The sequence below is a fragment of the Quercus robur genome, chromosome 5 (genome assembly GCF_932294415.1).
Source record: "Quercus robur chromosome 5, dhQueRobu3.1, whole genome shotgun sequence".
In the NCBI taxonomy this organism is placed as follows: domain Eukaryota; kingdom Viridiplantae; phylum Streptophyta; class Magnoliopsida; order Fagales; family Fagaceae; genus Quercus; species Quercus robur.
This window is the reverse complement of record NC_065538.1, coordinates 35,226,676-35,370,854: the sequence shown is the minus strand read 5'-3', so window position 1 is coordinate 35,370,854 and position 144,179 is coordinate 35,226,676. Positions and strand designations below refer to the sequence as shown.

General features: G+C 35.8%; 1 protein-coding gene across 5 annotated transcripts; it reads right to left on the bottom strand.

Moving 5' to 3' along the window:
* Nucleotides 1-42,003: 42,003 nt before the first annotated feature.
* Nucleotides 42,004-106,183, bottom strand: LOC126725851 (ABC transporter C family member 13). 5 transcript variants are annotated; one of them, XM_050430832.1, is made up of 36 exons: nt 105,981-106,180; nt 105,432-105,472; nt 105,197-105,284; nt 103,492-103,647; nt 103,244-103,375; nt 97,002-97,102; nt 94,092-94,155; nt 89,757-90,008; nt 89,441-89,510; nt 88,460-88,520; nt 84,294-84,381; nt 83,275-83,393; nt 82,669-82,766; nt 82,331-82,397; nt 75,277-75,394; nt 75,043-75,159; nt 74,801-74,881; nt 74,461-74,715; nt 64,011-64,112; nt 63,857-63,924; nt 63,514-63,645; nt 63,246-63,393; nt 59,838-60,118; nt 59,381-59,537; nt 58,429-58,604; nt 57,620-57,731; nt 57,460-57,513; nt 53,625-53,747; nt 53,049-53,147; nt 51,352-51,444; nt 51,059-51,169; nt 50,829-50,990; nt 50,493-50,680; nt 48,809-48,998; nt 43,495-43,662; nt 42,004-42,426 (listed from the first exon to the last, which is right to left on the bottom strand). In XM_050430832.1, the coding sequence occupies exons 1-36, from the start codon at nt 106,023-106,025 to the stop codon at nt 42,346-42,348; spliced, it is 4,398 nt and encodes a 1,465-aa protein (XP_050286789.1). In that variant the 5' UTR covers nt 106,026-106,180; the 3' UTR covers nt 42,004-42,345. The 5 variants fall into 5 exon arrangements, 4 of the variants coding, with proteins under 4 accessions (XP_050286789.1, XP_050286790.1, XP_050286791.1 ...); XR_007655618.1 differs by lacking the exon at nt 48,809-48,998 and having other exon boundaries at nt 105,981-106,183; XM_050430833.1 differs by lacking the exon at nt 64,011-64,112 and having other exon boundaries at nt 105,981-106,181.
* Between the last annotated feature and the right edge of the window lie 37,996 nt (nt 106,184-144,179).

The window sequence follows — 144,179 nt, the reverse complement described above, 5'->3', positions numbered from 1 at the left end:
ACCAAAAGGTCCTAGATGTCAAGAATCCAAGGACTCCCCCAAGATATCCAAAGGTCCAAGAGATCCATGTTGTCCAAGTTACCAAGAGATCCAAGTGTCCAAGAGCTTCCCCAAGAAGCCTATAGTATCAGAAGCCAAGCTTTTCCTCACAGTTGCATTTCATGCATTGTAAAAGGCCCATCATTGGAGCCGATGAACCCAGCATTGTAAAAGCAAATTTTGTACAAGCATGTAATCAAAGCAAGGGTCCTTCCTGCATTGTTGAGCATATCATGAAAGTTTCGGTTACTTGCCAATCTTGTGCATTAATTTTGTATCATAGTAGAAACTCACCATGATATATACTTGATCAAAGGTGCAAAGCCGATTTTTGAAAATGATGAGAGCATGTCCTTAAGCATTTTGTTTGCAGCATAGCAATTCTCCAATAAATGTATGATCTTTACCTACTTGCATAACATTGAGAAACCCTAGGAGAGATGGTTCCAGAATCGCTTGTGCATTAGAACCCACCTAAGTCCTAAGGGTCCTCAACCCTACAAGGGCATGCATGCATTTTCTGATATCTCCCACCTAATTGTGCAGATAATAAATTGGGTGGCAAGCAACCAAGTTTTTCCATAGAAATGTATAAGAGGCTAAGTTTTCTTCAAAATTGCAAAAAAAATCAAGCTTTGTTTTCCTTGTATCAAATGCCTTTGCATCAAAATTGGTTTCTTTAACCTTTGTGAATATCATTACAAAAACTGTTGCCATACAAATTGTGTCAAATTTTTTCCTGAAAGGACAAGGTGTTGCACCTTAAAATTTTCATTGTGAAAAAGGGTCCATCCCAAGACTTTTCAAAACCTATGCTAATGCTCAATTGCTTGCCACAATTCGGTCATGTTAAGATTTTCATCACTTTAGAAACTCATTCAATGATGAGAATTCCAAATCATGGAACATCTCCCCAATAATTGCAAATGAAATAGGGGCATGCTTAAAGCATTCAGACATAAGACTAACATGTGCTTTGGTTTTTGTTTCCACCATGAAAATATCCCAATCCATCTCAAGGTGTGGGAAGAAATGTGGAAAGTTCAAGATTCTTGTATCTCCCAGCTTAAACAAAAGGACATGTGCAAGAACAAAGATTGCAAACCGAAGTCTTGGTTCATGTTAGCTAAGAATCTTCAAGAGACTGTTTAGACGATCGAAGAACCAGAAAAATGTCATATTGAGGGAGAATTTTTCTCAATTTATCTCCTACGTAGAAAGAGATGAGGCCAACAGCAGTAAAAGCGTCATGAATTCTGTTAGGTTCTAAATGTTTAGAACAATTGGCAAATCGTGAACACAAACTTGTCTAGATATAGATCTTAGAGTCTATAGGTTTTATTAGAAAATGCTCAAGATGATTCAAGTAAAGATTCCAGAACATACAAGCTGCAAGAAGAAGATTTCATAATCTGTCTGGTTCGATCGATCGAAAGACAGGCTCGATCGATCGAAAGCCGTATCTGCAGAATTTTAATTAAGCCTAAACAGCAGTCCAAGCCCATTTAGGATTAGGGTTTCTAATCTACTTCTCCCAGTATATAAAGGAAACCCTAAGCACGTTTTTATAAGGCTTTTCAGAGAGAAAAGAGTGTGCCTCTTTTATATTTAGGGTTTTGTTCCTAAAAAGCTCTCTTATGTCTTCTACCGGTGCTATTCCTTGAAGAATCTCAAGATCCGGTATTGTAGAAGTTGCTACTTTCTCTTGTCATCAAAGGTGTTGATGATCTAAACCTTCAAGGGTGGTCTTGGAGTCACAAACAGGAGAGTTTGTGTTGCTAAACCTTTGAGTGGGATCTCAAAGTCACAAACGGGGGTGTTTGTGTTTTGCAAAGGTCAAAGAAAGAAGGAGTCTGTGGATTCGGAGCTTGCACGTGGTCATGTTAGTAAGTTCTACTAGTTGGTAGCAATAAGAAGTCGAGCGTGGGGGCTTGTAAGTCTTATTGTATGAACTTCGATTCTTTCTAGTGGATTTGCTTTTTACCTTGAGGATAGCTAGGTTAAATCCTCCCCAGATTTTTTACCGGTTTGGTTTTCCTGGGTGATCATATCTTGTGTTATTTATTTTTCGCTACTTTGCATGATTTGATCTTTTATATTGTGATAACCTAGACTTGTTTAATTGGACTAAGTAACAACTTGGTTAATTACCTAGGTTAAATCAATTTTTAAGGGGTCTAAAAACAAACAAATTCCTATGCAAATCTCATAGGGTTGTCCTTAAGAGACCGATGGGTCATCGATGTTCTTCAAATTCACCTCAGCCGAGGTCATGGCAGAAACTTGTGAAACCATTTTTGAATACACGAGCCCTGAATAGCTCATTTAGGAACTCACTCCAAGGAGTTGAAGATTAAATGAACCTACTTTGGATTCTCTTCTAGATGCAACATCTCCATCAATCAATATGAGACACCTATGTTGGACATGTGTATAGACAATTAGATGCATAAGGCCACTCTATTGGAGGAGGGCCTAGGTATTTCCAATTTTGTCGGATCTTCTTAGGGCCAAGATTCCCTACTAACTTTAGTCTTTTGAATTGCCTTTTTCAGGAACTGGCAACGGCCTATCAAGTATCAAGAGAGGCATAACTCGAGTTGTATACTCCAGTGAATTTTGACCAATTTCCTTCAAGGAAGCCACCAAAGGTCCCGAATTTCCTACCTCAAGCATGAGCAACAGCCAATTCTAAGGAATCATTAACAACATGATTGGTGAGATCAATGATCCACAAGACATCCATATGGATCGGAAGAAGCCCATAAGACCATTAAAAATCCATCTTCTGCAACCTCCACATTACTCATGAAGAATAGCTACCACAAGCCTAGGAGAAAAATTTTGCCAAAAATCAAAGTTGATCCGTACAGTTTGCAAGCTCCTTTGTCAAGGAATCTCAAAAGGGTGAAAAGAACCCAACACCTCTCATATATATCTCCATAAAACCTGTAAATATCCTTACTTGAAAATTAGAACATGTAGGAACAAAATTCAAACCCTCTATGGAAAAGCATCACATAACTCAATAAAATAATACACAACCCCTAATGCAACAAAACAAAATATCAAAGGTATTCTAACAAATCACTTAAACTCCTAAATAAAATATTACAACTTATTATTATAATTTGATTTTAATGGAAACTCGCACATAAAACTTATGTCACATATAGAGATCATGCAAGGGAATTTTCATTATTGGTTTTTTGGCATACCTCTTTTGGCTTAAATCAATGTAAAAAAAAACATGGTGTAATTTGTGTTTGTGCCTTAAAGAAAATAAACTATATATATATATATATATATATATTACAACTAAGTAAATATATAAATTAACACATATTATGTCAAGTAATATTCATATTTTCACCTAGAATAATGATAAAAACAACAATTATTATCACCTACGATGATAAAATTTAAAAAAAAAAAAAAAAAAAAAAATCATATCACCCAAAAGTGAAATTCATAATCATAAATAAATCGTTAGCTAGTTATGTTAAAAGTAAAGCTAGTTTAGTTTATATATTATGCTTAAGTGTAAACCATACCACTGAAATTTGAGGGTATTTGGATTTTAGGTCCCTAATGTTATATTCCGCTTTGATAGTTAGCCCCTCAATTCATTTTTTGCTGATATGTCTGTTAAGTGACCCATATGCTTGTCACATGTAACAGATGGACCAATAGATGGGTTCAAGGTTGGCTCGAAATGGGCTTTCTGGGTTAGGTTCAAAGTTCTTGGGTTTGATGTATTATGGATTTATATGGGTTCCTTAATCTATGTTGTTTCATCATCAGCACCACCATACTTGCTGACCATCAATGAACTGATCAGATTAACCAATCAATATTTGCTTCAGTCATTATACATTGAACAAAAGCAAAAGTGTCATGATGAGATTTTATTCGAAGGGATTGCTGCTTGACATATAATGTTAGGGAGCAAAAGGGTTCGAATTTTTTGGTGGTACATTGGTGTAAATTTTCTTAGGAATTTTTTTTCCTGGATTTGGATAAACTCCGCAAGGAGTAGATTTTGGTTTTTTAATCGTTTTCATTAGATAAAATGAAAAAAAAGAAAAAAAGGTTAAATTATTTTATTAGATTTTAGGATTTATTTAAAGTATTTTAAATATTTTTAAGTAATTTAATTACACTTAATTGGTAAATCCACATGTCACGATTTTATTGATCCATTTGTCACATGTAACATGCTTATATGTCATTTAACGGATATATCAACAAAAAATGGACGGATTGACTAACAATCAAAATGATATATAATGTTAGGGACCTAAATCCAAAATTTGAATATTAAGAGGTAAAATTTAAATATTTCCAAATTTTAGACGTGTGGTTTTCACTTTAACCTATATATTATAATATGCGAAAAATTTTATTTTTCATCTAAATAACTTACAAACAATACACGTCTTTAGATATTAAAAGCTAGTTTTGTTAATCTTAATTGCAAAAACCTTTTAATATATTCTTATAAAAACTTGCAAACCACGCAGACAAAATCTAGGGTTATAATAGTGTATAGACAATATATTCTACTTAATCTTTTGTGCTTTTTTATTTTATAAAGGTAAAGGGGGAGGAGACAGGAGAGGGATATATGCACGTTTTGACAACTAGGCAAAAGAAGCATAATAATGTAATAAAAATTCAGCCAGCCACAACAAAGATTAATATAGCTCCCCATTAGCTAAAGTAGAAGAATCTAAACCTAATCAGTAGCTAGTGAGGAACAAAGACTATGTTATCTACAACCTAAATACGTGTCATGGTATCGGAATCATTCAGTCCTAGGTCCCCACCTACTTGGAACTTGGAACAGAGTCACCCTTTCAGCTAAAGAATTCTATATATATATATATATAGAGAGAGAGAGAGAGAGGGGAAAAAATTGGTCTTTGCCCTTTATAAAAAAAAAAATCCAGCATTTTGCCTCATTTCCCAAACTAATTAGGAAAATGCCCCTTTTTTGAAACTCGATTTTCTCAAAATCGAATTAAGCCCTATAGTGGCGTTTTTAAGGAGCCTATAGTGACGTTTTAAGAACATATAGTGGTGTTTTGAAACTCGAGCTTCTTGAACTCGAGTTATAGGTAAAAAAAAGAAAAAAAAAATTGCATGCAACTCAACTTCATGAAGCTTGAGTTACAAAACGCCACTATAAGTCCTTAAAACATCACTATAGGCTCCTTAAAACACCACTATAAGGTTCCAGAATTTTTTTTTTTTTTTTTATAACTCGATTTTGAGAAAATCGAGTTTCAAAAGATATGCATTTCTCTAATTAATTTGAAATATTGAGCAAAATGTTGGATTTTTTTTTTTTTTTGAATTGGACATTTGCCCATTCTCTCTCTCTCTCTATATATATATATATATAATATCTCCAGAATGTGGGTAGCGGCTATGTGTGAGTGTCAGCTTTAAGCTCCACTAACAATGGCCAATCTAACCAGTGTCAAAATAAAGGTGACGCAAGATACTGCGGGGACCATTGTATGCAGTAAGGCAGGTCCTCGTTGGCGAAGGCAACCCATTTTCACATTTTACGTAAAGTATCTGGCTTTTTCATGCAAATTAATTCACTATAAATAAAAAATTAGTAGTTACACTTGCACATCCCCCCTTTAGAATTGTTGTTGTTGTTGTTGTTGCCGTACAGTAGTGCTCGGGCTAACATATCTCTAACATTATTAAATAATTTGTCTGCTTATTAATTGATATTTTAATTTTGTTAGAAGTCACATAATGCGTACAAGCTTAACTTTGACGTTGCAGTGTTTAAGGACTCTGCTAGTTCTGGCTTCGGTGCAGTGATCAGGAATTATACTGGAGAAGTTATGGCGGCAATGACAGTTAAAGGTCCGGCGGTACAGGGAAGTGATTTGGCTGAACTACTTGCATGCCGAAAGGCGCTGGAATTCGCTATTGATGCTGGTTTCACGAGGCTTGTTGTGGAAGGGGACAGTGTTAATGCTACAAGGTGGATTGCTTCCGGTACGGAGAACCAGTCAGCCATTGGCCACGTCGTTGGAGACATCCGGCACCTGGTAGGAGCTTTGGAATGGTCGTCTGTGAGCTGCACTAAAAGAACTGGTAATCAGGTAGCACATGAGCTTGCTAGGTATGCCAAACAGGTGAATGTTGATTTATTTTGGATGGAAGAGGTTCCATCTGTTGCTGTTGAGTTTGTAAACATTGATGCTTCTTTGATTTAATGAAAGTATGTTTTCGGTTTCAAAAAAAAAAAAAATTTGTTAGAAGTCTTTTCTTTGATTTTTATTTTGTCTCTTTACGTGTTTTGAGACATTGTAAGGCTCTAAAATCTTTTCTTCATGTTTTAATAATAACTAGTCGCTAACACGTGCTATGCACGGGAACCTACCTATTTGTGTAGTAAACTAAAATGATTTTATAAAATTTTAAATTGATTAAGAAACTACATTATTGCATAAATTGCTCTTGTATAACTTCAATTTCTGTTACAATTTGATAAAGAAGTCATTGTTAGTTCATGACTATAAACCTATAACTATTGAAAAGAATCAAAAGATTAAGAGCTTAAAAATTATAAAAATATATATGTGTGTGTGACTACACAACAGAGAAATATAAGAGAAAAATTTGTTACACTCAAAATAATAATTCATGGTTATAATCATTGAAATTTTCCAGATAGTTTTAGATATTACAAAAATATAACTCAAAAAGTCAAATGTTAAAACTTCCAAAATGTCAAAAAATATTAAGGAATCATAAGATTTACATCCTATAAATTATTGAAACAAAACTATATATATATGATTTTATAATAGAGAAATATAAAAGAAAAATTTATTACCTTCAAAAGAATAATACATGGTATAGTTGTCGAAACCTGCTAAACATGTTCAAATATTGCAAAAACTAACACAAAAATTCAGATGTGAAAACTTCCAAAATGCCAAAAATATATGACTATTCAAAAGAGAAAAATAAGAAGAAGAAAAAAGTATATGAACCTATAAAGTAATAAGTTTTAAATTTTAATTTGTCTAAACTTTAAACAATGAAAAAAAATCACATGTTAGGTTGTGTTCCTAGCAACCCTGAAAGAAAAAGTAAAGGGAAAAAAAACCATAAAATACCATCAAGCAATAAGTTTTAATGGGTTTAAACTACAAACAATGAACAAAAATAATCATAAACAATCAAAGGTGTAGGGTTTGGTTACCAAGATCAGATGGTTGTAAAACACAACCTTTTAACATTGATTTAGGGTTATGCAGAAGGCAACATAAATGACAGAAAATTGTTTTTACGTTGTCTGCTATGCCAACCATCTAAATATATTAATTCCAAAAAATATTAAATAAAATAATTCCTAGAATTATATGAGATAATTAAGAAGAACATCAAGCCCTTGCATGGATGTTATTTGTGGATGGCTATCCATCACTGCAATTCATAGACTTTGTTGTTAATAAGACAATCGAGTTCAAAACTAAAAGCGATTAGGTGGCCTTTGTACTATAGGATTTGTTCTCATTGAAGAATCAACTTGCTTCCTACTATGGCTTCAATTTGATATGTGTGTTTTCTTTGTGAAAATTTGAGTGAGTATGAAGGGTTTCGACCTTGGCAGAAGTTTATATTTGTGAAAATTTTTGTTATAGAATTTTAGTTGAAATAGAATTTTCAAGCTTTTGAAACATATATCTAATAGAGTTTTATTTAAACTAAACTATTGTAATACTTGATAAGATATAAAACCAAAAATAAAAATAATCTAAAATAAAAAGAAAAAGAAAATAGTGATGACATGGAAAATTGTAGGAGCTCCGAAGGCTGAAGAATCAACTTGCTTCCTACTATGGCTTTAATTTGATATGTGTGTTTTCTTTGTGAAAATTTGAGTGAGTATGAAGGGTTTCGACCATGGCAGAAGTTTATATTTGTGAAAATTTTTGTTATAGAATTTTAGTTGAAATAGAATTTTCAAACTTTTGAAACATATATCTAATAGAGTTTTATTTAAACTAAACTATTGTAATACTTGATAAGATATAAAACCAAAAATAAAAAGAATCTAAAATAAAAAGAAAAAGAAAAAGAAAATAGTGATGACGTGGAAAATTGTAGAAGCTCCGAAGGCTTCGGTTTTATACATATATATAGACTAGTCATTAACCCGAGCGATGCATGGGAAAAATATTGAAAAATAGATTTAATCTTCTTTCTTTTATTCTATTATGGTGCCGTTTGGATCCACGTTTCCTACTGCGTTTTGCATTTTCCGTTTTTTTTTTTTTTTTTTTTTTTTTTTTTTTTTTTTGCTTTAGCCGCACCTTTTGACTAAGTCAGCAGTAAACAATGCATCTGTGCACTGTTCACGGCTCCCACAAATTACACTTTTCAGCCATTTTTTCATTAAAAATTGGTCTCACAACACTATTCACAATTTAAAAATTATTTTGCTATAGTATTTTCAGTTTTCAATTTCAGCAAAATAAGTTCTATCCAAACAGACCCTAAATGTCATGTATATATAAGTGTGTTTAGGTCTATTAATAAAGAGCAATCATTTAAACAATCGCAGCAGAAAATTTTCTATTAATAGTAAAATTTGTGTATACACAAATTACAGTTTCATGTAAAGTGTACATACACATGCTCTATACCTCTAAGGAAGGAAACATCACAAACCCTTTACATATGTGGGTTAGACTTAAAACAAACGACATATATTCCAAGTCTAATAAGCCAACTCAATGGTAGAAAAATGTTCTTTATAAAATTAGATAGGAGAATCTAGCCTTTTGCCCCTATTTGGCAAAAAAAATTGGCAATATGCCCCTGTTTGCAAACTATATAGATGCGTGCCCCTGTTTTGAAACTAGATTACCGTAAAATCGAGTTATACCCGATCGAACTTTTAAAAAAAATTAAAAAAAAAAATTGCATAGAACTTGATTTTATGGAGATCGAGTTCCAAAACGCCACTATAGGGCTAAAAAACACCACTATAAGGCTCCTTCAACCTGCCATGGTGACAATCACACTAAGAAAAAAAATTTGCAGGAAAACGCCACTATAGGGCTTTAAAACTCCACTATAGGGCTAAAAAACGCCACTATAGGGCTCCCTTAACTGCCATGGGACAATCACACTGAGAAAAAAAAAATTGCAGGAAAACGCCACTATAGGGCTTTAAAACGTCACTATAGGGCTTTAAAATGCCATTATAGGGCTCCCTGAACCTGGTATAGGGTAATCACACTAAAAAAAAAAAAAAATTGCAGAAAAACGCCGCTATAGGGCTTAAAAACGCCACTATAGGGCTCCTTGAACCTTGTATGGGGTGATCACACTAAAATTTTTTTTGCATGGAACTCGATTTCCAAGAACTTGAGTTCCATGCAATTTTTTTTTTTTTTTTTTTTAAGTTTGATTGGGCATAACTTGATTTTCTCCAAATCGAGTATTTAATTGAAACTCGATTTTAAGGTAATCGAGTATCGAAACAGGGGCACGCCCTTATATAGTTTGAAAACAGGGGCATATTGCCAATTTTTTTAAAAAATTAAGGGTAAAATGCCAGAATGTCCAATTAGATAGTAACATATTTTACAAAAGGAGGCAATTCTTTGGAACTCTATCTTGCTGCTCATATTCTGTAGTATACAACAAAGTGATTTATCTATCTAGGTACAATGGGCAATAGCATTGGCTGTTCTTAAGCACGATTCAATACTGACAAATGAGATAGAAAAGAAAAAAAAAAAAAAAAAGTTACATAACAAATACAAAAAGTACCACTGTTCCAGCCCTCCAAAACTCCATAAACAAAACCCTTTACTAGCCCAAAAATACAAAAAGTTCCCTCCTTTCCCACAAATCCAAGAGGGCTGAGACCACCAATAACTCCCCACAGTAGTCAAACAAACCTCTCAAAGAAACCCGAAGAAAGCATCACCAAAAACATATAAAGCTTCCTCCTTTTTCTTATTGAACCAAAAAAACCCAGCAAAGATAGTTCCTTTTCCCATTCACTCTCAAAAACCAACAAAACAAAATAGCAAGAACATATACAACAAAGCAAGCAACAAGGCATGGGAGCAAAAGTAATAAAAGGAGATATGAACAAAAAGCAGGGCAAAGAAAAGAAAAGAGAAAGAAGCAAAGATGAATCAATAACATTTCCCCACTTCGTTCTTACTTTCTTTTGTTTCTTCTCTATATTTAGCTATTGATGATTTAGGAACTAATTTATGTGGGAAAACAAATCATGCCATGTGAACACTATTTAGGAATTCTATCAAACTCTTGTGAGAAGCCAATAACAAATCCAGAAAAGACTTCCAGTTTGAATTCTTTCAAACTCAAGTTTATTTGCCTCCATCTAAAACAACCTTTCTAACAAAAACTTAGTAGTCTCAATTTTCAAAAGAGAAACGAATACTTATCCCAATGAAGAAAAAATTGGAAACAATTGGGGCTTCAGTTTCGTAGGAGTATATTGTTCTCAACAAAAAAATATTTTGCCAAAAAAAAAAATGGAATCCAAAATATTTTGGGGTTTATGTGATTTGTGACTACTTGAAACCAAAACAATATGAGCCATGCTACAGTATTTCCAACTACCATAGTGACTTGTTTTGTGGAAGGTACTTATTATTGCACCAAGCCCGACCTCTAAATCCTACCCTTATGTTCAATTATAAACTACATCTAATCCTAATTGGCTTTTATGTTTAGAATTATATGCAAAACTAAATCAATTAGGCTCCAAAAATAAATATATAAATTCTAATATGAAGTTAAAATTTTATAAAACAAACATGAATTCTAATATCAAACTCCAAATAAATTATCTAACATGCAACAAAGAAACCCAAAAAAGAAAAAAAGAAAAGAAAAGAAACTATAGTAGCTAAATATACAAATAAAATAGTAATTAAAAGACATTGACACGCAAAAATTAATATCTAAAACTAAAGAAAACTAATTTTTAAAATTAATATTAATATTTAAAATTAATATTAATATTTAATATCTAAAATTAATATTTAAATAGATTAGTAAACCCAATGGCCAAATAAAGAAAACAGGTAAGAGGGAAAATCCTAAAATTATATTAAAAACATCACTAATTATTTTAAAAACTCCAAGTGACGAAAAATAGCAACCCCCCAACTCAACAACATCTTTGCCAAAGAATGCGTACTATGACACATCTCCAAACCTACAATTTAAAAAATAAATAAATAACCTCCATATATAAGAAAGACATTTAATGAAATTAATTATTCCTAATGAGAAATATACACACACAGCCTTGCATGCTTATATACATATAGGGCAGGACAATAGCTAATCATAGCCTCACTCTCAAGCCATTTTTGAATTCAAACATGTTCCAATTTTCTCTAACAAAATTAAAAATATTTTGCTAATCCACATCATAAAACACAAATAAGTCTTTCTATCCACTACAGTGACAATTTGTGAGTGCAGTATTATACAAAATATGAATGGTTTTGATTCATGGGCAACTAAACAGGCCTAAGAGATGTGCCTAATGAGGGAAACATGCAAAGAAGAATCCATTATCAGGTCTAATGTTATTTGCCTTAGTCAAATAGTTCGATAGTCAATAGATTCATAGTCAATAGAACGTGACAGAGACTAATTTTACAACAAAAGGCTTGCATTTCTTCTCAGCGTCAAAACAAAGGTCATATACTTGTATTCATAAAAAGCAAGGACTTCATATAGCATGAAAATACCATAATTGTTATTTTCAAGAGAAATACTTATTGGGGAATGAGTCATGGGCAACTCATTCCCTTCGTGGCTTAAACAAAACCTGGAAACTCCTGAATAACAATAAAAAATTAAGCTATAATCAAATTAAGTAATAGAACTTTGACTAAAACAATCAAATCAGGGAGGAGTAAAATAAAAATCAGATAATGATTCATAGATATAAAACCCAAATCGCCCAGATTATAAACCAACCAATCAAATCTTCATTAATTTTGACCCTTTTTTCAAGTAGAGAAACCCCCTGATAGGATTAAAATCAAAAGCACATTAAATTATCAAGTACATTATAAAGTTAGCCTAAAAAAAAAAAAAAAACACAAAACCCCTTAGTAACAATTGGAAATTAAGCGAAAATTGAAATTAGTAAATATATCTTTGACTAAAAATATCAAAACAGGAAGGAGGAAAACAAAAATCAGAAAATAAGTCATAGATTAAGACCCAAATTTACCAACAAAAACAACGAAATTTCCCATTTTTTAATCAAATGAAAGCAAACCCAGATTATAAATCAATCAAGACTGCCCAAATTTTGATCGCATAAACACAATAAACCTAAAAACCCTAGAATATGAAACTAAGATCAAAAACCAAAAAACAGAAGGCAAATAATAGAAAGATTCAGAGAGAGAGAGAGAGTAGAAACATTGTGGATTTGAAATATCTTTTCCCTTCATGGCTTGTGTTTGCTCCACTACCTTCTTGTCTAATAACCCAGATATCAAGCCAAATAAATAAAAATAAAAAAAAAACAAAATAGAATAGAACAGAACATGAAACTGAAACTTACCGACAACTGTGTGGAACCAGAAGATGGAGGGAGATCGGTCTAACAGTAGTGAAGAGGCCTCCCTCAGGTTTCTCTCTCCAACACTCTCTACATCTTATCAGATTTCTCTTTGTTTCACAGTAACGAAAGCTCTCTATTCTTTATATATCTCTCTCTCTAGTCGTTTTTCATTTAATATAGAGAAGCAGAGCATCGGGTTTAGTGTTTTGAAAAGTTTTATTATTATTATTATTTTTTTAATATTGTGCTGACGTGGAAAATTATAGAAGCTTCAAAATTTTCGGTTATATATATATATATATATAGACTAGTCACTAATCCATGCAATGCACTAGATAGTTAGTAAATGTAAAATATTTTCACTCTATTCAATGCTACAATTATTTAATGTTGAGTTATAGATTGACCCTGATTAATTAATTCAATTACCTAACTTAATTAATTAAGTCAAATTACATGCAAATCATAGAGGCACCAACAAATCACCAAACAAACTAATACGCAGCAGAAATTAAACGACACGGTAATTTGTTGATGAATGGGGAAGACCTCTCATAAGGCAAAAATCCCACCGGGTGAATTTTAGGTCACCACTCCTAAAAATCTACTAATCAAGAACAAGCGGATATAAGTATAAGGAATCTTACCACTACCTTTAAATATCCCAAAATACAAATCTACAATTGAACCTTTACACTAATCCTCAATTAGACTTGATCTTGTAGAAGACTTCTTCGCATGCACGAGTCCCAGTATGTGTCTAACTCCAAGCAACTAAAAGATTGTTGTTGGTTGCAAAGTTCTTCACTTCAAAGCACATTGAAGATTTGGAAGCATTTGGTTACAAAACCCTAAGGCAGAAAAAACACAATAGCTTCTCACAGAGTGTACGAGTTCTCTAATTGAGTCTTTGTATCTTTGATGACTATAGATACCATATTTTGTCCACCCTTGATTTGCTTGCCGGACCCCAAAATCTCAAAAATATTAACTTTTCTCTAAGGGGCCACGGAAACATCTAAGTTGACGTGGCACAACCCGTTCAAGCATCGAAGCACTCAAAGTGCAATTTCAGGTCAAATTGACCAAAATGCCCCTAGTCAACCTTAGGTTGACCCAAAAGTCAAAACTGTCAAAATCATCTCAAAACAACATTTTTCATGTTTCTACATCAAACCCGAGCTACTTTGTGATTTTCATCAATTTTGACCAAATTTGACCAAGTTTAACCCGAGGTTGACTCCCGAAGGCCACGAAAACCCTAATTTTGATCCGACTTTGGAACGGGTTGAAATTAGTGTCATTGAAAATATTATTGAATTCCTTTTCAAACAACCATTCATAGGTCAAAATCGGAGTCAAAGCAGTCGAGTTATCTTGAAAACCGTGCAAGGCGCATCAACCTATTTCCTAGGACCATAACTTTTACTCCAACTATTGGATTTCAATGTTCTTTAGCTTTCCAAAAACTACACATCCAGAAATTTCCAGGGACACCAATATCGACCCAATCCAAGCCTGAGAAGGCCTCTATCAAGCCATTAGAAGGTGGCAGCTACTAAGTGGCCGCCGAAGCTGAAGAGTCACAAAATCATTATAAATACTCCTAGACCCCCCTCAGATCATAAAAAGAAGAAAAATTGGGCATTTTGGAGCTGGGTTCTAGTCAGATTCTCTCTCTTTTCTCTACATTTCTATCCCAAAAACACATAAATAAAAAAAACCTTTGATTTCTCTCTTTTTTCAACAATCAAGAGGTAGTGTTCTTGCACTCTTTTTCCTCCCCTTGGCTTTATCTTGCTTTATAATATGCTTTATTGCTTTCCCTAACATTTTCTTGCTTCCTAGCATGTTCTATAGCTTTCCTAGCATGTCTCCTTACATTTTACCATGTTTTAACGCTTTGATGATGTTGGCCTAGCCTTTTTAGGCTAGGATATGCCTAAATATTGTGTTTGTGCTTAGATCCATGTGCGTAGATGTCTTTTAGCATGCTTATGCTCAAATCCATGTGTTTATGTACTCCTTGCCGTATTTTTGCTCACTATATCTTTGTGTGCTCCCTGCCATGTTCATGTGTCTAGATCTACATGTTGGTTGCTATGTCATGTGCTTCTAAAACCTTTCTATCTCTTGTTATCTACTTTTTCTTGTGTTTTGGCCCTTTTGGTAGGGTGTAGATCTAGATCTTGTGGTCTCGGCATACATCCATACACCTAGGCCTATATCAAAGGGTTTGGATCTTTTCCTTTATGCATCTCTATGTTTGTTTGCTTGCTTCTATTCTTAATCTCGATGTTTGCCTTTCTAAATCTAGGCTTTGCCATGCTTTGTGCCCTCCGTGGGCTTGTGCTTGTTGGTCTTCGGGGCCACTTGCTTGTGTGGTTACATTCGTCCCTCCTAGGGCTTGTTTGGGTGTAACCACTTGTGAGATACACCTCCATGGTGTTGGTATGCTTGATACACCCCTTTCTCCACTCCATGCAATGTTGATATGCTTGTCTTGCTCACTTTGTGCCACCCGTTTGGCTTACTTCGCTTTTTTGCATCTTTGCACACTTGCCTACATGTTCATGCATGAGTCTATGTGTCATCCATACTCCAACCTCATGGAATTATGGACACCCAATCCAAACCTATATTTGTCCTCCTAGGACACCCCCTTTTTGTTTGATAACATGTTTGTTTGCCCTTTCGTGTGCTTAACATGTTTGTTTGCCCCCGTTTGGCATCTTCTACTAGCTTGTCTTTTAGCATGCTTTCTTCTTTTTTTTTCTTTTCTTGTATGTTGGCTTGTTTCTTTGTCATTGCATGTACACGCGTTGAGCATGGACACTTGAAGCAAGGGTGCAACCTTCTAGGTGCAAGCAAAAAGGGCAAGGACACAAGCAAGAAGATGCAAGCCCATAAAGGGCAATGTTCAGTAGATTAGGGGGCCTAGCCCCTCCAAAATGGTTTTTCTCTCTCTCTCTCTCTCTCTCTCTCTCTCTCTCTCTCTCTCTCTCTCTCTCTCTCTCTCTCTCTCTCTCTCTCTCTCTCTCAACCTCTTCTCTAGATAATGTATTAGAATTCCTCTTCTCCTTGAACCCTTTACTTTTCCTACTCTTTGCTTGGGCCACATTCCCTGGGTATGGAAATGTCTATTTTACATTTCCTGTACCTTGTTGGGCCATACCCTTGGAATGTTGGTAATGTCTGTATTACTTTCCTTGCTCTGTGTGATAGCATTGTGCATGATGTATGTGTATATATATATATATATATATATTTGCTTGCGTGTGTGTGGGTGATCGTGCACTTTGTATGATGGGCTCTCGTAGCTACGTGAGCGACCCTCTCTAGCCATGAGTGCTCTGGACCTTGTGACATGAGTATGTGCTCAATGCGACTGCTATAGGTGCATATTCATGTCGTACTTGTGTGCATAGTCACCATGGTGTGAGCATCATTATCCATGTCACCAAGTGACATTAGTTTCTTCGTGTATGCTGCACATATCAACGTGCTTAATGCTTTGAGGGGCTCCGGCTTGTCCTAGCACAAGCATGTTCGCACACGCCGTATACACAGGCATGAAACCTTGCCGATAATATGAAACTCTGCCAAATTTTCACCGTGAAAATGGGGCATCCCTATTGCCATATTCTCATGTCGAAAGCTTGGTGAGAATAGTATTTTGTGTGCTATAACGCACCTGAGGCGAAGCACTGTCAGATTTCCGCCATGAAAATAAGGCAAAATGCTGCCGAATTTTCACTGTGGAAATTTGGCAACAATTCCAAACACACTTGGGAAGTATCGATTGAGACCACACCTTTTCCGAATCCAAACCTCAAAGCCCAATTCACTTAAAGCCTCAAAAGCTAATGCTAATAACTCATTTTCAACTACCAATGTCCTTATATTATGATTTTACCAAAACAAAGGACTATTTACGGACAGGCGTTGTGGGGTGCCTAACACCTTCCCTACACGTAACCAGATTTTTGAACTCAAGAATCAAGATTTTTTACCCATCTACATTAGATTAGGAAAAATTATCTTTTTCTTAGCCAAGGATCGGTAATAAAATCAAATAGAGTCAGGTGACCAATCACACTTTAGAAAAACCCAATGATTGATGGTGACTTCAATTACTCTTGGTAATTTCCTTAAAATAGACTCATATTCCAGTCACACACCCGAGGTACGACATTCCTCCACAGAAGCGTGTGAGCATTGCCAAAATGGGTGGTCAAGCAGCCACAAGGCATCAAAAGACTGGCGACTTTGCTGTGGACACTTAGAGAGTTTAGCCTTTAGAACTTATTATAAGATCCTAATCTTTGGACATTGGCTTTCAAATATATTGAAATTGGCATTCGCCTCCGGGGTTTTCCTTTTGAAAAATGCTTTTACTATATCCTAGTAAACTATTTTCAAAACTCAAAAATATTTTCCAAAAATGTTTTTCAAATGGTTTTCCAAAAACTAGCTTTGAGGTATTTTCATATGTGTGAAGCTTTACTGCTTTCCTAAATCATGCTTTATTGCTTTCCTTCAAATGTGTGAACCTAGGGTAGTAAGATTTAATTTCTGCTACACCTTTATCTGTGCATATATTTTTTATGCTTCGAAAATATTTCCTCTTTCATTTGAAAATGCATGACATCACCCCACATTGAGTCGAACTCGGGCTCAACGTTGAAGGCGATAGTCGGATGTGCAATTTAGTTAGTTACTGAGTGCCAATTTGTAGGTACTTCTAGGTCCATGGGTGGACAGGAGTAGCTGAAAAAGCCCCCTTGATCTACTCTATCCCACAACTTCTATAAAGGGAAGGATTAGATGATCGACGTCCCCCCTAATCTGATCTTCCATTTTAATCCATTTTTAGACTTGTAAATGCTTGGGTTTTGTTGTGCGATGGGTTTAGATGAAAACTTGATGCCTTAGGAAGGGTAGGAATATGTTTCGGATGAGCTTTGATAAAAAGTTGGTCGAAATATTGAGAGGCTCTCTCTGTCTAAGTTCATGTGTCGGGCATGCATGCGTAGCCTGTATTAATTCGTAAGTATGCTACATTCATGTGTACATGTCCGTGTTCATCAATTCATACAGATGCATGGTCCAACATGCGTGCGCATGTAGTGACCCTACGTATGTGATAGTTTTTAGACCCCTTAAAAACACAATTGGATTAACCTAGGTAAAGCCAAGTTGTTACTTAGTCTAAATTCCAAATCTAGGTTATCACAATCAAACAATCATATCATGTAAAGCAGCGGAAAGATAAATAAGATAAAGATATGATCACCCAGGAAACCAAACCGGTAAAAACCTGGAGAGGATTTAACCTAGCTATCCTCAAGGTAAACCTGAATCCACTATGAAAGAATCGAAGTTGTTCAACAGGACTTAGACCACTAACATCCTATTTTTACCCACCAGTAGAAACTTACTGACACGACCACGTGCAAACTCCAAAACCACGGACTCCTTCTTTCTTGGATTCTCCAGCAAGTACAAGCACACCCGCTTGTGTTTCTTTAAGTTCTTATGGTAGCAACTGAATGATCATCAAGCTCTTGAAGAAATCTCCTTCTTGATAATCCTAAGCTTGTGTAAAGGAAAATTCCTCACAGATCTCACAAGAGATTTACACAAATAGCAATATGAGCAACACAAAAACGGGACTAGGGTTTGCCTTATATACCTAGGGCAAATTAGAAAACTCTAAACGTTTTAAAACAAAACTAGGGCTGAGTTGGAATTCTGCAGAAAATGCATCTAATCCAATTTTCGATTGATCGAGCCTAAGCTTCGATCGATTGAACCAGGTCGAGAAGCATAAATGATTCCTACATCAGCTTATTCCAACTTTACATAAATGAACCAACTTTAAGCAAGTCTAAACACGACTAAACATCTTGTTTTGATCATGGTTTGCCAATAATACACATTAGAGTTCTAAATACATAAAATCCTAAGTCTTTAGAACCTAACAAACTCCCCCTTTGGCAATCCGTGACAAAACACAACTAAAAACTCAAAGTTTACAAAGAAAAGCCATTTACAAAAATAATTCTCATAAAAACAAATTCAACCCTAACTACTATCCATCAGTTGCAAGTGTAGACAGCAGCTCAATTGAATCAACCTGTATATTTCCTGAAACACTAAACAAAATGCATAACCGCATATGTGGAAAATACAAGTAAACAAAATAATTTCTTGATTTCAAACAACACACAATAAAGACATATATCAATGAAAAACTCATAAATATAAATCAATAAGCAGTTTAAACAAGAAACATAAAAAGTAATAAAAGTATCTCCCCCTAACATGAATAGCCCAACAAAAAGTATGGCAAGAGCTAAAAAGGTAAAATACAATGTGAAGCACCTAGATACAATCTAAACTCCACAAGTTCCAACCAACCAAAAATGCTCTCCCCCTGAAAATAAAAACTCTATAAGCTCAAAAATATACTCCCCCTTTTTGTGACGGAATGCCAAAGGGTAATCAAAATCCATCATCAAAAGGAGGTGGCGGTGAAGATCGTCGAAATTGTGCCAACTCTGCGCACAAAGCACAGATCTCATCGAGCACATCCACCAAAATCTGTCCATGAGCCGTCTAAACGGTCAAGACATGATCCAACGTACGTCGAATGTCTGAATCATCTGAAGTAGTCGATGGAGGAACATTAGCATCAGCAGCAGTAGCACCAGACGCCTTAGTCGTATCAGCACCTGTAGAAGAGGGAGGAGGGGGAACAACACCAGATGACGCACCTCTAGGACGCGTAGGACCAACTCTCAAGTGAGCAGCCCTTTGCCTAAGGAATGTGGCACCTATGGGAGCAATGACATGAACGGGCTCACTGGAAGGAAAATCAGCTAGACCAAGAAACAACAAAATCCTACGAATGAAAATAGGATGAATAAGAGCATGCGCTATGGTAGAATTCCTATGAACTTCGTTCAAAGAATGAAGAAATAGATGAGAAAAGCTGATAGACGCACCAAAAACAAAAGTGTACAAAAACACACATCGCTCAAGAATGATGGTGTGGAGATGAGAAATAGGCCACAAATAATGACATGCTATCCTAAAGAAAAGATAGGTAGTTTCAGTAAGCTCAACAGACGTGATCTGAGGATCAGAACTCCACTGGATAGAAGACCTAGTGATGTATGACATGACATCATCTAAGGGTGGAGACTCCTTATAGAGATAGACAGGCTCCCTAACGACCGGAACCCCAAAAGCATCAGCCACTACCTATGGAGTAATGGTGAACTCAACACCTCGTATCCAACTCCTAACAAGGGTGTTCAAATCATAGACGTGGCAAGAGAGATTTGAGAAGAACTCTCTAATCAGGGCGGTCGGGGGTGAATGATCTATCTCTAATAGGGACAACCAACCTCTAGTCTCAAGGTTTGCCTTAATGGCCGAATCAACCTCATCTAATACCACAGAACGCTCAGCCCAAATCTTACGCTTACAGTTTAGTTTCTTATAAACCTCTCTGCTTTTGTCATTCTTAAACACCTCACTCCTAGAGGGAGACTCAGAGGAAGTGGATGGGGTCCTATGAGCTCTAGTCTTCCTAAGCATGGTGCTAGGATAAGGACAAAGACATAAAGCGAAAGAAAAAAAAAAAAAAAAAAAAAAACAACAACAACAACAACCAAGGGCAGACTATAAGTTAGCACAAAAAATATAGAACAAAAATCTATATGATGCATGAACAGATTAAACGTCATGATGCATGCCCTAATGCAGTGAAATTAAGTTCAAGTTCACAAAATTGGCTTGAGCATAGAGTTTCTAACAAAAACCCCCAAAATTTGAAAAACCACTTGTTCAATTTGTAAAAAATTGACCAATTGATCATCACACAAGATAGATTAAATAAAATAATGATCAATTACATCAATTCAACAAGCCAACTTCATCAATTAATCAAATTAACCATTATAGATCATGAATATATCAATATAGCAACAAAACCCATTGATCAAATTCACAAGATAAGGCTTGATTAATCAAAAATCCCAATTTATGCATAGTCTGAAAATTTACCCAAAAACCATGAAATAATGCATGAAAACATGAAAAACAATGCAAAAGCAAGGGTAATAAGGACATACCGGCTTATGGAGAGAGAAACCTTGCAAGATATTTGAAGGAAAACGACAAAAAAATCGTTGTGGAGCCTTGCTGAGTCGAAGAGAGAGAAAAAGTTTTGAAAAAGTTGGTTTGAACAAGTCAAATCTGATTTTTTAAAAACCTGATTCACGAGTTTCGATTGATCGAAAATCAGTTTCGATTGATCGAAATGAACAGAGGCTTTGTTTAAAATTTTAAAACAATTTTGATTGATCGAAAAACAAATTGGATCAATCAAAGCAGACAGAGGCTTTCTTAAGACTTTTTAAAACATTTTTGATTGATCGAAAAAACAAATTGGATCAATCGAATTAGACAGAGGCTCACAAAATTTTTGAGAAAAAACAGTTTTGAAAATAACAAAGACACATTTTAGAAACACCTCAAAGCATTGAAATAGATGAACAAAATGCATGAGTATGTGATGCAATGTATTTCAAAGACAAAGTTTTAAACCCAGTTTTCCCAAAGTTAAAATTTCTTACATTCTCCATAAATTTTCAAGCATCAAATCAGTTTTGCATAAAACTCAAAGTATTTGCAAACTTGGTTGGTCAGACCAAAGACACACACAATAACATGTACAATGTTTAGCAAAGAGTAACTTGTATAGTGTGTGCAACTAGCAAAAGCTTGAAAAACATGTGAGGTGATATGTGAACAGCAATTAAACACAAGGTCTACAAAATTCATCACATAGAATTTGAAAGAGACTATTACCAAAAAAGTTACATCATATAACTCCCACATCTCCTAAATCATAAGCTTGCAATCATGTAAGTTTCTTGATTTTGTCTCATACTGTACACACAAATTTTAATTATTCAGAAATTTATTAAAATAGCCGGGATAATGTACACACCAATTTTATTTGATTGATTTAACATTAAGTCCAATAATGTACACACCAATTTTAGCATTTAAATCGAGACTACACCTTATGTTCTTTTTGCGCATGTGCTACACTTTCTCGAGTACAAAATCTTACGATATGTACTAAGGTGTTCATGATTGGCTAGTGAACAGTGGTGAGATGGTTATTTATGCCTTTCTCTAAAGGTTTAAGTCCGACAGTTAAAGACATGTGACTTCAAGATCAAGACAAAGTGTTCAAAACCGTAAACATCTTTCGCACACAACGTGCACTACAAAGCTTCAACCAGTAAAGTGCAATAAGTAAACTCATCAAGGCTAAACAAGGTACAAAAGACATGTTATGTGAAAATAAATTGACCAACCTTGTTTTCAAAAACCAAGAAAATAGTGCAAAACATAATTTGGTTCCTATTTCCTTTTTTTTTTTAATTTGAAAAAAATAAACAAAAACAACCTAGAATGAAATGCATGAATGTTATGCAATGCAAATCCTAGAAACAGAGAAAACAAAAATCAAAGAACAGCGGTCACAAAGAATAGCAATGAAGCACAAGGACCATGTCAGAAGGACTCAATTAAATTGAGCCTTTTGCATCCAAAACTTCTTAGATGCACCACGAGCATTGAAGTTCTTATTCACATGGAAATTATTACCAACTCCAGGATTGGAATAAAGGTTTAGAGCATTTACCAATTCACCAATGAGTACCATAGGATCTTGTGCTTGAGATACAAGTACTTTTGGTTTGTTTGCTCTCTTAGTAGCTTGCAGCTTGTAACAGTTTGGACGAATGTGTCCAGACTTTCCACAAAAATGACAAACCCATGCAGGCTTATCATGTGACTTGTCCTTAGAAAGGGTAGGCTGCTTAGGTTTAGACTCTTCCAGATCAACCCTAATCTTCCTAGGAGATGTAACTTCTAAGGGCTTGACAACCTCACTCACAGGGGGTTCAGAAGAAGATGAAGGAACAAAGATAGTGGAATTGGGTGCAGACACATTGATGCTTTCTACAAAACCTAACCTAGTTTTGTCAGAATGAGACTTTTGAACACTCAGCATATGATCAAGTTTGGAACTAGTAGACCTATTAGATTGTTCTCTAGCAACAGAAAGCTCATGTTCCAAATTCTTAACTTTATCAATTAAAAGCATGTTCTCAATCTTCACATTATTCAAAAGTTCAGTAGCATCAAACAGTTTAACAAGCAAATTTTTCTTATTAAGCTCAAAAGATGCAATTTTCTTCAAGCCTAATTCAACATTCATAGCATCCTTTACAGCAACTTTACAAAGTTTATTGTAGGCTTCTTGAAGATCTGCGTCCTCAGAGAGTTCTCCATCAGAAGGGTTCTCTTCAGAAAATATGCTTTCATTGATTACAGCAGTAGCAGTGAAAGCAATGAAGTTTCTATCCTCGTCACAACCAGACTCATCATCAGAAACTTCATCATCACTAAGAGTTATAACCATAGCCTTACCCTTAGACTTCAAGTAGGTAGGACATTTAGATTTCATGTGACCATACCCTTGACATCCAAAGCACTGAGGACCCATAGAATTATTTGAAGATTGACCTATTTTTTCTCTAGGTTTATCAGTATTGTTAACCTTAGTGGGATCATTCTTCCTAAAGTTTCTAGGTTCAGCAGTGTTCTTATCTCTTGCCCTTCTGTTGTTGTTTCTAAGGAAATTCCTAAAGTTCTTGGCAAGGTAAGCAATCTCTGTAGCAGAGAGCTCATCATTAAATCCACTAACATCAACATCATCAACTGACTTAAGAGCCATTGATTTGGATTTGCTAGTCTTAGGTAGGTCTAACTCATAGGATTGAAGAGATCCTACAAGTTCATCAACAGGGATGGAGTCCACATCATTGCTCTCAGTGATGGCAGTCACCTTGGGTCTAAAATCTTCAGTCAAAGATCTAAGAATCTTCCTAACAATTTTAGGTTGATCATAGATTTCACCTAAGTTATATGCAGAATTAACAATATCATTAAGTTTAGCATAGAATTCATCAAAAGATTCATCATCAGACATCCTAATGCTTTCAAATTTAGAAGTTAATTGCTGCAATTTGTTGATTTTGACAGCCTTTATGCCTTCATGCACAATCTGGAGGATATTTCAAGCAGTATGAGCAACCTCAACATTAGATATTCTCTTAAATTCCTCCATAGAAACAGCGTTAAAAATAGCATTCATAACTTTGCTATTAAACGCGGCTGCTTCTTTTTGAGAAGTTTGCCACTCACTAACAGGAGTAGTGGGCTTCTCCCATCCGTATTCAACCGAGTTCCAGACTCTCTCATCAATTGATTTCAGAAATGCTTTCATCCTTACTTTCCAATAAACATAGTTATTCCCATCAAAGTGAGGAGGAATAACAAGAGAATGTCCGTGTTCCATGACAACAAGGGTCAAGGATCAGCTCAGTGATCAATAGATCAACAACAAGAGAGCAACCCGCTCTGATACCACTTGATAGTTTTTAGACCCCTAAAAAACACAATTGAATTAACTTAGGTAAAGCCAAGTTGTTACTTAGTCCAAATTCCAAATCTAGGTTATCACAATCAAACAATCATATCATGCAAAGCAGCGGAAAGATAAATAAGACAAAGATATGATCACCCAAGAAACCAAACCGGTAAAAACCTGGGGAGGATTTAACCTAACTATCCTCAAGGTAAACCTGAATCCACTATGAAAGAATCGAAGTTGTTCAATAGGACTTAGACCACTAACATCCTATTGTTACCCACCAATAGAAACTTACTGACACGACCACGTGCAAGCTCCAAAACCATGGACTCCTTCTTTCTTGGATTCTCCAGCAAGTACAAGCACACCCGCTTGTGTTTCTTTAAGTTCTTATGGCAGCAACTGAATGATCATCAAGCTCTTGAAGAAATTTCCTTCTTGATAATCCTAAACTTATGTACAGGAAAGCTCTTCATAGATCTCACAAGAGATTTACACAAACAGCAATATGAGCAACATAAAAACGTGGCTAGGGTTTGCTTTATATACCTAGAGCAAATTAGAAAACCCTAAATGTTTTAAAACAAAACTAGGGCTGAGTTGGAATTCTGCAGAAAACGCATTTGACCCGATTTTCGATTGATTGAGCCTAAGTTTCGATCGATCGAACCAGACCGAGAAGCATAAATGATTCCTACATCAGCTTATTCCAACTTTACATAAATGAACCAACTTTTAGCAAGTCTAAACATGACTAAACATCTTGTTTTGATCATGGTTAGCCAACAATACACATTAGAGTTCTAAATACATAAAATCTTAAGTCTTTAGAACCTAACAGCATGCATGCGTGGACCTGCATGTGCAAGCTGGCACTCAGAAACCTTAATTTTCATTATTTTGACTATGTTTCTCCTATTTCTTTATCCAATGACAATTCTCATGTTCTCTTTTCATCTTTCTGCAAGTGTCGCCCCCTTTTCAGGCAAGGGTAGCACTAGTCACATCTCTTCTTGGTACAGGGCCTTGACAAACTACACAAAGGCCTTGGTGCATATGGCCGGCTTCAAGCCCATCCTCCATTTGCTCCTGGAGAGTTCTACTAGTGCCATCTTGACAGGCTCTCTTCTATGACTTCAGGGAAGCTTAGGAGGCTATCTGGGGCCAAGCTTGTCTCGCCTATCTATACTCATCCCTTAACACACTCAGCCAAGGGACTCTACGCCAACTGTTTGGACCTTGGAAGCTCCTTGAGGTCAACTCTTTCTTCCTTTTCTTTTTGTAACTCCTTACCAACATGTACTTCGTGCATTTGCAAACTATGTTCATCCATATGCCATCTAAGTTTACCAAATTGCATCTCATGCTCTTGCAAACTATGTTCATGGCTTTATCTTGCAAACTGTCATCTTGCCACTATATCTGTATCTTGCAAACTGTCAACCTGTAAATTATACCCTATCTATCTTGCAAATTGTCATCTTTCCATTGTATCTATATCTTGCAAACTATCAACTTGCAATCTTTCATCTTGCAAACTGTACCTTGTCCTTTTAGTGTTAGGCCATGAAATACGGACTCATTGCTCATGGAGCGAAAGTAGACTTGAGGAGCTTTTCTTTGGTTAGGGCTCACTTTAATGGGCTTTCTCTAGAAGAGGTTAGCAGAAATTCTACCTTTTCTTGTTACTTTATTTTGCATGTTTCCTAGGGTTCCCTTTCTAACCCTTAGTGTTGTCATAGGTTATATGGAATCCCTGGGCTAGTGTTCCTCCTATTGCATACACTGACTTGGAAGCGGTTGCCATCATGAATTTTAGGATTACACAGTCCTTGGAAGGTGCTGATCTAAGGGTCCTCTACCTGGCTGAAAGGGTTTGTTACCAGCTAATAGGTGCAGATGCGCCACGGGTTCTGATGGATCCTCCACAGTTCATGCTTGCCCTAATTTCCATGACTAATGATGAGTACCAGCTGTGGAGGAGTAGCATTCCCTATGCCGAGTGACTCGTGGATGATCTAGACTATGCCAAGTTCAGCGAGATTCGTCTCATGCCCTCCCTCTCTGCAGAAGTATGTATTCTTTCTTTTTCACTTCCCTTCTCTTCTCTCGTACTTTCTTGCACATGGTGATACTCAACTATAATGATTATGTTAGGGTGCAGCTAGTCTTGCTAGTGGTGGCCTTATTGACCCTCCTCGTCTACCTTGGTCAGTCTAAGCTTATAGCCCTGGTGGTTTTGCTCGGGAGCGTCCTTTAGGGCGAAACCCAAATGTCATAAGTTACCCTTTCCTTGATGGCACACAAGTAGTGAGCTCTCTTTCCTCTGGCTTGTCTCTTCTTTTCTTGCGTCTCTGAAAACCTATTCTAACACCGTCTTCGTTTCAAATTCAGCCCACTGTGGAGGAGCATAAGGAGCTTGTTTGGCTTGCTGGGAACCTCAAGCTGGAGTATTCCAAGCAAATCTATGGTCCTTGAGGGTTTGTCCACCCAGGGGATGATGATGATGATAATGATGATGATGATGATGGTGATGACCTTGAGACGACTTCAAGCTACCGCCCGAGGAAAAGGCATCATCGGTGATGATCCTACAATTCAAACAAACAAACACAAACACAGACACAGAGAAAATTTCTAGTTTTATTTCCATTTTTCTTTTTATTAGCATGTATTTTTGCACTTTATCTTTTATTTGAGACATTGGGATGTATTTAAGAACATCTTTTACATTTCTACTTTTGTTTAGGACATATGCTTATTTTACAACTTATAGGAACTTTTTATATTGTCTTGCTTTTATCTTTCTTTGATGCTTGAAAATCTGAGTTTGAACATGCCTTGAGTAATCCTTTGGGTCGTAAGAATCATGAGGGAATCCTTGGTGGAGGAACCATACTCAAAAGAGGTTAGTTTCTATCTTTTTTCTCTTGTAGTTCATGCATTCTCATTCTTATAGTCATACAACCACATGCCATATAGGTTAGGACCATGTACTATACTCCTGCTAACTGCATTCATACCCATATCTTGCAAACTATTCTCCTACAAACTGCCAATCTATCTCTTGCAAACTGTACCATATCTGAACCTTGCAAACTGTACCATAATCTCTTGCAAACTGTCATCTTGCAAATTATTATTTCTGAATCTTGCACACTATCATCTTGCAAAATGCTATTTTTGAATCTTGCACACTGTCATCTTGCAAACTATCATCTTGCAAACCTTGTACACCACCATTTTTTAGCATTCGGCCGTGGTGTACGATCCCATTACTAGTGGAGCACCCATTCATCCTTTTAATAATCAGGTCATAGATGAGTCAGATTACAAGGAGTTTAGTGGGACTTGCCTCATGCTTTCCCTCACCATTTTGGTATGTGTTCTTGCTCTTCTTATTTTCCTTTAATCAGTCATCATCTGCATTCTTGTACACTAGTAACACTCAAATGAAACACTTGTGTCAAGAGGGCCTTGCTATAGGTGCTATTATTGATCCTCCTCACTTGCCTTGGTCGGTCTATGCTTACGGCCCTGACGGCTTTGCTCGGGAGCGCCCTATTGGCCGCAATACAAATGTCACGAGCTAGCCCTTTCTTGAAGGCACCAAGGCGGTGATTTCTCTTTCATCCTTGTTCTTTTTCCTTTCTATTCTTGCATCTAAATACATGTTCTAACAACTTTTCCTTTAAAATTCAGCTTACTATCCAGGAGCGTGAGGAGCTCGTCTTGCTTTCGGGAAACCTCAAGCTAGAGTTGACAAAGTATTCCCGACAGCTATATGGAGGTGGGGATGACGAGGGTGATGATGATGGTAGTGGTGGTGGTGGTGGTGGTGGCGGTGCAAGAGGTTCGGAGTCAACTCCAAGCCATTAGCTGAGGAAGAGGCGCTTCCGATGATCCTGCAGACAGACAGACATAGACACAGACAGCATAGCATAACAAAATTTTTTTCTTTTGTTTCTTTTATTACTTTTCTCTTTCTTAGCATACATGCCTGCACTTTAGATTCGGTTTGAGACAATGGGTTGTATTTTAAGAACACCTTTTACATTTATGCCTTTATTTGGGACATATACTTAAATTACAAACCTGTGGGAACTTTATGTCATTATGTTGTTCTTGGAAACTCTGTGCTTGAATTGTTCCTTGAGTAGGCCCTTTAGTCTCTCCCTTGTACCTTTCCATATCACTAAATTAAAATGAATGAAATTTTCTTTCTCTTAATCCCTAATTTTTGCCTAGGTCTTTGACCTAGCGAGATTCCTCTAACTTTTGCATGGATCGCCTTTCGATTTTCAACCCATCGAGGCTCCTTGTATCATCTTTGAACTTATTATTATTTCTCTCTCTCTCTCTCTCTCTCTCTCTCTCTCTCTCTCTCTCTCTCTTTTCTTTTCTCTCATATCTTCTCTCCTTCTCTCTTTCCCTTTTCCAAACATGGTCATATGAGATGCTCCAATCACTTCATCTAACTTTAGGATATAAGAAATGACTTAGGGTTGTCATCAAGTGGGTTCACATAGCTGAGAAAGCTTATAAAAGTCCAATCAAAAGAAAGAAAGACTAACCGACCACCTTCATATGCCCTAAATTTTACTTTTCTGCACTTTATGATTCTCATGTCTTTTCTAATGAATTTAATAAAGAGTTGGAATGTCCCACATCCCCTATAAAAACAATTTATCATCTTTAATTTAAGCAATGAGAGAACCACCCATTTATTATCTTTGCAAGAAATTTTGTAATGCAATTTCAGATGTTCTTTTCAACATTTTCATTAAGATGAATTATGATTTGACTTATTTTGATGTGTCCCATAACATTGAAATTTTGCACTTCAATGATTTTAGTGAATTTGAAAATGAAATTACTAAACAATTGAAAAAGAAAATTGAACCTATGGAACCAACTTTTGAAACTCTTAATTTGGGCAATGATGAGAATCCACGCTTAATTAAAATTGGCTCAACCTTAAATAAAGAAGAAAGAAAAGGTCTCCAAGAACTATGTTAGGTTCTAAATGTTTAGAACAATTGGCAAATTGTGAACACAAACTTGTCTAGATATAGATCTTAGAGTCTATAGGTTTTATTAGACAATACTCAATGTGATTCAAGTCAAGATTCAAGAACATACAAGATGCAGGAAGAAGATTTCATAATCTATCTGATTCGATCGATCAAAAGACAGGCTCGATCGATCGAAAGTCGTATCTGCAGAATTTTAATTAAGCCCAAATAGCAGTTCAAGCCCATTTAGGATTAGGGTTTCTAATCTACTTCTCCCAGTATATAAAGGAAACCTTAAGCACGTTTTTATGTGGCTTTTCAGAGAGAAAAAAAGTGTGCCTCTTTTGTATTTAGGGTTTTATTCCTAAAAAGCTCTTTTATGTCTTCTACCGGTGCTATTCCTTGAAGAATCTCAAGATCCGGTATTGTAGAAGTTGCTGCCTTCTCTTGTCATCAAAGGTATTGATGATCTAAACCTTCAAGAGTGGTCTTGGAGTCACAAACAAGAGAGTTTGTGTTGCTAAACCTTTGAGTGGGATCTCAAAGTCACAAATGGGGGTGTTTGTGTTTTGCAAAGGCCAAAGAAAGAAGGAGTCCGTGGATTCGAAGCTTGCACGTGGTTGTGTTAGTAAGATCTACTGGTGGGTAGCAATAAGAAGTCGAGCGTGGGGGCTTGTAAGTCTTATTGTATGAACTTGATTCTTTCTAGTGGATTTGCTTTTTACTTTGAGGATAACTAGGTTAAATCCTCCCCAAGTTTTTTACCGGTTTGGTTTTCTTGGGTTATCATGTCGTCGTGTTATTTATCTTTCCGCTGCTTTGCATGATATAATCTTTGTAATTGTGATAACTTAGATTTGTTAAATTGGATTAAGTAACAACTTGGCTAATTACCTAGGTTAATTTGATTGTGATTTTAAGGGGTCTAAAAACTAACAAATGGTATCAGAGCGGGTAGCTCTTTTGTTTTAGATCTTTTGATCTATGAGCTGATCCTTGACCCTTATTGTCATGGATAATTTGAAGTGTCTTTCTGATCATGTTTCTGCTCATGCTTCTGTTGATTTTATTGATGCCTGTGAAACTCTTCGTAAGGAATTATTGAAATCTATGAAAATTGCTAAGAAATTTAAGGAAGAGTTAAAATTGGCTAATCTTGAAAAAGAGGAATTGATTGTTAGATTAGATGAATCTAATAAAAAGAATGAATTTTTGAGAAATCAAATTTCCTCTTAAGATGAGAAGATGAAAAGCTTGGAACAAGACTTAGTTGAATCTAAAGCTAAAATTGAAAATTTGACTTGTACCAAGTCTGTTGTTGATAACAAAAGTGTTTCTGTTTCTCTTAAGCCTAAAACTGAGAAAGTTTATATCCCTCCTTTCAAGAGGAATAATAACGAAAAGGCTTATTTTGCTAGGTTAGACAAAGGTAAAGGTTCTGATGTAGACGCTAAAGTTTCTAAACCTAAGTCTAAACCTAAGTCTAAACCTACTGTTAGAGAGCATAATAAATCTTTTTTTGTGCCTACCTGTCACCTTTGTGGTGTTGTTGGTCATATTAGACCAAATTGTTCTTTGTTAAGGCAAAAACCAAAATTTGAGACTAGATTTGCTGTTAGGAATACTGACGTTCCTAAATTTGTTCCTATTTGCCACTTTTGTGGTGTCTGTGGTCACATTCATCCTAATTGTCATAAACTGAAATTTAAGCATTCTGTGTTTCAATCTAGGATTTGCGATGATATTTCTCCTGCCATAAGTCCATATAAATTGTTTCATATTCTTTTGAAAAATTTGAGCTTGTTGGCTTGTGAAAAGAATTTGCAGGATTTTAGTCTTTCTCAGAAGATTGGTGTAATTCCTTAAATACACTCTGCTTCTCATGGATTTTCACCTACAAAGCCGAAGACTCGTGCTATATGGGTGAGAAAAAATTCTCTAAGGTGAGTGTTGCTAACTTGTCCTTGATTTAATTCTTTCAATTATTTGTGGACATGCCTTGTTTTTGTTTTTGGTTGTTTTGTTTTTTAGGTTGTTTTTTTTTTTTTATTAAAACAAAATCCAAAAACATTGAAAATTTTTCAAAAAGACAAAAATATTTTATTTTGTGTCTTGTTTTATTTTTCTTGAGGATTACATGAATTATGATATCTCTCTCTTGATTTAGAACATGCTTGACATTGTGGAGAAACTTGAATAGTATGTGTTATATAAGTGCTAAGCTATTTCTGATTTTGTGTGAGTATGTACTAATTTGTACATGTACTCAAGGGTTAATTAAGAAATTGATAATTCTTATTTGTGTACCCTCTATAGCTTAGTTAAGCACTGTCATGCATTGCATTTGCATTGTTCATTTAGCATAATATGTGCTTTTTTGTTTTTGGTCACATTTTTTTTACCAAAAAGATTATTGTATTTTGTATTTCACATCTTGGATTTATAATCAAGGATTGACCATATTATCTTTACATAACATGTTTATGTACCTTGTTTAGCTTTGATGAGCTTACTTATTGCACTTGATTAGTTGAAACTTTGTAGTGCATGTTTTTGATTACCCTGTCTTAATCTTGAAGTCACATGTTTTTGACTGTCGGACTTGAACTTTTAGAGAAAGACATAAATAACCATCTCACCACTGTTCACTAGCCAATCATGAATACCTTAGTGCATATAATAAGATTTTGTGCTCGAGAAAGTGTAGCACATGCACAAAAAGAACATAAGGTGTAGCCTCGGTTTAATTGCTTAATGCTTAAAATTGGTATGTACTATTAGGCTTGATGCCAAATCACATAATTAAAATTGGTGTGTATATTATGAGGCAAAATTCAAGAAACTTACATGATTGCAAGCTTATGTTCTAGGAGATGTGAGAGTTATATGATGTAACTCTTTAAGTGATAGTCTCTTTTAAATTCTATGTGATGAATTCTGTAGACTTTGTAATTGATTGCTATTCACATATCACCTCACATGTATCTTAAGCTCTTGCTAGTTGCACACACTACACAAGTTACTCTTTGCTAAACTTAGTACATTATATTGTGTGTGATCTTGTGTGGCCATCCAAGATTAAAAGTTTCTTGATTTTAATGCAAAATGTGTTTAATGTTTGCGCTTTGAGGACAAATTGATTGAAAATCTTGATTTTGGAAGATCTGGGTTGAATTCAAGTTTTTTTTAAAACTTTTAATCTTATACTCATGCATTTCATTCATGAAATATTGTGCTTTGAGAAGTTTCTGCATTAAATTGCTCTGTTTTTTTCAAAAATTTGATTTTTCCATGCATCATTTATGTTTAGGATTCACATGCATTACATTATTTTTTGTATCCATCTTGCAGTTTTGCTGTCATATCTCTCATTGTTTTCACACATAACATGCATACACTTTGCTAATTTGGGTACTCAACTTGATCAAAAAATTGATTGATTAATTTTTGAGCTATCTACTTTCTAGTATATGCCTTTTTTATGTGTAAGCTGTAGAAAATTTTTTTTTCTTAAGAGATATGGTGGATAATCAATGTGCAAATATTTTCTCTACTCATGCAACTGTTTATGGGTCACATAGTGCCATGTTTGCATTTTATTGAAAGAGAATTTTTTTTCTTCATGTGTATCCTCAACTTAGTTTTTTTTCAAAAAACTTGGTTTGTGTCTTTTTATTTATCCCCACCCCCTTTTTTTCCCCCAAAACTGTTTTTCCCAAAACTTGTTTTGTTTTTCCTATTTTTATAGGGGGAGAAATTTTTTTTAACCTTTGTGGTTCTTAGGGGGAGTTGTTACTCTTCATAGGGGGAGTTGTCTCTATTTTCTCTTACTCTATTGTGTATGTTTTCTGTCTACCTTCTGATTAGGTAGTCTTTCTCAATACGTGACAAAAAGGGGGAGACATAGATGACCTATTTGTTTTGTTTAGGGGGAGATAAAATTGTTTTTCAAAGGGGGAGAATATAAAAACTTTTTGATGTATCTAACTTAGGGGGAGAGTTAGAATTTACTTTTGTTTTTTATATTCTGTTTCATATTATTGTTTATATGTCTTTCTTTCCACACATGCGGTGATGTGTTTGTTGAGTGTTTCAGGAAAGACAGGTGCATTCTGATCAAGACCTTCTACCTCTTCTTGCAACTTCTAGGTTGGGAGTCTTAGATTGGGATTTGTTGTAATGGGCATTTTATTGTATTGGGTTGTTCTTGTATTTGAGCATTTCATTTTGTATGAAAGTTTTGTCACGAATTGCCAAAGGGAGAGTTTGTTAGGTTCTAAATGTTAGAACAATTGGCAAATCGTGAACACAAACTTGTCTAGATATAGATCTTAGAGTCTATAGGTTTTATTAGACAATGCTCAATGTGATTCAAGTCAAGATTCAAGAACATACAAGCTGCAGGAAGAAGATTTCATAATCTATCTGGTTCGATCGATCAAAAGACAGGCTCAATCGATCGAAAGTCGTATCTGCAGAATTTTAATTAAGCCCAAACAGCAGTTCAAGCCCATTTAGGATTAGGGTTTCTAATCTACTTCTCCCAGTATATAAAGGAAACCCTAAGCACGTTTTTATGTGGCTTTTCAGAGAGAAAAAAAGTGTGCCTCTTTTGTATTTAGGGTTTTATTCCTAAAAAACTCTCTTATGTCTTCTACCGGTGCTATTCCTTGAAGAATCTCAAGATCCGGTATTGTAGAAGTTGCTGCCTTCTCTTGTCATCAAATGTGTTGATGATCTAAACCTTCAAGAGTGGTCTTGGAATCACAAACAAGAGAGTTTGTGTTACTAAACCTTTGAGTGGGATCTCAAAGTCACAAACGGGGGTGATTGTGTTTTGCAAAGGCCAAAGAAAAAAGGAGTCCGTGGATTCAAAGCTTGTACGTGGTCGTGTCAGTAAGTTCTACTGGTGGGTAGCAATAAGAAGTCGAGCGTGGGGGCTTGTAAGTCTTATTGTATGAACTTTGATTCTTTCTAGTGGATTTGCTTTTTACTTTGAGGATAGCTAGGTTAAATCCTCCCCAGGTTTTTTACCGGTTTGGTTTTCCTGGGTTATCATATCGTTGTGTTATTTATCTTTCCGCTGCTTTGCATGATATAATCTTTGTAATTGTGATAACCTAGATTTGTTAAATTGGATTAAGTAACAACTTGGCTAATTACCTAGGTTAATCTGATTGTGGTTTTAAGGGGTCTAAAAACTAACAAACTACTTACAAAATTCCAAGAGGTCTTTGCATGGTCTTATGAAGATATGTTAGGTATTGATCCCGAGATAGCTCAATACCACATTGATACCCATGCTCACATGGTGCCCGTTAAGTAGAAGTTGAGGCGTATGAGAACCAAATGGCTCCTTAAGATCAAAGAAGAGGTTACAAAACAGTTGCAAGTAGGGTTCATCAAACCCATGCACCAAGCTGAATGGATAGCCAATGTTGTGCCTGTACCCAAGAAGAATGGAAAAGTAAGGATGTGCGTGGATTTTAGAGACCTAAACAAAGCTTGCCCTAAGGATGATTTTCCTCTTCCTCATGTAGATGTCTTAGTGGATAATACCGCCAATAGTGCGTTGATGTCTTTTATGGATGGTTTCTCAGGATATAACCAAATCAAGATGGCTCCTAAGGACATGACCAAGACCACCTTCACCACAGAATGGGGGATTTATTGCTATACGGTAATGCCGTTTGGGCTCCAGAATGTGGATGTGACCTATCAAAGAATGGCTACAACCCTACTACATGATATGATGCACAATGAAGTTAAAGTATATATTGATGACATGACAGTGAAATCCAAGGATAGAGGGGGGCATATAACCAACCTTAGGAAGTTTTTTGAAAGGATTAAGGAGTATAGAATGAGATTGAACCCACAAAAGTGCACCTTTTGGGTAACTGTAGGAAAATTGCAAGGCTTTTTGGTAAGTGATAGAAGGATAGGAGTTGACCCATCAAAGATTAAAGCCATCCTGGATATGCCTCCACTCAAGAGTGAGAAAGAGATAAGAGGATTATTAGGCCGGTTACAGTACATCAGCCAATTCATCACCAAGCTCATCTCTACTTGTGAGCCCATCTTCTAGCTCTTAAGAAAGAATGAACCCCATGTATGGAATGATGAGTGTCAGAGAGCCTTCGAGCTCATTAAGGAGTATCTTCTCCATCCACCCATCCTAGTACCCCCAAACTCCTTTATCTCTCAATCATAGAAGACACAGTTAGGAGTATACTTGCACAAAAGGATGAGAGCCTTCTATTACTTGAGCAAGAGGTTCCATGATTATAAGACTAGATACAAGCCCATAGAAAAGTCATGCTTTGCTCTCATATGGGCCATGCAGAAATTGAGACACATCATCCTACCATGCCAAATATGGATAGTATCCAGAATGGACCCACTGTAGTATTTGTTTAAGAAGCCCGCCCTAAATGGAAGGTTATCAAGATGGTTAATCCTATTGGCAGAATTCGATTTGAAGAATATGGTTAGAAAAACCATCAAAGGAAGCATCGTGACAGAATTTTGTGCCGAGAACCCTATAGAAGGAGAAAATGGTAAAGAAAATTTCCCAAATAAGGATATTTTAGACGTCGAACTAGGGGCATGAAAGATATATGGAGCAAACAATATGGAAATTGGATAGGAGTACTTTTGATTACCCCTGATGCATCTCACATACCTTTGGCAGTCAAGTTGAATTTCGAGGCAACCAACAACATGGCTTAATATGAGGCTTGTATTGCCAAAATGGAAACTCTTTGAGAGTTAGGGCTAAAGGAGGCAGAAGTTCTTGGAGATTCGACTTTGGTCACACTCTAAGCACAGAAATTATGGAAGGTGAAGGAAGAACACTTGAAACCTTATCAACAATATTTAGAGGATTTGACCAAAATCTTTGACAGAATACAACATCATCCCAGAGCTCAGAATCAATTTGTAGATGCTTTGGCTACCCTGGCCTCAATGGTTGAAATACCCGAGGGAGTATGGACACGACCCTTGGAAATCGAGCAGAGTTATGAGTCGGTACACAAGGAGAAGGCAGAGTCTTCAGTTTTGGCTATAGAAGAGGAAGGAGTCCCTTGGTATTATGACATCATGAAATTCCTGGAATTGGGAGTGTATCCCGACGTTGCCAATAAGAGGGAACGTCATTCAATTAGGATGATGGCAATGCAATACATCTTATGTGCAAGTTAGCTTTATAGGATGTCCTATGATGGCATACGCCTTCATTGTCTAAAGAAAGAAGAAGCCAAAAAAGTCATAGAAGAAGTCCATCAAGGGATTTATGGTCCTCACGTGAATGGGAGAATGTTGGCCAAGAAGATCCTAAGGATTTCTATCGGAATACAATGGAAATTGATTGCGTGAATTTCGTAAGGAGTTGCCATGATTACCAAACACACCCGAATTTGAACTATGTACCACCTAGTGAGCTATACAGCATGACCTCTCCATGACCTTTCTCAGCATGGGGCATAGACGTGATTGGAAGAATAACCCCTAAAACCTCAAATGGACACGAGTACATCCTAGTGGCAATTGACTATTTTACCAAGAGGGTAAAGGCAACCTCCTACTCTGTATTGAAAGCCAAATATGTGGCTCGATTCATAGAGAACAACATCATTTGTCAGTTTGGGGTATCACAAGAGATCATCTTAGACAATGGTTCCTACTTTGAGGTAGAGTTTAGAAGGATCATGGAGTCGTACAACACTGAGCATCATAAGTCTTCACCATATCGTCCATAAATTAATGGAGCCGTAGAAGTAGGCAATAAGAACATCAAGAATATCCTAGCCAAGATGGTAGTGACATACAACGATTGGGCCGAAAAGCTTCTGTTTGCCTTATGGAGTTAGAGAACTTCTATCCGTTCATCAACTGGGGCGACACCCTACTCTGTGGTTTATAGGAGTGAAGTGGTACTTTCCATTGAGGTGGAGATATAATCTTTGAGGGTTTTGGTAGAAACCAAAGTCCTAGAAGAAGACTAGATGAGAGAAAGATATGAACAGTTGGCTCTGATAGATGAGAAGAGAGCTAAAGCATAGTACCATGCACAAGGTTATCAAAAGAGGATTGCTAAGGCATTTAACAAAGAGGTGAAACCTAGAAACCTTAAGGAATGAGATCTAGTCCTAAAGGTACTTAGAGATGAGACTTTAGATCCAAGAGAAAAGATGAAACCAAGATGGTCTTTGTGCCTTACTACCGTTTCTCTCTCAGATTTATATCTTAAAATGCATAAATCTTAGACCACCACCACAATTGGTCTCCAACCACTGAAAATCTGGCCTCAAACTACCGCCAAACCTTTGGAACCGTCACCATTAATTTTTCCAACCGGCAAAAAACTGGCTTCCCACAGCCGTCATACTGTTGGAACCTTCACGAGTATTTTATTTTTATTTTTTCAAATTGAGCATTAAGTATGATTTATGTTTGGGTATTTGGATGGATTTAGGTATTTGGGTTATATTTGGTTTTGATTCAGGTATTTGGATTAGAAACTTAGAATTTGTTTTGTTTGAGTATTTGTTTTTGTTTTGGATATTAGGAATTGAATTGGTTTTGCGTTTGTTCTATAATTAATTTTACAATTTGCATAGTGAGGCAACGAGAGAATTCAAAGCGTGGCCAATGTTGCCAATCATATCTTCTTTGATGGATACCGCTTCTCTGTCTACAACAATCTGTCACTAAACATGTATTTATACATTTATGTCTTTCTTATTAGAGTTAATCTGTACTTTTTCCTATTTATTTATAGGTCATCTATTGGATGTTTCTTTCCATATATCTTATTCTAATTTTTTTTAAATATAATGGCTTAAGTGTATATTGCCATGATCAACACAAAGATTAATTAATCTTTCAGATGACTCATGGAAGTAGTGAATCCAACTCTTAATATTTGTGTTTCTCCTCAAAAAATCTAAACATGTGCACATTCTCATGGATTGATTCATTTATGTACAACTTTGCCCAATTTTGAAACTCACTGATAAATAAGGATACAGTAGTGTTTGGTAATAGATGATTTTTATATAGTTCTTGACAATTTTTTTTTTTAGTTCCATTGACACTTATAATAGGATGAAAAATGAAATAGTTGGGTATATTTCTAATCAATTAGCTATAGGAAAACAAATTTGATTAATTCTTTCCAATTTAGTGGTATCATCTTAATACCTTTTGGTTAATTTTTTGTTTATAGTTTGTGAAATTTCTATTGCTAAAGATCTATATGGTAGTAGTATGTTTGCTTATTGCTTTAACATGAACTTGCAATTCTTTCATATGAATTTTAATTTTACTTCAATATCACAAGCTTTCGAATTTATGTACTGGTATAGATTGCAATTATAAGCTATCTGTTTAGAATTGTTCCTTAAATAATTCTTCAAAATTTATATATGCAGTTATAGAACACAACTTCTTACTTGAGTATCTATTTTTCCATCTAAGAAATTGTTGCCTCTACATCTACCAATAATTGAAGCTGGTTAAGAGAACTTTTAAAACTATTTTATATGTCCCAAGCCTTGCAATTAAGTCCCACCCCTTGCAATGTTGAATGGTTATGATTTGCATGATCACTTACTTTAATAATGATATCTTGATTGTGGATGCAAGCTGATGATAATCTGGTATTGCATGCTTTCTTGACATTTGGTTTTGATCGATGCTAATTTCTATGTTCATTAATTCTTGAGCATATTATTTACAACCTAATCTTGGAATGCTGTATCCTGAATACTTGGACTATTAGCTCTAGGTGTTTAGTGATCTTTATATGATTTAAGGTTCTAATGTTGCATATATTTTACTCTTTTTATAGGGTGGGCAGAAGTCACTTCCATGCAACTTTGAAGGCATCATGCATGAGAGACTATATAAGATTCCAATTGAACCTCAACATAAAACTTCAGATGAAAGTGCAGTAAAAGTGTGTTATTATTTTTAGCCCCTCTTTTTTAAGTATCATTTGCCATCTGCTCTACTTTGCACTATGTTCTGTTTCTTCTCTGCAAAACCTTCCCAATGTCAGCATAGCTTTACCATGCTTGCTTTTTCTATTCAAATTACCATCTAACCTTTTCAGTATGTCTATATTTAAAATAAATAAATAAATAATAAAAAACTGCTGAATGAGAGGGTTTTTCTTGGATTATTATTGTTAATTGATGGGTTGATTCTCTTTCTTGGGATGCTTTTGTTTTAATTACTGTGGTTTGTTTTCATTCAACTACAGGATAACTTATGTACCTTAAATTTGGTTTTCTACCATCTATTTGTTTGGTTATATGGTATTGGCCTTAACTCATCATCTATATACAAATTCTTGCCAATAATTGAATATAAAAATCAAGTTATCCTGCACATAGTGCGGGTTAAAGGCTAGTTTATTTAATTGTTGAGGTTGAAAGTTTTGTTTTTCAACTCTCAATCTTAATCATCTAAAACTATTGCATCCGGTGCTAAACTTCTCAATCCTTGCTTATCTACCTTAGATGCTTTACGTCAGTCAAACCTCAGATCTCACATTTGTTTTAATTCCCAACACATATGCCAGCCTATTACATCACATGGATATTCAGATTGATCTCTGTAGTCTGTATCATTCCATCGTAATCTGATGTTCTTAAAGAAAAGGTTTTTTTTTTTTTTTTTTTTTTTTTTTTTTTTTTTTTTTGAGAATCTAAAGAAAAGGATATTGAGATTGATGTCCACGATGATATTCATAATCTCACAACATTTTTTTTTTCCCGAATTAATCCCACATGAATACCATTGAAATGTCATTCACATATATAATTAAAAAACCCCAAAGACTAGTTAACTAATATTAGTAAGAGCAATCTCAGCAAAAAAATATATACATATTGGTAAGAGCAATATCAGCATGGCTATGTATTTCTTAACTCAATCAAACAAAACAAAAAAATGTCATTCGCATAAGACTTTTTTCCACTTCCAGAAATCTGTGCAGGTGCAGAAGTAGTACATCAGTACTCTAGAACTAACCACATTTTTGGAAGAACAGAAACTTTTTACCAACTTTAGATGCTTTCATGACCAGGTGGAAACCTTCCCTGGTTAAAATCATATAGTTTCTAACGGTCATTAGCAATGGGGATGTAAAAAAAAAATGCATATTTTATATCCTTAAACACTATTTTATCTATTTATCAACACATCTAACAATACAACTAACATCCCAGTTTTTATTTTTATATACAATCCAATAAAATAATATAAACTACCCTATCAACTCATTCTCTCTCTTCTCTCCCATCTCTCTTTCATCTTTTTTGTACTTTCATGTACTTTTATATTTACTTTTATGTTTAGCAACCATGAATAGTAGGTTATATATAACATTGGGAGGTGTAAACACCCCCGGTTGTTATTTTACAATCCAATATGTCATAAACTCATTTCATCCGAAATTGTAAACTTAAAAATATTTGCAACCTTGCTACAATAAGAGCACTAGCATCTGGGGATGCAGAAACCTATTTTGCATCCTCAAACATTATTTTATCTATTTTATCAACCCATTTTGTAATTCACCCTACATCCCAGTTTTTATTTTTACATATAACCCAATAAAATTCTATAAATTAACTAATAATATAATAAAAAGTATTCTCCTCTTTCTCTTTCCTCTCATTATCTTTTTCTCTTCACACAAAACAAGAAGATTAAATATTATTTTTTTTCTTTACAACTTATGAATAGTGAGCATTAGTTTTGGGGTGTAAAACCCCCCAAGTTGCTATTTTACCCACCAAATCCACAAAAACAAACTCCAACCAGATTGCTACATCTAAAAACATTTGCAACCCAACTACAGTGGGGCTGTATTTTAACAATTCCACTGTAGCAATTGCTTGCCTTTTTTAATTATTTTTTTCTTCTCACTTTCCCCTCTCTCCTTCTCTCATTGGCTGCCTCCCTTTCTTGTCAACTTTTCTCCTCTCTTCTCTCTCATAAAGTAGTCTTTATATTATTTTATTTGGTAGTTATATTATTTTATTAAGTTGTATGTAAAAATAAAAAATGAGATGTAAGGTAAGTTGTAAATGTATTGATAAAATAGATAAAAGTGGTGTTTGTAGATGTAGAATACAGCTTGCTGTTTTTCTTTTTTCTTTTCTTTTCTTTTTTATCTTTTTTATCTTTTTTCTTTTTTTTTTTTTTCTTTTTTTGGTTGTATCCTTAGTTGTTAGTGCTCTAAGGTTGCATATATGCAATCTTACTATTCATATGTTGCAATTTTTTTAAAGTATACAAACCCGGATGGAGTGGGTTTTGACCATCTTCGGTTGTAAAATAGCAATTGGGGGGTGTTTACACCCCCCAATGCTAGTGCTCTAAGGTTGCATATGTGCAACCTAACCTTTTTTCTTTTTTTGAGAAGGGCAACCTCAATGTACATAGGTTGTAAAGAAAAAAAAATTTAATCTTGTGATTGTGTGTGAAGAGAAAAAGAGTGGGAGAAGAGTTCTTTTTATTATTTTATTGAGTTGTATATAAAAATAAAAACTGAGATGTAAAGTGAATTGTAAAATGAGTTGGTAAAATAGATAAAGTGATGTTTGAAGATGCAAAACAAGATTTTTTTTTTTTTTTTTTGGCATCCCCAAATGCTAGTGCTCTTACTATTCATGATTGCTAAAATTTTTTAGCAACCCACACCAGTGAAGTTCAATTTGAGTGGACGGGTTGCTAAAATAGCAACACGAGGTTTTACACCCTCAATGCTAATGCTCAAATAACGATTTAGCATGATGTAGGGTTGTAGGCATTTAGTAAGATTGTCAACAAGTTAACATTGTTTCAGGTCTTGACTTACACAATAAGCAGACTAGCTGAAAACAACACATCCTTAAAATTTATGCACAAATTCACTAGAATTCTCAGGTGACTACTATGGTCGTAATTGGTAAGTGATCACTTTCAAACCAATGTTGTCTTTTCCTCGTTGCAAATGATAAGGGACCCAATTCCATTAACGATTTTGAACCAATTTACAATACAAATTTGATCCGTATTATAAACTAAAATATCACAGTGCATGTTGTCAGCACTTGAGTGCGATAGCACTTGTTGAGTATTCACGTGGTAGAAGCCTTAGCAAAACCCGAAAATCTCGAGAACTTATCTTGTAGGAGAACCTGTGGGTTACCCTGTTCAACCTATGTGAGGGCAGGGAACAAGATTTTAGTAGGTTAATGAAATACAAAGTCAAAAAAGAAATATATAACCAAAGACTAATAATTAGCTAAAACACTAGATGGCATTTTAAGGATATAATCAAATTCATAAAAGATTTGTAAAGTGCATACTGAAACTATATATCGGCTCTCAATTGTGGGGAAGAATAAAGAGACAGGTCCGTAAATTTGATCACCAATTTGGTTGAAGAGGGCAGTAGAGATATATGTCAAGCTGCCACTGAGCCACAAGGCTCTTGGCAAGGTTACTAACTTTGATATTAAGGCATAGTACACAAATTTGTTTCCCATTTTTTTAGATGTATTTTAAATCCAGATACCTAATATCTGTACTGAAACTTCTTAATAGAAGATTTCATTGATAAATGATTAATCTACTTTGGATATTTCTACATAATGTAGTGTAAATATTTTTTATTAACAAAAAATTTAATTAACAATGATTAGGTAAGAATTCCAACAACATTAACCAAGAAAATTAATAAATAGACAGAAAAACTATCGCAGTAAACCTGTGACCTAATCCTCACTAAGCAAGTTTTGTACTTGGTTTCAGGGAGATATAATGTCTATATACCAGTTGGTCAGAGATACCAAAGCTAGTTTTATCTAATCTCCCCTGATGCATCCCTATAAGACAGCAAATTGAGTCATCAAAGAACTAATAAAAGTTGTTAAAAAGAGAGCCTACTTTCTTCATATCTTCCTCGATTTTAGTAAGGGAATATGAAAACCAACTGTCTTCTTTGAGTGCAATCAAAAAATTTGGTTCATTAAATCCAATAAATTTGTAGTTTCAACCCAGAAGTAGAAAGGAAATATTATGTGTCCAGTTGAGTTCTTAGTTGAACCTAGTCTCATCATTCATAAGCTGCTATCATAGTTGACTCCACAAGATAATGTTACCAAAATTCTAGCATTACAAATAGAGTTGCTGGGTAGAAAACAAATGAATCTGACAATAAATAAATAAAAAACAAACATGCATGGTACACTGACAAATACAGAGATAGAACAAAATGAGTATACCAGGATCCCACGGTCAAGAATCAGGATGTTGTCCATGTTCAATACCATGGAAATGCGGTGAGCAATTGTGATCACTGTCATGCCTCTGCATTCAGTAGATATGGCATTTTGTATTACTGAAGCGGTTTGAGTGTCAACACTAGCTGTGCACTCGTCCAAACACAGTACCTGTAAATCTTAATATTGTCAGTATTTCTCTACATATTATTCTCCTCCTCATCCAACAAAAATATAAAGACACACACACACATGCATAAGCACCATGATTAAGCAATATGAGTGCTCCCACCCTTCCCCCTCCACCCCGCCCCCTCCCTCCCTCCACCACAAACTCTTCCTGTGGTTCCCAATACAATTCCCATCACCATCATTCCCTTCTTTCCCACAACATCCTCTAGCACCACCTTGTCCAAATGCACAAGCCTTCCCTTCCTATGCTCCCCCAAATTTTCTCCCCACCCCACAATATTTCTTCCCTCCTCATCCTATCCCTCTCCAACAACCTTTCTACTGGCCAAGTCAGTTTGGTCAGTACATACCTCACTATACACCAGCCCGACCCTCCCTACCCTTATAAGATTTGAACCCCAAACCTTCTTTGTTACAGCATCCACCAAAAGCTCTTCCCAATCCCCATTCTACACAAGCTAAGCCTTCTCCTAAAACAGGGGGGGACAGTGCAGAACTCTGCATCTTTTTGCAATGACTCAAAGGCATTCTTCTTGGCTTTTGATGGGAGTCGTATGGATTCATATTCCATCAGTGAAAAACAAGGCAAGCATCATGGTTCTATGTCATTGGGATTTTAGCAAGCAACATTTTTCAAATGGTTTATGAGACTTATAAAATCTTGGAGTTTTCAAGTAGGTCGAACACAGGTGGTATTTTGGTGGAAATATCAGAGTATCATAATCGGGCAAGACGTGGTTGTGTGCATGTCCTAGAGAGATTTAATAAGGGCGGCTGACTTTTCTTGAAGTGAATTTACGAGATTTTTTTCTTGAGAAAATCAGCTTCTAGGCCAGGGAAGGAGGTAATTGCTAGTGGTGGTGGGTTTGGAAAATCTACATGCAATTCAAGGAATCAAGTTTGGGAAGAATTTAATAGGCATGTGAAATCAGGAAGTAATTTATGTTTGGAGAAGCAGTTTCCAAATCTTTTTGGCAATATAAATCAGAAGGAAAGATTTGGGGGATTTGATTTTATTCAAAAATAAAATTTTCCAACTCACTTCAAATCTGGGCGCCCCATGCGTGTAACATTTGTTAAATGGACCTAGGCCCATTTTTCTTTGAAAACTTCTACACCTTTAGAAGGAGTAGGCCGACGTATGGTTAGTTGAGCCAATTACGTCCAACCCAAAAATGCAAAGAATGGCCAAGTCTTTAAACCACTGGGCTTGGGCTTACTGTTAATCAAGACCAACATGAGCAACGGGCCAAAACCCAACAGGCCCTACCCGGTGTTTTTTAAACGCTTGGAGAAATAGAACCTTCTAAAAGCTCATATTGGGACAATTTCATGGGTTCAATGGGATCCTAATGGGGGTCTGGATTTAATAACAGAGGAGGCTGACTCTTTTGCGGGGTATGACTTGGAACCTTCAGTTTACGTGAGAAGGATGATTAAGAGCTTTGATAAATTCGTGGGTTTTTCTATTGATACCAGTGAGAGGCAGCATATTTCTTTCTTTAAACAACTTGAGAAAGTGTGGGAAAGACAAGCTGCTGCAGGTAGTCTTTGTTGTACTTTTTCTTCAAATAAAAAAGGTATAAGGGAATTAAGGAATTTAGTTTCTACTATTAATTATGATGAGCAATCTGGTAGACGAACCAAAGGAATGTGAATTCCATTGGGATGGGCTCAGATCGTTGTCCATGAACTTGAAACTCTTATCTTGGAATGTGAGAGGATTAAACAATCCTCATAAAAGGGATACTGTGAAGAATTTACTCAAGGAGTGGAAGTGTGATGTCGTGTGTTTTCATGAAACTAAATTGGACTATACCAATTCTTCTGTTATGAAAAGTTTTTGGGGTAGCCCTTTGGTAGATTGGGTAGCTTTGGATGCTATTCACAAAACAGGGGGAGTTCTCTTGACTTGGGATAAAAGGGTGTATGAGAAAATTGATTATATGATTGGTAGTTTTTCTGTTTCTATCTTGTTTTGGGTGTATCAGATGGGTTTGTTTAGATTTGAACTAGTGTATGGTCCAACTGTTGCTGGACTTAGGAACGCTTTATGGGCAGAACTTGATAAAGTGAGAGCGAGGTGGAGTTCGGCTTGGTGTGTCTTTGGTGATTTCAACATCATCAGGTATAAAGTAGAGTGACTTGGTTGTATTTCTTTTAGTCCAGCCATGCTCAAATTCTTGAACTTTATTGAGAGGAATTTTTTGGTTGATCTACCTTTGGTGGGGGTGAGTTTACATGGTTTTGAGACTTTGAGAATCCTTCTATGTTTAGAATTGATAGAGTTTTGGTGTCAGCTGACTGGGAGGATCACCTTGGATCTTACCCAAAGGCCTCTCCCTCGTGTGGTATCAGATCATTGTCCTCTTCTTGTGGAAGCAAGTGGTATGTCGAGGGGGAAGAGTTCCTTTAAAATTGAAAATATGTAGCTTAAAGTGGAGGGTTTTGTGGATCGAGTTCAGTGTTGGTGGAACGGATATCATTTTGTGGGGCCTCCTAGTTATGTTCTAGCCTGTATATTCAAGGCTCTTAAAGGAGACTTGAAACATTAGAATAAACATGTTTTTGGGGACGTTTCTTTTAGGAAAAAATGTTTGTTGTCTAAGCTTCTGGTTCTAGATTCAAGAGAAGGGATGCAAGGTTTATCTCCGGTAAATAGAACAAGAAGAACTGAGGTCAAGGCCGATATCGCGTATTTAGCCTCCTTGGAGGAGATTTCATGGAGGTAGAAATCGAAGGGTCTGTTTTTAAAAGTGGGGATCATAATACAGGGTTTTTTCATAGATGAGCACTAATACTATAAGGGGTGTGGAGGTTAAGGGCATTATGTTTGAGGTTAAGTAAGATATTCAAGATCAGGTGGTGAGTTTTTATAAGAATTTATATTAGGAGTTTGAATCTTGGAGGCCCACTGTTGATGGGTTAAAGTTTGCTAGTTTGGATGATTCCGATCAACTTTCACTAGAAAGGGAGTTTGAAAAGAAGGATATCATTGCAGCTCTTCGAGACGCTGAGGGTGATAAGGCTCCTAGTCTTGATGGCTTTACCATGGCTTTCTTTCAAAAGTGTTGGTGTGTGCTTGAGAGAAATGTTATAGCTTTCTTTGCAGACTTTCACAGACAATGCATCTTTGAGAAATCTCTCAATGCCACCTTTCTATGTTTGATACCCAAGAAGATCAATGCATTTAATATTAAAGACTTTTGTCCTATTAGCCTTGTGGGCAATTTGTACAAACGTTTGTCAATGGTGTTGGCTCATAAACTATGATGTGTTGGATAAACTTATATCCAACTCCTAGAATTCCTTTGTTGGGGGAAGACAGATTCTTGACTCTGTTCTCATCGCAAACGAATGCTTGGATAGTAAATTGAAAAGTGGTATCCCAGGTTTGATTATCAAGTTGGATATTGAGAAGGCTTAGGATCATGTGAATTGGAGTGCTTTGTTTTACCTTATGGAGAGGATGGGTTTTGGGGAGAAGTGGAGGCAATGGATGAAGGCGTGTATTTCTACAATACATTTTTTAGTGCTTATTAATGGGACTCCAGCTGTTTTTTTGGCAATTCTCGCAGTCTTCATCAAAGGGACCCTTTATCTCCACTCCTTTTCCAATTGGTGATGGAGGTGCTAAGTAAGCTACAAAAGAGGACAAAAGAGGGAGTTTTATTAGTGGTTTCCAAGCAAGACCTAATGAGCGAGGAGATTTGCTTATTTCTCATCTTTTGTTTGCTAACTATACTTTTTTGTGAGGCATCCTTGAGAGCAATTATTATATATTCAGATGGTGTTGATTTTCTTTGAAGCTATCACAGGCTTGAAAGTAAATTTTGGTAAGAGTGAGATTGTGCTAGTTGGTGAGGTTGGAAATTTGGATGCTCTGGCTCGTATTTTATGTTGTGAGGTTGGTTGTTTGCCCATGACTTACTTGGGTATGCCTATTTGGAACCCTATTATAGAAAAGATGGAGAAAAAGATCTCAGGTTGGAAGTGGTCATTTTTGTCAAAAGGCAGTAGGCTTACTTTATTGAAGTGCTTACTTTATTGAAAAGCACTCTATCAAGCCTTCCCACTTATTATTTTTCTTTGTTTACTATTCAATAACATGTGGCGGACAGATTAGAGAGGATTCAGAGGAATTTCCTTTGGAGGAGATCTACTAAAGTTTTTAGATATCCGCTTGTTGTTTAGGAAAAGGTTGTTTGGCTAGTGGAGGTAGGTGGTTTGGGAATCCGAAGGTTTGGGCTGTTTAACCAAGCTTTGCTTGGGAAGTGGCTATGGTGTTTTGGGAATGAAGTCACCCATATGGGGAGGCTAGTGGAGGTTGGTGCACTAGAGTTGTTAGAGGGTCTCATGGCTATGGGATGTGGAAGAACATTAGGAAAGGTGCAGAGAGTTTCTTTGGTCAAGTGGTGTATATGGCAAAAGAGGGTAATCGCATTCGGTTCTGGTACAACTCTTGGAGCGGTCCTGTTTCTTTGAAAGATTTGTATCTGAAGTTGTTTGCTAGTGTCCTGGCTCAAGAAGCTCAGATTTCTGACTTGGTTTTTACTACACCAGATGGGGGAGGTAGGAACCAAGAGATTTGATAAGGAAGCACTAATGAAGAAAACTCAATTACGTTTAACATGACCCTCAAGTACACAAAATTATTGCAAATGAATGCATCAAAAAAAAAAAAAAAAAAAAAGGAAAGAACCAAAAACTCTGGAATTAGCAATTGAATTGAAGCTATCATTTTTCCAGGCTGGGGACAGCCATCTAGGAGACATGGAAACCAAATTTAGTTCTCAATATTATTTTAAATCATACAAGAATGGGGTAATCGTTTTTGAGTTTTAAAAACATTAAAATTCCCTAAATCCTTTATTACTATACTATCAAGAAATTTATAAGTGTTTAACCTTAGAAAGACTTGGCACAGCCAATCACAAAAAAAAAAAATGTTAGGACCACAACAAAGTTCACCACTTTTGCCACAACTCACCAAATGGCGAGTTGTGAGTGGTGGAGAAAATGGTGGGTCCACACTTCCACCACTCACAACTCACCATGTGACGAGCTGTGACAAAAGTTGTGTAAATAGTTGACGCCCTAACATTGTTCATTAGAAAAATACGACCTTTGTAGACTTGAGAAGTGCTCGTGCAAGGCAAAGCAGCTGCCGCTGCCCAACAGAAAATGACGTCCCAGCTCCCTTTACATGAATATCTAGCCCACCAGCTGCTTCTACATCATCCTTGACATGGCATTTCTCCAGAACCTCCCAAATTTTGAAGTCATTGCTTACCCGGAATGGATCTAGATTATCCCTAGAAATTCGCAAGAAAACAATGGTTGCTATTATCAAATGATAATGAAACCACAACATAAATAATAGGGAAAAATGTAAAAACATCCCCTTAATATTTGGTCAAAATCAAATAGACCCCAAACCTTTTAATTTGAAATTAGAAACCATTGAACATTTAAAACTAAAAACCTCTAAACTTCGATAATTGTACAAAGAGATTAAATTTTGTAAGAATTTGGTGTAAAACCCATGTTTTATCCCTCCAATCCCAACTTGCCACATCATCTTATCATATATTTAAGAATAAACACAACCACACCCAATTAATTCTAATACTCATATAAATCCAACCAAATTGGGAGTTTATTGAAATGTTATTAAATGTAGTAGGATGGATTGAATTTTATGTAAAATGCTGATGTGATAATCTCTTATTAAATGGTGTAAAACATGGGTTTTACAACCCATCCTTACCAAATTCAGACTCTTGTACAAAATGACATTTCTGTTACTATTAGTACTCCATTACCATCACATGGAAAATGCTATGTGCGTACATAGCATGCAACAAAAATTTAATAAAAAACTATTTTAAAATTTGTTTTTTTTTTTTTCAAGTTGTTTTTAAACTCATTAAATAAAAATTCCCCTTTTATCCCTCTCATTCCCCCCGCCACCGCACAAGCCCACCATAACCACCAACTCCCAGCCAAATTGCCATCTACCATAAAACCCACAGAACCCATAAATCTGGCGCAAACAGTTGACTCATTCAATTATAGTGATGAGGATGGTGTGACACAATAAGTAGCCATGTTTACTGCAAAACTACTTGCCAAGGTTCAGAAAAATAGATGGAAAAACAATTACAATTCATGGGAATATTGAGCAACAAAGCTGAAGAAAATCCTGATATTTTCAACTGAAACAGAGTCAAGCTACATTAATGTGATCTTTCAGTGGTTCTTGTTCACCATGGTTGTGTTGGGGGCTTTGAAGTTTTCTCGGGATGGCTGAGGACTGTGAAAAGCAGATTTGATGATGTAAGGGTTTGATTTGGAGTTTTCAGGTTTGCTAGTTTGATTTGTGGGTTTTGTGGGTCTTATAGTTGAGGAGGATTTGGCTGCAGGCTGGAATTGCTGGTTTGGGTGTGGTTGTATGGCGGTGGGACAAAAAGAGAGGGAGAGAGGAAAAAAAAATCATGAGTTTTAAAACAATTTTTTCAGTTAAATTTTAATTAACATGCTATCACATGCAAACCGTCGGTTACATTAACAGGGTGGTAGCAGAAGGATTGATTTGAACCATTAATGAAATTCAGAAGTTTCAAATTGCAAACTAAAAGGACAAGGTTTATTTCATTTGACCAAAATTTCAGGTTTTTTTTTTTTGCATTTTTCTCCAATAAATATAAATATATCTGAAACAGAGAACAACATCCAAGGAACTAAATCAAACAAACAAATGATCAACAAAATTGAATGAAAGGTATGGTAACATTTTTCCAGATTACCTCACTGATCCTTCAAATAAGAATGGACTCTGAGGCACAACAGAAAAATGTGTACGGAGTTCTCTAACAGGAACATCAGCTATGTTTATCCCATCCACCAAAATATATCCTGTACATATTGGGGTAAGACGGAAAAGGGCATTCAAGACACTAGATTTTCCAGCACCTGTTCTTCCAATGATTCCAACCTGAAAAAAGATCAAAGGAAAAATATAACATCTAGGTAAGAATAATTTTAGTAAAAGGATTTGACGCTTTTTAACTGAAATTAGTTACTAAATCCAAATCCTGCATAAAATTAAATCATCAAGATCTAGTTGGGTATATGATGCTGACCTGCATCCCCTCCCCAACTGTAAAATTAATATCACAAAGTGCAGCCGGAAGAGATGGCAAGTATCTCAACGTAACATTGTGAAATTCAATTACTCCTTGATGTGGCCAATCTGGATTTAAGGCTTGGCATCCATGCAATTCCTCTTGAGGAATGTCCATATACTACAGAATACAATCAAACGTAAGTTATCAGAAAGAAAGTATCTAATAAAGGAGATCTACCCTAGTACCTCAAGAGCTCTTTCAACAGAAACCATTTCCTTCTCTGTTTCAGTAAAACTTGTTAAAAAGCTCCCCAACAAAGACACAAGTGGAGCTGCATAGGAGAGAGCCAATCCTACCTGTAAAAGAACATAGCATTTTCAATTCTTTGTGGCCTCACAATGTATGGAAATAATTCCAGTACAACACTAATAATTATAGGCTCTAAAAATAAAATAATAATAAAACAGAATATTATAGGTACAAGGAATTGAATTGTAAAAGGACAAGTTGAAGAATTATGAGGGGCAGAAGAACATACCAGTCCTGGGGTGCCAAAACTAATTGGTAAACCATGATGAGATCCAATAACAGCCATCAGGGCAACAAATGAGATGATAGATGCTGCTAACAACTGGAAGAAGATGACCGGTCACATATTAGTCTATTATCCCACCACTAAGCAACATTGCATGAAAATTTTCCTTTTCTATTTTAATTGTCTCATGTTTTTTGAAAAGTCAATCGCAAGTTATAACTATCATTCTACACCACATGATTGAGATCCTCTAGAATTCTTAATTCCACCGTAGGCTTTTTAAAATCCTAACCGTTCTTCATTAAATGAGTGGGTTAGATTTTACCACATCATCAATAACTTAAGTAAGTACCAAAATAGTGTCGATTAATGTTTGCTTAAATGCCAACGTCTAGACAAGGTCTAAACCACGCATTTAACAATGAATGTTTACAATTTATGAGCTCTATGGTTGAATTATCCTAGGAACTCTAGAAGATCCAACTCTTACACGAAAAGCATATATTTCTCTCTAATTATTCCTCCAGCCATTCTTAAGTTACAGTTATGGCAGGTATTCAAAAGATAAAGCAGGAGAAGCCAGTCTCAAAGCATTTATTACAATCTCCATAATTATTGACTTTCTGAAAGAGAAAAACTGCCATGGGACAGAGGGAGTATTATATAGGACAAAAAGCTTCAGTTTATGGATGAAGTCTCTAATGAATACAGATTCAGAGTAAATAAGATTTTGACCCTATTCTACCAGGGGGTATTCCTTTGATGTGAGATAGAAGGGTAGTGGATAAGATGGAGGAAGCTGTGGGTCAATTTTCAATATCTTGTAGATTAAAAAATGGTGAATCAATTCAAATGGGCATTTATGGATTTATGGGCCTAATACATATAGGGATAGGAGGTTTCTTTGGGAGGAAATGTCTGGATTAATTAGTTGGTGGAACGTATCATGGTGTGTTGGAGGTGATTTCAATGTGATTTTCTTTCCTACAGAACCACTGGGAACTGAGAATTATTCTCAAGCTATGTTTGATTTTTCTGATTTCATCTTAGCTCATGGTCTAATTGATTTACCTTTGGAAGGAGACTCTTTCACTTGGTCTAATACCCCCTAGGATCCATGGACACAAACACGATACGACACAGTGACACAAGTAATTTCTAAAAACTTATAACATGAAATGGCCGGTACTACACCGGTATGACACGAATACGACACAAGTACGGCACCCTAAATGAAGTATCCATGCTTCCTAGAATACCCCTGCACAGGTCTCAAGATCTAGAATTAACCGCTTTCGTTCTCAACAGATTGGGAGGTTCAATTGCCCAATGTTTATCAATGAAGGCTGCCCAACCTTATGTCTGACCACTTTCCAATTCTCTTGGATTGTGGTAGTTTCCAAAGAAGCTACCGTCCTTTCAGATTTGAAAACATGTGGCTCAAGGCTGAGGGTTTCATGGAGAAAGTAATATCCAGAACTGAAGATGTTTTTTCTTACTTCTCTATTTTCTTGGCTGCATTCATTGGGTTTTTATTCTTTTTCTTCTCTTGTAGATTTCATTGATCATTGTACTCTACACCATGATTATGTTGGTCTCTAGTATACGTCCTGTATACATTGCTTTTTTTTTTCCTTCCATAAATTATGTTATTTATATAAAATAAATAAATGAAGTCATTTCAAAATCTTATAATATACCTGAAGGCGCAGGGAAAGCCACAAACTTGCGGTTAATTCTGAGTATGAAGTTTGCTGATACATCAATACATGCTGAGTGAAAGTGGCCAAGAAAAAGTCCTGTCCCAAAAACCAGCATTGATTGGTTTTGAAATTCAATTAATTGTGATCATCATAAAGAATCACTCATCAATAATCCATATGAATAAATTTGAAAACAAAATTTGCATAAAAAATTAATAAAATACAGGGCCATTATCTGCTTTACTAAGAAGAATAAGAAAAAAGGAATAAAAAAACCATTTAGTACTCTTGGCATTTTTATAATTGTTAGCATTAGTGGTTACTTTATAATTGGCTTGTTATTCTTATATTAGCTTAAGGATATTCTTGTAATTGTGTCATATCAGGCTAATATAAACAAACTACAGTGATTCAGCGAAGGGACAAAACAATTAAGTCATAAACCTTTCTAGTTTTTTTTCTCCCCTTTCAGTATTCTCTCTCTCTCTCTCCTGATTATTTTTCCGTCCTAGTGACTGTTCACTACATGATGTCATTAGATATACAATTTGAAAAAAATATATAAATATCTACCTCTGACTTGAATGCCCTTATAGTTGATGACCCATCGAGTGTCTCTGTGAAGGATGCATATATAGGAGAACGAGAAACACTGTCCAGCCTCCGCAGTTCTCGTGATGTTGACCTGTAGAAGAACTGAAGAATTTCTACTAAGCAGACAAATCATTAGTCTAAGTTTTAATCTTTCCTTGTACGGATGGCCAATGCTAATGTCGTTTTTTGATATGTATGGCCAATAATAATATCATAAAATTCAACCATCACAAAACATACAATTCTTTTCCTATTGTTTAAATTTAACAAGCTATACAAGTAGATCAATATTCCAGCCACTGATATATCAATTCCTATGGATTCAAGTATGCTACATCTAATTCTCATTCTCAATAACTCAACTGTGCAGCAGCAACCAGTACGCTTACATAAGAAAGCAACATTAGAATGCATCACCTATAGTCATAATCTCGTATATTGAAAACCTTCTAGTAAATCAGAATTACACAGTGAAGTGCAACATCTATTAATATTAGTGGGCTATATGATACTTCTATGGCCATTAGAAAACATGCTGGTTTCAATGTTTTTATCATTTATCCTACGTAGTCCCAAATAGATATTCCCTACAAAGCTTGTAAGAATTTACAATCACTGATGTAAATAATATTTTTTTTCTTTTTTTCTCCTAGTCCTGTTGTTAGGGCTCCCCACCAAATCCTCATAAGTAATACTTGGTGGTAAAAAGATCACAAGGGATTAAGCCAACAAACTCTACCTCAAATGACACCTCCTCTTGTAGCAACAAGGTCATGGGTAAGGTTGTGGGTTTAAAAATAAAAAATAAAATAATAATAATAAACTCACAGGATTAAAATGACAAATATATAAAACTTGTTGGATACCATGTGAAAAGCTTTAAATGTTTATCAAACATTCAAAATTTCAGATTCTGTGGAGGCAATGTACACTACACAATTTTATAAAAATTTGGGTAAATTGCATAATTCCTGCTGGAAATCAGCCTACATTTTGGGCCGATTTCCATTTTGGTCCCCACTTTTTTTTTTCCTGGATGCAGTCCCTAAAATCGAAAAATCATTCTCATTTTAGTCTCTACCATAATCTCACTAACAAAATTGTCTACGTGACAAACGAAGTGCACTTAGACACACTAAATGCTGAAGTGGCTATTAATATAACATTAAATTTTTTTATTTAAGCATCTAGGTCAGCATATAATTTAAAAAATAAATTTCTCAATTTTAACAAAATAAAAAAATAAAAAAAATAAGAATACATAAGAACACAAACCCAGATTTAAACACAAACACAATAAGAGAATTTCTTTTATTTGGCATTTTCTTTTTTCTTTTTTCTCAGAAAACAAACACAAAAATAAACCCACACAAACCCAAAAAATTGAACCCACTCGACTTAAACTCTCAAACTCTCATGTAAATTCTCAAACTCTCTCTCGGCTTAAACTCTCTCTCTCAACACTCTCTTTTCCTCTCTCACTAAGCCCAATCTCACCTTCTCTACCTTGCCCTCTCAAACCCAAACCCTAGGTGGGCACGAGCAAGAAGAAAGTGTGGCGGCCACAAAGAGAGGAGGAAAGGCCACCACAAATCTGGTGTGGCTGTTTGTGTGGCAGTGGATCAGCTTGGGTTCGAATTTATGGGTTTAATTTTGGTTGGCATATGTTGATTTCTTGGTATGCAGATCTGTGTCGCATGTTTTGTATATGTAGATGTGTATGTAACCATTTGTAGATGTGTACGTAACCGAGTGGGTTTAGATAAATTTTTTTATTTGAATTTGATTGGAGTTGGGTTTAGATGAGATAGACTTCAATGGTGCTGTCTAAATTTTTTTTCTTTCATTTTCTTGGCAACCAAACAAAGGCTGGAATTTGTTTTTTATCCGCTTTTTTTTTTTTAATCTATAAATTTAAGAAATGATTTTTCTTGGGTTTGAGAAAATGGGGGTTTTGGGATTTATGATTTTGCCTATAATGTTGTTTTTAAGCTAAATTTTCTGGGTTTTTTGTATGTTTGTTTCCCAAGAAAATTTCCAATAGGAGTGTGCAACCAACCCGCCAAAACCAACCCAATCCAATCCAACCAGCTGGGTAGGGTCAGTTTGGTTGTAAGTTTTTTTTTACAATATGTTGGGATGGGTGCAGGTCATAAGATTTACAAATCTGCCTAACCTGATCTGACCCACCTATATTTAATATATATTTAAAATTTTAAAAATATATTTAAAAATATACTAAACAATTTTGTTATTTACTTTTTTCCCCTTCTCCTAAATAAAACCCAAACCCTAAGTTCTACTCGCATAGTTTGTGTTGGTTTGGTGTTATGCCAAGGATTATTTGGTTATAAATTTGTTTTTATTTGTGACGGTGTTATTCTAAATTTCTAATGTTCAATTTAATAAAAATAATAGTAATTAAAAAAAAAAAAAAACTGTCCAACCCAATCCACATGAGTTGGGTTGGGTTGGGTTGGGTTGGACTCCTGTGATAGGTTGAGTTGGGTTGAAAAAACCCCTTAACCCAACCAATGCACATCAATTTCCGAGTTTATAGGTTTCGAAGATTGGTTTGGTTGCTAGGTTTATGGGTTTGATTTACTGGAGGCTTCGTTGTTGATTGTGTTAGAATTTGCTAAGTATGATCATGAGTGGGTTGGCCGGCTGGGTATGCATGATTTGGGGATGAACTAAGTTCATGTTCCTCATGAACTGGGAGTAGAACATGTTCTTACAAAATATATATATATTGTTTTTATTTTTTTCAATTTAAATTAAAATTAAGAAATTAGAAGTTCTTTGTTTTTAATTTTTTTAATTATAATGCTGACGTGGCAATTTTTAAATACCAAATAAAAAATTTTATTATTATTTTAATGGTCACATCAGCATTTAATGTGTCAACAGTGCACTTCGTCTGCCACGTAGGCAATTTCCGTAGTGAGATGACGATTGGAATTAAAATGAGAATGATTTTTTTTTTTTTTAATTTTAGGGACAGCATCTTTAAAAAAAAAAAAAAAAAAAAAAAAAAGTGGGGACTAAAAAGGCATTTTCGCCTAGACTTCAAAAAGTCTCACTTAAAGCTGTGAACTTTCTAAATCATTACAATTTTCCCCCTTAGTGAGATATTATTAGCAAAAAGTAATAGAAATCCACATAAGTAGTAATCCTAACCTGATTAGACACATGAACAAGAAAAAAGGTCTAACTCGATGCGCAAAGATCCTACTTTTGCGAGATCTAGGAGAGATCCCCAATATTTTTTGAAAAGGCTAATTTCCAAACTCGAACCCATGACATGTCACTTTTGATGGAAGACACTTGTCATTGCACTAAGGCCCGATCTCTATTTTTATTTTTTTTTATTAAAAAAAAATAAAATCATTCATGACATTTAGTATTTTGGTACCCAAAAAGCTTACAAAATAACTTAAAATCCTAATAGATAAATGCAATTTAATGAAGAAGACGTGATTTGTTTGTTTTATTTATTTATTTTTAACAGTAAAATACCACTTTATTTTCATGTGACAGGTCTTCTAAGTCTCAAGTGCAATCTACTTTATTTTTCATTACTTTTAGTTAACAACGACCTTTTTTTTTTTTACCAGGGTTAACAATGACTCTAAAAATAATCTATGGTTTTAATTGAAACATTTTTAAATTTAGGGTTTAATTTGAAACCACTCCCAAACTATTGGAGTAATTATACAATTTTCCATAAAATTTAAGAAACGAATAATGGGGGTGCAAGATGTACACTCCAATATAAAAATTAATAATTCTACATAATAATATAGAGAAGTACCTGAAGCTTGCTGTAGATGTACCAAAATGGCAATAGCAAAAGCAAGAAGAAGACCTACATATATACATAAAACCCATTGAACAACATTTCAATCCTGAAGACAGTGAAATGTAGATTTTCGGAAGAGCATAGAAGCAAAGTGAACAAATTAGATAGGTACCTGTACACAGGACAAAACTATAGCAATTCCCAGTAAGCCAACAAAGTTGGCTACGAGAATGTTGAGAATAAACGGAAGAGAGTCATCAATTGTATAAAGATCTGAAGACAACCTACAAATATAAGAAAGGGAAGAAAAAAAAGTCATTTAGCATTAGCATTGGGGTGGGTAAAAGCCCAAATAAGTTAAATTTTGAAGTTACTGTAGCTGTGTTTGTAAAAAATAAAATTGCTTATTATATTGAATCTCTCTCTTCCTATAATGCCTTTTTATTCTCTCCCCTTAACTCAGTCTCCCTCTATCGGCAGTTTTTGATGTGGTATTTTTTTTTTTTAAATAGAATGTGGTTATTTTTTTATATGAAAAGTAAGAGTTGTAGTGGTGGCTGGTGGGTTGGATCTATGCTTAGTGGCTGGTGAGTTGTGGTGGTAGCTGTTTTTTGGTGACTGGTGAGCTTTTAAACAAAGAGAAAGAAGGAGATAGAGTATGATGGAGAGGAAGAGAGATAGAGAGAAAGAGGTGAAATTAGTAAATAAATGAATAGATGTGATAAATAAGAAATGGGATGTTGGGTGAGTTGTGAAATAGTATGTAAAAATAGATAATGTAGATTTTTAGAATGTAAAATTCCTTTTCTTTTAGACTTCCAGATGCTAATGCTCTAAAGCAGTGTATTATGCGCCTTAACTGAATTTTGTTCTAACCTGTTTAGTATCCTTCCAGCAGATGTCTGATCAATGAATTGAACAAGTACATTTACAAGCTTATAAAGCACAATAATATGCACCTTCACTGTAGTTTATTCTAACCTGTTTAATATCCTTCCAGCTGGGGTCTGATCAAAAAATTGGACAGGTGCACTGACAAGCTTATGAAGCAGTGTATTATGCACCTTAACAGCAGCTCGTAAGCCCCCAAATGCAAATGAGAATGCCCTCACCAACGTTAGAAAGGAGTTTATGATACAAAAGATGAAAAGTATAACCTGCACAGTCAATTGATAAGTCAATTACAACAGGAAAACAAACATTCCCAATCACAAGTTCCCCAGAATTCTTGCTTAAATGTTCTTTTCAAAAACAATATATTATATTGAACAGAAAGCAGAGATGTTATGTTGCAATGTACATATATTGACTAAAAGTATCCAGAGTATAACCTGCACAGTCAATTGATAAGTCAATTACAACAGGAAAACAAACATTCCCAATCACAAGTTCCCCAGAATTCTTGCTTAAATGTTCTTTTCAAAAACAATATATTATATTGAACAGAAAGCAGAGATGTTATGTTGCAATGTACATATATTGACTAAAAGTATCCAGATTATAACATAACCAACTTCATTGTCCCTTCCAAGTTCCACCCCCTGGGTGCAGCTGAACTAGTGAAAAAGGACATACATAATTACATAAATTTCTCAAATTCAGGTCTATGTTCCTATTTGCTACAAGCCAAAGCACTATAGTTTGAGGCTCTCTTGACCCAGCTTAGCATATTCCACTAGATAACACACTTTTACTTTGAATGAATTTCTAGAAAATCTGTCCAATTTATTACTTTTAAGTTCTCTACCTGAACTCTTTTCAAGTTTTAGTTCTGATATTTACATGTAAAATTAAACTTAGCTTCATTAATAATTTCAACAATTGCCCTGAAGATTTTTTTTTTTTTTTTTTTTTTTTTTTTTTTTAAATCTAAACGACCACATAGAAAGCCAGACAGCTTGCAATTATAAGGAAAAGTGGGGAAGCTGAATACCAGATAAAAGGAGATGGAGTATTCTGTCTGACTGCTTCCTGTTGTATCAACCCAATATGACAGCCACAGATCATTTCCGTTACGAGAAGCTTGCATTAAAATTGCCGACAAGCATATCACAACTGTGATACTCCAACCAGAAAATGCTGCATAATTTCTGCAAAAAAATTATACACTTATTGTATGTTTACTTATAAAGTGCTCAGTGAGAGAAATTTATCAAGAGAAAAGCCCTAAAAAACTAGGATGCACGGACACGGACATGAACACAGGTACAGGTACGGGTACAATACGGCAACACAGGCAATTTCTGAAAAATTAGACACTATTACAACATAGATACAACACAGGTACAAAACCCCAAATGCAGTGTCTGTGCATCCTAGCTAAAAACTGCACTTTCAATAAATTGTTATCTCCTATATGCAGTACAATATTTAACAAGAAATGTTTTTACTTGTATACAGTAAGTTCAACTCTGCCCTCTTTTCGTAGCTCAACTTCAATGATCTCTTCTGCTTCCTCTGAAACATGAGTAGTGCTTTTTTCTAGGAGAGATTGTTTGCCTTCGGTATTAGCAGCCATGCTGCATTCTTGTCTTTGAATGTGCAAAGATGTATCAAATTCATTTAGTGGAGAGAATGCTGAATATGAAGAAACTGACAAATCAGCTGAACTTCCCACCCACTTCACATGCCCTTTTTCCATCAAAACAACCAAATCAGCAGAAGATATTGCCTGTCAAATGCAGAAACACAAATCAAACTCATCCACAAGAGAAAATGTTAACTAAATTCTTAAACTGTTTAGCTATGACCATTTCCAATGGTGTGTCAAGTCATGCATTGCGTTACAATGACTACCATAAACCAGAAAATACTCGGAAAACATTGATCAATAACAATATCATGAACACATAATGCAAATAAGCTATGTCCAAGTCAAACACCTATCAAATGCCAAAATTTCTCACCATCTAGACACTTGTTTGACGCACACCATAAGTGTCTATGTCTCGCAAGTACAGCATCTCAACTAGCATGGACCAGTAAGAGTTTTAATAGTACACTACAGTCTTTTAACTTCAGTGTAACTTGAACAAAATTTAAAAAGTTCATTGGAAATATCATTTGTAACCTTTGTATCTTATTCACTCTTACAAATTCATTAAAATTATTGGACAATGAATTGCTCAGACTATCATTCAGTTAGGTTAGTGATGCAGTCATCAAAGATTAGTCTGTTACTACAGCTCATTTCTCTATTCTGATAAATGGCTCTTCTTGTGGGTTTTTTGAGAGTTCTAGGGGGTTGAGACAAGGTGACCCATTGTCCCCTCTGCTGTTTGTACTGGTTATGGAAGCTCTTGGGAGAATGTTGGATAAAGCTATCCATGATGGTCACATGTCAGGCTTTGGTGTGGGTTGTGAAGAGGGAAGATCATTGGTGGTGTCTCATCTTCTCTTTGCAGATGACAGTTTGATTTTTTGTGGTGCTGATCTGGATCAAGTTCTGTTTCTCCGTGTGATCCTCATTTGGTTTGAGGCAGTCTCTAGTCCAAAGATAAATTTGGGTAAGTCAAAGTTGGTTCCTATTGGTATGGTGGATAATTTGGACTTATTGTTGATTGTCCTTGGCTGTAAAAAAGGTACTCTTCCAATGAAGTATTTGGGTCTTCCTTTGGGAGCTAAATTCAAGGATAAGGCAATATGGAACCCAATTCTAGAGAAGATAGAACGGAGATTAGCAGGATGGAAACATTTGTAGTTATCCAAAGGAGGTAGAGTCACTTTAATTAAAGCACTCTATCTAATTTGCCCACTTATTTTCTATCTCTATTTCCTATTCCTGCAGCTGTGGCTAACCGAATTGAGAAACTTCAGAGAAATTTCTTATGGGGTGGCATTAAAGATGAACCAAAATTCCATTTGGTTAAATGGGCTACTGTTTGCAGTCTCATTGCTTCGGGTGGCTTGGGGATAAGGAAGGTAAGACTTTTTAATGAAGCTTTACTTGGGAAGTGGCTATGGAGATTTGGGATGGAGAGGGATGCCCTTTGGAGGCAAGTGATAGAGGTGAAATATGGCAGTGAATGGGGTGGCTGGTGTACTAGGCCTGTTAATGGCCCATATGTCGTTGGCTTGTGGAAATATATTAGTCGGGGATGGCCTTCTTTTTCTCACCACATTCTATGTGATATTGGGGATGGGTCTAGGGTGAAATTTTGGCAAGACCATTGGTGTGGTGAGACTTCTCTTGCAATCAACTATCCTGAATTGTTTAGAGTTTATCGAGACAAGGAGGTTAGTGTGGCTAACCTTATGAAGCTAGATAATGGAGTCCTTTTTTTGGGATGTAAGTTTCTTTAGGGGTGTGCATGCTCGGGAATTAGAGGCACTGGCTGGTTTCATGGATACCATTTATGGTGCTTCGGTGAAAGGGTTTGGTGAGGATAAGATGTGCTGGAAACTTGATAGAGAGAAGGGCTTCCTAGTTAAAGACTATTATAGTCTCTTAGTGGGCTCTACTGACTATTGCTTTCCTTGGAAAAGTATTTAGAAACAGAAGATTCCTTCTCGAGTGGCTTTCTTTGTTTGGACTGCTACTTTGGGGAAGTGCTTAACGATTGACAATTTACGAAAAAGGAAGGTTTGGATATTGGATTAGTGCTACATGTGCAAGTGTAATGGTGAATCGGTTGATCATCTTTTTCTTCATTTTCCGATTGCAATGGATATGTGGGCTATGGTGTTCGGATTGTTTGGAGTGAGCTGGATTATGCCGCAATCTGTAGTGGGGCTTTTAGCATGTTGGCAAGGCAGATTTGGTTATCATCAAAATGGGTATATATGGTTGATTGTTCCCCACTGCTTATTGTGGTGTCTTTGGAGAGAGAGAAATAGTAGGTGCTTTGAAGATAAGGAGAGATCAAGATCATATTTGAAGCTATTTTTCTTTAGAACTTTAATGGATTGGTTGGCTGCATTGCGGAACCAATCATTTTTATCTTTTCTTGATTTCCTCAATTTTTGTAATTTTTATTCTTGATTGTTTGCCCCCTTGTACACTCCCTGTGTACTAGGGTGCTCCCCTTTTTTATATCAATAAACTTATTACTTTCAAAAAAAAATACTCCTGGTGTAAATAGTGTCCTTTATATGTTTGTGCTCAATGCACTCAAAGAAGAGATGCAGTTGATTAATAAACATATTAATATTCATTAACAAAAAAAAAAAAAAAAAACATATGGAGTATTTTGAGTGTTGAAGCATGCTGGTACTTTCTCTTCTCTTTCTTGTGGTGTTCTTCATACAACCCCTAAACACCATAAACTTCTATCATTTTCTTCCTCATTAAAATCCCAAATCAAGCCTTTCTTTTACTTATCGAAACCCTAAAACCACCTACATACTTTCTTCTACCAAGTAGGCATCAAATAACTTAGCAAACCATCTTTTAATTCCTAGCACAACCCAATAACCCTTTCTTCAACAATTCTAAACCCTAGATCCACAAATTCTCCTAACTCTTAACCTACCACAAGCACATGTAGACAAATTCTCCAATTCATCCTACGTCAGTTAATTATCTCTATATTATTGACTTGAACACGTAATCACTCCCTTCAATCAGTTGCAACTTAACAAATAAATTTTCCATGAGTTAAAGTTGACTAATAATATGTATCATTGTTATGAAGTAAAACAATATGTATATAAACAATATGTTCTAAGACAATATGAGAAATTTCTTTCATGGAAAATAGTCCCCTGATTGGCTGATCCTGTGGCTAAAATATCAACTTAATGAAATCCAAACTCATGTAGATATCATGAGAAAGCCATATGAACTTCAAGGGAATCACCTGCACATTATGGGTACAAAGTACACGAGTGCATTGCTTCATAAGAGGACCCAGAATGGCATTATATAAAATCCACTGAGCAACCTGAGCATCAACGGCACTGAGGACATCATCAAGCATAAAAATATCGGAGCCATGATAAATAGCCCTGTTCACAGCACAAATTTCCAAGAAATATTTTGATAAGAATCCCAAAAGAAATTTGAAAGGTAAAAAGAAATCATAAGAATTGGGAGCTAGCCACAGTGGAAATTGAAGATGCTATAACCTCGCCAAAGCAAGACGAGCTCTCTGTCCACCTGATATGTTCACTCCTTTTTCTCCAATATAAGCCATGTCTCCTCCAATCATTAACGAAATATCAACATCCAGTGCACATGCCTGTAAAGTATCTGAGTATCTGCTCAAGGAGAGAGAAGCATATATATCCACAATTGTCAGCATGGATAAATACAATTTCAGGGTTTCTGATTGTCAAAGACATGAAAATAAGATTTGTAAATAAGAAGACTTTTATTGATCATAGATTCAGCAACATATTTTTAAGGGGAAAAAATTGTAATTAATGTATCAGGAAAAGCGGGAAATTTTTATAGTTGATAGAATTACACCTTCTGGGATCATAATTCTTTCCAAACAAGATATTATCACGTACCGTTCCAGAGAGAATCCATGGTACCTACAGTTTTAAACAGCAAATGCCAACGTAAGAAACATTGATTCAGCTTTAGACAGGCCAAACCAATACAAAGAGAAGCTTTGAACCTGTGGTACATATGCTATAGATCCACTTGAATGTATTAATCCATGTAGAACGTGCATTTCTCCCAAAATTGAATTTAACAATGACGATTTACCTGAACCAATCTGAGTACAAGCAATTCACTGGGTGAAGGTAATGCAGTAAATCTCAACGTAAAATTCTTCACAATGGACGATATTTATACTTATCAGAGTGCTAATCTTAGTGTCATTTGCATATTATACATATTCACATAATATAAAAGGGGTAAAACTTAGATAAAGTACCTTAGGTGCAGTACATTAGGTTTCCCAATTAAATTCAAACACCAAAATGGATTGACCAATAAAACACAAATAATGTTGTCTTTCCAAGGATAATTAAATTCAATCCATCCAAGTGTTTAAATTTAATTAGGAATCTAATTTATTGCACATAAGGTACCATACCAAAGTTTTACCAATATAAAAGCTATTGCTAATACTATCATTTTAATATTCCATATGTTGCACTGGAGTTGTTGGCTAAGAAATTTCAGACAAGTAGTATGAAACCACTGTTTTCCAGATGATTGGCAACACCCAGGTGTCTAAAATACCTGCACAAATTGCCTGAAAGTAGTATTTTTAAATCCATATTTATTGTACTTAGATATCTAAATAATCTGTCACAACCTAGAAAAAGAGGATTTTCCTTGCAAACAATGGAAAGAAAATGCAGAGTATTTACAGACCATTATAACAAAATTTAACAATGGGATTGAAAATTATGGTGACAATTTAATTTTAAGCTATTAGAACAAATTGATTTTAAACAATTTAACCATTATTCTAATACCAAGCCTCACGTGTGTGCCCAAACTCTCCCTCAATAAGCGGAGCCCAACACATGAAGTTTTTAACTTTTAAACGACGGATAGAGTGGAGATAAGGTTCCAATTCTGAACTACATACTTCAATACGATGATAAAGTACCATTAATCCCAAATTAGGAATAAAAGAATCATTTAGAATCAAATAGAGTAACTCAGTCAATAGACTCTCTACACTATGTGCATATACAACACTAGTCTACCAAACAAAATCATCACTTGTGAAGATTATCCATGATTAGAATTTTCACCCTAACAGCTGTGCACGCAAAAAAAAAAAAAAAAAAAAAAAAAAAAAAAAAAAAAAGAGAGGGGAAAAAGCTACCTTGGTGCGAACCTTCACCTTCCAAATACTTTTCCACAAAAATGAATGAGAGCCTTAGGAGAAATAACTTTATAAAAGTTGTAGTGCATGGTGACACAAGACAAACCAGAACAATTTAAAAGGAAAAAACAAACAACAAGAAAATAACTGATAGAACCTAGGAGTCGGCACCTAAACTTGTTTTGAGTCATCATTGTTGGAAAACATAGTTTTGTACCTCATACAAAACAAGCAACAGAAGCAAATCAAGGATCTACTTTATTCATGAGAGATAACATACAACTTTGAATTCTAGAACAAAGAATAGAAAGTGTACTTTGATGTAGTGAAAATAAAAAACAAGAAGTAGATAGTATCTTGAAAAGACCCTCAATCTTCTTCCCAATTTCACATGATGCCCAAGATGTGTGGTCTCTTAATCAGTTCTTATGTACATTTATTTTCCTTTTTGGAAAAGTGTATTTGAGAGCTATTACAAAGAAAGCTATTTTGTTTTCTTTTAATTGTATGCACATTTTAACTACCTAGGCAGTTATGTTATTTAATAACTCTTATTAAATATACAATTGATTATCTAATTGGGTTTGCCTTTTAGGCCAGCCCAATTGGGCTTTAGTGTGTGGCTTGGGATGGGCCCAAATGAACAAATAAGGCTCTAGTTCCAATGGGCTTTAGGCTTCATTCAACTCTTGACAAGCTCAAAGTTACCATTAATTATATAACAAGTACCACTATGGAAATTTAATTGCACTTTAGGCCTTATTAATAAATTATATCCTAAGACTCTAATACAGTATCATTTGACCCCTCCATGAAACATCCATAGTGAATAAAGTCATAATAAACTGTCACTTTGTAAATAATTATTTTATTCCTTGAGTCCCCAGTTTAATCTTTTAGTTATTCATATATTTTATGAAATCTACTTTCATTATATATAAATTTTATTAACTCTTTACTAAAGTGGCCGACCTTGAATAACCAATTCCCAATAAACTTATCTCAAAGGGATATTTCGTGTCTATAGAAAGAGATTATAGATTCTTTTTTTTTTCTTTTTCTTTTTTGGATAAATAATCGGAATTATATTAAAAGAGAAACCAGGTACACCCAGGGTGTACATGAAAACAGTACATCAAACATTTAAATTACAAAGATCAAGCATTTCTAAAAAATTAGAGCAAAGAAAAAGACTAAAGGACGAACTCCACTCTAGCAAGGTGTGAAAAAGGAGAGATTTAAGATCTGAAGTAGACCGTTCCTTCCCTTCAAAACATCTTGAGTTCCATTCTTGCTAAATACACCATAGGACACAATGAGGGACAACCCTCCATAAATCAATGCTCCAATGCCTACCAAAGGAACCTTGCCAACTCAAAAATAAATCAATAACACTATGCGGCAACTTAAAGGAGACCAAAAAGAGTCCTTATGAGCAATAGGACAATGAAGAGAGAGACGATTCACTTATTCCCCACTATTTTTACACATATAGTACCAATCTATAACTGCAACACCCTTATACCATAAGTTCTCAAGAGTCAAAATCTTACCTAAAGCGACAGTCCAAGAGAAGAAAGCATCCCTAGGAGGGATCTTTGAATGCCACACAAATTTCCAAGGGAAAGAGGTTATAGGAGTAGAGGGAAGTTACAAGAGTCGAGGAAAGGGAGAGATAGAACTCACTTACTTTAAAATTCTTATTCCCTGCTGGTTTCCAACATAGTTTGTCCTAACCTTTTTTGGTAAGTAACATAGTTTGTCCTAACCTTTACCATTAAAAGGCATAGAATTGATAAGATCTAGAAAGGTGTAGAAGTGTTCTATTTTCCAATCTTGGGGAGCCCTAGAAAATTGAATATCCCAGTGAAACCTATGATTAGGAAAGTGCATAACATCCTCAATATAAGACTCCTTATTACAACTAATGTTATAGAGTTTCGGAACTGCCTCCTAAAGAGTACAACCCCCACACCTCACATGATGCCAAAATTTAATTCTATTACCAACGCCAACCTCAAATTGAATGGATTTTGAAAAGGCTAGCCAGCCTTGTCTTAAGGTTCTCCAAAGACTAACACCATAAGGATTAGAGACTCCATTTGTACACCAATCACCCCAATTATTCCCATATTTAGTCTGAATGATCCGCCTCCAGAGGTGAGTTGTCTCTCTTCCATATCTCCACAACCATTTCCCCAACAAAGCTTGATTGAAGATTCTCAAATTTCTAATGCCCAAACCGCCGAACTACAAGGGAGTACAAACCTGGGCCCACTTAACAAGACAGAATTTAAGGGACTCATCTATCCCACCCTAAAAAGAAATTCCTCTAAAGCCTCTCAATTAAAATTAGCAATATCCACTAGAATAGGGAAGAGTGATAGGAAATAAGTTGGCAAGCTTGAGAGAATGCTTTTAATTAAAGTAATCTTACATCCTTTTGAAAAATATAACTGCTTCTAACTCGATAACCTTCTCTCCATTTTTTCTAGAATAGAGTTCCAAATCGCCCTATCCTTGAATTTAGCACCCAAAGGAAGTCCCAAGTAAGTCATTGGCAGAGAAGACTGTCTACAACCTAGCAATGCCACAAGCTCCCCCATATTAGACACCTCTCCAACTAGAACTAATTCTGATTTAGCCAGGTTAATGTGCAGCCCTGACACCACTTCAAAAGAGGATAAAATCCCCTGCAAATAATCAATCTAACTAATAGAAGCACCACAAAAAATTAACATATTATCCGCAAAGAGAAGATGGGTCTCCATCAGGGGAGTATTTGTCCAAGTGCCAACAATGAAACCCGAGATGTGTCCGACCAGAACCGCACCGTCCAACAAGCGGCTAAATGCCTCATAACAATAGCAAATAAGAGCAAGAAGAGAGGATCACCTTGGCACAGCCCCCTAGAGCTCCCAAAGAAATCCTTACGGGTGCCATTTATCATGATAGAAAATCTCACCATGGAGATACAAAACAAAATCCACTTTCTCCATTTCTCATAAAAATCCACAGCGTTGCAGCAAATAAATAAGAAAATCCCAACTGACATGATCAAAATATTTCTCCACATCTAACTTACACAAAACCCCTGGAATCCCTGCCTTGAGTCTACTATCCAAACACTCATTGGCAATTAAGACAAAATCTAGGATTTTCCTATCCAAAATAAAGGCATTTTGAGACTCGGAGATAATCCCAGTAATCACCCTTCTTAGCCTATTAGCCAGCACCTTGTAGATAACTTTATAAATACCACCCACTAGACTAATGGGTCTAAAGTCTCACATTAACCACATCTACTTTCTTTGGAATGAGAGCAAGGAAAGTTGCATTAAGACTTTTCTCAAAGACAGCTTATGAATGAAAGATTGCAAGAAGCTCCATAATTTCAAGTTTTAAAAAGCCCCAACAAACCTTAAAAAAGCCATTGAGAAAACCATTTGGCCTTGGAGATTTATCACCATCACATCCTTGGATGACACCAAATACCTCTTCTTCCTCAAGGGTCTGTCTAACCAAGTAGCCTCCTCCTTAGAAATTGTAGAGAATTCCACTCCATCTAGCATAGGTCTTTGACCCTCATTTTCAGAGTACAATTGTTTGTAAAATTGAGAGATGCATGCTGATATAGAATTTGGATCCGATGACAACCCACCATCCACCAAAAGATTGTTAATGGTATTAAACCTTTTGTGGGAGTTTGCTATTCTGTGAAAGAACTTAGTGTTTCTATCCCCCTCTTGGATCCAAAGAGCCCTTGATTTCTGTCTCCAACATATTTCAACCATAAGAGTGACCTTTAATGCAAAATCTTTCTTTTTCCAAAGTCTCATCATTGGTTAAAGGACGGGTATCTTCCAGCAAGTCTAGAATTTCAAGATCCTTCCATAACTTGTTCATCTTATCCCCTACATTGCCAAATTCTTCCTCATTCCATTTCCTCAAATCTAGCTTCAAAGCTTTCAATTTGCTTGCAAACAGAAAGCTAGGGGAACCTTGAAAATGATAGGACTCCCACCAGGTTCTCACTTTCTCCACAAAACCCTCAGCCTTCAATCACATATTTTCAAAGCGGAAAGGGTGGCTACCCCTATGAAAATTTCCCCCTTCTAAAAGAACTAGAAAGTGATATGAGAGTAATCTATGCAGTCTTTTTTTACGAATGTTAGGAAAGTGCTCTTCCAAATTAGAAGATAGAAGAAACCTGTCAAGCCTAGACCGCGAAGCCACCGCTCTAGAATTAGACCAAGTGAAAGTACCTTCTTCAAAAGGTAAATCTATAAGACCGTGTTCAAAATGAATCTAAAAAATCAAGCATGGCCAATGAGAAGGAGTCTGCACCAAGCCGCTCTGAAGGAAATCGAACAACGTTAAATCCACCACCAAAACATTCCACCAACTATGAATACTAGCCAGCTCTTCTCAAAGCAGTCGTCAATCACAATCATAGTTTGGTCCATAAACACCAGTGAAAGCCCATACAAATTGATCTACCACATTCTTAAATTTGCATGAAACAGAAAAACCTCCCACTACTTCATCAATTTTTTCCACCATCCTTGTATCCCACATCACCGAAACACCTCCCGAAACACCAATAGAGCCCAAATAAAGCCAATCCAAATGTTGACAACCCCACAAGCTCTGTATCCCCCTCCTTGTTATCAATTCCATTTTTGTTTCCTGAAGACAAATAATGTCAACACCCCAACTTCTGATCAAATTCCAAACCCAAAGTCTCTTCTCACAATCATTCAACCCCCTAACATTCCAAGAGATAATTATCAAATTCATTGATGCACCAATGAATCCCTTTCCCCACTATCACTTCCTAACAAAGCAGATTTTTTCTCAAGATTCCAAGAATTTAGCAGACTTTTCAATTCCTAACACCCTTTAGAACCTGTCTTAGCCTCTTTCTTTTGAGAGCATTAGCTTTGCATTATTTATTTCTTCCTAGCCTCCAAAGCTAAAAAAGTCACAGTGATTTCCGCTTCAAAACCTTCGAAGGAAGTACCCACAGATTTCATAAAAGCTTTAAATCTTTTTTCAACCCACGGTGATAGTTGCGTGGGAGCACTTGCCACCTCAACAAGTGGAGCAACTGGGTTAGCCATGGCCAGAGGTTGCACAACCAACAGTTCTTTCGTCTTTTTCCAGTTTACAAGACCCCCATCAGAGTCCCCCCACTCACAATCCGACCCTCATACTGCAAAAACATTATCCAGAGCACCATCACATTCATCTGCCCAACTAACAGTATGTCCTTCCTCCTCGCAAGTGTGATTACCTTGTCCCTCAACTCCCTCAAGCTCTAAAAAATCTAACATGCTCCCAAGTGAGAGGTATAGTGAGAGAGGGATAGCTATTTGCCTCCCACCACGAAGCTCCAAAACCCAATCCTTTGAATTACCCCAGGTGTGCTCCAGATTCTCAACATAACTCTTAATTGAGGGACGAGGCTGAGCATAGGCATCCTCGGCCAGAACTAGCATGGGAAGCATATGCAAAACAGGTCATGAATCCAAAGAATTGACCCGAGGCCTCAATAGAACCGAGAGCTTGTAAGAGGTGGAGAGCTGCTGTCGTTGGTGATCATCGGTGGAGGAGTGGGATTGTTCATCACAGGTGGGAAGATGTCGATGTCAGTCTTTGGTTGGGTAGTGGAGCCAATATTTATGGTACCGTTACTAGGTGTTTCAAACAAATTGATGTCGTTGCTCAATTGGGTATTGGACTTCGGAGACAAATCAGTGCCTTTACTAGGAGGCTGAGAGGTGATGTTAGTGGGGATGAAAGGCAGACGATGCATGGAGGGAGAGAAGTGCTTCATCAGCAATGTATTGATGTTCTGGTGTGAGTGGGTGAGTTTTGGATTAGAAGAACTAGGCTACTAAGAAACAGATTGTATCATATTAGTGTTCTAATGCGAGTGGGTGAGTTTTGGATTAGAAGTGCTAAGCTTATGGAAGACGGGTTGGGCTAAGGGTTTAGCTTTGGGTTTGGGGGCCCAGTTGTGGTCATTGCAGCCCTTGAATTGATTCATGTTGGGCCTCTTACCATTATTATGTGGATTGGAGCCCACATCTTTAATAACAAAAGATAAAACAACCCACTACCCCTCTCTGCCTCTCCACACATAAAGAGATATCTAAAGTCAGCAAATCTCTTTCGGCAATCACATTAATGTTAGACAATACATTCGCCCCAAATTGTGCCGCATCCTTCCCAGAAAATTTATGGCCTTGATCACGGTGTAAATTACTGGGATTTGAATATTTCAAATTTTGAAAGACCGTAACTTTCTCCTTTCCATTATTTCTTGCACCACCATGATATTGATGTCCATCAACCACCACCACCAACACCACCACCACCTTAGCCTTCGGTGCACTCTGAATTCTATGGAACGATCTCTGATTGGTAAGAGAATCTGGTTTCAAAATTTTCCTTAGGTTAAAGCCAAAGCCACGCTAGCCACTGCCCACCCTTCCTTAAGGTATCACTATGTTACCCTTCTGTCGACCATGAAGAAGTTCAAAAACCATTAAAAACGTGCCATGGGCATTGGACCCCAATTGAAGGATGAAAACTATGTCACCCTCACCAATCGTTCTTGCAAAATGACTAGGAGAGTGCTTAGAAATCAACTCCTCAAGGTGGGACAAAAAACAATTTGCACTCTCTTTCCCCAAAAAAACAAAGCGCACTGAGGTATGACCTCTCTCAAATATCCATAATAAGAAAAAAGAACCCCCTTCCTCAATGGAAAACTCAAACGGTTTAGATTCAGTGAAGAAAAAAGTGGAACCACCCATTGTGAATAGAAGCAAAGCAGCTGCAAACAAATAGAAAAGATGAAAAACTATAAAGAAAACATAAAATCTATGGCTAATTCAAGGTAGCCAGGCCTCATTCAAAATACTTACATACTAAATATGCTACCCCCGCAGCTTGAACCCACGCCCTAAGTACTAAGTACTTGGAAAGGTACCAACTCACCCAAACACTACTGAGGTTGTGGAGGTATATGGAGGAGAGGGATAGTGTCTTTGGAGTAGAATAATTGATTATAAGTATGGAGAGTCCTTTATGGATTCAGTCATGAGATTTATTATTCAGGTGATAATTGTTAATTGAATAATTAATCTCACAGCGGTTCAGTTCAATGTGTCTTAAACACTTGAGACACAAAACACATCAATTAGAAGTCTTCACTTCCATAATCAAGACAAATCATCTTTGTTAACATGTTATAGTCTTCGTAAATGAAACACCCAATTTTATCACAAACTACGAACTACGTTTTTTAGTTTACAAGAAACTTGTGATTTATATATTTTGTAACTAAATCACATACAATGCATCTCAAGGACTATATGATAATATCCAATTAGTTCATATACAAATAGGCTCATATAATTAAACAATTTAATTATTTATAACATGCTAATAAGTTGGACTTTATGGCACACATCCTAACAATTGCGAAGTGAAGGAAAACCACTAGAAGTCAAAACGTAGGAGTTTTTTATTATCAATCAAAAACTTTCTTACAAAATTAAAACCAGGGCTTCTTAAATAGAGTTACAAAACTTTTCTTGCAAGAAAAGGAAAAGAAAATAAAAAAAATTGCATAAAATAAAATCCTAATTATTAAGAGATTGGACTTAGATATTTAGGCACAATAGATGGTAGGCCCTTTATATCTTATGTCGACACCATGCGATCGTTGCTGTTCCTTTTAATATCTACGGAATATAGATGAGCAAAAAATAGATTGCAGAATTCCCAATTCCCAATCATGACAGGATCTAATGAACATCACATCACAATAAACACTAGAATTGTGGTTGCATGTGTAATCTGCCATGGAAGCTTCTTTAGCTCAAGCTATGCCAAAAAAGCTTGGAAAGGCATCCATAAGAATTACACCACACCAATCTCAAAAGTAAGAAAGCTTGAAAAGTATTCCACCCACATCTAATTTTTTTTCCACACGATGACATGTGATTCATTTAGAACCCCTAAGGTTCACCCATCCCAAACACTTCCATGTTTCAAATCAGTCACCATGCGCCATAGAGCATCTTTTTCTATTACATAGCACCAAAACCATTTTCCTAACAAAGCTTGATTGAATAGTGCAATACTTCGAAGGATAAAGTTTCTCTACAACCTAAATTGGAGAAACTACCTCCAAACTACTATGTGTCAACACCATTGAGTGACAAGTGTCCTGGCCCAGCTAAAGCTCAAATTCAATAAATAACCCCACTAACCCTAGATGATTGACCACTTTTTTTCTCTCTTTCTACAAATCAGTCAAACCTAGGTTAATGGCATTATTTTATAAGTAGAGCTTCAGCAGGACCAAGATACTTGCCACTCTCTAGAGTTGACACGTAGTCGTTCGGAGAGAGTTCCTCCTATCTAGGATGTAGAGAAACTTTATCCTACTTTGAATACCCAAACCTCCCTGTGGAATTGATTCATAAATTGTCTTCCAACTGACCAAATGGAATTTAAAAGCAACTAAACCACTCCATAAAGAGTCAATTTTCAATTTTTCAAAGCGATGTGCATGCAAAGTGACTTGAAAGAAATATGTTGGTAAACTAGAAAGAGTACTCTTGATCAAAGTGACTCACCCTCTCTTTGAGAGATCCTCTTTCATCCCATTAATCTCCTTCCCATCTTTTCTTCTCCTTGAGAACTCCTCTTTCAACCCCTTAATCTCCTTTCCATATTTTCTAAAATCAGATTCTAAATAGACTTGGACTTGTATTTTTCCCCCAAATATTTTATAGATAAACTAGATATCTTACATCTGTTAATATCAACTAGTGCTTCAATCTCTTTTCCTCTTCTCCCTACGGTACTGGTAACGTGCATGGTTCACAGATTGTGAAGAAATTTGATTTGTGTTTCTTCTTACCTCTTTTCATCCCTAAATCAAAACATTTCTCTTCCCTACAAAACCCTTCTTTAAAAATGGTTCTTAACCCTAGATCAACAAATCCTCCAAAACCATTACCCACCACAAGAACATGTAGATAGATTATCCAATTCGTACTACGTTAGGTAACCAATGAATTATGAAAATTATTGTCCACTTTTTAAGCACATAACTAAAATTCTTCAGTGCACTACGTTAACAAATATTTAAGAGTAGATAGATATGCAGTAATGATGGACAAACAGAATTTTGAAACTTATCAACAACAAAAAAATAATAAAAAAAATTTGAAAAACTCAAGGCACGTCTGACCTCTCCAATTACTGCAACAAAGGAACCCTTTGGGAGTTCTAGAGTCACGTGATTCAACACCATATTCCATTCTTTCTCATTACTGCATGACCAAGCACAACATGCATCATGGATAGCTATAGACATATCTTTAAAGATGGCTGCAGACTGTTCATTTGATAAATCTGGTGAAGAAGAATCAGCCATCAGTTCAACTTCACATTTGTGCTCAGAACAAGAGAGAAATCTGCTCAACCGTCTGGTAGATATAACGGCCTGGCATAAAGTAAAGAGGCTCAATCAACAATTACTGACTATAAAAGGGTCCATTTTGAAAACTGACAGCTTGTGGAAAACTCACATCAATGAGTCCATTAATGACCCATGGGAATGAATTTAGGGGGGATATCAAGGTGTTAAACAGAGCAAGACAAGTGAAGACCTGCAAGTAAGGGTTTTTAGAAAGAAACTCCATTTATAATAACCACATTCATAAAGGTTCACACAAAAAAAAAATATAAATAATGATAACAAAAACGGAAAGGAGGAAACAATACTGTCACTGAGAGATCAGATGTGTGGGAGAAAGAGCAAGCAGCATACCGTTGCAGCATCAAGTTGATGTCCCATGAGTGCAAAGAGTCCAAATGTGAACAGCGAGAAAAGAGCGGGTGTTGCCGCCCAAAAAAATACACACCATGCATCCAAGTACTTCCGAGTCTAATAAAAATGGTTCAAATTAATACAATTCAGATTTTGTTTGGGCATTGGAAAATGGAAGTTGTCTAATCAGTTGCATAAATTTCAGGTACTCAAAGAATGTGACTACAGTCATACACTTAAGTGTGTCACTTCTGAAGATCTTGTCTCCATCAACCAGCTAGAAAAAAGAAGCTCCCAGCCATACATCTTCAAAGTCCGAATATATGTCAAAAGTTCATCCGTCCTTCTTATCCTATTGAGGATCACAATTATTTGAATGTAAAATATTTTAAATCATAAACTACACTCTTTTTTTTGATAGGTAATAAGATTATTATTAAAACAAACTGAAAACAAATGCAAGCCAATACAAGGTGTTCACGATGGTGAACACAAGGAAAAGCAACAAACACACAAACAGCAACAAAGAACAAGAACAAACTTAAAGAGCAATACTAAGAGAAGAAATAAACTCGAATATAGTGGAGCAATCCGAGATGCCCCAACACCTAGACCAATCAAACAAGGTCTTCTGGCATAGAGCTTGTAATTGAACCAAAGATTTCTCGGTATCCTCAAAAGAGCACCAATTTCTTTCCATTCAAACAATCCACATCAAACAGGCAGGAACCATATTCCAAATGTCTAAATTAAATTTTCCCAACCCAAAACTCCAACAATACACCAAGCTTTCCACAGAGCCTGGCATGACCCATTGTATCCCAAAGATCTGAAGCATATAAACCTACAGAGAGTGAGCTACCGGACAATGGAGGAGAGTAAACTACACTCTAAAACACATTATATTATATTCTATAATTGCAATTACTAATGCTACTATGAATGTACTTGTCGATGTTGTCATGGATATTGCCAATTCATCCAGCTACTTGAGCCTGTCAACCCAAATGAAGCTATAGAATTCCATGTACCAAATAAAGAATTAAAATATCTCTTAACAAATATGCAAGCACCAACCTTCCTTTGATTTTCAGCATAAAAGCATATAAGATTTTGGGCATTCCTTAAACCACTAGAGAAAGAAAATGATGCAGGCAAATAAAGACAATGTAACAATAAAATTGAAGAATAGGAAAGTAAAGGATAGGTAACCTAGGATTTAACACCTAGGATTGGCTAGAGTCAGCACCAGATCATTGGGACAATTTTATCAAGAGAAATTTTATTTATCATCAAAATAATGTGTCTCCATAGGAGTACATTATTGTGCTTATAGGCTACTAAACTTTTTTTTTTTTTTTTTTTTTTGAGAAATCCTAATTCTAATTGTCTTAGCAAACCTAATTGTAAACGACTTGGGAAATCTCAATTACTGAATTAAAAAAGTAACTATGACTCTAGAAAATTAAATAAAATGCTAATAATCTAAATAATACCTAATAAAACTCTAATTCATTGATAAAAATAAAATTGACTTCCAAAATTAAATAAACTAAATTAAGATAGTTATCTGTTTGAGCATCCCACATCAAAAAACTATAATGTTGCAGCTTGTTAGAGTTACTCCTAGTTATTGTTTTATATTAACATGCTAATATAAAACAAAACTAAAAGTAACTCTAACACAGGGCAAGAACAACGAAACCAGGTTTTGCTAGAAAAAATCACATGCTGGCCTTTCCTCATTAAAAATATACAATTAAATAATCAAGCCAGCTGTATATTAACCTGCTTCCATACCATGTCATAAATTTAGAGATACTATAAACGGTAAAGGAAAAAAGGAATGTTTGATTACTAAAAGTAAGATGAGATTTATAATGGGCAACCACCATTAATGATACATTTTTTATAGGTAATCAAAGTTTTATTGCATAAAAAGTACATCGTGTTCACAATGATAATGAACACTCTATGCTTAAAACAAATACAAGTAACTCAAGAGAGATATTGACATAATGTAGAAAATCATAAATGGAAATACATTGTTTGAAACCCCAAATTCTAGACCATTGAAACAAAATCCCAAATAGCAGAGACTTCAAAAGATCTACAAGTCTCTAAGTGTTTTCAAAAGTACGGTTATTATGTTCCCTCCAGATTAACCATATTCCAAATATTTGAAGAATGCTTCCCCAAACAATTCCTACATCCAAAAAAAAGTGAGGCAACCATCTTCAGCATAATCCATTGGATCCCAAACATGAGAAAGACTTCACACCATAAAGCATGAGCATACTTACCATATAATATTTCACATGTGAGGGTTAAAAGCCTAAGAAACCTAATACATGTTTCTTTCCACAACATGGTCTCAGAGAGTGGTTTAGCCTAGCTACCTTCTGCCACTCACCCCACCAGCCACAACCAACAACCTTCTGCCACCAGAGATCAAAATCTTCATCGCCGATCCCTCGCCCTAACTCCGACGACCACAAAAAACGCTGTCTGGAATCATCAACTAGCTCCAGCGACTGCTTTGTGGGTCTCGCAAACACTATTCTATCATTGCCAAACTGCGTCATAGTTCTAGTCATCTTCTTCCAACGACCCATTAACACACCTTTTAGCACCAACCGTAGCTCTGATCTTCGCGCCGCCAGATTTCCTTCCTTGGGTACCGATATGCTCTTCTATGGTTCAACTCATTGTCTTTGGTCTACTATGACTTGATTCTCAATTTGGGTAATCCTTGTCTGAACCCTTTTCTTTGTTGATTTGGTAATTTAGTTTTGGAACCTGATGTTGTTTGTGTTACTGGAGCATTATTCTTTGGATTTATTGGAGTCGCTATGAATGGCTGTTGGACTTGCTTAGTGTTGGAATTTTTTTTAGGGGTTGCATTTGTTTAGTTGTAGTTGACACTCTGCTTAGTTACTTTCCATGGGTCCACTAGTTTATTGGTTTATTGTGAGTTTGTTAATCAATGGCTGCTATGGAGACCAAAGATAGTATTCAACCCACTAATTATTTCTTGCCTCCAGACATGTTTATCTATTTCTTCCATTCAAACAAATGGAAGTAATTATGCTTAAAGGGCCCAGGTAGTTGAAGTGTTTCTTCTTGGTAGAAAGAAGTTTGATTACATAATTAGTGAACCCCCCATATCTACAACTCTAACTATGCTGATTGGAGAGCCAAAGATGCACAAATTAGGAGTTGCTTGTGGAATAGCATGGAGTCTAAGATCTGTTGTAGTTTGGTTTTCTTACCAATAGCTAAACTTGTTTAGGAACAAGCCAAGGAACTTTACTTTGGTGTTAACGGATTTATGAACTTCATGAAGCTTATTTCTCCCCGACTCTCAATGACTTGTCTTTGGAGGACTATTATAACAAAGTTTAGGGTATATGTGAAGAATTCAATATTTATCAACCCATCTCCTTAGATATTAAAACAACGAAGAAACAGCAAGATTATATGCATGTTGCTCACTTCCTCTCTAGCTTACCTAAAATATTGGAACTAGAGAAATCACAAATTTTGGCTAGTAAAGCTGTCCCTTCATTGAGTGAAGTTTTTGGTAGACTTAGACAGGCCACATTATCTAACTCTAGTACTACTACATTTCCTTCCTCTAGTACTGATGCATTACCTTCTAATGATAAATCTACTTTTGCCACTTCTATAGGGAGTGCAAAGGTGGTCGAGAAGGCCGAGGTCATGGAGGTTATGAGCAAGGGGGTCGGCATTCATAAGTGCACCTATTGTTATGGTAAGAATCATATGGCAGACTTCTATTGGGAGTTTTACGGTAAACCCTCAACTCAACAACCTAGCTTTAAGGCGGAAGAACCAACTTCACAGTCACTTCCACCAACATCAAAAGTAGTCTCCATTAGAAAGAGTACAATCGCCACTTGTCTATGCATTCTAATTTTGTTAGGTTTGGCTCTATAGCTATTTTGGCTCGATAAAGGTACTTCCACTACTTGTCATGCCACACAGGAACCTTGGGTCATTGACTCAGGTGATACTGATCATATGACTAGCACCTCAAGTTTACTCTCTGACCTTGAGCACTATAGCAATCTTCCCAATGTTACTTTGGCAGATGGCTCAACCACTAAAGTTTCAGGTTAGGGCACTGCCGATCTTAATCCTAATCTCTCTCTCTTCTGTCTTATGTATTCCTGACTTTCCTTTTAATCTTTTGTCAATTAGTAAGCTTACTAAACTTTTGAATTGCGCTACCATTTTTTTATCCACTCATCTATCTTTCAGGATCTCAAGACGGGGAAGATTCTAGGTGGTGGGCATGAAGCTGATGGTATCTACTACATGGATAAGTGTGGTTCTTCCAGTTTTTTGGCTTCTTACTTGCCTATCTCACCTCTTCAGCATTTAGTTTCTCCTTGGTCATCCCTCTCCATAATTTGAAATTGTTAATCCCATCATGTCGTCAACTTGAATCTTTACAATGTGAAGCATGTCAATTAGGTAAGCATCATAGGGTGCCATTTGTCTCTAGGCGTGAGAGTTGTGTCAGTAGTGCTTTTCATTTAGTTCATTATGATATTTGTGGTCTAATAAACAATCCCTCCTTATTGGGATTTAGATATTTTGTCATTTTTGTTGAAGATCATTCTAGGGTCACCCATCTTTATCTTATGAAAGAAATGTCTAAATTGTGCTCAATTTTCAAATCAATTTTTATGGAAATAAAGACTCAATTTGATGCTTCACTTCATATTTTTCAATTTGATAATGCTCATGAATATTTTCATACATCTGCCTCAATATTTTGACGATCATGGTATAATTTACCAATATTCATGTGCTCATACACCACAAAAAAAATAACATTACTGAACACAAAATGCGTTATTTGTAAGAGGTCACTCATGCCCTATTGTTTCATATGCATATTCTCAAATCATACTGGAGTGATGTTGTGTTAACTGCTTGTCACTTAATTAATCACATGTCCTCCACTGTCCTAGGTGGTCAAATCTCTTATAAATGTGCTCTCCCCTAATGCACCTTTGTTTCTACCTCCTAAAATCTTTGGTTGCATGTGCTATATCGTGGGTCAAGGGAGTGATAAACTTGATCCAAGATCAATTAAATGTGTTTTTCTTGGGAATTCTCGCACTCAGAAGGGATACAGATGTTACTCACCTACTCTTCGTCATTGTTACATTAATGTTAATGTCACGTTCGATGAATCTCAATCCTATTTCTCTCATTCGGTGGGTAGTGACAGTACTCTTCCTTGTCTTCCTCGCTTACCGCTTGTGTCTCCTACTGAACCTCCACAAAAACCACTCCAGGTGTATCATCATCGGCAGAAAGCTCCCACAAAGACTTCTTCCCCGCATAGCAATCCACCTCCTAACCCTAACTCTCTTCCAATTTCTTCGCGCAAAGGTAAGCGTACTTGTACCTATCAATGCTTTTACCTTGTCCTTGAATTCTGTTGTTATTCCTAAGTTTGTCCAAGCGGCTATGTCCATCCATGATTGGAAGTCTGCAATGGAAGTAGAAATGTCTACCCTATCTCAAAATGCTACTTTGTCTTTGGTTACTTGTCCTCCAAGGAAAACTACTAATGGTTGTCGTTTGGTGTACATTGTGAAGTACATGCCTGATGGTTCTATTGAGCGATTAAAAGCTTGGTTTTTTGAGAAAAGGTATACCTTGATTTCTTTTGTCCGAATTTTGATCTCCTCAGTTGCTAATTTAGGCTGGCCACTTTTAATAAGTAATAAGTTTATTGATATTAAAAAAGGAACACCCTAGTACACATGGAGTGTACAAGGGGTCAAACAATTCAAGAACAAAAATTACAAGAATCTAGGAAATCAAAAAAAGAAAAAAAAAAATGATTGGTTTCACAAAGCAGCCAACTAATCCATTAAAGTTCTAAAGAAAAATAACTTGAGTTCTGGTATGAATCTCTCATTATCTTTAAAGCACCTACTATTTCTCTCCCTCCAAAGACACCACAACAAGCAATGGGGAACAATCAACCATATATACCCATTTTGATAATGACCAAATTTGCCTTGCCAACATGCTAGAAGCCCCACTACAGATTGCGGCATAACCCAGCTTACTCCAAACATACCAAACACCATAGACCACAGATCTATAGCAACTAGACAATGAAGAAAGAGATGGTCAACTGATTCACCATTACAGTTGCACATGTAGCACCAATCCAATATCCAAACCTTCTTTTTTTGTAAATTCTCAATCGTTAAGCATTTCCCTAACGCAACAGTCCAAACAAAGATAGCTACTCGAGAAGGAATCTTCTGCTTCCAAATACTTTTCCAAGGAAAACAATAGTCATTAGAGCCCACTAAAATACTATAATAATCCTTAATCATGAAACCCTTCTCTATCAGGCTTCCAACATATCTTATCCTCACCAAACCCCTTCACTAAAGCACCAATTAGACATTAAAATTTTCTTCTTGAATGGAGATTTGAAGGAAGAGGTGTATATGGAGCAACCACCCAGGTTTGTTGCTCAAGGGAAGTTTGGAAAGGTGTGTAGGTTGCATAAGGCAATCTATGGTCTTAAGAAATCTCCTAGAGCTTGGTTTGGCAAAATGAAGCAGAGTTAAAGTTTGGATTGCAACGTTGCCAATCTAATCACCCTGTGTTTTCTTATACCTCTGCAAGAGGAAATATTTTATTAATAGTGTATGTTAATGATATTATAATCACAGGTGACTACAAGAAGCGTACTGATGATTTAAAGAGATACCTTCAAAACTCTGTACTGATGATTTAAAGAGATACCTTCAAAACTCCTTTCGAACTAAGGATCTGGGCAAACTTTGTTATTTATTGGGTATTAAGGTAGCACGATCTAAAGTAGGCATCAGTTTATCACATAGAAAGTATGTGTTAAACACTTTAGAAGAAACTGGCTTGTTAGGATCTAACCCCGTGAAGACCCTTATGGATCCTAATGTCAAATTGTATGAAGTACAGGGGGAGCTATTATCTAATCTTGAGAGATATCGTCGCCTGGTTGGTAAGCTAAATGATTTCATAATTAAGGCGATAACACCCCCTAAAAGTGTACCACATTCACATCATCTAACAAATTTGACAGAGACTCAAATTCACGAATTGTGTAGTATTAATTCAATTTTTCCATCATGCATACAACCTATCTGTAGTATCTATCATACACAAACATAATTATTTATTTTATTGCAAACTTCAGTAGTGCACTAATGCTATAGAGTGAGAAAAAAGATATATCTACCTCTCATCCTTTTGCTTCATCATTTTTTCAGTAGCACTCAAAATTAATTTAGATATCCATTTATTCACTGCACATGAAAAAAATTCAAATATAAAATAAAATTTATGTTCTTTTAAAAAAAAAAAAAAAAAAAGCTACAACAATATGAAATGAGCAACATCGAGCATGGTCTGTTTACAAAATGAAGATAATTAAACCAAGGAGCCCTAGCTCAAATGGCATTTCCTCTCACAGGTGTGGTTGGTGGGTGAGATCATGAGTTCAAAACCCATTGGATACGAGTTTAACATATCAATCAAAACAATAACTAAAAAAAATGGGACATTGCATATAAATACCTGGTATCAGCAAGATGGTTATTGCAATTCCAGAGACAAAAGCAAATTTGACTTGCACATACAAAAGATACAAAGCCACTCCAATTTGCAAAGGCAAGCTGAAACAGTCATGAAACTATAGTGTTTCAAAAAACTAACAAAAGATCATGGCATAAATTTGCTCATAAATCAGATTGTTTTGGGGGGGGGGGGGGGGGGGAGAGTATTCATAACTCAAATTCTAAACAATAGACAAAAGTATAGCCATGAAAAAACTATTCACATATTAATAGTTAATACTACTAGTTCAACCTTTGACTTTACGATCAGAATTATCATAAACAGAGAGAAAATGGGATCACAAGCAGCATTGACAGATCAAAAAAGAATTCATATAATGACAAAACAAGAAATAAAAAGAAAAATATAAAACAAAACTTTCATATGGATATGTGCTGCATTGACTTATTTAAATGGCGAAAACAATGGGTTGTTCTAATACTCTCTGATATAGTGTCTAGTCACCATCATCACCTAATTCTACTTAAATGTTTCATTGTAAAGAGAGAGACAGACAGACAGACAGACCAGAAATATTTACTTTAAATAGTGATCAAAAGCCATCACCTCCAGAAATCATGGAAACTGTTACACAGGTTGACAGTTCTATCCGCATCTATGGACATGAAAGTCTGAATTTCCCCCTCAGAAAATTTTGATCGCTCTGCTAGGTTGATGTGTAGACACTGTCAAAAAGTATAAAACTTCAAATAAATCAATTATGTGAGTTTTTTCCAAGCAAACTAAGGACCTATATCAATAGCTAGGAAGAAGAGGGAGAGATGGGAATAATTGAAAAAAATTATCCACACACCAAAAAAAATCCGTTTAAGACATCAACAGTGACAACATGCACACACCTTCTCCATAGATGTTTACAAATTGATGTTTAAGTTGTATAAATTGATGTTTACAAACTTTGAAGGGAACATAAAAAAGACATACTGATGCAGGACAAATTAGGAATTTGTCTACGTTTTGTTGTGGAAAGTTTAGGGTTAGGAATGAAGAAGAATTAGAGAAAAATAAGGGCTGTTTAGGGGCTGTGTGAACAGTACACATCAACAGAAGAATAGAAAAAGAAGAGAGAATGAGAAAGAACCAACAAAGGCCAACAAGCCTATTGCTGAAAACACTAAATTTTACTAATCAACTCATTCTACTTCCATTGAATACATTGAGCACAATATAAATAAAGACTCTTACTTGGACTAATAATAATAAGATTCCTACTACTAATAGGACTACTAATAAAACCTAATAAATACTTAACTTGGACCCAAAGAAAATAAACCTAAGATACTTAGAATACCCTAGAATATCCTAGACTCAACTAAATTACCAAAATACCCTTAATTCTCAAGAATTGCAAAAATTACATATTTGCCCCTGAATATAAAATTGACCATAATTAATAAAATAAAAACCTAAATCAAAAACTGTTTTAACCCTAAAAGACTCAGACTATTAGAATGACTTGACTTTCACCTCAATAGGACTTCACACAAGGACCCAATAAAATAATTCTTGAATAGGCGAATTTGCAAAGTTGTAGCATATTAATCTTCCATAACTTTGTGACATACCTTCTGGTAGATGACAGTCATAATACCAGACCGTAGCTTTAGCTTCAGCTTGGAAAGGTGGAAAGAGTATTGAGTATCAAAAAAGGATCTGCACAATTAAGACAAGCATTCAACAGATATTACTATTAGTAACTAAAGGAGAAAACATATATATGTTAGTTAAATTAATCCTAACATATAACATATTATTGATATATATAGGTATACACTAAGTTTACTCTTTTTCACCTAGCTTTATACCCGTAACACATCCCCTCAAGCTTGAGAGTATATATTATACAATCCTAGCTTGTTACATAATAAACCCAAACAAGTTTTATAAAAAGTTTTGGTAAACATATCAGCAATTTGGACTCTTGTAGAAACATATGGAGTAGCAATTACACCATCTTCTCCTTTCTCCCAAGTAATATGACAATGTACTTCTATATGAATTGCTGCTTGATTATGGAGTAGCAATATGAATTGCTGCTTGATTATCACAATGCATAGTCATAGGCATCTTCACAACAAATATTAAATCCCCAAGTAAATGCTTAATCCACATAGGCTCACATGATGTGTGTCATGGCTCTATACTCAGCCTCTACACTGGATCTCACTAAAACAGTTTGTTTCTTACTTTTCCAAGTAATCAAATTTCCTCCCAAAAAAGTGCAGTACCCATTAGTGGATTTTCGATCTAACGATGATCCTAACGATGATCCTATCCAATTAGCATCAATAAAGGCTTTTGCTAGTAGGTAACCATTAGCTTTATACAAAAGACCATGGCCTAAATGTGCTTTAAGATACCTCACAATCCAAATAACAGCCTCCCAATTTGGAAGGCAAGGATCTTTCATGTACTGGCTCACGACGCTAACTGCAAATAATATATCTAGGCGAGTAATTGTCAGATAATTTAGCTTACCAATATCTCTCAGGATTAAATAACAACTCCTCTTGATCTTCATACAATTTGACATTAGGATCCATAGGGGTAACAAGCCAGTTTCTTCCAAAATATCCACCAAATACTTTCTTTGTGATAAACTGATGCCTTCTTTAGATTGTGCTACCTCAATACCCAAGAAATACCAAAGTGTGCCCAAATCCTTAGTTCAAAAGGAGTTTTAAAGGGAGTTTTAAAGGTATCTCTTCAAATCATCAATACCTTTCTTGTCATCACCGGGTATTATAATATCAAAACATACACTATCAATAAAATCTTTCCTCTTGCAAAGGTAGGGGTGGTAAAATTGGACACAACCCGCAAATCCAACACAACACAACACGAAATTAGCAGGTTATGGATTAAGCTTAATGACTTTGTTTCATATTCGGGTTAACACGACTGACCCGTTTAATAAACTGGTTGGATTAGTGTTCAACACATAGAACCTGTTTGACTCATCTGACCCGTTTAATTAAATGACATTTTACCAATATACCCTTCAAACTCTAGATATATAAACTTATTAGTTATTGTGATTTATTTTCTTTGACATATTGTGATTGATTATTTGTGATATTGGGATATACTTTAGTTTTGAATGATTATTTGTGATGCAGTTACTCGTTAATTCTAAATTTTATATTTAAAATATTTATTTGTTTGTTTTTTCATAAATGTTTTTTTTTTTTCATTTTGATAAAATCTGATAAACAGGTTGACACAACTGACCCGTTTAATAAATGGGTCGTGTTAGGGTTAAGGAATCTTGACACGTATAATAAACATGTTGGGTTAGTATTAACTTATATAGTCGGACACTCATGAGTTGACATAACATGAATCCGACATGCGAACACGAATTGCCACCCCTATGCAAAGGTATGAGAAAACACAAAGTGATCAAATTGGCAACATCGCAATCCAAACTTTAACTCTGCTTCACTGAATTTACCAAACCAAGCTCTAGGAGATTGTTTAAGACCACAGATGACCTTATGCAATCAACATACCTTTCCAAACTCCCCCTGAGCAACAAACACGAGTGGTTACTCCATATACACCTCTTCCTTCAAATTTCCATTCAAGAAGCCATTTTCAACATCTAGATGAAACAGTGGCTAGCCCAAATTAGCAGCTAAGGAGATCAAAATTTGGACAGAAAAAATTTTAGTAACAGACAAGAATGCTCTGCATAGTCAACGCCGTATGTCTGGGTATACCCTTTGGCAACCAAGCAATCCTTCAAACACTCGATATAACCATTAGGCAAGTGCTTCACAATATACACCCAACAAAGCAAACACCCAATGACAACCAACAGTAGTTTTCCCTAGAGGATGAGTACTTAGAGACCAAGTAAAATTTTGAGACAAGGAAGACATTTCTGCTTCCATAGCAGACTTTCAACCAGGGATGGATATAGCCTCCTGGAGAGACTTAGGAATAACAGCAAAATTGAAAGAGGTAAATGGTCATAAGAGACAAATTGAGAGATAGGATGAGAGGTACAAGTACGTTTACCTTAGCATAGATAAATTGGAAGAGTTAGACTCAAGAGGCAAATCACTAGGCAAGGAAGAAGTCTTAGTTGGAGGTTTCTACCGACTACGATATAACCTAGAGTGGTTTCTGAGGAAGAGATTCAATAGGAGACACAGGCGGTAAGCAAGGAAGACAAGGAAGAGAACTGTCACTACAAACCAAAGGAGAGAAATAGGATTGAAACTCATCAAATATGACATCAGCACTAATGAAACAACAACAAAGAGTAGGCAAGTAACATCAGTATCCCTTCTGAATACAAGAATACCCAAGAAAAACACATTTAATAGCACCCAAGTTTATCACTCCTTGATGTGAAATGGTCAAACTTAGGTACAGTTCATTATGTGTTGTACCTTAAGTTCCCTGATTCAATGCAATCATGTGGTTGCATTAACCAATAAATCACATGCTCGAATTTAATTGTCCTTGAAAAGGGTAAAATACTATTTTTACAGCATTGGTCAATACAACCATGTGGTTGATTTTGATGGGAGAACCTAAAGTGCCTAAAGAACTGTACCTATGTTTTTCCCTAAATGAAATATATGGTTGTAAAGGTAAAAGAAACAACATGCGAGTAATTAAAAGAGATTTCAAAGGAAAACAATATAATATTTCTCACATTGTTGATGTCGTGCAGAGAAGAATCATAATGCATTAAAATATTGTCTAAATGTAACATATAGCTAATGACTACCAAGAATAAAGATAATAAAGGCTAGATCACACACTGATAGGTTGATGCAGGAGGCAATGAGAAGACAAATTTATTATATTTTATTTGATTTTATGTATCAAGGGCAATTCTATAATTTCTTAATATTCTGGAATGGGCTGTGCTTATAGTCCATTGGGTTTTATTTAAGTTTAGTTATTTAATTTGGGTATAGTATTAAAGCTCAAGGAGTCCCAAGTCCAAGTCTTATTAGGGTTTTAAGAAATTCTATTTCTACCAGGATTAGTTTTAGTCTTCTATTTAAAGAGGTGTAGTATCTTCTATTGAGGTGGTGATTAATAATATTTTCACATTTTAGAGCTATAAGCTTGTTACGGTTTGTGTGATGTAGACTACTCTTGGGTGTGACTCCAAGGAACCCTAGGAGTGATGCCAAGGAACCCTAGGAGTGATTTTTAGGAATTTATCTTTTATTTACTGTTCACAGTTACTATTCACATCACTGTTCACAATCACCCAAACCTTGATTGTTCTCCTTTGTTTCACTCTCAAACCCTACTAATCCTTGTACCCTTTGGAAACCCTATTATCCCTCTTATTTTCTAGCCTATTTCTCACCAAAACCTAACCCTAAACCCTTAAAACAGAAGTGTTACCAGATCTGCCCCAAGAGTTCTAAGTCAGATTTTTGTTCTTCCCCCTTGTCCTACGTCAAAGGTGTCCTGTAAAGGTAATTATTAGCAGGTCCAGGTCCCCTATGGATGTTGATATTACCATTTCAACCGAATTTGACTTCAGAATTATTACTTGGCCATAATTGTAATGAATACATTTTTCTTTTCCTAAAAATTTATTGTAGGACAGAATTAGTCTCTCTTCTAAATTGATAGTACAATTAACATTAATAATTAAGACTGGAAAGCACTACTAGGAAATGTGAGGCACAAGAAAAGGGAAAACGAAAGGAAAATTTCTAAAAATATTAGTAGAAGTCCAAGAGAGAGTTACTTAAGGACAGATGTCAGCCCCAAGGACATTGCAAGAACATAGCCATCTAAATGCCCAGAACCTGATATAAGAAAGTATTAATAAAATCCATCATAATAAGTAACCTCATCAAAAAATGATTACTAAGAAATATTAGTGAAACACTAAGTGCCTAAGAGATGCAAGAGTTCTTTGAAAACTTCTTTTTCCATTTTCTAAAATATGCAATAACAGCATTGCTAACCAATGAATCAGCAGAACCAGTTGCAAACCAAACTGCTTATGTTAAAGCCCTTGCCCTTTTCTTAGTGATGGTTCATAATCAGTAACCTCATTCCTTAGTTTAGGAAGTGAATAACCCTCCAACAGACAAGTGGGCATTTGGAAGTGAAATTCACTTGGATTGAATTACTTTGCAAGCAGAATCTGTACAGCTAATCAAAAGATTTTGAAGAACTGGATTATGATAGAAAATCTACAATTCTTAGATTTTCAATGACTAAAGTGTGATTTAGATATAAGATGCAGTTGGGTGGAACAGATAACAATATCAATAAAGTGTTTACAGATAGTGGTAACAAACGAAATTAAGCTTCACTCCAAATTACAAATGAAATTAAGTTTCACTCCAGATAAAATTAATTTTCACTCAGATTGAATTACTTCGCAAGCAGAATCTCAGAAAATACACAATTTTGACATTTTAATGATTTTCATGTGGAAGTGTGACTTAGATATGAGATGCAGTTGGGTGGAATAGATAACAATACCATTAAAGCATACAGCATAATAACAAACGAAATTAAGTTTCTCCCAAAATTGCAAAGAAAATTTCTAGAAAAACAAGGAAAACAAAAATCATGCAACGATGCAGTGGATCCCATTATAACCACTTTTTCAACAACTGGTTACCTTTTTGGGCTTCTATTAATGAAATATTTACTTATCAAAAATTACATCTGGAAAATCACAGCTAAAAAAAGTGACCATTTGCAGCAAAACCTTGTTGAAGAAATCGAATCAGCTTATTGAGAAGCAATGGTCCCGCAAAACCAATACAATCATTAAGCACCTTGCAATATTTCAATACAATTACATTATTATTAAATTGAAATCTGTCGAAGAATAATAATTGAACAAATAAACGAACCAGAAAGAACAAAACTATATGCTACTATGTTTTCTTCTCTAACATCACAAAGAAAAACACAACAGGAATAAGGGGCAGGATCAAAATAGAAATTAAAATATCTATAAACTCATATTCTTGTAAGTTTCAGCAAATGATAAGAAAACTTTCTCTCAGATAAATGAATACCTTTAATAATCCTAAGCGAACATACGGCCACCCATATGCAGAACAGATTGCTCTAAACAATGAAGGATTAGAGCAATTTTTAATCAGCTGATCTTGCCAACAGCTTAACAATCTATTATGACAGGAAAGTGGATCCATATCAGCGGGTAGACGAAGCAAATCTTCAAAGTCAAGCTGCTTTGTCACACCATGATTCATCACAGAAGTGATAGATTTGAATGTCATAAGATCCCAATAGCTCTGCGAATTTCCCTTTCACAATCAAATTAAACATAAACATTTAGTATGAACTGGTCAACTTTGAGAAATGGAAAGAAAAAATTAATAATAAACAGCATCCGAAAGGAGATTTATCATTTTGGACTGTAAGCCTTAATTTCTGACTTATGTGCAATAATTGCATAAGACAGAAATTGTACTTTCCATAATAAATGATTCCTCTGAAAGGTAAAGATTGACATTGTACGCTTCATTAAAAAATAAAATAAAATAAGCAGTTAACTGGAATTGTGGGTGACATCATTGTAACAGTTTATCAGTTAATAAACTATATGAAAGTTGTGGAGCATTGAAGAAACTTATAAGCATTTCACAAATTGAACTTGTAGGACAAAAGAAGCTTATTATAGAGCTCTTCCACAAGCTGGACTTCTAGCTGTCAATGTTCGTCAAACCCAGTATGCTTGGATGAGGCATGAATGTAAGCAACATGTCCTAACTATTTGTTACCTTCTGAAAATTAAAAAGTCATGCTAATCTGGTTGGGATTAAATACCAGGATTCTTAGCTGCATTTTCTCATAATGAAATTAGATAGAGCACTACCAAATTATAAACAGAAGAACAGAATGGGACAGAACCTTGAACTTTCAGAGTCATATTTCATTAACAATGGCACAAATTTTCTATTATAAAAAAACTAGAAGAGAGAAGTAAAAATGAACTAAGATAATTCTTTGGCAATTGCTTTAATCAAGAATCTTTGTCGTTTTATAAAAGTACAAGTCTAGTCATTCGTACTTGCATAATGCAAGCAAATAGAAAGATAAATATAAATAAAAAAGCAGCCAAATGCAATACTACCCTCACCCCAAAGTTTTTTTTTTTTTTTTTTTTTTTTTTGATAGGTAATAACAGCTTTATTGATAATAAAAGTATGATGAATTTACAATAGTAAACTCACTGCACTGAAAAGAATGCAAACCAATCAAAAAGACAGACTAACAGAATTAAGAAAGTCAAACAAAGAATGACAATGCGTAAACCATGGGGGTCCAACCCTTCACTAATCTGGGTTCCCACCGAAGAAGCAACAGTAAGGGGTGTCTATTTATAGGGTGTTTATTCGAATTTTGAAATCCCCCAAAACTCTCCTTCTGATTTAAATTCCCAGGAATATTTGGAAACTGATTCTCCAGACATAACTCCCTGACTGATTTCACGTCTCCAGTATGATTTTTCCAATCTTGATTCCTTGAATTTCAAGTGGACTTTTCAAGCCCACCACCGCCAACAACCGCCTCCTTCCCCGGCCTAAAAGCTGATTTTCCCAAAAGAATTCTCGTAGCTTCAAGGAAAGCCCAACCGCCCTTATTTCTCCCTTCCCGGACACACAAACAACCACGTCTTGCCCCATTATGATACTTAGAGATCTCCAAAAAAAGACAACTCTTGTTTGACCTACTAGAAAACTTCAAGATTTTATACTGCTTATGGAACCGTTTGAAAAAGTGTTTCTTGCTAAAGTCCCACCAGCACAGCTCTACCAAACAAGCAATGGTCCAATCCAATCCAATCCCGATCTACCGACCCGGATAGAGCCATGATGCCTACCCCTTTTTTCAGTAATGGAATAAGCATCCATACATCCCCCATCAAAAGCCAAGAGAAATGACTTTGAATCAATACGAAAAGAAAAAAGAATGCTTCCCCTCTGGTACCCCTGGTTTGGGATAAAAAGGCTTGGAAGTGAGTTTAGGCAGATGCTGTACAGGCCAGGGATTTGAGGGTAAAAAGGGCTGGGTTTGGGTATAACAAGGAATGTACTGACCAAATTGAATTGGCCAATAGAAGGATTGTGTGAGAGGGCAAGGATATGGGGGAAGGAATTGTTGTGGAGTAGGGAAAAAGTTTTGGGAGGCTAGAGATAGGATTGGATATGTTGTTGGTGGAGGATGGGTTGGCAGGGAAGAAGAGGGAGGGGGTAGTGTTTGTGGTGGAGGGAAGGGGTAAGGTGGAGGGGGGAAGTTGGCGGGGGTAAAAGCCATAAAGTCTAGCTAGGGTGGAGCACAACCTCAATCTATCTAACCAAAAAAAGGTTAAGGAAACCAATGTTATGAATACCGTTCCAGACCCGTTTCGGTTTATCCAATGGAATGGAATATTTCGGTACCAGCCTATTTCGGCGTACAGTTTCAAGGTGTTTCAGGTTGCCTAAAATAAATATATATATATAATTCCTATACAACATAAAATTATCAGTTCAAAGAAGTAAATAACTGAAGAAAAAAGTTTAGCTACAAAATTGGTTGTAGTTTAGGGCAACAAACTCACTCAATAAAATAAATATTACTATATATTTTGAAAATCTAACCGTTGAATTGCATGTTCTTTATGTTTTTAATACACATGTCAAACTTTATGTCAATTGGATATTATTTATTATATAATCTATAAGTTTATATTTTATGCATAATTTTAAATTACAAAAATTTGCAATTTAAAAAATTTATTGATGACATAGCTATTGATCTAATTTTCTTGAAATTTTGCAAACATAGAGGATATAAAAAAAAGATGTAATCCAATGGTGGATTGTCAAAATTCACTTCTAATAAAAAAAGATATTGAATAAAGTTGTAACCTAAGGCTACAACTAATTTTGTAACTAAACTTTGTCCACAACTAAATATCAAATAATACAAATAATTTAGTCTTAAGTCTTAACATCAAAAAAAAAAAAAAATGTATTACATATTTATTTATTTTTTTAGTTAAATAATAATACAAGTTAATGAAAAAAATATTAAAAAAATGCTTAATTAACTGATCAGAATCATCATATTAGTTTTTTTTTTTTTAATGTCAAGATAAAGCTAAACAACTAAATAGCATAAAGCATATTATTGAGATTGTTCTTCTCTCTTCTTTCTTTTTTTTTTTTTTCCCTGAATAACCCACTACATTCATCATTGAGATTGTGTGAAACATAAGCTACCTACCACGTGTGCAATACACATCCCAATAATATAATTAAAAAAATAGATAAAAGCTCTTGAAGTAATAAATTGTTGAAAAAATAAACAATAAATTTGTCTAAATATCTTCCCCCATTTATTACCCTACCTACCCCACTACCCATTCCACACATCTCTGCCTCTCTCTCTTAACTCTTTCAAGTTCAAAGTCCTGTGTCTCTCAAAAATTTGAAGAACAATTGAGAACTGACCAGCTCTCCTTCTGCTTACCGCCTCTTTCTTGATGCCGAATGCAAATAAGCATGTTTTAAACTTGTTTTCCCCTTTTGTTTTCTCTCTATCTCACACAAGCACTCTCTCACATAACACCCATACCTCAAAACCTCTCTCTTTCTCTCTTTCTATCTGGACCACAACCTCAACTCATACCAGCCAAATCTTGTATTTCGGCCAAAATTGACCAAAACAGCCCGGAACACCCAAAACTCACCGAAACAAGCTGAAATTTGATCCGAGGTGGAACAGGGGGACTATTGTTCCATTTTGTATGCCAGTATGAAATTTTCCGGCCATTCCGGCCAGAATGGAATGGAATTAATACAATGAAGGAAACATATAAAAAGTTAGGAAAATATTTGTAGGCAACACAAAAGGAACTTGTTAAAAAATGTTTAAGAAAAGCCTTAAAAGGCAACATAAACATGCAACATAATAAAATTGTTAAAAACAAGTTTCCCATGAATTTCCTGAAGGATTACATTCAAAGTTCTCCCATATGCCTTAGTGTGCTTCTTGAAGTGTTGGCTAGTTATTTTCCAATAGACATCCATATCCATTTTGAAAAAATGTTTGCAGGGAAACATATTTTCATCCTAAGACTATGTTCTTTGATAACCCATGCCCAGATATTAAGTTTAAAAGGTAAAAAATTAAAATTAAAACTTCAGGACTAGGCGTACATAGGAGTATCTTTCAAAATGTGCATTCCCAATTAATAATTACAGATCGCTTCTTACCTTGGTTGAAAATTATCACCAAATATACTCAAAAAAGGCTAAGAATATAAGCAATTAAATAATGTAAACAAAAATAAAAAGAAATCTCTTAGAGATAAAATATGAAGATGGCAAAATACTTACAGAATCCCTATGACAACCTTCCTCTAGGTCCTTGTCATTGGAAAGAAGTGACTCTTCTATTGAACTATAATTTGGGCAAGAGATAGTGTTGTCAATGGATCTCAAAAATATGGAAACAATAAGGATCAAGTGTTACATCTATATGCTTAAACTACAAATTGATAGTCCAATGGGTAAATGATGCTTGCTGTAATATCATTACCAATTATACACGCAAGAATTGGAAAACTGATACACATATATTCTTGAACTTAAAGCAAATAAGACAAGGAATAGAAAGTGACAGGCAACGCCTAATGCATTTTAGTGTAAAAATGTGGAGCTCAATGAGAGAGAGAGAGAGAGAGAGAGAGAGCACGGTTAATAAATTTCTATAAATCACTATATGGTAGATTTCGCCTTGTGGCATAGTTGTTAGTATCGAACAATATGCTATATAGATGCAGGATCTTTAAGAAATTCAGCACTATACTAGATTTCTTGAAGAATTCTTGAATAAGGATTGATGTTTAAGAGTTTAGATTAGAAAAGAATGACTGTTATTGGCTGTTTTGGGGCTGAAACAGGGGATAAACAGAAATAACACAAATAAAACACTAGGCAATCACACCTAGGTCATCCTAAGCATCACACCTAGGGTTCCTTGGCATCACACCTAGAAGAAGTTTGCATCGCACAAACAAATCTTAAAATAAGTTGCTGAATTTTATTAATCAATCACTATATTCTGAAATAACATAACCACAAAAGAGTCTTTATATAGAGGCTATAGTTATCCATTTCCTAGTAGGACTTGGACTCTAAATAACCTATTCCTAGAATGAATAGGAATACTAACAACAATTAAATAAAAGACTTAATAACTCCTAAACCAAATAGGAAAAGGACTCTAAACATAAAATAAGACTCTTGGGCCTTTGGTACAGCCAAGGACAGCCCATTCCAGATTTCTGGAAATTACCAAATTGCCCTTATTCTAATAGAACTTAATTAAATCCTGATCCAGCAGCTTCTCAACCTAAAAAAACTCAATACTAATAACTAAAATGACCTATCAAAGGTGCTAAGAAGGTCCAACATCAAAACTAGACCACAATTCTTGAATCTTTGTATATTTAATCTTCTTTTTGCTTGAGCTCTTTCTTGTCCTCATCAGATACATATCATACGATATGTATCATATCATGAACAAAAAGCTCCGTATCATAAGTGCTCGTGAATCATACGATACATAAAAATGTGGGTTTAAAAAGAGCTTTTTGTTAAATTTTTCGTTTTTATTTGAGTCCAACAAGTTATTAGACTTGTTTTTATCACAAAATTATAGGACTACTTGATTGAACCTAATAAAATAACATGTTCATGAGTTTGTTTTCCCCCTTTTCTCTTTCTCCTACAAAATTTGGGTTACACACTTGACACTACTTTCATATTTGCAAAATATATATATATATATATACACACACATACACAATGAATAAGGTATTAAATGAGAATATAATTATTTTTATTTTTGATATTATTGTTACAAGCCTATAAGAAGCTAGAATGTGAAGAAGAAATATAAAGAAAAATCATTAAAATAAAAAAGAACTATAAGAGATACTAAATGTTGATGATGAAAAAGAAAATGTCAATAAAGAAATAATTTTGCAAGATGATAAACATAGTGATAACATTGACTTAAATGGAGTTTATTAGGCAAGATGATGAATATGATGAAGTATTATTTTGGCTCATATGTTATATATTATCACTTTTGAGATTTTAATCAATTTAAATGTGTATGTTATAAACATGTGTTAATTTGAATTATTTGGTTAGAGTTGTTATATTATTAAATAAGTGATGATTAAATTAGTCCTAATTTGAATATATTTCAAATTTATAATGAATATATATATTTAATTAATTTTATTAGGTGTTTGTGTATCTTATGATACATAATATGATACTAAACACAATTCAGAAAAATCAAAAACCAATTCACAATATGATTCACGTTTTAACAACTATGTCATGTGGTAGTTCGAAATCTACATTTTTTATTGAAACAAATCCCTTAAAGGTCTTCAAACTTCTCTCTAATCCAACTAAAATTTTGGAAGAGCAGAGGCTATAGCCTATAAATTAGGACATTCACCAAAAGACTCAGTACACGGTAAGCCTCTATTTTCTATGAATATCTACAATTCCACATGGACAATGCATAAACATACATCTTACACATCATTTAATAATTTTCATCAACGATTCTAAACAATAGTTAGGACAAAACAATATACCCTTGATAATTACACATTGCATTGCAATCACAGCCCATGACAAAATTATATGCCAAAATTGGTAATCTGCCATGTTACTAGAGGAAAAGTACTTATCAAAAAAAAAAAATTAGAGGAAAAGTTGAATAGTGTGGGCAAGCACACAAGAAAATTCTGATGGCATCAATTGAGCTGTAACATGCTTAAAAACTGCAGAATGAAAGCACACGCCCGCCCCCAACCAAGGAGATTGTGGGGGTCGAGGCTATTGACCTCACCATCCAGCTAAGTGATATTAATTATGAGGAGAGAAAGAAATAATCTAATCTCTAGAAAAAACTGTTTTTCTATCCCTTTTTGGGGTTGGATAGGAAGCAAATGGAAACCAAACTCTTCATATTGGAAAGAGAATTGTATAATCCACTTATTTAATACTGTTCTAAGTCATAATCTTGCTTTCATTCATAACTGGGTCTTTTACAAAAACTATCCACATATATAAGGTTTTTCCCTGCCAGCAAAAAAAAAAAGTTTTTTTCTCCAAAGACGGCCCATAGTGCCACCTGAATTCTACATGATAATGTTCTAGATGTAATTATGATCCACAAAAAAGGGAGACAAGAAGAGAATGATTAAACAGATATACCTGCTTCTGGAAGATGTCCGCTTTATCCTGATAATGTTAATGGATAAGCCAAACATGATATCCAACAAAACAATACAGCTCTCTTTAAGACATCTCAAAATCTGTCAAATGAAACTTGTAATGAATTGTGATTCCATCTACCAGAAAGATTCAGATGTCAAATAGTTTTACAGTATCTAAGCAAATAATTTCAAGGAGTTGAAAAGACTTCAAAGGGACATTAAGATGAATGATTTCAATCACAACATAAATGGCTTTCGGGTAAAAGGTATCATCTTTCAAATACTCCAAGATTGTATATAAGTTTGTTATTACAATAAGACCTTAAAAGTTTAAACATTAAATGTTTGTTGCTAGAACATACAAGGAAAGCTTTTCATCAAAGAACAGCTCCAAAAAGAATTTTGAGCCTTAAAATTTCAAAGAAAAAGTTTCTTAGTTTTTCTTTGTCATGGGCACCAGAAACAGCAGTTAAAACAAATTCTTCTTCAGGTCTGCTTCAGGCAAGTGTTAGCAAGGCTGCTCCGATTTCTTACGGTCCATTTGTGAAGGATGTAGCTTCTCTACACTCTTCGCACCATACAATATTGTTGAGGTCAAATTTAGAGGAGGGTGAGGTTGTTTCGGCAACATCAACTCGAAGTTCAAAGCTGCTTGACCGTGTTTCTGATGATGGGTTACATAACCAATGCCCATCAATTAGGGATTTTGTTGGTGATTTGGGAAAAATATGGGGAAATTCTAAAGATTGGGTGCTTCAACTTTGTGATGGGAGGCAAATAGCAATTCCACTTTCTCTATACAAGTCTCCAGAGACATTGTCGGATTACTCAGGCTCAGAGGGTGGAAATGTTCCAGGTACAGATTTTTGTCTTGGTGATGGGCAAATTACTAGTTGGGCCAATGAGCATGATGGCGCAGTGGATTTTGCTTCTGCTGATATTGGTTTGGAGTGTGAGGTATGGAAATCTGATGAGGGTATTTTGCCCTTCGAATGTAGCGGTGAGCTGTTGGTTGTGGCTCCATTGGCAACTGAAAATCTTGCGAAGTCTGAGAGTAAGCCTATGGAGGTGTCTGAGAGGAACCCAATAGAGGTTGGGAGTTCGGGAAAAATTGATAGCAATCAATTATCTCTTTAGGTGATCAATAGGATCAAAGCTTTCAAGAAATCTATGGGGACTTCAATGGAGGGCTTTGAAGAGCAGGTTACAAGTTTGTACTTAGCTCTAGAAGATAGGAGGAAAAAGAAGTTGCAGGAAGAAGGTGCACAAAAGAAAATGGTCAAGGTGTGGCAAAAGGGTCACCAGGAACTTAAAAATTTGGCAAGTACCTAAAGTGGTGAAACTGACTCAGCTAGAGGAAGATGGATTAGTAGGGATCGGGCTATTGTGGTACATCAACGCATTGTGGTACATCAATGCATCTGAAAATTCTTTCATGGAATGTTAGGGGCATGAATGAGCAGGAAAAAAGGCTCCAGGTTAGAAATTTGATTAGGCATTGGAAGGCAGATATTGTCTATCTCCTAGAAACTAAATTGGAGCTTATAACTCGAGGAATTATTCATAGTCTATGGGGTGGTCAGCATGTGGATTGGGTTTATTTCAGTTTTGTGGGTGCTTCTAGAGGGGTACTTGTGATGTGGGATAGAAGGGTGGTGGAGATTGTGGAGGAAGTAGTGGGTCATTTTTCAGTTTCTTGTAGGTTTAAAAATGTGGTTGATTAATTTGAATGGGCATTTACTGGAGTTTATGAGCCCAATTCTGACATGGACAGAAGGTTGTTATGGGAGGAGCTATTTGGTTTGTGTAGTTGGTGGAATGTACCTTGGTGTGTAGGAGGAGATTTTAATGTTGTGCGATTTCCCTCTGAACGTTTAAGCTCTGTCTTTTTTACTCAGGCTATGCATGAGTTCTCTGATTTTATCTCTGAACATGGGTTGATTGATCTACCATTAGAAGGGGGCAGTTTCACTTGGTCAAATTCTCGTGAGGTTGTTTCAAGGTTGAGGTTGGATAGATTTCTTGTGACACCGACTTGGGAGGTTTAAGTTTCCTTCTATTTGTCAAAAGCGGTTGTCTAGGTTGTTATCGGACCATTTTCCAATTATTCTAGAGGGAGGAAATTTTCATAGAGTAATGAGGCCTTTTAGATTTGAGAATATGTGGTTAAAGGATGAGGGTTTTGTAGAAAGGATACGTTCCTGGTGTGAGTCTTATCATTTTTATGGAGCTCCTAGTTTTGTTTTAGCAAATAAATTGAAGGCTCTGAAGGTTAAATCAAGAGATGGAATGTGGAGGAGCTCCTAGTTTTGTCTTATCATTTTTATGGAGCTACTAGTTTTGTTTTATGGTTGGTTTTTTTAATAAAATTTCTTACGTTACTTATCAAAAAAAAAGAATGGAAGAGGCAAGTCTAAATGATAAAAATAGAAGCAGTAAAAAATGGCATGTCAATTAAAAAAGTTATAGAGAGTATGATCTTGGATAGGCTAGAATGGCCCAAAAAAATACACGTGACCAACCTTGATTAATACATTAAGAATCCATAGCTACTCAGAGTATTGGAACTGTGGCTTCTAGTTGTTGTTGGTGATATTCCCCCAAACAAATCACCACCATTACTTGTTAAACCACATTTGCTTTTTTTTTAACTTTCCTCAACTTGGAATCTTGGCACAACCATTGTTCTTCTCTAAAAATACTACTAGGAATCTTGAAGGTTTTCTTCAGATTTGAGATTGGGTTTTGAGAAGAAAAGGAAAGAAGCTTAGATTGTTGTATAGGGAAATCTGGAAAGGTCTTTGAGTTGAACATATTGGAATTGGGGATTGGCAGGTGATAGGCAGAAGTAAGCCTAACATGTCTTTGCCAATCCAATGGTACAAAGATGGAAGAAGTCAAAAAAGGCCAATACTTGAACCCTTTGTTGGAGCTGAAATTACATATACATCCACAATTGCAATGTTATACGAGAAAATATATCAGTTTGGGACCTTGAAGGTGAAGGAGGAAGATAGGCCACAATTCTTCAATGGCATCACCTTATTTGGCATCAGTTAGTGATGCGGGAGACGCAAGAAGATTTTTATTTAGTATTATTTATGTTTGCAAGCCAATTGTATTTTTATATTTTAGGTCCTAGTAGTTTATTAGGCTATTAATATTTTAATTTGGAAGTAAGGTTATTTTCGTAATAAGACAATTAGGATTTCCTAGACAATTAGAACTAGGGGTTTAGTAATCCTTTATAAGCAACCTATTGTACTCCTTAAGAAGATAGTTGATATTTTGATGAATGAAAAAATGGCCGTTAGGCTTTTCTTTGGTCTGGTGCTGACTCCAGGTATACCCTAAATGCTGACTCCTAGTGATTTCCCCGCTTGGTGCTGACTCCAAGCAAGGCTTAGGTGCTGACTCCTAGGTTATATATTTTATTTTTCCGTTATTTCAGTTTTGTTCTGGTTGTCCTGTGTCAGTTTTGGTATCAGAGCAAACACCGATTTGTTTGAACTTAGAAGTGCAGTCAACCCAAAATCTGGAAAAATCACCAAAAAAAAAAAAAAAAAAATCCAGTGCAATCATTATTTCCTAACCATAGGAATACCAGCCACTACAGTAAACCAGATTTCCCAGCCAAGTAGAAAATAACTACAAAACCACTGCAGCAGATCCCTTTTGCACCAGCAACCCACTACGAGCACCTTCCATCCTCGCCTTACGCCGCCATGACCTTCTCTTGCTCACTGCCGTTGATCTCAAAGGTAACCCAGTACAGCCCCTTCTGCGTTATTCACTTCCTTTAGCCAAAAAAAAAAATTCTTACCAACTCATTTTAGAGACAAACCCTTGCCTGACCCATTTGTTAACAAGCCCAAAGCCCACATTTTACAACACCAGTTTTTTTTTTTTTTTTTTTTTTTTTTTTTTTTTTTTTTTTTAATACAAGACCCAGCCCACAAAATCCAACCCTGTCAACCAGCCCAGTTCCAGCAACTATTTGAGAGAATAGTCTTAGAAGCCCATTCCAACGACCTGTCCAGAGAACATCACAGCAGCCCAAGTTCTTGTTCCAACTTCCAACCATTTGATGACACACTATTTTAGAGAATCATGAAAATATTAGAAACACCTTATTTTGATGGTTATGAAACTTATCCACGAGATTTTGTCAACTGGATGAATGGGATGGAGCAATTCTTTGAACAAGCAAATTTTGCAATTAACAAAAAGGTTAGGTATGCCAAGTTGAAGTTAAGAGGTAAAGCACAAAAGTTTTGGGAGAATCTTGAATATTTCCGCTATATGAAGTATGAACCTGCCATTAGTGTGTGGGAAAATATGAAAGAAAAGCTTTGTGATGAGTATTTGTCACCATACTATCGAGCTAAGTATCTACCCCAATCTCAGTGTAGTACTTTTCAAGTTGAAGCAAATACGATGAATCCTCATCCACATCCCATTTCATGTCCTCAGCGCACTTTTGAATAATCTATCGAGGAATGATCTACCAAGGAATTAAAGGAATTATTTGTAAAGCTCATGAAAAATGTTCAAGACAGGATTGCTCAGATGAAGCAAAAGAAGACTCAAACCGATTCAATTGGGAAACCAAGGGTACTAGATCATAATGAACTTATTGCTACCCCAATAGAAGACAACATTGATGATGATATCTTGGTCGTGGAGAATCCTCCAGCAACACCAAAGCCTAATGTTGACACAGATGTACATGCCTCGACAAGTGTTGCTTTAACATGCGTGCAAGGAAATGAATCTATTGAAGAGCAGCAAGGTGAAGAGATGGTGCCTAAAGAGAGAATATTACGTTAGAGGGTGCACATGATGTGAAAGTTGAAGTTGTTGAACATGCTTCTAATCAACCCTCCACAGTCCTTGAAGATCTACATCTTGGTGAAGTCAAAGAGGTTAAAACCACAGTGCTTCCCATGGTTCATAAGGTTCAAGAAGAGATTATACCGATTCCACACATTGATTTTGTTATTCCAAATGAGTTTGATGTGGTGGAATTCAAGGCTTTTCTTTTCCCTGTGCTTCCTAAGGTGATTCCAGACTTAAAGCAAGTGTTACTTGTCAGCATCCTAATCCTCCAACGCTTTAGAACTCGAGTCGAGTTTTCTCCAACCAGAGGAGAATGATGCGGGAGATGCAAGAAGATTTTTATTTAGTATTATTTATGTTTGCAAGCCAATTGTATTTTTATGTTTTAAGTCCTAATAGTTTATTAGACTATTAATATTTTAATTTGGAAGTAAGGTTATTTTCGTAATAAGACAATTAGGGTTTACTAGCCAATGAGAACGAGGGTTTAATAATCCTTTATAAGAAACCTATTGTACTCCTTGAGAAGATAGTTGATATTTTGATGAATGAAAAAATGACCGTTGGGCTTTTCTTTGGTCTGGTGCTGACTCCAGCTCTACCCTAGATGCTGACTCCTAGTGGTTTCCCCACTTGGTGCTAACTCCAAGCAAGGCCTAGGTGCTAACTCCTAGGTCATATCTCTTTATTTTATTGTTGTTTCAATTTTGTTCTGGTTGTCCTGCGTCAGTTAGGTAATGCAAGATCAGTTATAAATATGTTAGCTAATTAGAACAGGAGATTTTGGAAGCAATATAGTGTTTCAGTTTTTAAGAATTGTTCTATTAAGCTTATGTAGAGTCTCTAGTTTGGAGCGGAGCTATCACACATTGGAGCATATTTAGCTATCTATGCACACACTAAAGCTACTCTTTTGTAGACCATTTTTCAGCTAAATGACTATCTCACCTAGCCCCTATTCATCTATTTCATTTTCAGAATTCTTATAGGTTCATAGTCTTTCATGGGTTGTGCCCTTTTGAGCAATATTAAGAGATAATTTCTAGTTGACAACATCCCACAGCTGGTCATAAAGACACCTCTTTTCATTTGTTTGAGTGTGTATGAGAAGTAAGGAACAATGATGCAAAACACTACAATGAAACCATCCCAGGAGTTTGAAGATTTAAAAAAATTATAACCTTCTTCACCCCAGCAAATAATTTAGTGTATATATTTATATGAGAAGATCAAGGTATGAAACTATGGATTATCTACATTAAGCAATGAGAAGGATATACAATATGCACACATATCTAAAATAGGAATAGGCATTTTATAACAAGAAATGGAAAATTTACCAACAGAAAAAGCCATGCAGACAATAGAAGGCAAGAAGAACTTTTGAGAGAGAAATAATACCCCCAATGAAGATAACGTTGCTAGGAGATAGATGACGCCCAATATTGGTTTCACAATCCACCAAAAACATAGGATCAAGTTGCAAAATATGTAATGATAGTTGGAAGACTTTGAGAACAGTAAGATAGATGTCTACATATTTGTAAAAACAAGACAGAGAAAACTTTTATAAGCTAATATTTAACAAAATTTAAAATATAAATAAATAAATAAAATGTACCCAACAGCTAGAAGTTAGAAAATCTTACCCAAACTGCAAACTGAGAACATTTGAAAAACCACTCATGATGAACAATGAAGTCTCCATGAAGTGCTTTAATTAAAATTAAAACCACGTCCAAAAGAGACAAGCATGCTGCAAAGGCAGGAAGGAAATGCAAGAACAACCTTTCTAGCATGTTTATCTGAGTAATCTTCCATAGGCATCAGTATACCAAACAAACACTTAAAATGAAATTAAAAGAAAAAATAAACAAACATAACGGAGCCCCCTGACTTCCAACTATAAATTAATCAACTAAAAAAAAAAAAGGATAAATGCTGCACAACTCACAAAGAAACTTGATAGTTAATATATACTTCAGCATAGGTCACATATTGGCATATTGGCATATTGCAAACAAACCCTTTTAAGATACTAAGACGAGACAATAGCCAAAAATACTACAAAGACTAGGTAGTAGAAGCAACAAGGCCCTAGTTAAGACATATACAGCTTCTTAGAATGCACAATAGTATAAAAAAAAAAAATTTTAAATAAGGGTATCCAGACCTCTTTGAGTATCTGACTATTCACTTAGGCATGTGCAGTCCCCCAATCCTAGACACACCGGGTTATTACAGAGAAGAATCCCATGGGGGTGGCCCCAAAATGCCAACAAGAGGTTTCGAACCCAGAATCTCATGCGGCCTTAGGAACCACTAAGCCAACCCCTTGGGGTTACATAATAGTATATAATTATATAATGAGTTTCTTCTAGAGTAAATAAAAGTCTAATGAATAAGTTTTATTTTATGCATTTTTATACTAGTTACATCAAACTTATTAATTGTATGCTTCTAACAAGTAAAACAAACAATAAACAAAAACACTAGTTCTAAGATTAAGATAGAATTTACCAATCTGACACTAAAATTTGAGAAAAGTAGCTAAAAGATGACAAAATTGTTAAGGGAGGAAAGAGATGGAAATTAAAATAATAATAAAAATAAAAATAAAAAACATTGGGAAAATGACTAGTGGATTTTAGAGGAAAAATAATCCAATTGTAAATTAAAAGACGATATCACAGATCAATAGAAGATGGGAAGATGTTTTGTGCCTTTTCTTCATGGTCAAGTTGAACCCATACCCTTATATGCTTAAAAGTAATAGATCAACTTGTCAAGTTCGAAATGAGATTTCTTGTTCATCAATTTTATACAAGACTAATTTTTCAAGATAAGAGAAAAAGATGGAATCATATTCTAAAGTGCTTATTCTTAAAAGCATAAAGGGGGAGATATTTAGCTAGTACTTTAAAGGTAAATATGATTCGAATTGATCAACTTATCAATATTTACATGGCTTAAAAATAAGAAATGTGTGTCAATATGAATGCAAATTCCTAGGGAAGAAAAGAGTAACTGGGACAAATAGAATGAGTGTTTCTAGTCTTTCTTATCTTGTGTGTGTATGTGAGAGTGTTTATGCAAAGAAATTCCCAATAAAAACTTAACAAAGTAACCAATGAGATCTCAAGCAAAGGAGTAAAATCGAGAGAATATAACCGGTGTGACAATCATTGAACTTTCCATATTTCTTTCCTTTTTCTTACATTCTCAACACAACTAATCAGAGCCTAAATGAGATAAAGGAACAAAAATAAAAAATAAAACTAGGAAACTTCAACTCAACATAGATTATGGTTTTGTTTGCGCTCTAAGCAACCAAATATATAACTTAGAACCTACCCTCCGGCTTCTTGGGGGACTCCTGTGAGTAATTCCAATTATAGAAATCATAACAAGAGTTATGGCATTCACCCCGAAACCTAAAACCGTATAAATCATTAAGGAAAAGCAATTTTAGATCCGTTGAAACAATAACTGTGTGTTTCTGTATTAAAAAATTAAATTAAATTAAAATTAAAAATAAATCAACTAAACAATAATGACTAAAGCAATGTAATAGCTATAAGAAGGATATATGTTGTTGAAACACTTGGATAATCGATTTCCATCCCATACCTGAAAATTAAAAAGGAAAATTCCAAGATTAAATGATGAGAATCAAAATCAATCTCTTATATTTACAATTCAAAATTTCAATTAATTTTTTTATGCAAAATGCTTAAGCCAACAAAATTGATTTAGCATCAGTGGTGCTCAAATTTCACATACTGAATTTAAAAATCAAAACTCTGAAGAAGTAGAACTTCATCCCCAAGTCCTTTAAGCAACAAAAGACAAAAAACCAGAAAATTTAACAAAATGAATTAAGAGAAAAGAAAGTTTTTCTGCGTTTGTTTCAGCTTATTTTAAATGCTACTTTTTGACGAAGCTTAATTATAGGGAATTGTGACAGTCTATTTATTTCCCGAAAACCAAACAAAGCAGAGCAAAAGGGAGGAAAAGTAGAAAAGAAAGCGAGTGTACGAAATTCCAAATCGCGAAAGAGAAAGGATGATGAGAACTCAGAAATTAGACAGAGAAAGAGACAGACAGAGAGAGAGAGAGAGAGAGAAAAAAAGCATACGGATGGAGAATTAGGGCAAATTAGATTCATGAGGAAGTCGTCCATGGTGACCGATGATGATTGGTGAGGCTTCTCCAAACTCAGAGACTGAAAGAGAGCGCGCTACTGACCGACTGCCTGCCTTCCTTTTCCTCAAATATTCAACGTCTTCTTCTCTAAAAAAATTTAGAGCCGTTTGGTTTTTTTTTTTTTTTTTTTACATCACTCGTACTACTCATCTCTTGCTCAATTTTTGTAGCTTATCACTTAAAATTATTCAACTCCTTACTCCCTACTCTCCACCCGTTTGTTACCATCACCTAGGCTGCATTTGTTTCAGTGTAAAATATTTTCCAGGTGTAAAATATTTTCAAGTGAAAATATTTTTGGAAAATGAAAATATTTTCGGAAAATGAAAATGTTTTCAAGTGTTTTATTGCATTTCAAAAAATGCTTTGAAAAATATTTTTTGGTGTTTGATTGTATTCTTGAAAATACTATAGAAAACACATTTTTTACTTGTTGCTCATATTTTCTCACATTTTCTCAGCATCCAAACAAATATATAATATCATTTCTCAATAGATAAACACAAAAGAAACAAAACCCAACAAAAAAAAATTCATCAAATCCGGCGGTCGAGGGAAAGAGAGATAGATCGGCGATCGAGAACAGTGGCGAGAATGGTGACGCCAATGAGCTTTGGGTCGAGAACGAGATCAATTTTGGGTGGATCGATCTTGGGTGGTGACGATCTAGGCGATGCTCGGGTGCGACGATCTCGCCGGTGCTCGGGTGCGACTCGCCAGTGCTTGGATGTGCGATCGAAGCTCTCGTCGGTGCTTGGATGTGCAATCGAAGCTCTTGCTATTTCTCTCTCTCTTCTATTTTCCTGGGATGGAAATCAATTGAAGGTAAAATACAAGTGTAGAATATTTTACAGGGTTTTGGGGCATGATTTACAATCAACGGAAATCATTTTCTGTTTGACTGAATTTTCCGGGACAACCCAAACACGCCCAGTGGTGTAAAATATTTTTCAAAAACTTTGTATAGCCGAAACAAACGCAGCCTTAGTTTTGTTTTCAACCAAAAAACCTAGGACCCACACACTGACCCAATGCCATTTCCTTTTTTTTTTTTTTTTTTTTCCGACTCTTATCTTTCTCTACCTCTCATCCTTCACTCACTCACTCACTCACTCCCTGTTGGGACTCCTCAAAACGTTTCCATGGTTATCGACATAGGAAGCGAGCTCTCCTGACTTCATTGCAACAAAACTCCAAACTATCCCACCACTTTCGACCCGGCCCGATCTACCTCTTACTCTCTAATATCGTGTTCCTCACCCACATGCAACAAAACACTCACGAACCCAGCCATTGTTAGCAAATCAAGGACCTGTGCGCTACCGATCCCTGTCACCCAACGTGTCATCGATCCACTGTCACCCAGTGCACCGCCAATCCCCGCCGTACCTCGTGCGCATCGTCATTTCCTTTTTCTTCTTCTTCTCTTTCCTTTTGTATGGATATTGGATTTTTGATTTTTGATAATGGATTTTGGATTTTGGATTTCCTTAAGGGGATTATGGATTTTGATGTTAAATTGAAGGTCGATGTTGCATTTTCGAATGAATGTATGATGTTGGTTTTGGATATGAAGCCGTGTGAGTGAAAAAAAAAAAAGACCAGACCAGACCAGACCCAGCATGAAAGGAAAAAGAAAATAAGAAGAAGAAGAAGAAGACGACCCAAACTCACCGAAACTAGTGAGGAAAACAAAAAAACAAAAAAACAAAAAAAAGTCAAAAGTTAAGGCTGGCCTCTCACTAGTGGGTCTCTCAGTGTATGTTTAATTACCAAAATGTCATTCGAAACTGAGGTTATGTTTGGTAACAGTTTTTGTTTTCTATTTTCAAAAACTTGTTTTTGGGAATATAAAGAAAAAACAATTTTCTTGTATTTTTAAAATCAAAAACATGTTTAGTTAGTTGAAATTAAAAGATAGTTTTTTGAAGAAAAAAAATAGAAAATACTAAAATATGTTGTAACTAGGATTTGAAATTTAATGTTAACTCATTAAATAAGATAGATTTATTAAATTAAATGTATGTTTTCGTTGACTTTTGAAAATTAGAAACTGAAAACAGCCTTTTGCATGTTTTCAGTTTCTTTCACAAATTGAGTTTTGAAAACAGTTTTTGTTTTCTGCCCATTTTGAGTTTCCAAACAAGTTTTTTAGTCTCAAAAATAGAAAATTGTTTTTGAAAACAGAAAATAAGGGAAAAAACAGTTACCAAACATACCCTGAGTTTTGGAAACTAAGAACACCTAAATGTGTTTTCAGTTTCTATAACTCATCACTCAAAAATCAGAGAATTGAGTGATGGAAACAAAAACCAAATAGACTTCTCAACCGTGAGTCCCACCATTTTTGAAATAGCAAGGGTAGTGATCTTACATCCTTTCCTAAGATGCTCCAATTCAAAAGGAAAATGCCCCCACATCCTCAGTTACTCAAATGGGCAAAGTGGTTTTCACAATGGTCTTTTCAAGTCAAGCACATCAAAGGAAAAGATAATCTTATTACGGATTACCTTTCCAGAAAACCTCCAGTCCTAAACACTACAATCATTCCTCCACCCCTATGTGTATACTCTATTACAGATCCATCCTCCTCCTCAGGATCTTCTTCTTCTGCAAATCCTAATGATATCCTTAAAATGATAGAAAACCTTCCCCAAGAAATTAAATATCAAATAAAGACTTTGACCCTCCTAGAAGCCAGATCCAAAAGAATCATTAGAATCCTTCATAATTAACTCCAAGACCACCACAGACTCTTCCTTGCTATTTTTCCTGATATAGATCAACCATGGAAAACCCCTTTTGCCTTTTGAATAACTCAATGGATTGTTGCACATTATCTCTACATGTGTTATTTACTCAATGAGTATTACCTATGTCTTCTTTTTGAGCCAGAATTTTACAGATATATTTTCCCACGTGGAAATAGATATTTCCGTAAATTTTGGCTTGAAATTTTGAAAAATGATGCTCATGAAGGAGAATGGATACAGTATCCTAAAGCAGAACATCCAAGATTCGGTTGTAAAATTACCTCGGCGTATTTGGTTGCAAAACTCAATTCCAAAAATGATATCCGTGCAGAAGGAATCTTTCACCCAATAGAGATACATTGGGTCACTAATCCAGATGGCCCTCTCCACACGCATATGGACACTTCTTAGGTATCTTGTCACCATGCTCTCACAACAACAAAATCCCTTAATAAGGGAACCTTATCTGAAATAGTGTCAATTGATTCAGAAGTTAGTAGACAACAATGGCCACATGAAGATCATTGGGAAATGCCCATGCGTAATCCTCTTATAGGGTATGATGATCCTTATTATCATAACCATGATCCAGATGCTGATGTTGATGAAAAATGATTCCAAAGAAGAGATGGATGGGATTAGACATCTTTAACACTTTAAAAAAAAAAGTCCTAGAAGCATCTTCAAACACAACACCCTTATCTCCAAAAATCTACTTTTCAGAAGTGCATCTACATAAGTACAATTATGAAGCCACGACCCCTACTTGCATTGACACCTACTGATCAGCCCAACAATGGCCAATTGAGACCTCTGCTTTCCTAGACAATTGTCAACATGAAGACAACCCCTAACGTCCTCTCTAGAAACTCATTTTACTTTGAATGTAAATTAATTCTGTAACATTTTGCCTATAAATAGCCCTCTGGTGCCTTTGTAAAGGGCAGAGTGAAGAGAGAAAAGAAAGCCCTTGTAGTAAGATGTGTCTCTTATGTTTAATGTAAAAAAGCTGTTGAATCTAATAATATCTCTTAGCTTGTTGTATCTTGTGTCGTGTTCTATCCCATATTTTCATGTGATCTTTTATATGTTCTTAGTTATATATGTTATTAACCAGTTTGCATAATCTTCTTTATAATCTTCATAATCTTCTTACATCCTCTCTCATCCATTTCCTGGTCTCTCACTCAATAGTTGGTATTAGAGCCCTATGATTAGTTTCTCCCTCCTTTGATAAGTATACTTTGATTATTGTCCTGATTAGTATGTTCTATGATTTACAGTTGCCACAATACGTGGATCCTCAGTATTAATCATATCAGAACACTAGATTTGATAATTAAGTAGAACACTAAGTAGTTTGCTTTAAAGATCCTTAAAGAACCTTGTTTTCCATAGTTACCTTGTGGATGTTTCAGCCTAGAGTTGGTGTTTTAGTCCTATTAGGTCTTTCTATAAGAAACTATCATGGCAAGTTCATCTTCAGAAGTTATTGATACCACTAAACCTACCTTTGATCTTTCCCTTCGTAAATCCTCTGCAAATAGGTTAGATTTCTTGTATGAAATCTCCCATGTACCTGAAGATAGTAAGATCCCTATAATTGACTTTCCTATTGTAAATCCTTATACTGTGTTTGATAAACCCCAAGCTTCTTTCAAAAAATCCATAAAAAAGTTTTTAGGTCCTTTTCAACCTTCTACCGTAAAAGAGTATGTCTAAGCCTCCAAGTTTGACCAGTATAATATTCCAGCAAGTGAAACAGAAAATTTAATTACCCTTGCCCTTCCCAAAGAATTTATAATTCCATGACAAAAACAAGGATACACACACCTTCATTTTGGTATAGTAAGGTTGGCACTAACTTTCCATGGAAGAAAGGGACTCCTTATAGTATCTAGAATATCACTCCTTGATTCTAGATTCTTGGAATATCAAAATGCTGTCATAGGAACAGTCCAGACCACTTTAAATATGGGAACAGTCTTTATCACACTTTTTCCTAACTTCAATATGTCTCTCAAAGATTCTCACCTCTGTGATGCTCTCAAAGTACAAGTCTAGATTATAAGAGCCTCTCAAGTGCAAGACACATTTGCTGCTACACTTCACTACCAGCTTGCTTATAGACTTCAGAATCATGCTTTTGACATGGTAGTTTCAGAAATAGCCCAATTTAATGATGCTTTATTGATTCAAGTTGATCCAAGAATGACACCCATGTGCACGTTTGTTCCAAGACAACTCAACAAAGACTAGATGACTTCTCTCTTTCCAGAATCATGGATTACGAAATATGAGATGCTTCATCAGGTGTCTAAACCAATCCAGTCAAATGATCCTCTCTTTATTAGAAAAGCAAATGGTGAAGTTGAGACAAGATTCTTGATAGCTACACTAGAGAAGAAAGATGTAACGGTCTTTCCAACTCAAATTGCTATGCTCCAACCAGTGGTCTATGATTGTGAAGATGGTCTTAAAATCATGGCATTTCGAGAAGATGGAAAGCCTTGTTATGAAGGAAAATCATATTCTGGTCATATATGGTGGGATATTTGTGATTGTGCTGATTGCCAAGAAGAAGAAGCTTTTGAAGAAGATTATTCTAGAAGAAAGAAAAATCTTCCCAGCAAACACTCAAAGAAAGATATGAAGCAGGAGATCTAGAAGTTGATCTTCTTGGGGAACCCTCTGGAAAGTTTGATTATTACGTTCTTTATTCTAAAACCAGAAAGCAAAAAACCCTCCCCACCATGTGCAAAAAATCATGATCTGAAACCTCCATTGATTCCATATTACCAGAAAGAACTTCCCCAAATATCAAAATACCAATCCTTTTCTACCAACCAAACTCAAACACAAAACTCTTTACCTTGTTATATGTTTGATCATACTTTAACTTCCTACTCATAAAATTTTCCTCCTCTTGAAAGTTTTGATCATCCCCAAACCAACATAAAACATGTTTGGAAAATCAAAAATCATGTTGGAACCAATCCAAATGGAACCAAGAAACAGGTCTCTTCAGCAAAAGCAGCTTTAAACTGGCAAGTAGAAAATGCTGTGGCACAAAACCAAGTTCTTTCAAAGATTCTTGATAATCAACAAAAGATGGCTAAGGTTGTTATTCATACCTTCTCATCCTCAAATTCTCTTATTGAAGATTTGAAGAAGAAAATCAAGATGGTTGAACAAGAGTTAGCAACAATTGCTTCCATAGTCAAAGACTTGTCTGTCTCTTTTCCTCTTATTGGACAAAAAGAAAAAGAAAGAAAAAAGTTGTTACTACAACTTCAATCCATGAAAGGTTCACAGAAGGAAGCCACTCAGATTCTCCCGATGCATGTTCATACACCCTACCAACCACAACAATCACTATATAAAGACTTGTCCATGCCCTTGACCTCACCATTTACACCAACTTCTCCCTACCAAAACCTACAACCACTAGTCATGACACATCCTAATCATAACCCTTTTAAACCAAGTGGAATTTTCCCTAGCATAGCATATTCAATTCTACCTCAACCAAAACCACAGGTTAACCCACAAAATGAATCTTGTCCTATGAAAAAGGACAAAGAACCAGTATACCAACCCCAGATCCAACTGTAGGTGCTTCTTCAAGACCTCCAAATATGAATATGTTGGTTGTGGACCCTAACCCCCCAAACCGAATTTCATCATTTCTCAAAACCCTCATTCTTAAAGATTTGGGAGAACCTTTTGTGCTCCCAATAATTGAGGACTCTGATCTAGACTTGTTTGACCTTGGACTAGAAGAACTGTTTATGGCGAATAATGAGCCAAAGGTAGAAGAAGAAGATGATGTTCTTCGCCCTAAAAAGCCTCCACCTCCACCACCACCAATCTTTCCTCCAACACCCTTTATTCCAGAATATCAAACAAGATTGACTTACTCACTAACCATTGACTCAAAACATTTGTTCACTCTCGATAATGTTCCTCCTTCCAGATGGCATGATGAGTTCTTTAATATGTATTCTCGGTGCATAGCTGAACTCCAAGCTCCAGATGCCACTGTTTCCCAGATTATTGCCAAATTTGTTGCAAGGATCATATGAAGATTTTGAGAATGGTGGATCAATCTAGGAGAATATAGGCAAAGACAGGCAGCTCAATGCAACACACTAGAAGACTTCTTCATGATTGTTCATAATAAATTTCTTGGCTTGGTGACCCATTATACGGAAGTAGCACAAGAAGAATTCTTGTTGATGAAATGTTACTCATTTGAAAGGAAAGATTTGGAGAAACATTTTGACAGAATGTCAAGGAGATACTACTCTTTTAATGGTATGGATGATGTTAATGCCAAGCATACCTTTCTCAACTCCCTCCCAGAACCATTGGGAGATGAAACACTCCGTATGATGAATCTCCAAAAAATTACTCTGCAGCAAGCTTCCTTGGGAGAAATTTATCAGCATGTGCTCATTGCCTTAGAAAAACTATGCAATCAGAGAAAATTTCTTTCAAAAATTGACAAGATCCATAGCAAACTTAAAAACAATTGCAAAAGGAATGACTTGCAGATAAAGTGCTATGAGAAAAATTGTGCTTGTCCAACAAAGAGAAGAGATCATTTCAAGAAGTATTCTTGGAAGAAAAGACATTATATGAGACAAAAGAAAAAAACTTTTAGGAAGAAAAAATGGAAGTTTCTCAGAAGAAAGCAGTTTAAAGGAAAAACTTTAAAAGTCTGTTTTGTATGCAGAAGACCAGGTCATTTTGCGAAAAATTGTCCAAAAAAGGAAAAAGTAGCAAAGCTTCTTGAACAAGCTCAGATCCATGCAGATGATACTCCCTTCTCAGATGTGGAATCACTCTTTTCGCTGGATGATGACTACTCTCCTCAAGCTTTGGTAGTTTTGGCCTATTCTACTTCAGAAGATAATTCAGACTCAAAAAATGACTCAGACCCAGAGATCCAAACAAGAGTGCTGAAAGGGGGAATTTATCATTTGCAAGAAAATGATCAAGATCCTAATAATTGAGGGGCTGTTTGGATTTGCTGTTTCCATAACTCATAACTCTGTTTTCATCACCCATAACTCAAAATATGTGGGTCCCACGAAAAAAAAACTTTGTTTGGATTTGTTTCCAGTTTTTGTTTCCATCACTTAATTCTCTAATTTTTGAGTGATGAGTTATGGAAACTGAAAACACATTTTAGGTGTTTTTAGTTTCCAAAACTCAGTTTTCAACGACATTTTGGTAATTAAACACACACTGAAGGACCCACTAGTCTTGTCAAGTCAGACATACCTTCTCTTTCCTATTGGTCACTCTCTCTTTTCTTTCTTTCTCCACTTTTCTTTCTTTTTGTCTCTCTTCTTTCTCTGTTCTTCAGCTCAGTTCGTTCTTTCTTCTTCTTCTTTTTCTTCCTTTTCGCCTTTCTCATCTTAGTTTGTTCTTTTTTTTTCCTTCAATTTCGCCTTTCTCATCTCAGACCCATAAAAAATTAAAAAAAAAATCAACGATTGGGGCAATGAATTGGTTGTTGTGGGTTTGTGAATTTTCTGGGTGCTTTAAGGATGCTAATAATTTTCTGGGTTTGTGCTTCAAGCTCAGAACAGAAGTGGTTGTTGTGGGTATTAGGGGTTGAAGGGAAAAAAAAAAAAAGGAAATCGTCGCAAGTCCGAGCTGCACCAAGTCATAAATGGTGCTGCCGCTGGTGACGGTGGAGATCGTCACAAGTTCGATCTTTCTTTCTTTTCTTTTCTTTTTTCTTCCTTTTCGCCTTTCTCATCTCAGACCCATAAATTTTTTTTAAAAAAAAATCAACGATTGGGGCAAAGAATTGGTTGTTGTGGGTTTGTGAATTTTCTGGGTGCTTCAAGATGCTAATGAATTTTCTAGATTTGTGCTTCAAGCTCAGAACCGAAGTGGTTGTTGTGGGTATTGGGGGTTGAAGGAAAAAAAAGAAAAGAAAAAAAAAAAGGAATGCCTGGGTTGAAGTCTTTGGTTTTGGGAGAGTATTGGGGGCTGAAAGGAAAAGGAAATGAACAATGAGTGATATGAAATGATGAAATGGTGTGAGGTGGGTAGGCTAACAGGAATGCCTGACATGGTGCTCAGGTATGGCCCCATAAAAAGTAGAAATAATTGAGTGATGAGAAGCTGAAAACATGTGCCAAATGGGTGGGGTTGGGGAAATTGGGGTATTTTAAGTGATGAGTGATAAGTGATGAAAATTGAGTAAGGAGTGATGAGTGATGAAAAAAAAAAAAAACAAATAGGTCCTTAGCATTTAAGGGGTGTTTGGTTTATGTTTTCAAACAACCATTTTCAGTTTTTAAACAACATTACACGTATTTCCACATATTTTTTCACCCACACGTACTTCCACAAATGTTTTCAAAACAACAATTTTCAGTTTTTAAACACATGTACCAAATAGGTCTTAGCATCTTAAAAACCAACTTTATAACATATAACACATCACTTTACAATATCCCTTACATTAAAACTTCTATATTTTTTAACACTTCATTTAAATATTCTTTCTTTATTATTTTTTATTCTTGTTCTCTACACTCTTTCTCCTCTGTCTCTCTCTTTCTCAACCCCGCACTGTCTCTCTCTCCTTTATCTCTCTCTTTCTCAACCCAGCATTGCCGACCTTCAACCACTACCTCTCCCTCACGCACCTCGCCAACGAGACCATAACTGTCTACACTGTCGACAACGCCGCCATGTCCGACCTCTTCTCCACCCACCCTTCCATCTACACCATCAAAAACATCCTCTCACTCAACATCCTCTTTGACTATTTTGGTGCCAAAAAGCTCCACCAGATCACCAACGACACCACCTTGGCCGCCACCATGTTCCAAGCCATTGGCTTTGCCCCTGGCTCCTCTGGCTTTGTCAACATCACCGACCTCAAGGGCAAAAAGGTTGGCTTTTCTCCTGAGGACAACAACAACTAGATCAACACCATCAACCCAGCAGTGGAGAAAGGCATAAAGAAGAAGAAAGACGGAGAGGCATAGAGAGAGAGAGAGAGAGAGAGGAAAGCAGTGGAGAGGCACAACACACAAGAGAGAGTGAGAGAGAGAAAAAGAAAAAAACATTCTAGCATCTTGCTACAATAGGGTGTCAAAGATAAGACTCCACTGTAGCTGAATGATAAAATATTTAGCATTTAGCATCTTTATTGTGGATGTGTTTTTATGATTTGAGGTGATAAAAATGCTAAAAAATAGCATTTAGCATTTTTAGCACCTTTGATGAGAATGCACTAACTAACCCGTGCTATAAAGGTAAATTGTGTTTCTTTTTTTATTTTTTCCAAACAATTTTAAATAATAAAATTTAATAATTTGAATTAATTATAATTTAAAATTACTACATTTTTTAATCACAAAAATACCTAGGGGTGTGATAAAAAAATTATTTCACCCATAAACGCATAATAATCATCTCACCCCTAGGTATTTTTGTGATTGAAAAATGTAGTAATTCTAAATTATAATTGATGCAAATTATTAAATTTTATTCAAAAAATAAAAGAGCCTCTGAGCACGCACGTGAGTGCGTGCTCAGAGGCTAGTTTTCTTAAGACGAAAATGCACTCTTGGTTTCTACATTTTGGGCCTTGTTACAATTTGGTCCCTAAATTGATTTAGGTCCTAGGTCAGTCCCTGATTTTCAAAAATCTTTTTTAAAATAGTCCCTACCGTCAACCCAGTGACAGAAAATGCTGAGGTGGCAAACGACATGTCCTACTTGCTAACATGGCGCTGACGTGGATATTAAAATATTATTAAAAATACCACGTTAGCATCCATGTCCGCGTTTTAATGACAAGTCAGCATTCTAATTAATAAAAAAATAAAAAAAATTTTAAAAAATTAAACTGAATAAATTCAAAATCAAAAACAAAAAAAGAAAAAACTTTTTCAGATTCTTTCTATCTGTATCTTTTTTTTTTTTTTTTTTTTTTTTTTTTTTTTTTTTTTTTTTTTTTTTTTTTTTTTCCAGATCCTCTCTTTCTTTGTCTCTTCCATTTTCTCATTGGCCACGCAGACGATGTGAGAACAAACTCCGGCGAGACCATGACGGACTCGGTGGTCCCCAACGAAACCTCCAACCGGATCGAGCAGCGGATCGCGACAATCATGCGCTTGTTGTTCGCGTTGGTTATGCTGGAATCTCTTAACCCGGTCGACCTTGCTGTGGAGACCAGCGACTGAGCCAAGGCGAGGTCTTTGCACTCCACGACAACGATGAGTCGTTCGAAGCAAAGGACGAGTTCGGACTCGGGTTTGGAGCGAGTTGGTGAGTCGGGGAAGAGGAGGGAGATGACTGAGTTGGGATTGACCAGGTCGTGGGAGACAAAGAGTCAGGAGCCGCCTTTGGATTTTTTGTTGGGTTGGGTTTGGTGTATGGGTTGGGAGAGGATAGAGATACGGCTAGAGCAGGAGCTGGTGGTGAAGTAGCAAGGGTGGTTGTTGAGGGTGTTGATGAAAGGAAGGATGGGAGTGTCCAACGTGCCCTTCGGTGATTTGTCGGTGTCTGATGATGCCAGTGACGCTAGCGTCGCCGCTTTTTTCTGGGTTTCTGTAGGGGTGGGTGGTCAGTAGTGGAGGTGGAGATTGGTGTGGCCGTGGAGATCGATGTGGCCATGTTTGTGTTTTGGAGATGGAGTTGTCTCGGTGAGTTTGGTTTCGTGTTTGTGGTTTTTTTTTTTTTTTTGATGTGGATTTGTATATTTATTTCTTGGATTTATTGGGTTTGATTTACTAGAGGTTTATGGGTTTGATTTCTTGGATTTATTGGGTTTGATTTACTGGATGTTTATGGGTTTGATTTCTTAGATTTATTGGGTGGTTTATGAGTTTGATTTCTTGGATTTATTAGGTTTGATTTACCGGATGTTTATGGGTTTGATTTTTTGGATTTATTGGGTTTGATTTGGGGAAGAACATGAAGCATGAAGTTCATGTCCTGGGGAAGAAGAAGAACAATGTTCTTCCAAAAAATAATGAAAAACAAACCCATTTTTTAAACTCAAATTTTTAAACTGAAAAAACTTTTTTTTTCTTAATTTAATTAAATTGATGTTTATTTATTTATTTATTTTAAAATTTCTGACCTGGATTTTTGTTTTAATTTTTTATTAATTTAAATTTGACGTGGCATTTCAAAAATGCTAAATAAGTTTTTTTTAATAATATTTTATTATCCACGTTAGTGCCATGTCAGCAAGTAGGGCACGCCGTTTGCCACCTCAGCATTTTCTGTCACTGGGTTGACGGTAGGGACTATTTTAAAAATGATTTTTGAAAATCAGGGACTGACCTAGGACCTAAATCAATTTAGGGACCAAATTGTAACAAGGCCCAAAATGTAGGGACCACAAGTGCATTTTTGCCTTTTCTTAATTAATTTGAATCAATGCACTTTTTTGGTGCATTAATAAAATTAATTTGTACTTTAAGTCTTTAACCCTTGTAATCTTGATACAATTCATTATCAATATTTACTTTGCATAGTTGTGCCGAACAAATTAATATTTCATTGATAAAATTTTGTATTCAATACAATTTCATTTGCAAAATACTATCACATCTCTTGACTTAGCTATTGAAATAATCTCCTCTTATACATAACACTTGAAATATTACTTTAAAAATTCACTTGGATGCAAATGTGGTTTGGATGCAAATTCACTTAGAACATTACTTTAATGACTTAGCTATTGAAATAATCTCCTCTCATACATAACACTTGGAATATTACTTTACAAATTCACTTGGATGCAAATGAGTTTTGGATGCAAATTCACTTGGAATATTACTTTAAAAATTAAATTGTTAGTTTTCAAATAAGTTACTTAATGATGTATAGAAATTTTGTAGACTGAATGCTCTAGACTTCAATGGGACCTGAAAAGAAAGAACCACAAAATAAAAGGTGACCGAGGTGAACCGGTCAAGAACCCTTTGATGCTTAAGTTAGTTTTCCCTTTAGAACTCAAGAATTCCAACTTTAGGATTAGTGGAACTTACCTTCATTTGATATAGATAAGTCCTTATATAGTGAGCTTTGGAGTGGTTACTTTTTGGTAACTTCCTCAACATGTATGGAAGTTAGAAGGTTCAGACTTAACATCCACAACTACTATAGAAGTTAGAAGATTTAATCTTATCTTCTACAACTGCCATTAGAAGTTAAGAACTTAATGGGAAGTTAAAGCGATGAACAAGGATACTGCTCATACTTCAAAATAATAGAACATGGTTCGAATTATAAGATTTTGTGCATAAATTCATACTGAAGATTTTCTAAGTGTTGAGGGGTCATCCAGACGTTTCCATGTTGGACGACCTTCTTTAGTTTGGACGACCTTTTTATGCTAGACCACCTTTTTGGACTTGGACGACACTATGGACGAACTAGAGATGGCCCAATTTTTGGTTCACCATCAGTTGCCCCCTTTGTCCAAGGGTCGTCCTGAACACTGTGATATGATTGTTTATTCGTGACATGAGTCAACATTTTAATGGTCAACATATATGCCATGTGTCGTCCTTGCCTAGTTAAATTATTTGTTTCAGATTGTGTCACGTGTTAAAATCTCATTGGTTGGTTGTTCGCGTCAATTTATTTTTCAAGAAAAATGCCACGTGTCAACTTCTGGTTGGTCCGTGTTGCTTTATTGACCCACCTTTGGGCCTTATAAATATGTACATTCTCTCTCTTACCCTTTACTATTCCTTTCTACGATCTCATCCAAGAGCCTCGTCTAGTCCTCGTCTCTAGTCTCATCAGGTACTTCCTTCTCTTCATCCTTAGGTTTTCGTCTTATTCATTCTTCTAATCATGTCTGCATCTAGGGTTAGTACTGAGAGATAGATAGATGAGTACCAAGACAAGTCCTCTGGAAGTGGTGGTAGCTTTGAGAGTAGTAGTGAGGGTAGTTTTAGTAGTAGTAGTGATAGTAGTTTCCTAGATGAGCATTATTAGTCTGGGGTTCCTAGTTTTCCCTTAAAGGAATTCCAGGAAATGCAATGTAGGATGGCTTCTGGGGCAGAGACTAGCTCGTCCAGAAGGAGTAGGTCACCTAGCCCTCCTCAAGATGAGGAGGAGAAAGAAAATATAATTTATAGTTATGCCCTTGAGGTGGCGTTTACTTTAGACGCAAGTAAGTTAAACACTCTAGCAGGTAGATATAAGATTCCTATAGAGTTTAGGCCTCGTCTACCTAAAAGGGGGGAATGGTGCTGTTCTCCTCTTTCAGGCTTTGGTGTATATACTTCTTATCTCTTAGCAAGTCTTAGGTTTTCTTTAAATTCTTTCTGTAGAAGTCTCTTCCATAGGTTGGGTATTGGACCAAACCAGCTCAATTCTAATGGGTGGAGAACGATAGTTGCCATGCAAGTGTTATGGCATGAGGCGCTTGAGGGGAACCGTCCAATCATAGTGGATGAGTTCCTTTACTACTATATAAGCCCTCAGAAATTAAACAATCTGCTGGTTTTTACTAGTTCTCATCTAGTGGGCCCCAATTTAGCTTGATTAGGAGTTGTAGTTCTTCTGATAGGCTTTGGAAAAAAGAATTCTTTATTATTTCTGGAAATTTGGCTGGGGACCCAGTTGATGTAAATAGTAACCCCTTCCCTCCTTTTACCAGCTCCCTAGGTCGTCTTCGTCTTGAAGGTATCTTTTTCTTCCTTTTCTAATCTACTTTGTTTTATCTTTTCCTCGTTTAACTCCATTCTTTTGTTTGTGTAGTTGTCACTCGTCCACATTTGGACAGTTTTTATTTGGAGCGTATTGAGAGCTCGTGCCTTCCCTAAGAGGTCCTTGCACAACTTGGTGACTCTTAGTCGTCTAGCTGTTTTGGGGACTTGGCCCTAAGCTTTGTCCATTTATTCACTATCATTCATATATATATATATATATATATATACACATTTTTATGTCACTAACTCTATGTCTTCTCCATCATAGGGTTAGCTATTATGAAAGAAAATAAAGGGAAAGAAGTGGCACTAAGGGTGAAGAGGACGTCCAGGTCCAAGACGATGTTACCCCCTTGGTCGTCTAGAAGCCTGTCGTCTAGGCTGGAAAAAGGAAGGGTGTATCTAGTTCTCTGGACCTTGGTGAGCTTCCAACTTGTCGAGGTCCTAAGAAGCAAAATTCTAGAAAGACTCCTCCTCCCAAGGTTCCAAAATTCTCTCCTACAATAGTAGACCTAGATGACTCGGCAGTGAACTTGGTACCCGTCCAGACCACTCCATCCGTCCAGCCTAAGAATCTTTCTCTTTTTGCAGCCAAAGCTCCTCATAGGACTCATCCTTTAGAGCCAACCAAGTGTCCTTCTAACTTGGTGTTGGACGAGGGTTATGCTTTGAGGTCGTTCAACGGACTCGTCACTGAACATGAGGTGAAGGCTTACTACAATATGTCAATGAAGGACTTTGAGTGTTCTGCCATCCATGACCTTTTTAAGGAAATTAGTTTTTCATTATCTCTATTTTATTTTCTAAGAAATTTAAGGAAAATTTCTAACTCTCCTTTGTCCATCTATTTTTCAGGCCATGTCGAAGTTTTACACTGCATCCACTCAAGGCAAGGAGCTCTGTAATGAGGCTAAGATTGCCAAGGAGAAGAGTAAGAAGCTGACTAACGAGGTCATCTTGAAGAAGGGGGAAGTAATCAGGCTAACTAATGAGCTCTCTCGTCTACAGGGAATTGAGTAGAAGCTAAAGAATGAAGTGGAGGAGCTTAAGGCAGACTCCATTGAGAAGGAGGCCCGTATCACTCACCTTGAGTTGAAGGTTCAAGGGTTTACTTCATCTATGGAGAAGGCTCAAAAGGAAGCTGTTGCAGCCTTCATGAAATCTAACAAGTTCAAGAATCGTCTAGATCGTCATTACGCTGTTGGCTATGAGGACTTCCATTCTAATGCCAAGGAGGCCTACCCTGAGATGGACTTTGACTCCTTCAAGATCTCCACTGCCACAAAGAGTTCCCTGTTTCTAACGAGCTCTAAGGACATCAACGTGATGGACGATACTTCAATTGAACCTACCCAGGATGCCACTGATGCCAACAAGGATGACCCAAAGTCTGGGGTGATGCCCTCTGTGGTTTATCCCAATAATTTATTTTCTTTTTTAGAAAAAATTATTTATTTTAGCTTGTTTGAAAGTACCCGTTGTTTTGGGCTTTACCTTTTAAAATTCATTTAAGTACAATTCTCTCGTCCAAGTTTATTGACTAGCAACAAATACAATTTGCCTTCATTGGCTTTGAATAACTTAAGGGTTTTTTTTTTATGGTGGTTGTCTACCCTTCTTTAAATTTTATGAATGAATGTCTACTTCTATTTTCATTCTTCATTTAATGTTGAACACGTTATATGCTTTATGTATGAACAAATTTCTTTGTTTACATTGTCCATGTTATCTTTATGGTTTTAAGTGTGGTCTGTCCACTCATGAAGGCATTTAACTTGTCCATGTTAAAATAATTTTCTTATGTTCAAAACTTACCATTCTTTAAATTTTGCAAGTATAACTCGTCTATTAATGGTATTTCTCTTGCTAGCTTTTTTTGTCTATAAATTTGACTTATAGCTTACATTATCCCTTATCCATAGGCTAGACGATCCTTTATTTGTCTTTGGGCAAGATGTTTCCAGCATTTTACTCGTCCAAAGATTGGATTGTTTGGCTGGTCAAATTCATTCATGGATTTTTGAGTATTTTTACGTGCACGTTTTTCCTCGTCCATTGATTAGACGAATATACCTTGGTTTATTTTCTTTTGCTTCATCCTTAGTTTAAGGAAAGCTTATAAACGTTACATCCCTACGTCCAGAGATTTTACTTGTCTTAGTCTTTTAGCCTTCTTGTAGATTAGTTTGAATGCAAATAACATGAGAATTAAGAATTCACACAACATTATATACATTGGGAATCCAAACTGTATATATACAACATAAACATCATCCATAAGCATGGCACATGCTTAGAAGCTAGTGCCTTCAAGGAATTAAAAATACTTATGTATAAACAGCCAGACTAAGTTCATGACTTCGTCTATCACAAATTTGTCCATAGGGAGCACAAAAGTTGGAAACTAATGCACTTTTAGAGAATTAAAATATTAAAAACATGTGGTAATAGTAATAAACATAAATAAATATGAGGAAAGCAACACATAACTTCAACTTTGCCCATGATAATACTTATCCATGATGATGTTTGTCCAAGCTGACCCTTCATTGATAATATCTTCTTAAATGCTCAACATTCTAAGGGTGCACTAGCTTCTGTCCATCTAGGGCTTCCAAGTAGTATGATCCCTGCCTTTTGTAGTTGATAACCCTGTAAGGTCCTTCCCAGTTAGCCATGTGAACTTCTGCAAGTATGACTCCTTCGCTTCCATAGGCTAGTTTGAAAGGAATTTCCCCTATGAGGCTCCTCACGGTCATCCTATAAGCCCATAGAATACATGGTAGCTTGTTTGGCCATACTCTCTTTACCCCTTCAAGCCGAGTCTTGATGATTTTCAACAAGGATTGGTTTGCAACTTCTGCTTGTCCATTTGCTTGTGGGTTGGAGGGTGAGGAATAACGATTCTTGATTCCAAGTTGCTCATAGAAATCTCTGAAGAGTGTGTTATCGAACTGTCGTCCATTGTTTGACACTAGGACTCTAGGTACCCCAAATCGGCATACAATGCTCTTCCAAAAAAAGTTTTTGACATTCTGTTGTGTGATCTTTGCTAAGGGTTCAGCTTCCACCCACTTAGTAAAGTAATCGACCCCCACCACCAAAAACTTCATCTGCCCGGTTCCAATTGAAAAATGACCCAAAATGTCCAATCCCCATTGCGCAAAGGGCCATGGGGCCATTATCGAGGTAAGGAACTTTGATGGTTGTCTAGGGACATTACTGAATTGTTGACATTGATCACACACCTTCACATAAGCCTTAGCATCTGCTTGAATGGTTGGCCAGTAATAACCTGCACGGATGATCTTGTGAACGAGTGCTCTATCTCATGAATGGTTGTCACATGCTCCTTTATGAACTTCTCTCAATACGTAGTTTGCTTCGTCTAGAGCTAAATACCGTAGGTAAGGCTGAGAAAAGCCTATTTTGTATAGCACCTTGTCTATAAGGACATACTTAGCTGATCTAATTCTTAACTTTTTGGCCTCATCTCTTTCTTCTAGAAGCCTTCCATCCTTTAGGTAAGCCACTATTGGGGTCATCCAATTTTCTTCACCTTCTATTTGTTGTACCTCTGGAAGATCTATGCTATGCATGTATTGGACTTCATCAAACTAGTCCACTGATCTTTCTGCTAACGCTGCTTTTGCTAAGGCATCTACTTTCATGTTTTCTTCCCTTGGGACTTGCATAAAACTGGCTTCTTTAAATTTCTTAACAAGGCATCTCACCCTATTAAGATATTTCTTCATTTGTTTTGCTTTCGCTTCACATGTTCTATTCACTTGGCCCTATAATTAGCTGAGAATCTCCTTGGATGACTATTGACTCTGCCCCTAAAGACTTAGCCAATTCCAACCCTTTAAGAAGAGCTTCATACTCAACTTCATTGTTTGTTGTTTAGTACTGTAGACGAGCCGCATACTTCAACTTGTCTCCTTTTGGGGATATCAAGACAACTCCTATTCCCCCCATATATAGTGTAGATGACCCATCTACATAGTGACCCATGCCTTAGCCTTTTCTACCCCATCTAGATCACCATGACTTGGAGTGAATTCCTTCCGCAATGAAATTTGCTAGAGTTTGAGCCTTTATTACATTCCTAGGCCGATACCTGATATCAAATTCACTTAGCTCTATAGCCCATTGGATCAATCGTCCTGCGGCTTACAACTTGTTCATAGCCTTCTTGAGTGGATAATCCGTCATTACATTGATGACATATTTCTGGAAGTAATGCCTTAATGTCCTGTAAGCCATTATTAGTGCAAAGGGCAATTTTTCAATCATTGGATATCGTCCTTTTGCCCCTCTTAGCGCTCAACTTGTATAATACACAAGCTTCTGCACTTTCCCTTCTTTCTTGATTAATGCTGAACTTACTGCATGTGAGGATACTACTAAGTATAAATACAACTCGTCACCTGGTATGGATGGACTTAGCAGGGGAGCTATGGTAAGATAGACTTTAAGATCTTGAAAGGCCTTTTGGCACTCATCCGTCCATTCGAACGCCTTCTTGAGAACTTTGAAAAAAGGCAAACATTTATCTGTAACTTTTTAAACCAAATTGTTTAGAGCTGCATGGGCATATAAGAGAGAGAAGAAATACCAATTATGTAAGCCAAAAAATCACAATTTTGCTATGCCGGAGCATATAGATGTTATACATGATTGGTGGGCTTTAGTGGTGAGATAGTTATTTATGCCTTTCTCTTAGGATTTTCTAGTCCTTCCCGTCAACAAGAGTGATATGGGTATTAAGTATAAAAGATTACTTAATCGTACTCATCACAAGCATAAGCCATAAAGCTCACTTACTTAGTTATGGATTAAGATGCTCATTTAAACTACAAGAGATACAAAGTTTAGAAAACTCTGTTTCAATGGCCATCCAAGGTACACAAGTACCAATATACACAAACACATTTTTTTTTTTCAATTTTTTTATGTAAAAAAATAAAAATAAAACAAAAACATGAAAGAAAGAAACGCACAAAGCATAAAGACTAGACTAACTCAAAAACAACTAGAAAAGCAAAAAAAAAAAAATGAGTTATGCAAGAACATAAAGGGAGAGAGAGGGAAAAAGTGACTGAATCACTTTGAGTCTTTGTCCTTCCACACCTTGGAAGAACCTTTTCTTTGTGCAAACCTTTGATCCGGAGGTGAGAGGGAAGAATTGAAACCGTTCAAGTTCGAAAGTAATATGAGGGCCTTGAAAAGATCTCCCAAAGGAGCAAGAGATGATGGAAACTGATTTTGGTTTCCTGATGAGAGCATACTATTGCTTTGTTGAATGGCTAACCACTTATAGCAATTTGGACGTGTATGCCTTGAAGCTCCACAATGATGACAGAAATGTGGCTTCTTTTGTTGAGACTTTTTGTTGTTTTCCTTCTTAGTCCTAGGGTTTCTAGTCTCTTTCTTTTCAAACTTAGGGGTGCTCCTAGAATAGATTTGCCTTTATTTATGTTCTCAATAGCTGTTTTAGTTTTAGATTCATTGTTCTCAGAATTAACATTATCAGCAGGTGAGACAAACACAGTTGTACTAGAGGAGGCAATATAAGGAGAAGGGTAATCATACCCCAAACTGGCTTTGTCAGAAGTAGCTTTCTACAAACTCAGCATCTCATTGAGTTTTGCACTAGAAGTCCACTCCAATTGAGCTTTGACTTGAAACAACGCTGCTTCAAGCTTCTTTGTCGTTTTAGCAAGGAAGTTGTTCTTGAACCGTAAAACTCCAATGGTTTGATTGGCTTCATCAACCTTGGTAGAAAGCTCCTCTCGATCTAGCTCCACATCGCTTAGCTTCTTGGTGGCCAACCTATATAGTTTCTCATGCTTCTCAGAAACCTTGTACAACTTAGCATAGGCTGTATGGATGTCATCTTGATTGTCCATTTTCTCAAATTTGGATTCCACCAAGTCCTCTTCTTCATCTATTGCTTCTACGATCCCCTCAGTAGGATCCACTGTAGCAGTGAAAGCACTCATGATTCCCTCATCATCACTATCACCTGACTTAGTCTCAAGCTCGGTATCACTCAAGGTAGCAACAAGAGCCTTGCTTTTCCTAATCGACTTGAGATATGTTGAACATTCTTGTTTCGTATGTCTAAAACCTTGACATTTGAAGCACTTTGGTCTGGAGGGAATAGTATACTGATTGCAATCCTTAGCATCCTTTTTCCCTCTGTCTTGACTTGTGAATTATGAAGAACTAGATTGCTTACGGTCCTTACCAAAACTCTTCACATTGGCATTCTTTATGAACTTTTTGAACTGACTAGTGATGTAGGACTTCATCTTAGAATCTTAATCATCTGAAGACTCATTAGTCTCATTACTTTTGGCCTTCAGTGCCATACTCTTACTTTTGGTTCCTTTCCCAAGTCTAGTCAAACCCAACTCATAGGTTTGCAAGTTGCCAATTAGCTCCGTCAAAGGAATGGAGTCAATGTCCTTCGATTCTTCAATCGCTGTTATCTTGGCATGAAATCTTTCAGGGAGAGATCTGAGCACCTTTCTCATAACCTTGGGTTTACGAATAATTTCCCTAAGATTGAAGGCTAAGTTAACTATGTCCTTGAGTTTGGCATAGAACTCATCGAATGACTCATCCTCCTCCATCTTGATCTCCTTAAAACTTGTAGTAAGCCTGTGAAGCTTGTAGTAAGCTTTTGAAGCTTGGAATCTTTAATGGCCTTAGTTCCTTCATAAGTCGTTTGGAGATAGGTCCACGCTTTCTTTACAGTTTTAGTTAAGGATATTTTCTTAAACTCCTCATTTGTGACCGCACTAAATATAGTGTTTAATGCTCTGCTGTTAAAGTTTACTGCTTTGATCTTTGCATCATCCCAATTAGTCGGCACCTCTTTTGGCTTAGTCCAGCCAATTTCCATAGCTTTCCACACTTTCTCATCTAAAGACTGCAAGAAAGCTCTCATGCGTACTTTCCAATATGCATAGTTAGTGTCATCAAATAAAAGAGGTATAATAAGAGACTATCCTCTATCCATAACAAACAGGGATCAATGGATCACACCGCAAAGATTAAAATCTAATCAGAGTGTGCCTGTTCTAATACCACTTGTTGGGTTAAAATGAATTGACCCCTTGCAAATTAATTAATTACCCAAGTTAATTAATCAGTCAAATTACATGCAATAGCGTAGTAGCACAAACAAATCGCCAAATAACTATGCAGTGGAAATTAAATTTAACACAAATAATTTGTTTAGGAATGGGGAAAACCACTGAAGCAAAACCCCACCGGGTGAATTTAAGGTCACCACTCCCGAGAGCCCACTATTATCAATCACAAGTGGTTACAAGTATAAGAAATCTTACCAAACCCTTTGGCCTATCCTGAAATATCAACCTACAGTTGAGCCCTTATCCCAACACTCAATTGGACTTGTATTGCAGTGGCAATCTCTCCGTTCAATGCACAAATCCTAGAATGTGACTAATCAATAATGTACGGATCCCAGTACGTGACTAACACCAGCGACTTGAAGAAGATGTTGACTACTGTTGAGAAGAAAATTTTGATGTTCCCAAATAGAATATAGGATAGCCAAGCCGAAACTCGATGATGGGCTCTTGAACTAAAGCCCAAAGGCTTTCAGTGTTGTGTAAGCCTGCCCAAGTAAGAGATGAAGGCTACACCCTAACAAGAAGACAACAACAAAGCACAATAAACACGTTACTGTTGTTAGTTTGTTATATTATTAGTCCTTTTACAGCATTATAGTTCAAATCAGCCTTCCAACGGTAAGGATAAAATTACACTTAGTCTAGAAAATATAGATTTAAACAGTGCAATGGTCAATAATTAAATAAGTTTAGGAATGCGTTAACTCTTGGGGGTCCTTGCATGTCTCGGTTAGGGGGGTTCATTGTACTTTCAGCCATCATTACATCAATGTACGGAAAAGTTCAATTATTACATATACATTATATCCTTCAGTCGTAAAATAAAAGTAAAAATTAAAGGTTCCATGGGAAGAGATAGTTTCCAAAACATTATGGTCATAATAATATTAAACAAGAATTAAAGGCTTCATTGTTATAAATAAAAGAGGAAAAATAGGATGGAATGAAAGGAGAGAGGGATCTCGGCTTAGTGCAGCAAGTATTAACCTAAGATTTTGGTGAGTGTGCGTTCATAAGGCATGAGTGAGACAATATGGGCTATTTTGAGTGAGTGGGATGAGATTAACTCTGAGGTTAAGGCTTTTTGTGAGTAGTGGGCTGTAAGGGATGAGTAGTGAGCTTAAAGAGAGCTAAACCACCCATAAAATGGCAAATAGATCAGGAATTTTAGAGGGAGTCCATCCCCCCTTGTGGGCTAAGATGCTTTTGCTTTTATAATGGAGTTTTAGAGAAGCAATAATTAACAAGAATCCCAAAAAACGTAGGCCTTATTCAGGGGAGCCAAATAGCTGCATTAATAACCTAGATTTGGCTTAAAAATGAGAGGTTTGCTTTTGGGGCTGCCTTGCTTCTTTGGGTAATGGTGGGATTTTGGAGTGTTTAGGATAATCTTGCATTAAATGCTAAGATTGTTGAGATTGTGTTTAGCCAATGGGATTAAGGCAAGTATCAAGAACGAATCTTAATGTTGCAATTGAGATTTTGACCCTAGGAAGTAGAACTCAACATCCCAAGCCAAGTGTTAAAGTTTAAGCCCACTTCAGAGAGTTCCGCTAGAGATCCCTTCACACCCTCCAAACCACATGTTCCCAAATTTTCCCCCTTTAGGATTCATGGGCTTGGCACATGAATCACGTCTTGAATGTTTTTAACATTTATAGCATTAATTTGTTGAAGTTTTGATAATTTGGTTTCAGCTCCCCTTCCGCTAGAGGTGCAGTATTGAGGAAGATAATGGAGTCCCTTCATCCTTTTGACTTCAGTTGATATGATAGCCCTTGGGTACAGTTCACGTCAGGTAGAGGGTGGCGGAAAACTGATGGGACAGCCCCTAGTTCATCCTCAAAGGCTTGGTCCTCTTATAGGGGGCTCTAGTTGTTTCTTTGCTTAAGGATAAATAAGGGCTGGTTGCCCACTTTCAAGCCTCTTGATGGGACATTTTTGGGCTAGAACTTTGCTTCATTTCAGCACCTTTAGTTGGGCCACGTGGCCCTTTCTTTGCTTGGGCTTTTATAAGATGATCGCTATGGGTTTTGAGAGTAGATAATTCATAAATTCCATAAGCTTGTAATATTATAGTAATAGGTTTAAGAATCTAAAGCATTGGTCATTATTGGACTTCTAGGTGAAATAATTATGATATAGTATTTTGCCCAAGTATTGATAACCTTGGGCTTCGAATAAATAGTGCCAATGAGAATTGGGCTTTTGATGTTGCCAATGAGAATTGGGATTTGATGTTGCCAATGTGAATTGGGTTTTGGATAAATAAATCGTCATGGTTTCAAACCATGGGCTTTGATTATGGATTTGAATTCTATTGATAAAATTGTTTTCCCATGAATTTGAGTCATAGGCTTTTCAGATATTGCCAAGTATAAGTATTCTTAGGCTTTAAATAGAATAAGATGTGTGTATTGGGTTCATAGGGTCGATTTTGGGCTTACCTAAATAATAATAATAAAATTGGATAAAATATAAGTTTTTGAGTTTTTGTGATATTTTATATCATGACCCAATTTAGATAATGAGATATGAAATATTTGGGAAAACCCAATAACTTATTAGTGGTATAAATAGGTGGTACTCAAATAAAATTATGTGTAAAAAAGTACCATAATATTCAGCCCCCCAAGTCACGTGTGATCAAGTTATTAGAAATACTATATTTTTTTTTGAAAGAAAAAATATTAGGATCACACGTGCTAGTTTTATGGTGGCTTATTATAGATAATGAGATAGGAAATATTTGTGGGCCGATGAGAAATATTCATGGGGGCCCAAAATAATATATGGGTGATATTTTGGTATTTTGGTGAATAAATAAAAGTGATTAAATAGGATTAGAGCATGTGGCTTGAGTGAAAAAATTGTACCTCAACCTTTAGCCCCCTGAATATGTGTGATCAGCTTGCCTTTGGTCATATATTTTAGTTTGAATGAGTACATAAGCCTGTGTTGCATGGGTTGAAAGAGAGAGAGAGATGGTGAGCTTGAAAGAGAGAGCTTCTTCCTTTTTTCTAAGACTATAAGAACCCTTTTATCTCATTCCAATTTTCTTCCACCCTCCTTTTCTAATTCAACTCTTCTTGATTGAGTTTTTTCTTTTGCATTTGTAGTTGATAAAGAGATTTTAGTTGTTGGTGGAATTGGAGCTGCTGGCAAGGTGATACGAGTCCTCCAATAGTAATTGAGAAGGATAATCCAATTATTGCACCTCTGAAGTGGGTGTTACGAAGAGATATTCTAGTGATGAAACTGCTACTGATGTTTTGTATCCAGTGATAAGAGCTTCTGCCAGCCCCCATTCGATTTATGGGTCTTTGCGGGTCCATTATTGATTGACCTAATTGAATAAGCTGAAAATTTGATAATAAAGTGTTTTGTTGACCCCTTCATAAAGCCAATATCATTGGTGATGTGATATTGTTTCACTATAAGATTGTATTCCATAATCTGATGCGTTGCTGGAGTCTAGAGATGTTGAATTTCATAGTTGTTTGGTTCATGGAGGAGATATCCAGATACTGTGGTGGAAGCCCCCAAGTCTAATCTAGTGAGAATTCTAGCCATGATGAATCTAGACCCTCCAATGATGGTTATTTAGATCAAATTGATACTTTCGTTAACCCAGCTATTGGTTCCATAGGTCCAATTGTCATAATGAAGCAATTTAGGGGAAGACCATTGCTGGTAGGATGAAGATTTATAAACCTATGGAAGAGGTTTCTTCGAGAACTCTTTATCTTCTTACATCTTTTTTTTCCTTTTTCTTCTATTCCTTGTCTTCATTCATGGCCTTAAATTTTTCTGCCTTTATTTTTTCTAGCAGCTTGGTGGTAATAACAAGACATAGTCGAGAAAGTATGATGATGGTTTTGAGGATACAGATACAGACTTCGGTAATTTTAAGCCCCTTCCCTCTTTCTTATCATGTATCTTTAATGTTGATGCATTTTCACTTCAAGTTTTGCCGTTGAAGACATAATGGCAATTGACGAAAGACTTATTGATTCTGTTACAGCTGGAGAGATTACTTTTGAAGAGTTCCAACTGTGATTCTGCCATATCTCCATGATGTTCCTTAGAATAAAAAATCTCTAAGTATGATCTGAAATTACTTATACTGTTAGAAGGAATTATGTCTTGATACTGTTCATTTGCTCTTTTGTTGTTACCATTGGATATTTAACTATGGTCTCTTACTTCATGGCGGTGTAAGGAAAATTTGGTGTTATTGCTCTTGAAAAGATTGATTGCCAAGGGTATTTGGAGATATTGTAAAGAAACGTTCCAGCTTCATGGTTGGATGCAAGATCAATGTTGGTATGAGAGGACTATTGTTCTAACAGTAGGTTGCTATATCATATGTGTTGTGCAGCTGAATCATGTACTACTTTTGATGATGAAGACAGCTGATCCGAGGAGAATATTGCATTAATGATGGCTGAACTTTATCCTTTGATTAAAGGGATGAGATCATGTGTCTTTCAACGGTGTTTCCCCCCTAGTGGAGATCTTTGGCAATGGCTTTATTGGAGCAGATTCTTATATTTTCTTAGGTGTATCTTTTCAAAAAATTGCTTTTGTGATGTATTGTGATGTAATGTAACATAACATAGTCACTATGTAATGTGAAGTATGTTGTAAGCTTATATAGCCGTAAATGTCGTATTATATATGATGTTTTGAAAATTGGTTCTAGTCATGCATGTCATGTTTTATAACTTGAAATCAGTTCAGCCGTGTAAACTATGTTTTATTTAGCCATAAATTTCTTTTGTCAAGATATTTTGATTGTCAAAAGATTACAATTCTTAGGCTCAAAAAATTAAAGCATGGTCATAAAGGTAATATCTATTTTTGAAATCACTTGCTAAATACATGACCATTTTATTTTGAAGAGTCCCAACCATAAAGGCTGTCTTCAATTTTGAATATGTAGAGGTTTGAAATATGAAAAGTGTTTTGATCATTGAAAGATTGATATAATTGAGCCAAAATACAGTCATGGAAGTTAAACAATTTATTTTGAAAATGTCAAGTTGCAAAAGGTTTGTCCTTGCAAGTAAGTTTGAAATATAAATATCAATGAAAAATGTATCTTAAAATATTTATAGTTTTGAAATAAATTTAAGATATTAATGTTTTAGAGTAAAGATAACACTTACTCTCTACTTCCAAAGCATTTTGCGAATAATATGCTTATTGAGTTAAGTATGATATAGCTCTAGCCATTTGCCATTGATAGGTTCCATGAGATTTTCGCCTTCCGCCATGGCTTAGACAATAATAGCTGTTGTTATAGACTTCTTTTTCAAGACAAATGTCCGTAGATATAGTATGTCAGATTGATTAACCACTTTAGATCAAAGCCCCTCAAGTGTGGGATAATCGATACCCTTGATGATGCTTGAGATTCCAAAGGTTCCAATGATGCAAATATAATGATTCTAGTAACATGATTGAGTTGTTAGGATTAGTGCCCTTAAATCCTATTGTATAATGCTATGTATGACTTAATGTTGTAATTAATAAAGCCGATATATTATTATCTAAAAAATGGTAACATGAATATTTGGACATTATCATATAGTTCATGAGATGCATTGTATGTGATTTATGTGATTTAGTCACAAAAGATATAAATCACAAGTTTACTGTAAACTCAAAATTTTAGTTCGTAGTCGGTGATGAAATTGGGCATTTTATCTGCGAAGACTATAACATATTAACTAAGATGATTTGTCTTGATCATGGAAGTGGAGACTTCTAGTTGATATGTTGATATGTTTTAAGAGTTAAGACATATTAAGCTGGACTGCTGTGAGATTTATTATTCTCCTAGCGATTGTCAAATGAATAACAACTTCTATTTACATGAACTCTTAATCTTAAGAGAATAATGGACTAGATCATGAAGTGTAGGTTGCTTTGATATATCAGGAGTGAGATCTAAAGTCACGAGCAAAATCTCAGTATGCTAGGAAGCCATATTTAGTGTTGATGGAACATATATTCTCAAGATGGAATTCATAATTTCTTAATGGAGATATAAAATATTCCCTTGAGATAAGTTTAATGAGTTTGGTTATTCAGAGTGTTAGGCCTAACCACTTTAGTAAGGAGTTACTAAATTATATATTTATGAAATTGGATTTCATAAATATATGATGAATAAATTAAAAGATTAAACCGAGTACTCAAGGATTAAAATGTAGTAATTTTCAAAGTGGCAGTTTATATTTATAACTTTGTATTACTACAAATATTTTATGAAGGGGTTCTATATATAATAAAATCTTCGGATATAATTTATTAATAAGGCTTAACGTGCAATTATATTTATATAATGGTATTAAATATAATTAATGGTAACTTTGGACTTGTCAAGAGTTGACAAAAAAGCCCAAGGCCCATTAGAGCCAGTCTTATTTGTTCCCTTTTAGTCCCACTCCAAGCCACCTACTAAAGTTTAATTGAAATGGCCTAAAAGGCTAACCCAATTAGATAATCAATTATAAGGAGAGAAACATACAAAATTTTGTAAGAGAATGAAATGGTTTGTATGTGAGTGTTGGATACTCATATATTCTCCCTTGAACATATTCATATAAACTGATTGAGAGACCACATTTCTTGGGCACAAGTGGAAATGGAGTGAATTAAATTTCACCGCACCAAGATACACTCTCTTGTTCTTATATTTTGAAATTTACATAGTACATGTTATCAATTGCGAATGAAGTAGATCTGTTAATTTTCCGTTGCGTATTTTTTGTATGCAATACAAACATGTATTTTTCCAACAATTAATATCAGAGCGGTCTTCAATTTCAAATCTATATAACATGTTTTGTGAGTTTTGGAATTAGAGATAGTAATTTCATGTTGTTAGAAGATTATACATTCAATTTTCTGCATGGTTGTTGAAATTACTATTTTATAAAAACTTATATTGATGTTATGATGTTGTTTAAGTTTGATATTAAGTATGTTAAATTGAACTTTAAGGCTATAGCATCAATGGAATTCAGTTTTGATATCAATCTCTGTCTATTATGTTCATATGATGGTAGTTTGTCCATGAAAAAGCTGTTGAAAACTACTTCAGAAAAATTTTGGAAAATTCGAGTTCCTGGAGTTTCGATTGATTGAAAATTGCTTTCGATTGATCGAGTGAAACAGTGACCAATTTGTTTGATTTGATTGATATTCAATTGTTAGTCGATCGATCGAATGTTCTTTTCCGATTGATCCAACAGCGATCGAGTACCAATCGAACTAGGTAGATTGTTAAGTACGAATTTTTAATTTTTTTCGACCAATTGAGATACACATTCGATCAATTGAAAACTGTGAATTCTGAATTTCTCTAAGTGTTTTCACATAGATAAAGTGCAAGGATATGTATAATGAGATTACACATGTTTTCTAATTAAAAACCTTTATTTTAAAACATCTAGTGGAAGAGAGATACAAGGGTTGGATCTCATGGCCTCCATTGTCGACTTATAGTAGTGTGATTAAGCACCTCATCTTGACGTATATGCCTTGCTCCCAACGGAGGGTGTTTAATTCATGATACTACAGAGTAAACTTCATAATGATGAATGATATGTGTTTTTACATTAAGAATGACCATGCTACCGTGGAGTTACTGACTCACGTAGATTTTAGGCAATGGTGTACACTAGACTAAGTTTAATGTTAACCTCCCTACGGAGCTATGTCATTATTACTTAGAGGCTAAAGGAAATACGGCATATTATTAGTGTTTGATAAGAGTTATCATGATAGTACTAATAATGAGAATAGTTCTCAATTAGTCATAGTGTTTATAATTTACTTGCTACCAAGGAATTTTAAACATGGGATTGGGTTATTATTGCATATTTTATATTATGGTTTTATTAAGGTTCCATATTATATGTTTATATGCTAAATTGATAATGTCCAGTTTACTTATTATATTCATGTTTATTGTTTTAAGATTTAATTATGACATCTTTTAGCCCACTTGTTGCTATTCTTAATCAAAACAAACTGACTGGATCCACTATGTTGACTGAAAAAGAAATTTGGACAATGTTCTTACTGTTGAAGAGCACAAGTATGTGCTTACTCAACCATGTCCTAGCTTTCCATCATTAGATGCTCCTCTTGAGGAAGAATAGCGATATGACCGTTGGCAGAAATCTAATGAGATGGCCAAGTGCTATATCCTAGTATCTATCTCAAATGTTCTACAGCATCAAATGTAGGATGTAGAACTAGCTTCAGACATAATGCTAAGTCTAAAGGAGATGTTTGGTGAGCAAGGCCATTCTGCAAGGCAAGAAACTATAAGGCAAATTTATAATATCAAAATGGCTTAAGGTACTTTAGTGAGGGAGCATTGTCTTAAGCTGATCGCTAATCTGAATACACTAGAAGTTTTAGAGCCGATATTGATGGAGAATCCCAAGTGGATATGGTACTCCAATCACTACCAGAATCATTCAAGGAATTTAGACTTAATTATAATATGAACAAAAAGATTTATTCATTGTCTGAGTTAATGAATGAATTGGTAGTGGTGGAAGGCATTCTTGGTACAACCAGTTCTGATGCTAATATGACTAAAGCTTCTACTTCTCAACCTAAGTCGAAAGGCAAGGGTAAAAAGAAGAAGAATGAGAAGAAGGACTTCACCAAGCAAGATGGTAAACAATTGTCTTAGGAGTTTTTAACAAGGGAAAGAAGAAGGACTATGCCAAAGGAAAGTGTTTCCATTGTGGCGAAAAAGGACATTGGATGAGGAATTGTCCAAAATTCAGAGCTGCCAATAATAAGGGTATGAAATGTTCATTCCTTCTTGAAATATGTTTAGTACAAAATCCCACAGATTTCTAGTGTGTGGATTCAGTTTGTAATAATCTTATCTGCAATTCTTTGCAGGGGTTCCTGGAGACCAGAAAGCTGAATGAAGGAGAATTGTTTCTCACTTTGACTGATGGGATCAGGATTCCAGTTGTAGCTGTTGGAGTGTGTAATTTATACTTTGATTCTAGAGTTTTAATATTGGAAGACTGTTTATATGTACCTAATGTTTGTAGGAATTTAATTTCTGCAACTTATTTAGGTAAACATGGATATTGTGTTATCCCAAAAGACTATGTTGTAATAAAGAAAGAAAAAGTGTTAGGATTAGTGCCCTTAAATCCTATTGTACGATGCTATGTATGACATTATGTATGACTTAATGTTGTAATTAATAAAATTGTTATATTATTATCTAAAATAATGGAACATAAATTTTTGAACATTATCATATAGTCCATGAGATGCATTGTATGCGATTTATGTAATTTGGTCACAAAAGATATAAATTACAAGTTCTTTGTAAACTCAAAATTTTAGTTCGTAGTCAGTGATGAAATTGGGCATTTCATTTGCAAAGACTATAATATATTAACTAAGATGATTTGTCTTGATCATGAAAGTGGAGACTTCTATTTGATATGTTGATATGTTTTAAGAGTTAAGACATATTGAACTAGACCGCTGTGAGATTTATTATTCTCCTAACGATTGTCAAATGAATAATAAATCTCACGACTTCTATTTATATGAACTCTTAATCTTGAGAGAATAATGGACCTGATCATGAAGTGTAAGTTGCTTGATATATTAGGAGTGAGATCTAAAGTCAAGATTAAAACCTCAGTATGTTAGGTAGCCACATTTAGTATCAATGGAACATATATTCTCAAGATGAAATTCATAATCTCTTAACAGAGATATAAAATATTCCTTTAAGATAAGTTTAATGAGTTTGGTTATTTAGAGTGTTAGACCTAACCACTTTAGTAAGGAGTTACTAAAGTATATATTTATGAAATTGGATTTCATAAATATATGATGAATAATTTAAAGGATTAAACTGAGTACTCAAAGATTAAGATGTAGTAATTTTCAAAATGGCAATCTATGTTTTTGACATTGTATTACTACGAATATTTTATGAAAGGTTTGTATGTAGAATAAGTCTTGGAATATAATTTATAAATAAAGCGTAGAGTGCAATTATATTTGTGTGTGTGTGTGTGTGTGTGTGTTTCTCAAAAAAAAAATAATTATATAGTGGTATTAAATATAATTAATGATAATTTTGGACTTGTCAATAATTGACAGAAAAGCCCAAGGCCCATTGGAGCTAAAGTCTTATTTATTAGCTTTTGGTCTCACTCCAAACCACATACTAAAGCCTAATTGGAATGGCTCTGAAAGCTCGAAAATGTGTTAAAAATACAAGAGCTGTTTAGACCCCCAAATTAAAGTTGCGGCTTGATAGATTTTACACTAACTTAGTTCTAAGTACGGAATAGTGTAAATGCGAGCGGATAAACAAACAAGCTACTCTAATTCAAAATCAAAACAACACAACAGTAAAACGAAAAGTAAAAGAGTAGGGAAGAGAGATGCAAGCACAAGATAACACGCTGATGTGTTATCGAAGAGGAAACCAAAGAACTCGGCGAAAAACCTCTCCGCCGCCCTCCAAGCGGTAATCAATTCACTAGACAATTAGTTGGGATACATGGGTTAGCAAGAGACCCTCCAAGCCTAATCTACCCACTGTACCTAAGCCCTCCAAGCTCCTTCTCTAATAAGGCTTCTTGGAACCGTGTCTTGTCTTGCTCTCCAAATCCCTCAATCCACCCGATTGCATCCGCTAAATTCTGGCTTCTTCCAATGCTTCCCAGTGCTACCAAATCCTCACTTGACACTCTGAAAGGGTGTGGTAAGTGTTTGGGCTATCAACCTCTTAATGGTATGGAAATTGAGAGGTAGGAGTTAAGGAAATCCACAAGCATATGTGTAGAGATATATGGGTATGATAATTTCTATCTCTCAAAGTTTAAGGTTAGGCTTTTCTCTTAGAAGCACTCCTTAACATTTGTGGGTAATATGGGTATATATAGTATGGGTACGGAAAATGTGTGTCAGATAGCACAGTCTGGCAAAACAGAATGTTTCGCGGGTGTCTCGCGGGAAAGCCTTACCCGCGAGCTACTCGTGAAACACACTGTCTCCATCTGTACTGACTCTTCGCATTCTAGTCATGTGTAAGGCACATGCTTCAATTCGCGGGATGCTTAGTCGCGAGCTACCCGCGAGAACTCTTCTGGCTTCAATTGCTTGAGTCTTCACACTCTCTCTTTCTAACACACAACCCTTACAATCAAATCCCACAATAAATACAGGGTTCAAAAGATTGAATATAATTACAATCAAATTTGGCACGGAATAAAAGCCAACAAAATACATATTTGTAAATCACAACTTTACAGGCCCTAAAGGCTAGCTCAATTAGATAATCAATTATAAAGAGAGAAACATACAAAATTTTGTAAGAGAATGAAATGGTGTGTATGTGAGTGTTGGACACTCATATATTCTCCCTTGAACACATTCATATAAACTGATTGAGAGACAACACTTTTTGAGCATAAGTGGAAATGGGGTGAAGATTAAAAGTGTCCCCAAGTACTACTAATCTTTGGTTTTGAATTTCACCACACCAAGGTACACTTTTTTGTTCTTATATTCTGAAATTTACATATTACATGTTATCTATTACGAATGAAGTAGATTCGTTAATTTTCCGCTACCTATATTTTGTATGTGATACAAACATGTGTTTTTCCAACACTATAACTAGAGTTGAATCTCTAAAGACCTCTGCCTCCTTTACCCCTAACTCTCAAAGAGCTTCCATTCTAGCAATACAAGCCTCATATTCTGCCATGTTGTTAGTTGCCTCGAAGTTCAACTTGACTACTAATGGTATATGGGATCCATCGGGGGTTATCAAAAGTAATCCTATTTTATTTCCATATTGGTTCACAGCTCCATCAAAATACATCTTCCATGCCCCTAGCTCGATAACCAAAATATCCTCATCTAGAAATCTTATTTACCATTTTCTCCTTCTAAAGGGTTCTCGACACAAAAATCTGAAATTGCGCTTCCTTTGATGGTTTTCTAGCCACATACTTTAAATCGAATTCTGCCAATAGAATTAACCATCTCGATAACCTTCCACTTAGGGCGAGCTTATCAAACAAATACTTCATCAGGTCCATTCTAGCTACTATCCATAGCTGGAAAGGTAGGATGATATGTCTCAATTTCTACACGGCCCACATGAGAGCAAAACATGACTTTTCTATGGGTGTGTATCTAGTTTCATAATCATGGAACCTCTTACTCAAGTAGTATACATTTCTCTCATTTTTGTCAGCATCATCTTATGCAAGCATACTTCCAATCGCATTCTCTATGATCGAGAGGTAAAGTAGTAGTGGCTTTCCATGCCTCGGGGCACTAAGATGGGTGGATGGAAAAGGTATTCCTTGATAAGTTCAAAAGCTTTCTGACACTCATCATTCCATGTATGAGGTTCATTCTTCCTTAAGAGCATAAAGATGGGCTTACAAGAAGAGGTGAGTTTGGCAATGAATTAGCTAATGTACTGTAATCGTCCTAAGAATCCTCTTATCTCTTTCTCATTCTTGGGTGAAGGCATATCCAATATGGCCTTGATCTTTGATGGGTCAACCTCTATCCTTCTATCACTTACCAAAAAGCCTAGCAATTTCTCGACAGTCATTCCAAAGGTGCATTTTTGTGGGTTCAATTTCAGTCTATACTCCTTGATCCTCTCAAAGAATTTCCTCAAATTTGTTGTGTGGCCTTCTCTATCTTTGGACTTCACAATCATGTTATCAACATGTACCTCAACTTCATTATGCATTGTGTCATGTAACAAGGTTATAGCCATTCTTTGGTAAGTTACATCCGCATTCTTTGGAAAGCCTTGTTTAGGTCCTTCAAATCCACACACATCCTTTCTTTTCCATCCTTCTTGGGTACAAGCACAACATTGGCTATCCAATCGGCTTGGTGCACGGGTTTGATGAACCCTACTTTCAACTATTTTTCACCTCTTTCTTGATCTTAAGGAGCCATTCAGTTCTCATCCGCCTCAATTTTTGCTTAACGAGCACAATATGAGCATGGGTATCAATGTGGTGTTGAGCTACCTCGAGATCAACGCTAGACATATCTTCATAAGACCACGCAAACACCTCTTGGAATTTTGTGAGTAAGTCTTAGAGATCATTTCTTTCTTCTTTATTTAGGGTAGAACCAATTTTAATTAAGCGTGGATTCTCATCATTGCCTAAATTAAGAGTTTCAAAAGTTGGTTCCACAAGTTCAATTTTCCTTTCCAATTTTTTATTAATTTCATTTTCAAATTCCTTAGAATCATTTAAGTACGCAGTTTCAATATTATAAGATAAATCAAAATAAGCCAAATTAGAATTCATCTTATTAAAAAAGTTGAAAAGTAGATTTAAACTTGCATTACAAAATTTCTTTCCCATATTCTTGGAAAACCCAACCCAAGTCCAACTGATAAGTTGCCCCATAGCAGGCGTGATGAATTCTGTCCTTCTTCCTCCTTAGGCAGCGCCTCCTTCTTCTTTGTCCTCTTCCTTGAAGAGAGTCTGTAGCTCCACGAACCAGTCTTCATTTTTCAAGGGCTCCCAAACACATAGGGCTTCCGTTATATCCCATGAGATTTTCTTGTCGTTGGAAGGGATATCATCGTCCTTGTCAAAAGACCAGTCACAATCATCCTCTCTCCAATAGCTAGTCACCTCGTTGTCCTTTTCCTTCTCCTTATCTCTGTCTTGTGCTGAGACAAAGTATTGGTCATCGTCACATCGCTAGTCCAGTTTGGCCAATCATGATCTTTCCACAACTCTGCGTTTCCCATTTCAGAAAAGTCATTGACATTGGGCCCTTATGAATGTCTACGGCCTAGGAGCGCTTTTCAGTTCTGGTTGAAGCCCTGGTAGAAGAAAGCGGGCCTTCCCTCCAATCATCACATGATCCATATCCTCTTAAGTCATGTGGTTAGACATCGTGGCACGTGGAAAAGCTGGGAGAGGCCATTCAAAGCATTAACGCCTATCCCCAAAAAAAGGTTCTTTTTTATTAACTTAGATTTTTTTAGAAAATCTTTAAGTCTATTTTAATGAAGGCCCATTTATAAAAATCACTCTCGTTCCTCTCATGAACCTTGCCCCTTGTTTTATTAGGCTTTAGTCCATTTACAATGAAGCTCTTGTTTTACTCTTGTGGGCTTTCATTAGAATGTGCTTAGAGATTTTCAACTCTATCTCAAATCTAGCTTACAATATATCCATCACCTTTGGGAACTTCCTTTTTCCATTTATTATCATCATTCTCACTCTTTTTTCTTTTTTTTTCTTTTTTTGGAAGTAGCCTTCTAGCTAGAATACATTGTAGCCTTCCTTTCAAAGTTCATGAATTTCTCATCATTTTCGGCCTAGGCATGCAACAAGGAGGCCTAAGATTAGGGAATTTCATATTGACTTTTTAGGATGTTGAATGCTAAGTCCATAGCATATTTGTTACCTTAGGCCCAAGGTTCTCATTTTTAAGAGGCCTTTTGATTTGGGCTTATGATAGCTTGGCTATGGTCTTATAAACCTTTAAGATATACCTTTGGATTTTGGGATAAGCCTCTTACATGTGAGAACTTCTTTTCTTTTATCCCAATATCTTAGGGTATACCATAACTTTTGGGTCATCTTCAATTTTTTTTTACATCTTTTATTTTTCCTTTAGAATTAGGTGAACACAAGATATATGGTTGAGCAAATAGGAGATATAAAGGGTACCCTCTTATTGATAGGATTTAGAATCTCTTTAAGTCTGGGTAACCTCCCTAGAGCTAAAAGGATAAATCAGTAGGTCACTCACAACTAGGTGGTCCATGATTCCAACCTTAGGCCTAAATGGACTGTTGTGGATTGGTGGCAAGTCGTTAATGTACTCAAAACCCATCATAGGCAATGGCATAGATTGTGAGTTGGTGGGATGAACTCCAAGAGACTTTGGCCCGAATGAAGTATACTCATCTTCCCACTCATCACCAACCAGGTGAAAGGGACAAAAGAACCAAGTGTATGCAAACAAATATTTAACAAGCCTTTATCAATATTAAGAAATAAGACACATTCGAATCAAACTCTCTATCCCCAGTGGAGTCACCACTGTGGGTGCAACAGGAGGGGAGTATGCCTCGACCGAGTGCACCGTGGAGGAGAAGGGAAGTTGGAGTTACCACCTAAATTAGGTCTAGGAACCATATATATAGCGCTCTTACGTGGAAGGACTAATCTTACTACCAGAGTATGGGTTCAGAGTTTAGGTATAGCTTGGGAAGGTGTTAGGCACCCAAGACCGCCAACCCGTAGGTCGGTTTCCACTCATTATATTTTATGTCTTAATTTTGTTAAAGGCAAGTTCAACATTCATCATTCTAGACTCACACACTTGCTAACATGCATCTAGCATACAACATGGCATTTCATCCCAAATCCTAGCATACATCTATCATGGCATTGCATCACATTACATCTAAGGCAAAAACATGTATAAATCAAATCAAGGCACAAACATAGGCATGGTAAGATCAAAACAACATGTTCAAATATCCTAATCAAAGAATTCACAAATATTATTCATGTTCATCAAAGTAAAATCAAGATCATATCTTAAACAAATGCATGTTCATATGAATGTATGCCTTACCTTGCTGCATCACAGCACCTATGCATAAATGTATAGTCATGTTATATGCATGTTCATGGCATATCAAAGAAAGAATTAAAAAGAAACCCTAATCTAACATGTTAAGAACAAACAAACAGAGAAACAGAGACTTCTAAGTGTAAAATAGGACAAGGCAGAAGCATGTTAAATAAATAAAGCAGAGAAAAGAAGCAAACAAGGTCCAAATTAGGGTTTTGGGCAAAATAATGCGTACACATACATAGAGCATGCATGTGCAACACAGTTGTATACGTACGCATACTTGGCGTATACATGTGCATGCAAAAGGCATGTGTACGTATACTCACCCTAAACCCTGAAATAGAGCAGAAACAAAATCTAACAACCTAGCATGCTTGAAATGATAAGGCGAAGAAAACCCAAGCTAAGCAAACATATTACAACTAAACTAAACAAGAAAAAAAAGAATCAAAATAAAAAAAAGCTAAGAAAAGAAAAAAAATAGTTTAGAACTTATACCTCAAAAATACAAAGCTCCTTAGCTTGATTTTGACCGTTCCTCTTAGTCAAATCTTTTCATAATTAAATACAAAAGTGATTAGTAAGCTTGAAACTCGAAGATCAAGGCTAGAAAAGGCCTCAATCAGAAAAACATTGACTTAAGGATATTTTGTGAAAAACTCCCTCTTTAATTCATTGTTTCTAGTGAATCTTGTGTTTTCCCTTAGGATTTTTTTGTGTGTTTTGAAAAGTTACTATGTATGGCTTTATATAGTTGAAAAATGGGTGTTTGGAACGGCTCCCAGATGATGTGGGATTCATTCCAAACCTT

What these genes read in the sequence shown, in the direction of transcription:
- LOC126725851 (XM_050430832.1), bottom strand. Translation starts at nt 106,025, where the DNA reads ATGGACGACTTCCTCATGAATCTAATTTGCCCTAATTCTCCATCC. An exon ending in GTTCTCAGTTTGCAGTTTGG is followed by an intron (nt 103,376 to 103,491) that starts GTAAGATTTTCT and finishes ACAAATATGTAG; the next exon opens with ACATCTATCTTACTGTTCTC. An exon ending in CAACGTTATCTTCATTGGGG is followed by an intron (nt 97,103 to 103,243) that starts GTATTATTTCTC and finishes TTCATTTGACAG; the next exon opens with ATTTTGAGATGTCTTAAAGA.